The following is a 101857-nucleotide window of genomic DNA, read 5'->3' on the forward strand; positions in this document are numbered from 1 at the left end:
AAAAAAAAAAAAAAAGCTGGACTACCTTCTTACACTGTATACAAGAATAGACTCAAAATGGATTAAAGACTTAAATGTAAGGCCCAAAACCATAAAACTTTTAGAAAAAAACATAGGCAGTAAACTCTCTGATATTGCTAACAGTAATTTCTTTTCGAATATATCTCCCTGGGCAAGGGAAAGAAAAAAAAAATAAACAGAACTAAATCAAACTAAAATTTTTTGTACAACAAAGGAAACCATCCACAAAACAGAGATAGCCGACTGATTGGGAGAAGATATTTGCTAATGATTCATCAAATAAGAGCTTAATATCCAAAGTATATGAAGTACTCATATAACTCAACAACAAAAAAACAATCCTATTAAAAAATGGGCAGAAGACCTGAACAGATACTTCTCCAAGATGAAATACAGATGGCCAATAGACATGAAAAGATGCTCAAGGTCACTAATCATCAGAGAATTGCAAATTAAAACCACCATGTGATATCACCTGACACCTGTCAGAATGGCTATCACCAATAAATCAAAGAACGAGTGTTGGCGAGGATATCACCTGACACCTGTTGGAATAGCTATCATCAATAAATCAAAGAACAAGAAGTGCCAGCGAGATTACGGAGAAAAGGGAACCCTCATACATTGTTGACGGGATTGCAAATTGGTACAGTTGCTATGGAAAACAGTATGGAGGTCTCGAAAAGTTCAAAGTGGATCTACCTTTTGATCCAGCAGTTGCTCTTCTGGATATTTATCCAAAGAAAACCAAAACAATAATTCGTAAAGATCTATGCACCCCAATATTCATGGCAGCACAATTTATAATAGCCAAGATATGGAAGCAACCTAAATGCCCATCAATAGACAATTATATAAAGAAATTATGGTTCATATATACAATGGAATATTACTCAGCTATTAAAAAAAATGAAATGCTATTATTTGCAATGACATGAATGGACCCAGAGGTTATTATGCTGAGTGAAATAAGTCAGACAGAGAAAGATAAATACCGTGTGATTTCACTTTATTCAGAACCTAAGGAACAAAAAGAACAAACTGATCAAAAACTAACTCACAAATATAGAGGACAGTTTGGTGACAGAAGGGATGGGATGGGGAGTTGGGTGGCTGGGAGAATGGGGTGAAGGGTTAGAGAAGTAAAAATTAGTAGTTTATATGTGGTCATGGGGATGGGGAGCACGGCATAGGGAATGCAGTTAGCATTAATATATTGGCTAGGTGGAAAACAAGAGGAGAGATGGAGCAGTTAGGGACATCATTTTATAAACTGTATAAATGTCTAACCAATATACTGTATACTTAAAACTGATTTAAAAAATATTCTTGGACAGTCAGTATGTTTCTTGGTCATACTACTTAGTAGTTCTCACCTGTTTTGGCAATCATTAGAGACTAAGGATAAAAATGCACACCTGTTAAAAAATAAGACAGGTGCAAGGTTGTTCAATGTAGCTTCATTCATAGTGGCTAAATGTTCATCAGCAGTAGAATCTATCAATAAATTATTTTATTCACATTATGAAATATATGCATCAGTAAAAAAAGAGCAACTATAGCTATTTAACATCATGGATGAATGTCATAGATGTAATGTTAAGCCAAAAGAGCCAGATGCAGAAGAATACTGTATATTTCCATAAGAAATCCAGAATAAGCAAAATTAATATCTGATGTTAAAACTCAAATTGTGCTTACCTTTTGGGATAAAGAATATTGACTGGAGGGTGCATGAGGGAGCCCTTTGGGTGCTGGAAAGGTTCTATATTTGATTTGGATAGTAGTTATGTGAGGATATACATAGAAAAATTCGTTCACTTAAATTAAGACATCTGTACCTTACTCAAAAAATCAAAATAAAAACTATACGTGAAAATACAGAAGATATGTACAATCTTAAGGGAGGTTTTTAAATGAACTCAGGATTTGTTTTAATCAGTTATGTAAGGTACACAAACATTAGAATGACTGTCATGAAGGTAGAAGTTTTATACTCAGATCCCTAGAAACAGGAGACATAACATGCCATTCAGAGGGCCACATTGGGAAGCATCAGTGTTGGTCCCGAGGCAGAGAATTGAAAGTGTAAGCAAGAGATTTTATTTGGGGTTTTTTGGCAGGGCAGGGCGGAGGGAGAATGATTTAGTCAGGGTAAGCAGGTTTAGAATTGTCTTGTATGATTGGAAGTCCTAGCGAGTGCAGTCAGGCAAGAGAAAGATACAAAGGCAACCAAATAGGAAAGGAAGAAGTCAAACTGTCACTATTTGCAGATGACATGATTCTCTATATAGAAAACCATAAAGACTCTACAAGAACACTACTAGAAACAATAAGCAAATACAGTAATGTTTCTGGATACAAAATCGGTGTTCAAAAATCCATAGCATTCCTATACTCTAATAATGAAGTGTCAGAAAAAATAGTGGAAAAAATAATTCCTTTTGCAATTGCAAAAAGGATAAAATACTTAAGAAAAATCCAACAAAACATGTGGAGGACCTATACACTGAAAACTATAAGACCCCATTAAAAGAAATCAAAGAAGAATCAAAGAAATGGAAATATATTCCATGTTCTTGGATTGGAAGAATCAACAAAGTTAAAATGACCTTATTACCTAAAGTATTATTCGATTTAATGCAATCCCTATCAAAATCCCATCGGCATTTTTTAAAGAAATGGAACAAAAAATTATCAGATTTGTATGGAAGCACAAAAGATCCCGAATTGCTAAAGCCATCCTAAGAAAAAAGAATGAGGCTGGAGGCATCACTCTGCTCATCTTCAAATTATACTACAAAGTGACAATAATCAAAACAGCATGGTTTTAGCATCAAAACAGACACATGGACCAGTGGAACAGAATTGACAGTCCAGAAGTAAACCCAAAAAAGCCAAAAACATACAATGGGGAAAGGAAAGCTTCAATAAATAGTGCTGGAAAAACTGGAAAGCTAACTGCAAAAGAATGAAACTAGACTGTTGTCTATCACCACACACCAAAATTAACTCAAAATAGATTAAGGACCTAAATATAAGACCTGAAACAGTAAAATGCATAGAAGACAACATAAGGACTAAACTCAAGGACCTTGGACTTAAAGATTTTATAAAAGACTTAAAGGCAAGGGAAGTAAAAGCAAAAATAAATGAATAGGACTATATCAAACTAACAAGCTTCTGCTCAGCAAAAAAACCCGTCAACCAGGTAAAGAGACAACCATCTGAATGGGAAAATATATTTGCAAGCAACGCCTCCGATAAGGGCCTGATATCCGAAATATACAAAGAACTCATACGACTCAATAACAACAACAAAAACCAAATGATCCGATCAAAAAATGGGCAGAGGACCTGAACAGACACTTCTCCCTAGAGGACATACAAATGGCCAACAAATATAAGAAAAGATGCTCAACATTGCTAGCTATTAGAGAAATGCAAATCAAAACCACAACGAGATACCATCTCACACCTGTTAGAAAAGCTGTAATCAACAGGACAAGTATTATAACAAATGTTGGAGAGGATGCGGAAAAAAAAGAACCCTCATACACTGCTGGTGGGACTGCAAATTGGTATAGCCACTATGGAAAACAGTATGGAGGTGCCTCAAAAAACTAAGAATTGATCTACCATATGATGTAGCAATCCCTCTACTGGGTATTTAACCTAAAGACTTGAAAATTCATATCTATAAGGAAATTTGCATACCAATGTTCATAGCATTATTCACAGTGGCCAGGACATGGAAGCAACTGAAGTACTCTAGATGACTGGCTAAAGAAGCTGTGGTACATGTATACAATGGACTATTACTCAGCCATGAGAAGAGATGAAATACTGCCATTTGCAACAACATGGATGGACCTCGAGATAATCACGCTAAGCGAAATAAGCCAGACAGAAAAAGTTGAAAATCACATGATATCATTTATATGTGGGCTATAAACCTAAAAGCAACAAACGAGCAGGGCAAACAGAGACTCATGGACATGTACAATAGACTAGTGATTACCAGAGGATAGGGGGGAAGGGGGATGAGCAATGTATATGGGGTAAAGGGGGTCAAATATGTGGTGACAGAATGAAATCTAACTAAGGGAGGTGAATACATAATGTAAATATATATATGCCTTACTGTTAAAATGTACAGCTGAAACATTAGATTTCGTTAACCAATGTCACCATAAAAAAATTCATTAAAAAAAAGATTTGGCTTGTGTGAATAATCTCTGTGGGCTGACTGTAAGCCTATCCTGAGTTTTCTGGTACCTGGTCCTGAGGTGCTTAGGGTGATTCGGGTGATTGGCCCTGATTATAAGAGCAAGATTGAGTTTTGGAGAGTGGCCTCTGGATTGCTTAGTTTGCCTATGAAAGGTGTACTCCCAAGTGAATATTTTATTGTCTCTAAGAATTGGCTAGCTCTAGGAGGGCCCGTCCTCCTAAGATCAATAAGCCTCCAGATATCAGAACATCACAATAAAATGAAATGTTTTATACAATGTAGAAAATTATAAAGCTTTATTGAAGGTCTTGAAAGAAGATTTAACTGGGGTATTTTTTTGGAAGGGAACCTAATATAAAGATTTGTTTTTTTCCCAGAATAACTTACACATTCAATACAATTCCAATCAATGTCCCAACAGAATTTTTGGTAGAACTTATCGAACTGACCCTAAAAATCATGTTAAAGAACCAAGGTTTTAGAATAGACAGACAAGACAGTTTTGAAGCAGTAGACTAGAGAACATGCCTATAGAGACCAACATTTATAAAGTCGTACTAATTAAATCAATGTGATATTGGTATAGGAATAAACAAAAAGATCAGTGGTACAGAACAGAGATGCTTAAGCAAACACACATACAGTTGAAACTTGATATGTAACAGAGGTGGCATTACAAATTGGGGAAGGACGGAAGAATCAGTAAGTTAAAATGCTAGACAAACTGACATCATGTGTGATATAGTGAGAAGGGTACGACATTATTGATGCAGTATGCCTCCCAAGAATGAGTGGCCTGAATCTAATATGAAGAAACATCAGACAAGCCCATGTTGGTCTGTAAAACAGCTGTGGTTTTTCTTAAAAAAATGTCAGTGTCATGAAAGACTGACACTGAATCTTTCATCTGAGGTGTTCCAGATTAAGGAGACTAAATAGACATGATAACTAAAGCAGTATATGACCCTGGATCAGAAGAAAAAGTTATAAAAAACATTATTGGAAAAATTGATGAAACATATAAATTATATATTAGATAATAGTATTGTGTCAATTTTAGATTTCTTGAATTTGATAGTTGTGGTTATATGAGGCAATGTCCATGTTCCTAGGAGATACATGCTAAAGTGTTCAGGGGTGATGTTTACTAATTACTCTAGAATGTAGTTCTTTGCAAAAAAATTGTCAGGTAACAGATATAAAGCAGTTGTGTCAAAATGTTAAAAATTGGTGAATCCACATTCAAGGGGTACTGATTTGAAATTTTAAAAACAAAAGTTTTAAAAAATGATGCTGGGAGAATTGATTATTGACTTTAAAAATTAAATGCGATCCCTGTCTCATACTATATGTGCATATTAAAAAAATTCCAGATGGATTAAAAACCCAATTGTGAAAAGTATATTTTAGAGAAAATATAGGGGAATAGTTTCCATGATGTCTCATGGTAGGGAAGAATGTATTGAAATGCGATTCAGACAGCGTAAATATTATAGGAAAATAATATTCTTAAGCAAACTTCTAAGTCTATTAGAATTAAAAGTTTCTGTTCTGTAAAACATCACTTAAAAAGTGAAAAAATATATTAACCAATGTTACCATGAAAAATTTAGTTAAAAAAATAATATTTATTTTTAGAAAGTTAAAAAGACAAGCCAGATAGTTGGGGAAATATTTGCAAATAATATAATTCACAAAGATTTGTGTCCAGAATTTAGAAAGAGCTCTCACAAATCAATAAGAAAAAGGGGAGAGCGCATGGAATCCAGCAATGAAAGACAAAGAATTCTAACAGGTGAAGGACAGGAAACCTAACCAGCCAATGAAACAGGAAATTACTCAACCTCACCATCATCAAAAATGCAGATCAGAACTACAGTGAGGGTACAAAACTACAATCATCTCACACTACCCGACTGACAAACATTTTAAATTTGATAATTATATTAACTTACTGAGCATTTACTATGTGTAAACATTTTTCTAAATGCTTTAAAAATATAATTTATTTACTCCTCAAATAATCATATGAGATCAATAATATTCTTATTTTACAGATGAGGAAACTGAATTAGAGAGAAGTTGAGGTCACACAGAAAGTGGTAGAGATAGAATTTGAATCCAGATGTTATGGCTCTAGGGCCCACTTGGTTGAATACTATGCCAGAGGAAAGAGGTTTTGGAAACAGATTACACACTGTAACCAGTGAGATTTGGAGCAAGTTACTTAATCTCTCATTGCCTCATTTTTGGCACTTATCTTCACTATAGATTGTTTGGAGGCTTAAATAGGTTATTATTTTTTTTATTGTACTGTTCTGGTTCTCTAATCATCAGTGAAGGTGTGGTACAGCAGAAACTCATACACATTTCCGATTGGAAGTATAAATTGGTACAACTGCTGTACTTTTTAAAAAAGGATTTAATAAAGTTGAAAATGACCTACCTAGTACCTTCAATTTTGAAATACCTTTTGAAAAATATCTAGCCATTCAGTTCCTGGCTATTTATCTTAAAGAAACTCACACATATTGCCAAGGAGCTATGCACCAGGATGTTCGTTCACCTGCAATATTGTTTGTATTAGCTGGAAAAAATTTCAGTGTCTATCGACTGAAATATGGATAAATAAATTATAGCATTTTCATACAATGGGATAGTATATAATAGATTTTTTTAAAATGAACTATAGTCACATAGGTGAATGTAGATCTTGAACGTAGAAGAAAAGCAAACTGCAGAAGAATATAGGCAGTGTGATGCCATTCGTATAAAGTATAAAAACATGTAAGATCACACACAATTATTTTAGTAATCACTAAGAAAAAATATCACCATGAAAACTGATATACCGTCAATTGTAAAATACATATCAATTTTAGAGATCTTAAAAATGTGAAAACAATCTGCCTCTTAGAGTCAATGAACTATGATGTATTATTTGTGGGTTTAGATTAACATGTGAATTTACAAAATGTTTGGTATTTTTAAAAAAGCAATACTAGGGTTACCCTTGTAGAAGAAGTCAGAAGAATGGGATTTAGAAGAGACAGGGACCTCAACTCTGGAATGTCTGTACTGTTTTGTTTGCTTAAAATAAAAAGGATTGCATAAAACAAAAATAGCAAAGAGTTAAGATTCATTAAAGTTTGGTTGGAAGGACATGGGTAGATGCAGCCATACTTTCTGTGTGGCTGAAATATGTCATGACTTTTTTTAATTGGTGAAAGAGAAGATTAGTGTAAAGTTGATAAATTTGGCTTGAAAGGAAGGATGACAGAGGAAAGCATAGTATCTGTGAGATTTTTTGTTCGTTTAAGAAATGCAGGTATTCTTTGCTCTCTGAATTCCAGCTCTGCAGATTAAGGAATAGAATACATTCTCTTAGATTTTCAGATAAATTCCTAATTGTTTAAACTCTTTCTATTTTTTATCTGAAACTTTGGAACCAAATAGATATCTCTGATATCCACAGTTGCTATTCAAACTTAAGAACCACCCATATTCAGGAAATAAGGGATACTTTTACATGAGTTTGTAATCCAATAGAGAAGAGACTGAAAATACAGAAGAAAGAATTAAGTTCCTGAAAGTAAAGAGCTAAGATCCAGAATATAGATAAAGCAATTCACCTTGGATGAGAAGAGTCACTAACTTCCCTTACACTGGAAAGAATATGATGAGGATAGGTTTAAATATAGAAACATTTTTAGGTGTGGATATGAAATTGACTTAGTGTCAGCCAGTAGTCTCCATTCAGTGTGAGAAGTATGAGGAAAGGTCAGGATAAGCTAAGAGGTGAGGCTGTATGGTTGGTCTTAAGACAGTGCTTGGTGGTGGTTAGATTTTGTTGTTCGGATTTTTATATTTTATAGAAATTATTGCCTTTTGAAATACCTTTTTGAAAATTTACTTGACCTTTGCAAAAGTCACAGGCTTTGCTGAGTATTTTTAATATATTAGACAGTGGACTAATTCTGTAATATCTAATCTTTGAAAATTTATCATACAGCCTCAGGCTACTTCCATAATCTATCTTTTCCAGACTGAGGAAAGAATATTGTCAACACATGAGAATGTATATATGTTTCAGAATTCACGTTTATAAGTATTTTATGTTATATTTTATTTTTCATATTTTTAAAGTGAGGAAATTATAGTCTAATCTTCATCCTTTATTTTGCAGTTTAATCCTAGTACTCTTTTAGTACAGAAAAATCTGCTTCTCTCTAATTATTCATTAAAATTAAATATAGGTTACTTTGGAACTTACCTATTCAAATGCAGAACATTCTTTACTTTTATTAATTATGCCCTTTAAATTTTAGAGCTGAACGACAAAGGAATGAAGCACTATATAATGCTGAAGAGCTGAGTAAGGCTTTCCAACATTATAAAGAAAAAGTGGCCGAAAAACTGGAAAAGGTAAGAGGCAGTTGTACAAATTCAGTGTTTGGTATTATTGTCCATATTCTAAAAATAAAGGTAGAAGTAGAATATGTTTATTTATGATTAAAGCAGGGAGTAATTTTTATGAATCTCATTCATAATAAAATCATTGAAATAAAAAATTTATAAATATTAAAGATTATGTTCACAGTCTTTTTATAATGAGCAGAAACTTTTTTATCTAAAGAGGGAAAAGAGTGGAGACAAGAAAAGAAACTAAATATAGAGAAAGATGGGGTGAGTGAGTAGAGGTTGAGCTATAGAAGTAGAATAAATTTGTTCCCATTACCTCAGTGAAAATTAAGCCAGAAGAGTAGCCTTTAGTTGATCCCCCTGGACCTACCACCCTGAGAGGGGCTCACTTCTGCCTCTCAAAGGGAAGGTTTCTTGAACTGATGTTACATAGTAATATAATGCCTTTATTACATTCATTTAATATGTTCACGTAATAGCACATGTTAATAAAACCTGTTTAGAGGAAAGTCACATGTTGAACTCAAAATAGAGTTCTGGTCAATATTTAGATGTTGAACTCAGAATAGAGGTCTGGTCAAGAGGTGCTGATATGAGAGACTTCCATCTTGACATAATAGTTGAAGCAGAAGAAGTTAATGATTCTGATTAAAGAAAGGTGTGGATATGAAATTGTAGAAATGTAGAAGAGAAATATTATTATTAAAAATTAAGAAATCAAGATCCCATTAGTTACTGAAGTCTTAAGTGTGAATTAATCAAATCACTGTTTGAAAGCCTTGGACAAGGTCCCTGTGAGAATAAAATATCACAGAAGGGATTTTTAATAAGATAATCTCTAAGGGGAGGTAGAATAGCTTGTAGGGAGAATATCCTCAGGGAGAGAAAGGACTTTATAGAGGAAAAAGGAAAATGTAAGAGATAATTTTGTCACACTTCTCATTAGGATTATTAATTTCAAACTGCTTAGCAGAGCCCTATAGTTAGGAAGATGTGACAAAGGAAGCGAAGCAGATCTGCCCTGTCTTCCACTCCCACTGTTTCATTCTGGGTGCTTGATGTTTTTTTTTTTTATCATAAATTTTGGACTGTGATTTTAGTGGAAGTACTTCTCTGGAACATTTGCACTAAAGTTAGCCTTTAGTAACTTGATGCAGCATCCTACATGATTTGCTAGTCTTGTCCATGTGAGGCCAGAACACTTTTGCTGTTACTCCTACATCATAAGCTCTTAACCATTTCTGAACAGGTAGCAGAATCCCCCTCCCTATCCAGGAAGTTCACTTTGCTCCCTTCACTCCAAGGCTGGGGACTTAAATGGGTGGAATAGTTACTTCACTATCCTGCTGATTTCTGAAATCACTACTTTTTCATTCGAAAAACCTAAAACTTATGACCACATTAGTGTGTCCACTTAAAACAAATTATTGTTTTAGGTTCAAGCTGAAGAAGAAATATTAGAGAAAAATCTAATTAACTGTGAAAAAGAAAATAAAAGGCTACAGGAAAGATGTGGTCTGTATAAAAGTGAACTTGAAATTCTGAAAGAGAAATTAAGGTACAGTATACTTTTATAGAAAAAGTATTATGTGGCAATGGAGAAAAACATTTTGAAATAGAATATTTTGTATATTGTAATTATGGCTTTAATTATGTAGAAAGATAGGCTTCATGACAGAAATTGTTTTCTAGGTATAAAGTTAGGATTTTAAATGGATAAAATGTATATTGATGTTAATATACTTGTAAATATATGAGTTACATGATCAACATCTTTGCTTTGCAAATATTTAGAGAAAATTAACGCACATTAGCTAGTTAGTAAAATATGTATGCTTCAGATTATAAAGAATCATCTAATCCAAACTTATTTCAGAGATGTTAAAAATGTGAAAAAGGGAACTGATAAAATACAGTAACAGTCAAAAGATTAGATTGTTCTCATGTTTGACATGTTTTTATAGGTATATATATTCAAAAATATTACCGCCTAGTAATCTGTTAATCATTTGTCAGACTATCTTTTAGAGTGTGGCAGTTCATGATTTTTCCTTATATGATCTAAAACTTTATTGCTGCAAAATGTTGTATCATGATTTTGGAGTTAGATCTCCTGTTTTAAGAAGGGAGCATAAATACTTCCAAGATAGTGGGATTACCCTACCATACTTCTTACTGTGAGACACTGGGCAAGTTCATAACCTTTCTGTGCCTCAGTTTCCTCATAAACAGGGAGTAATAATAATGCTAACTACATAAAGTTGTGGGTGCCTGGCATGCAGAAAATAGGCACTCAGCAAATGTGAGCAGGTATTATTATTTCAGAATTAAGCTTTAAAATATTTTAAAAGTGAGATTAATTAAATATGATTATTGAAAATGAATATATATTTTATTTTATTTTCATACCGTTTTCATCATAGGCAGTTAAAAGAAGAAAATAACAACGGAAAAGAAAAATTAAGGATAATGGCAGTGAAAAATTCAGAAGTCATGGCACAACTAGCTGAATCTAGACAAAGTGTTTTGAAACTAGAGAGTGAGTTAGAGGACAAAGATGAAATACTTCGAGAAAATTTTTCTGTAATGAATGAAAACCGAGAATTAAAGGTTCGTATTGCAACACAGAATGAGCAGCTGGATTTGTGTCATCAAGAAATAGAAAGTTCAAGGGTGGAACTGAGAAGTTTTGAAAAAATTATGTCACAATTGCCAGTAAGTATGTGTGAAAAGGAAAATTTTACTGGAGTGCTTTATAAGAGATCATCATTTTATGGTTGCTTTATTAGCTTCTGTTTTTTGTTACATGCTTATACATTCAGTCATCAATTTCTTTTCTCTCTACTCCCTATTTCTTTTGTACTTAACTTTCTGCTGTTTCACCCTTTCTCAGTCTCTCAGATGCCATATATAAGAATAGTACAGAATTTTTTAAAAACAGCTTTATTGAAATAACAACATTTATATACCACAAAATTCATGCATTTTAAGTGTACCATTCAGTGATTCAAAGTTTTAGAACGATGACCACAATCCGGTTTTCAAACATTTCTGTCATCCTTTGTGCCCATTTATAAATAGTCTCTATACTCACCCTCACCCATAGGGAACCACTAATCTACTTTCTGCATTTAGAGATTCGTCTTTTCTGGACATTTCATGTAAGTGAAATTATACATTTTTGCATCTGATTTTTTGGATTCTTAAATGTTTTTGAGGGTCATTCATTGTGATGTATATCAGTATTTCATTTCTCTTTATTGTTGAATGTTATTCCATTATATTTATTTTATTTATTCATTCACCAATAGATGAACATTTGGGTTGTTTCTACTTTTGGATTATTACATATAATGTTGCTGCGAACATTTGCATACAAGTCTTTGTGCATGGACATGTTTTCATTTCTCTTGAGTAGATACCCAGGAGTGAAATTGCTAGGTCATTTGGTAGATTTATGCCAAACCGTTTTCTAATGTGGCTGCACCATTATACATTCTCACCAGCGATGGATGAGGGTTCCTGTTTCTCCACATCCTTGCCAACATTTTCTATTGTCTTCTTGATTATAGCCATCTTAGTAGGTATAAAGTGTTATCACATTGTGGTTTTAATTTGTACTTCCCTAATGGTTAATAATGTTGAATGATTTTTCATGTACTTACTAGAATGGTACAGAACATTAAATGTTTTTATGATAGCAGCCAACCATCTGTTCTCTTTGAGTTACATATATATGATCATATTTATAAGTGAGATTAGGAAGAAGATAAGTATACCTGTGTCAGAAATTTGTTTTTGATAGATATAAAATAAAGGTGAGATCGGAAGAAAGCTATAGATAAGTATGTCATGGTTGGTTTCACATATGTGTGGATGGTAGACTCTTAGCAATTTTGAAATGTCATGGACTCATGAAGCTGAAAGAGACCTTAGGAATCATCCGATTCAATACCATAATTTTATTGGTGAAGAAAAGTAGACCCAAGGTAGTAAATAACTTGTCTAACTATCTAGTAACAGAATTAAAACTAGGATGTATTATTCTTGGTTTCTAGTCCTTTGCTATAAATAGTTTCCTAGGATGCTGATTATTCCCTTAGATTTTTAATGCATCTTTTGCTTTTGAAATTTGATAGTAATCAGACGCAGATAGCCTTCATTTTAAATTGATATTTTCATTCGACTCAGTATCAAGAATTACTCAACATGTGATTCTGAATGTGGTGTGGCAATATATGCTTGATCCTGTGTTTCATGCAGTGGTAAGAATAACATGGTTTGGAAATGTGAATTTTTTTTATTTCTGGAAAGTGTAATTTGGTTATAGTTTCACAGTAGTGGTCATTAAGTCTTACTCTTTTTTACAACTAATATTAAAAATTCTGTGTTATTCAAACATACAGAAAAGACAGAAGCCAACGTAGCACACTGTTTCCTAAGTCTTGGTAACATATTATACTATCCACTTCGGATTTTTTTAGAATAAAATTTTACAGGTAAACAAAGCCTCTTTATATACCCTGTCCTCTTCTTCTCTCCTCAGAGCTAGCGACTACTCTGAAATTCATATGTATCCTTTTTGTCCATATTTTAAATAGCACCACATACAGATGCTTCTAGAAAAAATATAAATATGTAGTTTAGTGTGTTTTTGAAAATACCATGTGCCTCTGTTGGTTTTCACTCAGTATCATATCTGATATCTCCATAATGATTTACATAATGCAGGTTTACTTAAGTATTATAGTTTTCCCATTATCTTACTATTTCTTAATATATTTATATTTTCTCCTATTAATGGACATTAGGTTGTTTCTGTTCACACAATTTTTCAGATTTGGAATTCTGAATAAACAATTGCATCATAGATATTATAGGTTTATATATGTTTGTTTTTAAACTTACAGTTAAAAAGAGAAATGTTTGGTTTTAAATCATCACTTTCTAAGCACCAGATGAGTAGTTTGTCAAACAAGGAAGACAGTTACATTGGCTGCTGTGAGGGAAATAAAATGATAATTTCGGAATTGAGGTATGTTTTCAGGTTCTGAAATTATAGCAAATACAGTGTTTTTAAAAATTGATAATTAAATTAAGATCTTTAATTGAAATGTTGGAAAATACACAAAAAAGTTCAGACTATTATAACAAATATTCATGTTTCCACAACTAAGAATTGATTCTTCTTAACATTTGTCTATTTGTTTCAAATCTGTTTCTTTAAATAGTAATAATAAAAAATTATAGGATAGATAATATATTTTGATTCTTACAAGTAGTCCCATTCTCTTCCTAAATATCTACCATCATAAATTGGGTACATATTCTTCATTCCATTTTGTGTATGTTTATACTCACACATGGAAATATACTATATGCTTATTGTATATAATTTTGCCTTTTCACTCAGCATCATTTTAAAAATTCATCTATGTTGAGGTAGGTAGAATAATTGATGAGTGCATGGATTAATATGTTTCTTTTTTATAGCTGTATCTTATAATCTATAACTATGTCACAATTTATTTCTTTGTTGGTGGTTACCTTATTTCTAGTATTCTACTATTACAGTGTTGGAAAGAACATACTTACACATGTTAACTACAGTATGTGAGAGTTTCTCTAGTGTATATTCCTAAAGGTGAAATTGCTATGTCATAGGGTGTGTACATTTTTAATTTTACTAGGTACTACCAAGTTTCTGCAGTAGCTGGACCAGTTTACAGGCTAATTAATGGTATGTGAGTTTGCATGTCCTGCCCTATAATTGACTAAATACCAGGGTTTTAAAATTTGTACCATCTTGAAAGATAAAAATGGTATGAGATATTTTTACAAAATCTTTCTGATAGATTTTGGCTTCTTTTCTAGGATTAAGCTTGCAATGAAAGAGGCAGAAATTCAAAAGCTTCACGCAAACCTGACTGCAAATCAGTTATCTCACAATCTTAATGCTTGTAATGACAACAAAGAAAGTAGCAAATTAAATAGTTTAGAAACAGAACCTGTAAAATTAGGAGGTAGTCCAGTAGGTAAGTATATTATACTGATTTCTTTTAATAAATTATGATTAGAGTTCTTTATGATAGCTTTTTTTTTTAATGGATTATCAACTATTTGGTTTCTATTATCAAACATACTAAATGATCTGTTATTACTATTTATGGGTTGATAAGACAGCAGAATTTCTTTCAAAATTCTTGAGCTTTTTATCATTGTTTAACAATGTACTTTATTGAAGTAAAATTTATTTATAATAAAAGACACCCATTTAAAATATACTATTTGATATACTTTGTCAAATATTTGTTTTTCATATGTTTATGTACTTGTTACCATCACCGCAATCCAGACACGTAACATTTCCCTCAGGATCCTTTGTACTCCTTCCCAGTTTGCTTTTCATTTGATTTTCTCTTCTTTTTTTCAACTTTCCTTAAAGGGAAAGCTTAGATTATTGATTTTAAACCTTTCTTCTTATCTAATTTAAATATGTAAGGGCATAAACTTCCTTTTAGGCAGTGTCTTAGCTGTATCCCGCTAATTGCATATATTGTATTTTCATTTTATTTGGTTCAAAATCTTATAATATCTATAATATCTCTTGTGTGTTTGTTTACAAATGTTTAAGGATTTTCCAGATATCTTTGTGTTATTAGCGGTGTACATTAGGTCATTTCCATCACCACACATAGTTACAGATTTTTTTCTTGTGATAAGAACTTTTAAGATCAATTGTCTTAGCAAATTTCAAATATACAATACAATGTTATTAACTGTAGTCGATATGCTATACATTACATCCCCAGTCCTTATTTATCTTATAACTGAAAGTTTATACTTTTTGATCACCTTTACCCATTTTGCCCGCCACCACCCACTGCCTCTCGCAACCACCCGTTTTTTCTCTGTATCTATGAGTTTGTTTGTTTTTTTTTTAGATTCCACAAAGAAGTGAGATCATATAATATTTGTCTTTCTCTGTCTGATTTATTTCGTTTAGCCTAATGCCCTCAAGGTTGATCCATGTTGTTACAAATGGCAGGATGTCCTTTTTATGGCTTAATGATATTCCATTGTATTTATATACTACATTTTCTTTACCTGTTCATCTGTCTGTGGATACTTAGGTTGCTTCTATCTTTTGGCTATTGTAAATAATGCTGCGATGAACATAGGAGTTCAGATATCTTCAAGATAGTGATTTAGTTTCCTTCAGATAAATACCCAGAAGTGGAATTGCTAGATTATATAGTCATTCTATTTTTTGAGGACCCTCCATACTATTCTCCATATTCTCCATAGTGGCTGCACAAATTCACTTCCCACCATATTGTACAAGGGTCTTCTTTTCTCTAAATTCTCACCAACACAGTTGATAATTCTTGTCTTTTTCGTAATAGCCATTCTAATAGGTATGAGGTGATCTCATGGTTTTGACTTTCATTTCTTTCATGATTAAAGATATATTGAGCACTTTTTCTTGTGCCCCTTGGCCATCTGTAAGTCTTATTTGGAAATTGTCTATTCAGGTCCTCTGCCCATTTTTATTTTATTTTTTAAAAATATTTTCCAGCTTTATTGAAATATAATTGACATATAACATTGTGTAAGTTTGTGTACGATATGGTGATTTGATTCATGTATATATTGCAGAATGATTATCACAATTAAGTTACTTAACATCCATCACCTCACATAATTACAAATTTTGTGTATATGTGGTGAGAACATTTAAGATCTACTCTTAGCAACTTTCTAATATATAATACAGTATTGTTAACTATAGTCACCATACTATATATTAGATTCTTAGAACTTATTCATCTTATAATTGAAAGTTGGTACTCTTTTTTTTTAAATGTAATTTTCTTTTAATTAAGTTTATTGGGGTAACATTGGTTAATACAATTATATAATTTTCAAGTGTACATTATAATTTGACATCTGTGTATTCTATTTTGTGTTTACCACCCGAAGTTCAGTTTCCTTCAGCTACCACATATTTGATCCCTTATACCCACTTTACCCTCTACCTACCCACCTATATTTGACCCCCTTTAACTGTCAACCTATACTCTCCTCTCCTCCCCTATATTTGATCCCTTATACCCACTTCACCCTCTACCTACCCACCTATATTTGACCCCCTTTAACTGTCCACCTATACTCTCCTCCCCTTCTGGTAACCACTAGTCTGTAGTCCATGTCCATGAGTCTCTGTTTGTTTGTCCTTTCATTTGTTGCTTTTAGGTTTATATCCGACATATAAGTGATATCATGTGATTTTCAACTTTTTCTGTCTGACCTAATTCACTTAGCATGATTATCTCGAGGTCCATCCTGTTGTCGCAAATGGCAATATTTCATCTCTTCTTATGGCTGAGTAATATTCCATTGTATATATGTATGACAGCTTCTTTAGCCAGTCATCTATTGTAGGACACTTCAATTGCTTCTATGTCCTGGCCACTGTGAATAATGCTGCTATGAACATTGGTGTGCAAATATCTTTTTGGATATGGGTTTTCAAGTCTTTGGGATAAATACCCAGTAGAGGGATTGCTAGATCCTCTGCCCATTTTTAAATTGGGTTGTTTGTTTTTTGCTGTTGAGTTGTAGAGTTCTTTATGTGTTTTTTATATTAACTCCTCATTCAGCTAGCTATATGATTTGCAAATATTTTCTTTGATTCTATAGATTGCCTTTTCACTTTGTCGATTGTTTCTTTTTGCTGTACAGAGGTTTTTAATTTGATATTGTTTATTTTTCTTTTGTTGCCTTTGCTTTTGGTGTCAAATCTAAAAAATCATCACCAAGGTTGAAATCAAGTTGCTTACCCCCTGTGTTTTCTTCTAGGAATTTTATACTTTCAAATATTTAATCTATTTTGAGTTGATTTTTATTCGTGGTGTAAGACAGTGATCCAGCTTTATTCTTTTGTATGTGGCTGTCCCCTTATCTAATACCATTTATTAAAGAGACTATTCTTTTCCCAGGAATTGTGTATTCCTGGCTCCTTTATCATAAATTAATTTATCATGTATGCATGAGTTTATTCTTGGGCTCTCTATTCTGTTCCATTGATCTATGTGTCTGTTTTTATGTAGGTACACTACTGTTTTGATTACTATAGCTTTATAATATAGTTTGAAATCAGGACACATGATGCCTACAAACTATTCTTTTTCAAGATTGCTTTGGCTATTTGTGGTCTTTTATGGTCCTATACAAATTTTAAGATTGTTCTATTTCTATGAAAAATGCCATTGGCATTTTGATAGAGGTTGATCATTGTTGGTAGAATGTACATTTTCACAATATTAATTCTTCCAGTCTATAACATGAAATATATTATTTTTGTCTTCAGTTTATTTCATCATCATCATAGTTTTCAGTGTACAGATCTTCCACCTTCTTGACTGAATTTATTCCTAGGTATTTTATTCTTTTTGAATTGATTGTGAATGGGATTATTTTCTTAATTTCTCTTTCTGATATTTTTTCAGGTATTTTTGATTAGTGTTCACCTGGTATGACTTTTTCCCATCCTTTTAACCTCTATGTTTATTTATAAGTCAGTGTCTTATAGAATGCACATAATTAATTCTCACTTTTCTAATCAATAAGACATGTTTTCCTCCTTAACTGGAATGGTTAGATCATTTACATTTAATGTATCAATTTTAAATCTACCACCTTACTATGTGTTTATTATTTGTTATATGGGCCTTTGTTCATCTTTCCTGCCTTCTTTTGAATCAATTATATTTTAGTATTCCATTTTTTTTTTAATTCCCACTATTGATTAAATATACCTCTTTTTTTTTTTTTTTTAGTGATTTCTCTAGTGGTTAACATGCATCTTTAACTTATTACAGTCTGTCTTCAAATACAATGGACTGTTGACAGCAGAAACGACAGCAGGGAAAATGAGATATTTAAGTGATTAGAGAGAAAAGAGAAGAGAATGATGGATTAGCAGGAGTGCTAGTTATTAGAATGGTGATGAATATGTGATAGACTTTCTGACTCAAAGAATAGAGCCAATGATAGTATAGAAAGTGAAATATTAGAGATATGGAGAATTTATGGGAAATGGCTACTTATAAAACCTTTGAAGGCATAGTACATTTCTACTTGTTTCTACATCTATGTGTTCTCATGCAGTCATCAACAGTATGCCTTTTTAAAGCATTTCTGAAAGTTCAGTTACCTTGAGGTGGGGGTAGATGTGTACATTTATAGTGAAAAAGGGATATACTCAATCAACTACCTCCGAGATAACCTTCAGCAATTTTTAAAAGTATCATTGAATTCTCATCAGTTAGTTTGGACTAGGAATCACTGTTTTCAGTTTTTGAATATATCAGAATATTCTTAATCATTTCAAGTTATCCAAGTAAATTTTATGATTAAGTTCAGTTTAACGACACAGGACAGGGTTGTTGTTGTTGTTGTGTTTTTTTTTTTTACAATGATTTCTGTCCAAAAACTGGGATTTTTAAAGGTCAAGAAGGGCTCTTTCTAGTAGAAAAGAATAGTCTTTCTAGTATGAAGGCATAGCCTAGAGAAATGAGTGATTCAGAAGAATTATTCCCACTTTGTTACATATTTAATTTAGAAAGTACCTTACATGCCATGTTCTTTTATTATCTTTTCCTTAATGTAGGTCTCATTCTCTGTTCTCTTCAATACTTTTTAGATCAAAAAACTAAACTATTCATGATTAAATCTGTCAACATTATTGTAGATTTTTTTCTGGAAGTTTATACAGAACAATTTTCCTTTTATATTTATTGGCAGCAAGTATAAAAGATCAAAATCAGCATGCTGTGAACAAGCAATACGAAAGAGAAAGGCAAAGACTTGCTTCTGGAATAGAAGAACTGCGTACTAAGTTGATGCAAATAGAAGCTGAGAATTCTGATTTGAAGGTTAACATGGCCCACAGAACTAGTCAGTTTCAGTTGATTCAAGAAGAACTGCTGGAGAAAGCTTCAAGCTCTAGCAAACTTGAAAGTGAAGTAAGCTTGAATTAACAGTTTATATGTACTAAATTTTCATAAAATAAAAAGGGTATTGTTAGGATTTTGTAAAAAATGTATGTTTAAATCCAGTTGTATACATTTAAAAAAATTGATACCACGTAAGTTATAAATTCTTTTTAAAATTATATTTGGAAACCTTTGGATTTTAACCTATGTTAAAAGTAGAAAAATACACTCTAGTGGCTAAAAGACCCAAGATTTGGTGGAACTTATACTACATTGCACTCTTATTTATTACAAGTACAAGTTAACACAGCTAGTACACATGTACAAGTAAAGGATTTGGATCATGTAATTAGAAGAAAAGTAGTGGTAATGGAGGATTTCAAATTTTAGCAAACAGCAGACCCACCTGGGAAGCCTTTTAAACATGCAGATTTCTAGATTCTAGTCTAGTGATTTTGATTCAGTAGATTGGAGTAATGCTCAGGAATCAGTATTTTAAACAACTACATGTGAATCTGGTGCAGATATGCATGGATTACATTCTGAAAAGGGGATAGTTTGTGTTTTGTAAATATCTGATCTTCGTTTCCACTGAGGACACAACAGGGATGCCTCATTGAGTAATGGTAGACCAGGACCACATGTGTATATGTTATACTCAGTCTTCAAACCAAAGGGAGCAGCTATCTATGGGGGTACTTTTTAAATGTCTGAATTGTCATCTTAAAGTTTGTAGCCAAGGAAAGGACCTGTGTGCTTGGAAATGACTTAAATAATGGAAAAGGAAATGTAGTCAGTTTGTAATTACAGCCATCAGCTTACTTAGAAAATTGTCAAGTACTGAGTTAATAACTTTTTTAAAAATTACAAAATTAGCACAGTCTTATTGAAAATATAGAAGGGGACAAAATAAATAAATCTTTGATAATTCTCTCACCAGAAATAACTACTATTAACATTATACTAATTTTAGTCTTTAACAATTACTTTTAAGAAATGGGTTAGGGTGCAATCCTATTTGGACATAGAGGTCTGAATTAAATTACTTATGTATTACATAGATGGAACAAACTGTCATATCTGTGGTCTATATGGTTTTCTTCTAAATTGTCACTTATCTTTAAAAGTAATTTTTAAAAATAATTTTTCATTTATTTCAATCTGTTTTCAGATGACAAAGAAATGTTCTCAACTTTTAACTCTAGAGAAACAATTGGAAGAAAAAATAGTTGCTTATTCCTCTATTGCTGCAAAAAACGCAGAACTTGAACAGGAGCTTATGGTAAAAATTTATTTTGCTACAAATTCACTGTGACTTTAAGGCTCTTAATTTGTGACAACATATTTGTTTTAGTATGTTTATTATAAAATATACTGAATAGGAAAGTATAAAGTCTACTAAACTCTTCTATTTATTTTTTGTTTCTATATATTTAGGTTAATAGGCTTATATGGCAAGTTGTTATCTACGTTCTCTCATTTTTATACTAGTAAATTGAAGAAAATAGTAATATTTCTTTGATATACTTTTAAAATAATTTTCTCATTTTGAGATATTTTTTAAGTAACCATTTTGTCTTTTATAAATATTTAAATATTTTTGAAGTTTGACATATTAATTACTGTGAATCTTTAAAGACTAGAGTATTATAGATTTAATGATTTACTCATGTACTTTTATGTAAAACTAGCTCTCAATTATATTCTTTTTAACTGTTTTTGTATTTCTAGGAAAAGAATGAAAAGATAAGAAGTCTAGAAACAAATATCAATACAGAACATGAGAAAATTTGTTTAGCTTTTGAAAAGGCAAAGAAAATTCATTTTGAACAGCATAAAGAAATGGAAAAGCAGATTGAAAGAGTAAGATATTAATAATGTTTTTACAAGTAGATATAACGTATATTTAGAATCTGAATGCTAAAAAGAACCTTAAACATTACTAGCCCATCTTCTTTTTTTAAAAAAAAGATGAGGAAATAAAGACAGAAAAGTTACTTGCAAGTACTATAATTAGAATTCTGTTACTTCTGAATCATTTTACAATGCTTTCTTATATAATCTTGCCATTTCAGTTTTGTTATTTTTTGATATTATCAAACTTAAGAGTGATTCTATAGACTCTTTTCCACCAGAGATGTCAATTCCTTGAAGACTGGTGGAGAATAGAAGCACTGTTAGCTGTGGGTTAAAAATAAATGGTAAAAACAAAAGTAAAGAAGATGTGAGACCAAATAGATCATTTGAATATGCTTAATATTAGCAGTATGAAACTAATGAGGAAAAAAATATGAACTTGAATATTTGCAGAGCAAGAGACATTATTCAGTTTGAGCAACAAAGGGGAAAAAATATTTGGAATAAAATGAACAGTTCCTCAGGGACCTGTGGGACATTACCATAAGATCAAACATGTCATTAGAGTCCCAGAGAATGATACTGATACAAAAAAATATTCGAAGGAATCTTGCTGAAAACCAAAACTTTTAGAAAACCATAAAAGCAGCCAGAGATAGTAACACATTGTATATAGAGAAACTTAAGATTAAAATTACTGTAGATTTCTCATCAAGAACCATGAAGGTTAGAAGACAAAACAAACTTTTTCTTTAATGCTGAAAGAGAAAATCCATCAACCTAAAATTCTATGTCCAGAAAAAATATTCCTTAGGAAGTATTAAGACCTTAGATGGACAGTTTAGAGAACTTGTCACCTGCAGACTTGTTCTAAAATAAATGCTAAATAAAGTTCTTCAGGCAAAAGGGAAATAATACCAGAGAGAAACTTGGGACTTTAGGAATGAAAGAAGAGCAACACAAAAGTAAATATTTGGTTGGATACAGTGAACTGTTTTTTGTCCGTCTAGGTTTTTTTAATATCTGTGACTGTTGAAAGAAAAAAATTATAGTATTGTCTAGTGAAGTTTTCAGCGTATGTTGGTGTAATACATTGGATAACTACAATATAAAAGAGGAAGGGTAAAGGGATCTGTTTTTATAGAATTTCTACATTTTACTTCAAGTGGCAAAGTCTTAATTCTGAATAAACTATGAAAAGTTAAATGTGTATATTATAATTCCTAGAGACCACTAAAATGCTATACAGATATAGTAAAACATCAATAGATAAAATAGAATTCTGAAAATATCCATATATTTAAAAGAAACCTGGAAAGGAGAAACAGTAATGAAAAACAGGAGACAGAAAACTAATAATGAAATGGTACGCTTAAATCTAATTGTATCAAATAGTACTGTAGATGTAAATGTTCTACACCAAATAAAAGACTGAGATTGTGAGATTGGATTAAAAAAATAAGACTCAAATATATATACTCTTCAAGAAATTAATGGTATATATAAATGTAGATAGGTTAAATATAAAAGGATGGAAAAAGTTGTACCAGGCAAACCAAAGAAAGCTGCAGTGGCTATATAAATATCGGAATAAGTAGACATCAGAACAAAGAAAATTACCAGGGATAAAGAAGAGCATTATATAATGATAAAAGGCTCAGTTCACCAAGAAGATATAACAGCAGTCATAACCTAACAATAGAATTTCAGAATGTATGAAGTAAAAACGAAGAGGTCTGAAAGGAAAAGGAAGTTAATCCAAAATTATAGTTGGAGACATAAGTACTACTATTTTCAATAATCAATAGACTAAATAGTCAAAACAAATTAGCAAGGATACAGATCTCACCTGAACACTGTCAGCCAACTTAACTTCATTGAAATTTATAGAATACGCCACCCAACAACAGAACATACATTCTTCTCCAGTGCACTTGAAACATTCAGCACAATATACCATACTCTAGGTCATAAAATAAACTTTATCCAATATAAAAGAATCGAAACCACATATAGAATGTTCTCTGACCATAATGGAATTAAGCTAGAAACCATTAAGATACATGAAAAATCCCCAAATATTTGGAAGCTAAATAACACACTTCTAAATAATACATGAATTGAAGAGTAAATCTCAAGGGAAACTAAAACACGAAACTGAATGAAAATGAAAACACAACATATAAAAATTTGCAGACTGTGGCTGGAGCAGTTCTGGAAAGCTTATAGCATTAAATGCAAATATTAGAAGAAAATAAAGAAAATCAGTAATCTGAACTTTCACCTTAAGTAACTAGGACAAGAAGAGCAAAATCAACCCAAAAGAAACAGGAATAATAAAAAAGGCATAACTGAAAAGAACTGACAGAAAAAAGAATATTTGTAGAGAAAGTCGGTAAAACTCGAAGCCTGTTCTTTGAAAAAATGAACAAAATTTATAAACCTCTAGCCAGTCAACCAAGAAAAAAGAGAAAACACAAATTACCTATATCAGGAATGAATAGGGTATATCACTACAGACCTCATAGATATTAAAGGTTAATAAAGGAATGCTACAAACAATTCTGTGCACATTAATTTGACAACCTAGGTGAAATAAACCAATTCCTCAAAATACACTAATAATGCTCAAGAAGAAATAGATAACCTGAGTAGTTCTACATATGTTAAAGAAATTGGATTTGTAGTTATAAAACTTGCCCCAAAAGAAAATTCCAGGCCTGGATTGTTTCACTGATAAATTCTTACAAGCATTTAAAAAACTGAAAACAGTCTACACAGTCTTCCAGAATACCAAAGAGGAAGGATCACTTCCCGACTCATTTCATGAGGCTAGCATTACCATACCAAAATGAGACATAGACGGTATCAGAAGAGAAACTTAAACTGATATACCTCATGTGTATTGAAGCAAAAATACTCAACAAATGTGGGCAAATCAAATTCAGCAACAAATATACATAAACCGCATACACAAAAGTGGTTTATCCTGGGAATGGAAGACCGGTTCAACATTCAGGGGGAAAAAAAATAATCTATCATAATAGTAGACAAAAGAAACCCAAAAACCCTTACATGATCATGCCAATAAGTGCAGGACAAAATTCAACATTCTCATGATAAAAAACTCTCAGCCTACTAAGAATGCAAGGGAACTTCATTAACCCGATAAAGGGCATCTGCAAGAAACAAAAACCTTTTCGATATCTTAATGGTGAGACTGAATATTTTCTCTCTAAGTTTGGGAACAAGACAAGAATATCTGCTCTCATCAATGATATTCAAACATCATACTAGAAAGTCCAAAAACATAAAAGGCATATAGATTAGAGTGAAACAAAACTATTCCTGTTTCAGACATCATGATTTTCTATGTAGAAAATCCCAAAAAATCTACAAAAATTTCCTAAAACTGGTAAGAAAGGTCACAGGATGCAAAGCCAAAAAATCAGTTCTTTTTCTATGTACTAGAATGAACAATTGGAAGCTAAAATTTAAAAAGAAGTGCTATTTGTAATATATATATATATATATTACATATATATATATATTACATATATATATGTACAACAAAATATGTGGAAAATCTGTATGCTGCAAACTACAAAATGTTAATGAAAGATCAAACAAGACCTAAATAAATGGAAAGAAGTACCATTTCTGTGGATTGGAAATCTCAATATGTTTAGGATGTCAGGTCACCCCGTAAGTCTATCGATTTAGTGCATTCCAGTGAAAATCCCAGTAAAATTTTTTGTATATATATCTAGCTGATTTAAAATTTTATAATGGAAAGGCAAAGAATTTAGGATAGCCAAAGCAAGATTGAAAAAAAGCCAAAGTTAATGGACGCATACTACTCATGTATTAAGACTTCCTCTAAAGCTACAGGAATCAAGACAATGAGATATTTGCAAAATAATACATAGATGAAAGGAACAAAACAGAGAGTCTGGAAATAGACCCAGAAAATATGGCCAACTTATTTTTATCAAGGGTAGAAAACTAATTCAGAATGGAGAAAGAATAGTGTTTCAACAAATGGTGCTGGAACAATTGGACCACCCATATGCGAAAAGATGGAACTGCACTGTATACATTATATAAAAATTCAAAGTGACTCATTAAATATAAACCATAAAACTTTTAGAGGAAAATATATGAGAAAATATTCATGACCTTTGGTTAAGCAGAGTTTTTAGTTATGAACCTAAACAAAATAAGTTCATAAACTTTTTGTAATTAACTTTATTGGGGTAACATTGATTAATACAATCAATGTTAATTGATTTTCAGGTGTATATTATTGTTTGACATCTGTATATTCTATTGTGTGTTTACCACCCCAAAGTCCAGTTTTTTTCAGCTACCATATATTTGATCCCCTTTACCCACTTCGTCCCTCCACCCCCTATATTTGACACCTTTTACCCCATCTAACTCCCCACTCGTCCCCCACTCCACTAGTAACCACTACTCTATAGTCCACTGGTAACCAGTAGTCTATTGTCCATGTCCATATGTCTCTTTGTTTGTCCTGCTCATTTGTTGCTTTTAGGTTTATAGCCCACATATAAATGATTTCACGTGATTTTCAACTTTTTTCTGGAGTATTCCATTTAGCATAATTATCTCGAGGTCCATCCATGTTGTTGCGAATGACAGTATTTCATCTCTTCTTATGGCTGAGTAATAGTCCATTGTATACATGTACCACAGCTTCTTTAGCCAGTCATCTAGAGTACTTCAGTTGCTTCCATGTCCTGGCCACTGCAAATAATGCTGCTATGAACATTGGTGTGCAAATATCTTTATAGATAGAATTTTCTAGTCTTTAGGTTAAATACCCAGTAGAGGGATTGCTAGATCATATAGTAGATCAATTCTTAGTTTTTTGAGGAACCTCCATGCTGTTTTCCATAGTGGCTGTACCAATTTGCAGTCCCACGAGCAGTGTCTGAGGGTTCCTTTTTCTCCGCATCCTCTCCAACATTTGTTATTACTTGTCCTGTTGATTACACCTATTATAACAAGTGTTAGATGGTATCTCATTGTGGTTTTGATTTGCATTGCTCTAATAACTAGTGATGTTGAGCATCTTTTCATATATTTGTTGGCCATTTGTATGTCCTCTAGGGAGAAGTGTCCGTTCAGGTCCTCTGCCCAGTTTTTGATTGGATCATTTGGTTTTTTGTTGTTATTGAGTCGTATGAGTTCTTTGTATTTTTGGGTATTAGGCACTTATTGGAGGCATTGCTTGCAAATATATTTTCCCACTCAGATGATTGTCTCTTTACCTTGTTGACGGTTTCTTTTGCTGAGCAGAAGCTTTTTAGTTTGATATAGTCTCATTCATTTATTTGTGCTTTTACTTCCCTTGTCTTTGAGGTCAAATTCATAAAATCTTTAAGTCCAAGGTCCTTGAGTTTAGTTCCTATGTTTTCTTCTATGTATTTTATTGTTTCAGGTCTTATATTCAGGTCCTTAATCGATTTTGAGTTAATTTTGGTGTGTGGTGATAGACAACAGTCTAGTTTCATTCTTTTGCAGTTGGCTTTCCAGTTTTTCCAGCACTATTTATTGAAGTGGCTTTCCTTTCTTCACTGTATGTTTTTGGCTTTTCTGTCAAAAATTATTTGCCCATATAAATATGGGTTCACTTCTGGACTCTCCATTCTGTCCCACTGGTCCATGTGTCTGTTTTCCTGCCAATATCATGCTGTTTTGATTATTGTCGCTTTGTAGTATAATTTGAAGTCAGGCAGAGGGATGCCTCCAACTTTGTTCTTTTTTCTTAGGATGACTTTGGCTGTTTGGGGTCTTTTGTGTTTCCATACAAATCTGATGAGTTTTTGTTCTGTTTCTTTAAAAATGCTGATGGGATTTTGATGGGGATTGCATTAAATCTGTACAATGCTTTAGGTAATATTGTCATTTTAACTATGTTGATTCTTCTAACCCAAGAACATGTAATATCTTTCCATTTCTTTGTATTTTCTTTGATTTCTTTTAATAGGATCTTGTAGTTTTCAGTGTATAGGGCCTTCATATGTTTTGTTAGATTTATTCCTAAGTATTTTATTCTTTTTGTTGCAATTGCAATAGAAATTTTTTTTCAACTTTTTCTGACACTTCGTTGTTAGAGTATAGGAACGCTATGGATTTTTGAACATTGATTTTGTATCCAGATACTTTACTGTTTTTGCTTATTGTTTCTAGTAGTGTTCTTGTGGAGTCTTTAGGGTTTTCTATATAGAGGATCATGTCATCTCAGATAGTGACAGTTTGACTTCATTTTCTATTTGGATTGCATTTATATCTTTCTCTTGTCTGATTGCACTTGCTAGGACCTCCAATGTTATACTGAATAAGAGTGGCGATAGTGGACAGTCTTGCCTTGTTCCTGATCTTAGAGAGAAGGTTTTCAGTTTTTCACCATTAAGTATAATGTTGGCTGAGGGTTTGTCATAGATGGCCTTTATTATGTTAAGGTACTTTCCTTCTATACCAATTTTGTGAAGCGTTTTGATCCTAAATGGATGCTGTATCTTGTCGAAGGCTTTTTCTGCATGTATTGATATAATCATATGATCCTTACTTTTTAATTTGTTTATGCGGTGTATCATATTAATCGATTTGCATATGTTGAACCATCCCTGAGCTACTGGGATGAAGCCCACTTGATCGTGGTGTATAATCTTTTTAATACATTGCTGTATTCGGTTCGCTAGTATCTTATTTAGGATTTTTGCATATGTGTTTATGAGAGATATTGGTCTGTAGTTTTCTTTCTTTGTGTTCTTTACCAGGTTTTGGTATCAGAGTGATATTGGCCTCATAAATGAGTTGAGACGTATTGACTCCTCTTCAGTTTTTTGGAAGAGTTTGAGGAGAATAGGTATTAAATCTTCTTTGAATGTTTGCTAGAGTTCACTGGTGAAGCCATCTGGTCCTGGACTTTTACTTTTCGGTAAGTTTTTGATGATTGTTTCAATATGCATACTGCTAATCGGTCTATTTAGATTTTCCAGATCTGCTTGATTCAGTCTAGGAAGGTTATATTTTTCTAAGTACTGGTCTGTTTCTTCTAGGTTATTAAATATGGTGTTATATACTTTTGCATAGTATTCTTGTATGATCCTTTGTATTTCTGCGATATCAGTAATTTTCCCTCTTTCATCCCTGATTTTGTTTATTTGTGTCCTTTCTCTTTTTTCTTTAGTGAATCTAGCCAGGAGTTTGTCAATTTTATTAACTTTTTCAAAGAACCAGCTCTTGTTGCATTTATTTTTTCTATCGTTCTTTTGTTTTCAATTTCATTTATTTCTGCTCTAATTTTGATGACTCCTTTCCTTCTGCTGACTTTAGGCTTCATTTTTTCGTCCTTTTCTAGTTTTTTAAGATGAAGGGTTAGGTTGTTTATTTGGGCTCATTCTTGTTTTTGGAGGTGGGCCTGTAATGATATGAACTTTCTTTCCCCTTATGACCGCTTTTGCCGTGTCCCAAAAGTTTCGATGTGTTGTACTATCATTATCATTTGTTTCTATGTATCTGTTGATCTCTGTTTTTATTTCTTCTCTGACCCAGTTATTCTTCAGTAGCATGTTGTTTAATCTCCATGTATTTGTGGTTCTTCTTGATTACTTTTTGCAGTTGATGTCTAGTTTCAAAGTATTATGATCAGAGAATATAGTTGGTATGATTTCAACCCTCTTATATTTGTCAAGGCTATCTCTGTGTCCCAGTATGTGGTCGATTCTTGAGAATGTTCCATGTGCACTAGAGAAGAATGTATAAGCAGCTGTTTTGGCATGGAAGGCTCTGTAAATGTCAATTATGTCCAGTTGGTTTAATGTGTCATTTAAGGACGTTATTTCCTTATTGATTTTCTGTTTGGATGATCTGTCCATATCTGACAGTGGGGTATTACGGTTCCCTCCTAAAATAGTATTTTGGTCTGTTTCTCCCTTTAGTTCTGTTAGTATTTGCTTTACATATTTCGGGGCTCCCTGATTGGGAGCATAGATATTAATAAGTGTTATTTCTTCTTGGTGCGTGATTCCCTTTATCATTATGAAGTATCCCTCAGTATCTTTCTTTACCTTTTTAGTTTTGAAATCTATTTCGTCTGATGTTTGTACTGCTACTCCTGCTTTTCTCTGAATGCCATTTGCTTGAAATATCATTTTCCACACTTTCACTTTGAGTCTATATTTGTCTTTGGAGCTGAAATGTGTCTCCTAGAGGCAGCATATGGTTGGGTTTTGTTTTTTTAATCCATTCTGCAACTGTGCCTTTTTATTGGTGAATTCAGTCCATTTACATTTAGGATGATTATTGAAACATGAGGTCTTCTTATAGCCATTTTATCTTTTCTTTCTGGTAGCTTGGTGTTTCCATTGCTTCCTTGTCCTTGTGTTTCTGTTTTCTTCATTTTGGTTGGCTTTTGTGGGTTTTACCTCTGATTCTTCTTGTTTCATGTTATATATTTCAGTTCTGAATCTTTGGTGTGTAGTTACCATTACGAATATGTAAGGATATTTATATATATACATTCATCCCTTTTCTTTTGCATGTGCCTTATTTCCATTCCCCTTTGTGAATCCGGATCTTTGAATCCTCCCCTTTTCAGTCATTGTTGTCTCAGTTTTTCCCTATGTAAGCTGAACGTTCATTTCTATCTTGTTATAACAATTTGCTGTTTATTATTTAAGCTATAATGCCCTGCTCTTAATAAGGGTTACACTCCTCTGTTTCTATTTGCCTGATAGTCACTGTACTCCTAATTATGTATTCTTTTTGTCATTTTATTTTAGGTGAGCTGACTCCTTTCAGTATATCCTGTAGAGCAGGCCTTGTAGTGGAGAATTCCCTCAATTTTTGTATGTCTGGAAAGGTCTTGAATTCTCCTTCATATCTAAAGGAGAGCTTAGCTGGATACATTATTCTAGGCTGGTAGTTCCTTTTACTTAATAGTTAAATATTTGGTTCTATTCCTTTCTGGCTTGTAAGGTCTGTGCTCAGAAATCTGATGATTATCTAATGGGTTTTCCTTTATATGTTGCCATTTTCTTCTCCCTGGCTGCCTTGAGAATTCTACCTTTGTCGTTGATTTTTGGTAACTTTAATACAATGTGTCTTGGTGAAGGCCTTTTGGGGTTGAGATAATTCGGTGTTTTATTAACTTCTTGAATTCCAAGCTCCAACTCATTCTTTAGATTTGGGAAATTCTCATCCACTATTTGTCTGAAAATGTTTTCTAGTCCCTGCTCCTTTTCCTCGCCTTTGGTAATGCCTATGCTTATGTTTCCTCTCCCGATGGTATCAGCTAGTTCTTGTATTTCTCTTTAATTATTCTTCATTCTTTGGTTTCTCTCTTCTTCCTTCTGATGTATTTCTAGATTTCTGTCTCTGATATCACTGATCCTTTCCTCCATTTGGTCGACTCTATTTCCCAGGCTTGCTATTTCATTTTTCAACTCTTACAGTGTGTTCTTCGTCTCCAAAATATCTCTTCTGTTCTTCTTGAGAGTTTCAGTCTCCTTGGTCTGCTCATCTAGTTGTTTTTTTAATTCCTGAAATTGTTGATATGATTTGTTTTGAATCTCATTGAGTTTTGTCAGAAGTACCATCCTGAAGTCTCTGTCATTTAAGTTGCATATTTCTGTCCGTAAACTTATTTTCTGGAGATTTTTCTCTTTCTTTCTGAGATGCTTTGTCACCTTGTTTGTTCATGGTGTTTAGTGGACTATTTCTCCTCCTGGGCATTAATAGAAATGTATTCTGTTGTTTTTCCAGAAAGATTTATTAAATAAAGGTCTCTCTTTAGCCTGCTGCAAAGAAGGCGCTCTTCTTTTCATTTCCAGTAGATGATGTCTAAGCCTCTTGGATCTCTAGCAGTTTCGGTAACCTTTGCTCAGATTCCCCTGGGGCTCCGCAGTGATCCTTCTCAGAGGGTATGCTGAGTTGGAGATTGGGAACTGGTAAAAATAAGCTGTTGTTTCTCTGCTGTCCCACCCTGCTTCTCCGCTTTCTGCCCTGATGACTGGGCCCTCCAGTCAGCTGTGTACAAACCCTGGCACTTCCAGGCAGGGTTGTTCAGGAAAGTTGCTGCGCCTTCACCCCTCTCCGTCCTCCTACAGGGTGCTCCTGTGGCTGTGAGAGGCAACTTCTTTATTACTCCCAGTCCACCACCCAACACCCGGGTTCTGATCTGTGGTAGCTCTTATGCGCAGATCCCTTGCTCAGACTTGCTGATGTGCAGTTTTGGTGTTCTTTGTTGAGTTTTAGATGTTCTGCTTATTGTTGTTTCAATGGGAGAGATCTAGGGATGTCTCTCACTCTGCCATGTTTCTGCCGAATCTCATAAACTATTAAAACTTCTAGTTTCTTTTAAACTATTAAAAGAAGCTATTAAGAAAATGAAAAGACAAGCTACAGACTGGGAGAATATATTTGTAAATATTTATAAATCACATATCCAACAAAGAACTTGTATGTAGCACATATAAAGAACTCTCAAAACTCATCAATAAGAAAACAACTCATTTTTTTAATGGGCAAAAGATTTGAATAGACATATTGACATATTGATAGCAAATAAACATATGGTAATATGTGGAAGATGATTAGTTGTTAGAGAAATGCAGATTAAAAGCAAAATGAAATACCCCTGCATTCCTATTGAGAAAGTAGGTAGGGGAGGGAGGAAGGAGAGAGAGAGAGAAAGAATAAGTGAATGGATAAATTATGATATCTCAGTATAATGGAATACTACTCAGTAATAACAAGGAACAATCTGATATAGGCAAAAACGGGTGAAATCCAAGGCATTATGCTGCATGGAAGAAGCCAATTTCGAATTGTATACTATACAATTCCATTTCTGTGACATTCTCAAAAAGTTAAAAGCTATAGGATGGAGAGCAGTTCATTGGTTGCCAGGTGTTGGGGAAGATGGAGAATTTTACTATAAAGGATTAACATGAGGAACTTTGAGGGTGAAAGAGCTGTTCTGTATCATGTGGAGAGAGTTTCATGAATTTGTGTGTGTTAAAAAACTCAGAACTATACACCAAAAATATGAATATAAACTAACTTTTTAAAAGCCTATCACCTCGATTTATTGTTAGAATTTTTATTTATATTTTCTAGATCAGTTTCTCTGCATCTTTGCACACTTACATGTATACAATATGCATATATACAAACATATACATAAACAACATTTTTAACAGCTTCATTTCACAGAATGGTTGCATTTTGAGTTATTTTCTCTTGAAGAATTATAATTAATTTTAATAAACATTATTGTAAAGCTACTTTCCATATTTGAGAATATTATTTTATATTAGATTCTCAAAAGTAGAACTGTGGATTCAGAAGTTAAAAAGTATTTTTCAGATGAAGAGTTTTATTCCTGATAAATTTTTTAGGGATTAATCTGAGAGTAGCAGAAGTTCTAGGAAGATAGTATATTCAGCATCTCAAATATTGAACTGCTGCTGAGAATTGGCATGATAGGTCTATCAAAAGGTCTCCTGGATAATTAATAAGTCAACTTACCCAAAAGTCTATAGTTATTACATTATACAATCTTGTTTACTAATGACATTTATTTCAATATATTTGTGTTTTAAGAAAAAGTCCTAAAGTTATTTAACCTTCTTTGCCTTACTTTTGGAAAATACATATAACAAAATTTATCATCTTAATCATTATTGAGTGTACAGCTCAGTGGTATTAAATACATTCATATTGTGTAACCATCACCACCATTCATCCTCATCACTTCATCTTGTAGAACTGAAATTATACCAATGAAACAATAATTCCCCATTCTCCCCTCCCCTAGCTTCTAGCAGTCACCATTCTACTTTCTCTTCCTATGATTTTGATTACTTTACCACAGATAAAGTAGAATCATACAGTATTTGTCTTTTTTGTGACCAGTTTATATCACTTAGCGTAATGTCCTCTAGGTTCATTCATGTAACATGTTGCAGGATTCTTTTCCTTTATAAGGCTGAGTAATACTATATTGTATGTATATATCACATTTAGCTTACTTGTTCATCAGATGATGGACCCTTGGTTTGCTTCCACATTTTAACTATTGTGAATAATGCTGCTATGATCACGAGGATGTACAAATAATCTATTTGAGACCCTGCTTTCAGTTCTTTTGAGTATATATCCAGAAGTGAAATTGCTGATTATACGATAATTCTGTTTTTAATTTTTTGAGGAACCACCGTACTGTTTTCCACAGCTGCTATACCATTTCACATTCCCATCAGAGCACAAGTATTCCAATTTCTCCACATCCTCGCAAACACGTTTTCTGTTTCTTTGATAGTAGCCATCTAATAAGTGTGAGGTGGCATCTCATTGTAGTTTTGATTTGCATTTCCCTAATGATCAGTGATCTTGAGATTATTTTCATGTGCTTGTTGGCCATACATGTATCTTTGGAAAATGTCTAATCAAGATTTTTGCCCACTTTTAATTGAGTTGTTAGTTTTTTGTTGTTGCGTTTTAGCACATATTCTGTATATTAATCCCTTTTCAGATATATGATTTGCAAGTATGGTCTCCCATTCTTTGAGTTGCCTTTTCACTCTATTTAAAGTGTTTTTGGATGCACAAAATTTTAAAATTTTCATGAAGTCTAATTTGTCTATATTTTTCTTTTGTCCCATGCCTTTGGTATCATATCTAAGAAATCATTCCCAAATCCAGTGTTGTGAAGCATTTGTTCTGTGTTTCCAAAAGTTTTATAATTTTCTTACATTTTGGTCTGTGATTCATTTTGAGTTAATTTTTTTATATGGTGCTAGGTAAGGGTCCGACTTCATTATTTTTACATGTGGCTATCCAGTATTCTCAGAACTATTTCTTGAAAAGACTCTTTTATTTCCCCCATTGAATGGTCTTGGCACCCTTGTCAAAAATCATTTGACCATATATGCAAGGATTTATTTCTGGGCTCTCTATTCCATTGTTCTATATTTCTGTCTTTATGCCAACACCACACTCTTGATTACTGTATGATTTGGAGTATGATTTGAAATCAGGAAAGGGGAGTCCTTCGGTTTTGTTCCTTTTCAAGATTGTTTTGGCTATTTGGGGTCCCTTGAGATTGCATATGAATTTTAGGCTGGGTTTTTTGATACAAAAAAAATCATTGGGATTTTGGTAGGGATGACACCATCTGTAGATCACTTTAGGTAATATGGACACTTTAACGACATTAAGTCTTCCAGTCGTGAACATGGGATATGTTTCTATTTATTTATGTCTATAATTTCTTTCAGCAGTGTTTTTGTAATTTTCATTGTACAAGTCTTTCACCTACTTGGTTAATTCCTATGTATTTTATTCTTTTTGGTGCTATTGTAACTGTAATTGTTTTTGTAATTTCCTTTGCAGATTATTCATTTTTCATGTAGGAATGTAGCCTATCTTTGTATGTTGAATTGGATCCTGCTACTTTTCTGTGTTCACTTATCCTAATATTTTTGTGTTAAATACTTAGGGTTTTCTATATATAAACTTGTATTATCTCCAAACAGAGATCATTTTACTTTCCAATTTGGATGCCTTTTCTTTCTTTTTTTTGCATAATCGCTCTGGCTAGAATTCCAATACATGTTAAATAGAAGTGGTGAAAGGTGACATCCTTGTCTTGTTTTTGATCTTAGAGGAGAAGCTTTTCTTTCACTGTTGAGTATGTTAGCTGTGAGTTATTCATATATGGCTTTTATTATGTTAAGGTAGTTTTCTCCTATTCCTAGTTTGTTGAATGTTTTTGTGATGAAAGGGTATTTAATTTTGTCAAATGTTTTCCTGAATCAATTGAGATGATCATGTGTTGTTTTCTCTTTGTTGTGTTGATGTGGCATATTACATTGATCAATTTTTGTAGATTGAACCATCTTTGCATTCCAGGAATAAATTCCACTTGGTCAGGGTGTATTATCCTTTTAGTATGCTCCTGAATTTGGATCGTTAGTATTTTGTTGGGGAGTTTTTGCATCAATATTCATAAGGGATATTGGTCTATAGTTTTCTTTTAGTGTCTTTGTCTGTTTTTGGTATCAGGTTAATGCTGGTCTCAGCATTACTTAGGAAGTGTTCTCCCCTCCATGTTTTTGAAAAGTTTGAGAAGGATTAGTATTAATTCTTCTTTAAATGTTTGATGGAATTCACCAGTGAAGCCATCAGGTTGGGAGAGTTTTGATTACTGATTCAATCTCCTTACTAGTTATAGGTATATTCATATTATCTATTTCTTCATGATTTAGTCTTTATAGGTTTTGTATTTTTAGGAATTTGTCCATTTTATCTAGATTATCCAGTTTGTTGGCAAACAATTTTTTATAGTACTCTGGTTTTTTTAAGTTTCTGTAGAATTGTTAGTAATGTCCTCATTTTCATTTCTGATTTTAGTAATTTGAGTGCTCTTTTTTGTTTGTAAGTCCATCTTGCTAAAGATTTGTCAATTTTTATTTTTTCAAATAACTATCAGTTGGTTTCATTAATATTGTATTCTATATGCTGTGTTTTTCTATTCTTTATATTACGGATCTTTGCTATAATCTTTATTTAATTTTCTTCCACTAGCTTTGGGTTTAATTTGTTCTTTTTCCAGTTCTTTTAAGTTGTAAAGTTAGGTTAATGATTTGAGATCAATCTTATTTTTTAATGTAAGCATTTGTAGCTATAAATTTCCCTCTTGTCACCACTTTTGTTGTGTTCTATAAGATATGATGTCATGTTTTTGTCTTTATCTCTAGGAATTTTCTAATTTTTCTTATGAATTTTTTGATTCATTGGTTTAAAATGTATTGGTTAATTGTTATAATTTTGTGAATTTTCCAAGTTTTCTTCTGTTTTTGATTTCTAGTTTCATCTTGTAGTCAGAGAAGAAACTTCGTTTGATTTAATTCTGTCTTTTTAAGTCTAGTACATTATGCTGATTAAGTCGTCTAGTTCCTTACCTATATTCTGTCTAGTTTTCTATTCATTATTAGGAGTGGGATATTGAAGTTTCCAAATATTGTAGTAGAAGCATCTGTTTCTCTGATCAATTCTGTCAACTTTTGCCTTATATTTTGATGGTATCTCATTAGGCTAGTAAATGTTTATAATAGTTATATCTTATTGCTCTATTGAATCCATTAATAACCTATAATATCCTTCTTTGTCTCTTATAACCTTCCTTGATTTGAAGTCTATTTTGTCTGATATTTGTATAGCCAACTCTGCTTTCTTTTGGTTATTGTTTGCGTGGAAAAACTTTTGCATTCTTTTACTTTCAACACTTTTGTGTCTTTGGATCTCAAATGAGTCTCTGTAGACAAAATATATTTGAGTTATGTATTTTTATCCATTCTGCCAATCTTTTGATTGGAAAGTTTAATTCATATTTAAAGTAATTACTAATAGGGAGAGACTTAACTTCTGTCATGATGCCATTTGTTGCTATCAGTTGATTGTGTGTGGCGAAAATTTTAAATTCCTTTCTCATCTCTTTTTGTGTATATTCTATAGCTGTTATCTTTGTGATTACTATGGAAATTACATTTATCCTAAAGTTATAACAATCTAATTTGAATCTGTACCAGCTTACTTCAATAACATAAAAACTGTTTATTTACAGCTCCACTTCTAGCCTTTTGGGTTATTCATGTCGCAGAATTATATCTTTATGCATATGTGCCCCAAAATATAAACTAATAATTCTTTAAAATATATTAATCTCTTAAATTACACAGAAAATAAGATTTGGAGCTACAAACCAAAGTTAAAGTAATATTAGACTCTACACTAATAACAGGTTTTTTTAAATTTTTTACTGTATTAGTATCTTAATTCATGTAGTAAATGAAAAGCGCAGTTATAAACTATTGTTGGAATAATACTAGCTTTTATAATTGCCCATGTATTTATTGAGATTTTTATTTTTCCATGCAGCTTCAAATTACTGTCTAGTGTCCTTTCATTACACCTTGCAGAACTCCCTTGAGCATTTCTGGCAGGGCATTTCTGGTGGTTACAAACTCCCTGAGCTTTTATTTATGTGAGATTGTATTAATTTCCCCCTCACTTTTGACAGTTTTGCTGGATATGGGATTCTTGGTAGACAGTTTTTTTCCTTCTGAATATTTCAGCCCACTGTCTTATGGTCTTTAAAGTTTCTGGCGAGAAATCTGCTTGTAATCTTACTGAGGATCCTTTGTAAATGATGATACGCTTATCTCTTGTTGCTTTTAAGATTCTCTGTCTTTTGAAAGTTTGATTATTGTGTGTCTTGGTATGGGTCTCTGAGTTCATCTCACTTGGATTTCACTGAGATTCTTGGATGTTTATATTCATATCTTTTGTGAAATTTGGGACATTTACAATCATTTCAGATATTCTCTCTGTCCCTTTTTTCCTTTTTTTCTCTCCTCTCCTTCTGGAATTCCAGTGATGTACATGTTGGTCTGCTTGATGGTGTATAACAGGTCCCTAGGGCTCTGTTCACATCAATCTTTTTTTTCCATTTCTTTAATTTCTAATGTGTTATTTGATTATTTTTATTTGATTTCATTTGAGTTTTCATTTCAGAGTTCCTCGATTTTAATATTTTCTAGTTAACCTTGTTACTACCACATTTTTATAAGTATTTGTGTCACATATATCACATATATTTTTTGTACATGTGTGTATATAATATGCACATATATACATATACACATATCAGTAACTTCATAATTTATCTTCACAAGAGTTTTTTGAGAGTTTGATAACACCAGTTGTTGGTGAAGTTGTGGGAACTGAGAATCTTACACATTTCTATGAAAATATAAATTGTAATGCACTTTGAAGAGAAATACTTAATGAAGTTGGAAATATAAATATTCTACAATCAGTAAGTCCACTTCTAATTGGTCTGTTCTGAAGAAATTTAACATATGTACATAAAGAGACATATGCAAAGATGTTATTGTGATATTGTCATAATAGTGAAAAAGCAGAATACCTAATTGTTCCTGAGTAGAAGAATAGACAAGCTGTAGTTTGTTGTTACAATGGAATACTCTATTGTCTTAAAAGTAAACAAACTAGATCTGTATATGGATACATGAAAATTTACATGAATAAATGTCTAATTCAATATTGAGTGAAAAAAAAGCTTGCAGAAATGTCGATATCGAATTTTTAAAACAAAACTGTATTACATATTGTTCATGTTTCTACATATATAGTAAAAGCACAAAAAGCATATATAAGAATGAAGCACACCAGAGAATGATACTGGACAATTTCAGCATGGTATTGATGAGGGAGTAAGGGGATAAGACATGGGTATGTGATCCCATTTCTTCTCTACAAGGAGGGAAATTGAAGGAAATTTGGGAAAATGCAAAAATGTATGTAATATGTGGTAACTTAACATGTGAGTATTATATTTCTGTATATTTAAAATGTTGAAAAAATTTTTAAATTTTATATAAATAGTCTTTTTTTTATGTTTAGCTTGCATCTCAACTAGAGAAGAAAGACCAGCAATTTAAAGAGCAAGAGAAGACTATGTCCATCTTGCAGCAAGACATAATATGCAAACAGCATCATCTTGAATCACTAGACAGACTCTTGACAGAAAGCAAGGGGGTAAAATCATCTTTAATAAAGTCCTGTTTAAAAGCTGACTAATATTTTAAGATTAGGTTTCTGTAACATATCTTTATCTTTAATCAAATTGTTAAATAGCCCATTAGTAATGCTAAAATATTTATACTAGAACTTATATTTTTGCTTGCCAATCTGTATGTTTTCAGGAAATGGAAAAGGAAAATATGAAGAAAGATGAAGCTTTGAAAGCATTACAAATCCAGGTGTCTGAAGAAACAATCAAGGCTAGTATGCTAATACTTAAAAAATTATTTTTTCTTAGTGGAGACATTTCTTTGGCTTTATTACCTTTCTCTATAAATTGTGAAAATTACTTACATAAAAATCAATTAAGAGGTAAGGATTTTACCTGGGTCAATGAATTTATTTCTGTAAGTATATTTTCTTTAATGTGAATTATGATCTTAATTATTTGATAGTTTATAATCTAGTTTGTAGATTATCTAAACTTTTTTTTTTTGCTAAAGAAAGATTTGTTTTTTAACATAAAAAAAACTTTTTTACATTAGCTACTTGGTAACCGTACTAGTAAAGAATTAACAGTGAAAATGAGGGGAGATGAAACTATAAGCAGTCCAATTTTGCTTCTTTTTACCAGTTCTGCTATAAGATTAATTAGGAGTTAAATTCAGATAAAATACAGATTTGTAGCTAGTGTATCTTCATGATGAAAAGCATGGGCTTTGGAGCTAAATTGACTTAGGTTTTAGTTCTGGCTTCAAAGTGTTTATGAACTGAGTGTAACCTTGGCTAGGTTATTTAAGCTCTCTGAACTTTCATTTCTTCATCTGTAAAATATATATAACAGGATAGTACCATAGAGGGTCACTATGAGAATTAAATAAATGAGGTACATAAAATGGTTAGCATATATTAAGTTACTCAAAGTTTAATAAGTAATTACTATGTAGTCAATGCTTTCTCCTTTGCATTTTTAGTGTTAAAAATAGGTCCAGACATACTGCTGTCTTTATTCTGTTATATATGGCTTAAATATAAAGGATTAAAAAAATTTTGATACTATTTAGTACTTTTTGCCTAGTACTCTGTTTTTAAACCATTTTGTGACCCTGTATACCCATGTAAACACAATATGTTTATCCATAACTTTCTTGTAGTATTCTCCAAAACTTTTAACATTTCATGCCATGTCAGTTTATTTCCTCATGTAAAAATAACCTGTAAGATCATTAATATTAAAAAATCATTACTGCGCAAAGGTTGTAGACGTGAGATAATTTTTATATTGGCACTTAACTCCCTTTTTTCCTTAAACTACCTAACACATCTAACCAATCACCTGGTAAATTATTTTAATATGTTAATAACAAGATATGAGACAGGAAGGAAATCAGCAAAAAAAAATGAATTATGGTGTTGGGTTGTATTCCCTACGTGCTTTTAATTAATTTGTTGTTATTGGGGAAAAAGTCAAAATGAGGAAGAAATATAGAAGCAAAGTTCCTATGACTCAAGCTATACCAAATTATTCTTAACATATAGGATATTTGTAGCAACAAAATAGAAGTTTGTAATCTTGTTCTCTTTTCTTGATTATATCATTACCACCTTTCTTTCCTGACTTTTGGCCATGTCCCTCTGCATGCTTTAATTTGTTCTTTGCATAAAAATTATTATGAATTTTCTATCTGCAGGAGAGTTATTAGGATTAGTTTAAAATTATATCACTTATAAAAGTATGATATAGCTTCTAGTTTAATGAGAGCTAGAAAATTGATAGGAAAATTCTAAACAGATAACAAGAAACCAGTAAATTAGAGCAAATATGTTACCTCCTGTTATCAAAAATCAAGAAGGGGCTTATTAGATTTAGAGACTTTATTTATTTATTTTCTTTTATTTTTATTTTCTACTCTAGATTATTATTTTTCCCTGAAGAAAGTCATAAATGGAAAAAAATAAACAAAAGGGAAGAGTGTAGCTGCTTTTGAAAGGTAGCCTAGAATCCCTACCTGGTTGCCCCCAGACTACGTCCCTGAGTTGGTTTTGGTTTGGCAGAGCAACATATACATATACATATGTTTTTGTAAATGGTTTGTATACAGTAAATGATGTTTATTTATATGAGAGTCAGATTCTCAAACTCTTTGTTCAAATAAGAAATCTAACAGAGTAGTAGATGTTTGGTTTTTATTAGTAGTATTAATTAGTTTATTTTTTAATTAAATTTTATCTTGAAAAATTTTAACCTACAGAAGATTGAAAGAATTGTAGAGAATATATATATACCCCTCACCTAGATTCACTGTCTGTTAGCTATAATCACTTCATCTCTCTGTGCACACACATGCACATGCACACTTGCCTGTGTACCCACCCAGTCCCACCCCCACTTACACACTGCTTTTTTGTCAGACCACCTAAGAGAAGATTGCAGATGCCATAACACTTTACACCTTTACTTCTTAAACCTACATCTCTTATGAACAGAAACTTTCTCCTACATGACCATAACACCTCTACACACCAGAGAAAGTCAACATTAATTCAGTAACATCATTCAATACACAGTCCATACTGAAATTTTCCCAATTATTTAAAAATGTTTTTTATAGCCTTGTTTTTTATAGCCTTTATATAAAAATGTTTTTTATAGCTTGCTATAAAAAATGTTTTTTATAGCTTTGCTATAGCCTTGTCTGTGGTCTAGCAGCATTGGCATCACCTATGAACTTGTTTGACTCGCAGAATATCTGCTGCGTCCCAGACCTACTAAACAAAAGTGAGACTTAAGGTGAAGGAAATGAGGCAAAATTTAAGGACATGCTTACTTTCAGGGACATACTAATGAAGGGTCAGAACTTGCATGACCTTGAGAGTGAGTGCCTCTTTAAAATTGGAAACCTAGGCACCTTCCTTGCATCACCCTAGTCCTGGCCTTGTTACTGAATCAGAATCTTTATTTCAGTGGAGTGTCCAGGTGATGAGTATGCCCATTAAAACCTTGAGAAACACTAGTTTAGCTTGTGCCTTTTCTTTCTTCATTCTAGGATTCAGTTATAATTCATGTGTTTCATTTGGTTCTTTAGATTCCCCTAAACTCACTGTCTCCTATTCTTTATTACACTAAATCTTTTGAAAAGTCTACGTAGAACACCATATAGATTATACTGTGTTCCTCCTCCTGCTTCACATCAGGAAGCACATAATGTCAGCCCATCCCATTATTGGCATTGCCAATCTTGATACCTTATTTAAGGTGGTTACTGCCAGATCTCACTGTTTTAAGGGCACATTTTTTCCCTTTATAATTAATAAAATGTGGGGTAATTCTTGGAGACCATATGAATGCCTTGCACCTCAGCAACCTTATAACCAGTGGTTTTCTCATTTAGTAATGAATCTTGCCTGAATGAGTTTTTACATTGCTAATTATCAGGTTGTGATATTCTGACAATCATAGATTACGTTTTTTCTCTGTATGTGGAAGATGGTACAAGTACCAATGCTCATTCTCATGCTTAAGAAAGAACACTTGCAGGTCTTTATACCTTTCATAAAACAAGTGTTAATTAAAAATTATTACTAGAGCAACAGTCTGTTAAAGATGATTATTCAAAATTACAACCTTTTTACCTGTTAATGGTTATGGTCACAGGCTATAGGGACAGTTTTTGAAATCTGTGTGTCTTTCAAGATTTTCTTTTTAGAAATAAGAATTGTAAAGATTATTTTATGATGTAGGACAGTATCTACTAGAGGGAACATTTTTCTCTTCTGCTAATCTTGTTGAGATTTCTTTCACACTTCCAACACTACTTAACTAGAATGCTCTTAGCATTGAGAGGAAAAAAAAAACATTCTTGAGAAGCCCAAAATCACAACAAGGAAAAGAAAGGAGCAAAAATCTTATTAACAAGAATCTTATTAACATTAACAGATGGGATATGGAGCATTTATGTGAATTGTGTCCCTTGAACTAAGTTTTTTGGGGAAAAAAATTCACTGATTTAGATTGTTCATTGCTCATTTGCTCGTTAATATTAAGGTACTGTAAAGCATTTGCAGCTGTATGAACCCTTGAACCAAGTAACATTGCTGCCTTTCTGAAAATATTTTCACTACTTCAAAGCAAAAGCAGCTTTCTCCTAAGTTTTTACCCTTAGCTGAAAAAACATTTTTTCTTAGTGACTTCAGCATATTGAGACTATTCATACCATAGCATCAGAGCACAATACACCAGTTTGTACTCACTTTACTATTTTTCTTGATCAAGGAAACATAAGGAGTAGGCTTAAATACTGAGTACCTTTTTAGGTAAATATTATAGGGTGTTTGGCTTACAATTTCTTGACAATTGGCCTGTCTGTCTTTCCAGTCTTATCTCCCAAATACCCATTTCCTACAAATTCATACTCTTGTTATCCTAAGCTCCTGCCAGCTTCTTACCATTCCCTTTTATACTGCCTTGACTCTTAATATACTCCCTCTTCCTGGAATGCCCTTCTTCACCTCTTGATGTCCTATGTATTCTTCAGGACTCCATTCTCTGGTTTTCTAGTCCGTGATGAAAAATTAGTTTTCTAAATAAATCTGCTCTGTTACAGCATTTAATATCCTAAGTTGGACTGCATATACACTGTTTGAAGCAATAGGTAACATTAGGACAGAAATATAAAATATTGAGCTTATAATAAGCACTCATTAATATTAGTTGATTTTTCTTTTTTCACTTTTTTCCTGCTTAGGTCAGACAGTTGGATTCAGCATTGGAAATCTGTAAGGAAGAACTTGCCTTGCATTTGAATCAATTAGAAGGAAATAAGGAAAAGTTTGAAAAACAGCTAAAGAAGAAATCTGAAGAGGTAAATTAACATTTCCTTTATATATAGCATATATTTCAAGTGATTTCTTTTTGAGGTATTATTTATTTTCAAGATACTTTAAAAGCACATCTTCATATAGCTGATATAAAAAATTTTCCATTAAAATGTACATTCCAATTCTATATTCTTTTAAAAATAAACATTATTTCAGTTCAAAACAAAATGTGACACCTTAAAATTCTGATTCTTTTATATGTTTAGGGAAATCAGAAAGTTAAATTATTATTAATGTCACAGAGTAATTCTAATATAGATGATTAATACTTAGAACATTGTTTTAGATTTAGAGGTATAAACGTCTTCAAACTTTTTTCATTTTGATTTTGTTCCTTCTGGTTGTCTGAAGGATTGAGAATTAGAAGTTCAACTTTATTGAGATTAGTTTCTTAGATACTAATTGAAAGACTTTTTGGGTTATCTTATTCATCTTTGTATCCTCAGTGTCTACTGCTTTGTTTTCAGCATAATATGTATTCACTAAATATTTCCTGAAAGGGATAATCTTAGTGAAGAATTCCTTTATTTCTTTGTTAGGATTTTTAATATATGTATTTAAACTTTAAATTCATGTTTAGAAATAGTTCCCAACAATAGTTGCCTTGAATGTATCAGAAAGGTCCAACCAGAAAAACAGAAGCCCTTCTATATCATTAAAATGGAGGGAATTTTTTACAGAGAATTAAATACACAGGTGATGGAAGAGTGAAAAAGCCAAACAAAGCATGCTGAGGTGACTCGGAGATTATAATAAGCAGGAACGCTCTACTATCCCTAGGGATAGAGGAACATCAGGAAAAGCTTATGTGACTATCATCCAGTAGCAGGGCTGCCTATTTTGGAGCTAAGGCCACAGAGAAAGAGTCTGTCTAGTAGAAACTGGTTGGCAGAGGAAGAAAACTGCTACTACTGGCCCCTCCCTTTTGCCAGATCTATGTGTTATCAAGAAGGCAATTTCCTGCAATACACAGAGCAGAGCAAGGGGAATGGAGGGTAGGTCTAAGAGCAAATGTGTAGTTGACCAGCATTCCAGATTTAGATGCATCATGTAATTAAGTAATTTTAGAGGTTAAAAAAAAGAAATCTTTATATTTGATATGGTCTTGTCTTTTTATTTCTATTTCCCTTCATGAAGGTTTTTATAGCATCTTTGACAAATGGGCATGTATATTTCTCTAGTCCAACATACTGAAATTAAATCACCTAAACTGTGGATATTTGACTTTTTAAAATAGGAATGTCCTTTTCTTTTTAACCATAATTTTTAAAAAAATATTATTTAGGCACTTATTCTATAGCCCTCAGTACACTCCAGTGTGAATAGACTTAGCATAAATGGAATCTAGAGACAGACAGTGCTTGTAATAGGACAGTTTGTTGAACTTTAGACTTTGCATTCTTAGAAACAGCATCAAGAGGCTAGGATGCAATAACAGGCATTTACCCAAAATGAACTTAAAACTTTTTCCACAATAGCTGAAAATATAAATCGGGCTCAAACCTAATTAAAAATCAGAAGTGAACTTAATTAAAAAAATAAATTAAAAAAAATAAAAATCAGAAGTGATAGAGAATACTAGAGAATAGTAAATTAGAAAAATTTTATTTTACTGAATTATTAGCTCAACTGCATGTGCATTGGCTTACTTGAAGGGTCATCTTTCATTTCTTCATTTATATTCATAGGAAATAATGGAGACAAATTCAAGTACTGTTTATCTTTTTTTAGGTACCAATCCATATATTTTTTTTTACTTTTGGTTTATTTGTCTTCAGAGCAAATTATAATGTCTTACACAGAAAATTCTTTCTATTGTTAGTTAATATAATTAACAGCAGAGTTGTAAGATTTTCATCATATATAGCAAGTTTCAGAAAATTTGATTGGATTCGTAGTGCCTCTATTCTGTTAATAATAGAGGATGTCATAAAAGTGTTTTAGTCTTTTAAATCAATGGATACTAGCTGAATAAGTAAGTGGCCCCAGAACTACACATTAATTATCCATCACAAAAAGCTAATAAATATTTCTCAGAGGTTTTACCTCAGGAAAATAAGCTTTTCCAGTTGTTAAATACATTTATGATTAAAATAATAGTGCCTTTGGGTTCCTGAGTTATTTTGAGAATATTTAAATTCCACATTAAAATGCTTTAAAAAGTGATAAAAGTCTGTGTTCATGCAAAATTACATTGTCAACATGATAGAAGAAAATAAACATAAGATAGATGTGAATAAGGCTAAACATTTTCTGCATAAAGCATTTGTTCAAATTTGATGTACTTAAATTTTGAGAAGTTGCCTTCATATCAGTAACTTTTCTGAGTTATATTTGTATTTTCTAGTTTATGTTTATATTAATACAATGTATAAAATAAAATACATAATATACTTTTATGTTTTAAGTAATAATTATAAGAGATTTTTTCCTTCGGCTATACATTAATACTAGATAAAGTTGATTGTAAAGTAAGTTTTATAATGTAAATTCTACTTTCTTCTTGACTTTGATTATAAAATAATGAATCCTTTAGGAAAACTTTATTCTCTGATATAATAACTTAGTAGCAAATATAATGTAAAAATAACAGTTGAGCTAATAATTCAGCAAAATAAAAGGGCTTGCATTTCTAACTTACTTACAATTCACTCTCTAATACTTAAGTTTTCACTTTCTTATTTGCCTGCATGTTTTTCATAATTACATTCGTGAAATGTAATTCTGTTTTTTTTCCCTTTTATTTCATGTTGTGAAATTTTATATTTGCTACTGTCCTTTGCATTGTGGTTCTAAATGCAAATGTTGTATCATCTTAAATCAGATTGGGAGCAGGTGAAGAATATAATAAAATTTGCATTAAATTATCTGCACTGTTTATACAATTTTTAAAATAATCTCTTTTGGCAGATTTTTAAGCTTCAGATTACTAGGAAAAAGAGCATTTTTTTCCCTTTTTAATAGGTATTCCTAGATAACTTTAAAGATATTTATTTATTTATTTAATTGAAGAAACGATTTAAATTTTCCCCCATCTACTTCCTGCCTCCCCCTCCCTCTCCTCCTTACCCTCTGGTAACCACTAATCCATTGTCCATGTCCATGAGTCTCTGTTTGTTTGTCCTGTTCATTTGTTGCTTTTAGGTTTATATCCCACATATAAGTGATATCATGTGATTTTCAACTTTTTCTGTCTGGCTTATTTCACTTAGTATGATTATTTCAAGGTCCATCCATGTTGTTGCAAATGGCAGTATTTCATCTCTTCTTTTGTCAGTAATATTCCACTTTTAATGCAATTTGGGAGTCCAGCATATTCAAGTCCTAGATATTTGGAGCACATGAGTGAAATTTCTCAGTTGGTATGGTCATTTCTTTATGTGGTTTTTAGAGCATGAATATTGAATACATTGCTAGGATATCATTTTACAAACAATTGGAATAATAGCAACAATAATGTAATAAATAGCACTTAACACTTAGGCTGTGCTTTCATGGCTATATTTTATTACCTATAAGGGGAAAAGATACATCAGATGGAATGTGGAAAAATCACGGCTTCCCATGTTCTCTTCCTCCTTCTCTGAGGGGTCACATAGAACATGATCCTTTCTGTAGCAGTGAAATGTGGTAACATGTCTTCAATATTTCTGCCCAGGAAAGCCTTCTTATGACTCAAAGATTAGGATTTTTTACTGGGGGCTAGTCATATAGGAACAGCCACAAGTATCAAAATTCCACACTCCCAAAAGGAAAGCATGATTCAATGACCTAGCCAGACCACACAATCTCACCTCTTAGGGAATGTTTCAAAATCCACATTCCCAGACACAAGCCAAGAGCCAGCCCTATAAGCAGGCCCTTCTAACACATCTCATCAGAAAAATGGACCTTCTACAAAATAAACGATAGCCATGAATACAATTGGCCCACATGACAAGCGGGGATAATTATCTAATAAGGCAAGTAGCTTTGACATTTTATTGCTTTTTATTTGAAACATGTCACTGTAATGATAAATACATATATATATTACATATATATATATTTTTTTTTTTGTTAGGTATATTCTTTACAGAAAGAGCTCAAGATAAAAAATCACAGTTTTCAAGAGACCACTGAACAAAATGTTATTCTACAGCATACTCTTCAGCAGCAGCAGCAAATGTTACAACAAGAGACAATTAGAAATGGAGAACTGGAAGACATTCAAACTAAACTTGAAAAACAGGTATATATTATTGGTCAAAATGATTTTACTTGTATGAAATAGAAATTTTTACAATTGATAATGCATTTTTAGTTATATAAATTGCTGTTTCACATCAAAGATTTCATATTATAAGAAATATTCTAAGTCTACGGCCCTGCCACCCTGAACATGCCTGATCTCATCGGATCTTGGAAGCTAAGCAGGGTCAGGCCTGGTTAGTATTTGGATGGGAGACCACCTAGGAATACCAGGTGCTATAGGCTTTAAAAAAAAAAATTCTATATTGACATTGTAAAATGAATAAAGTTCTATTCCTGTGTAATGTGATCATGTAATATCTTGGGCACGTTTTTGTCGTTTCATACAACTTAGTTATAATTTAGACTTCTTTATTCAATCTCTCCTTTCTTCTTGGACTTGAATATAATACTTATCTGAATCATTATACCTTTCATTTTCTTCTGTTTGGAACAGGACATGTGTGACAGTCCTTAAAGAAATGCCAAAGCAATGCACTAAAAGAAAAATCCCAAAGGATACTACTTATTTCTAAAAATGTTATTATTCCAAAGAAAGAGTCTAGGAAAATTTATACTAGAATGTAGTCTTTTCTTTCATTTATTACCAAATTCATTGAATTCTTCAGACAGATATTTTACATATTTCGTTCTCTTTTCAAACTTTATAGAAACTTCTAAATAAGGAAATGATGGTTTCCTGTACTCTTCACCTCACTTTTATGTCATTTGTTTGACTTTTTATCTATGTTCTCTGAATTCATCCTCAGCCTCTCCAATGGAACTAAAGAATTTCCTCTCAATACATTTAAACATATCAGGCAGGTATTATGTATTTTCTTTTTTAGAGACATCACTCCTGAAACTCTCCATCCCTTTTGTTAAAGTCTAGATATATTGCTTGATATGCATGCTGTACAGCTTTATCTCAAAGCATTCCTTCATCTCATCTGTGTGAAGACTCTCACTTCCTAAATCTCTTGTCATTGACTCTGGGTTCTGCAAGAATGATTATAATTCTTGTTCCTTCTGGAGTTGTTTTCTTTTCTATAATGGTCTTACAGTTTAATTCTGTTAAATCTACCAATTTATTTGTATTTTTCATTTGGTGACTATTTTTTCATGATCTTTATTTTAAGAGATTTTTGTGTTCTTTTTAACTTCTTTGAGGGTCTAAAGGAATTTATATCTAAAATTTTTTTCAGTATTTGGAGTAAATTTTTTTAGCAAATATTTTCTAGTTTTCATTTGTTCTACCATGCATAGGTTCTGTAATGGATTCTTTCATATTATTACTCATCTTTGGATTCTTTCTGCTTATGAGTGTGCTATTGAATTAAGCACAGAGTGGGTAGGTTTTTCATAGTTTCCTTCCCTTTTTACCTGGGTACTATTTTAATTTTACTCCTGGAACTTGAATCAGAAGTGTGGATATCAATGATTTATAATCTGTATTTAGTTCTTCAATGAGAGGTTGTAGTAGAGCAAGGATGATATTAAAGTCATTAGCCAGAGATTAACTTTGAGTTCACAATCATGTAAATGTTTATTGAAAACACAGAATGGCTAAGATTAACTAGAGAGAGAATATAGAATGAAGAGTGAGAGGATTGACTTGGAAAGATTTCTGAGGGATGTGGTACATGGAAGCCAAAGTAAGTATTTCATGGAGTAAGGAATGATAGTTGGTATCATGGGCTGATGCAATGAATGTCAAGTAAATTCAGGGTCGAGAAATATTCATTGAAATTAGCAACATGGAGGTCATTGATGACATGGTGAAGTTTCTGTAAAATGGCCAGATTGCTACGGGTTGAGGAATGAATGAGAAGTGAGAAAATGGTACAACAGGCATAGAAAATTCTGAAAAGCTGGGTTATGCAGAGGAAGAAAGAAAAGGTAGTAATTGGAAGGCGATGGAAGAATGAAGGAAAAATTTTTATGATGGAAAGGTCTTGAACAGAATATGTTTAAATGCTAATTTAAAGCCACCAGAAGAAAGCGAGATTAAACATGCAGCAGAGAGTAGAGATACTTAATTGTATGAAGTTCCTGAGAAAGTAGATGGGAATTGAATCCAAAACACCTGTGAAGCAATTTGATTTGTATAGGAGGAAAAAGCCTCTTTCACTGTAGTAGAGTAGAAGGAAGAATGAATGGGAGCAAATGCAAGTTATGTTGCGAGGAAATGAAAGATGTAATGTTCGAAGGCAGATGGGAATCTAGGAAGGAATCCACTACATGAGCCAATTTATGAAGAAGGAAAGGAACATAGTTTGACAGTAGAAGAAAGAACATTTCAAATGGGGATAATGAAAAGGAAATTTACCATTATTTTGTTCAATTCTTACAAGTTCTATTTTAGTGTTATGATGTGGCCACTTGTATAAATAGGTATATGAATGAAATAGCTGTATTATTAAAAAATGCAAATAGTTTTGCTTTTGTACTTCAGAACATTACAGTGAGTCCTTATTTAATGTCATCAGTAAGTTATGTGACTTATAGCAAAATGATGTATAACAAAACCAATTTTACCATAGGCTAATTGATATAAACAAAAGTTAAGTTCCTATGTACCTCATCAATGTTATTAATGAAACAACATAGAATGAAATGACATTATTCAAGGATTTGCTATACTTCCTGGTGTATACTTTGATTTTTGTAATACATCTTGAAACTGAATAATAGGCTAGGCTGCAAATTTATATAATATTTTTCTTCTGAAGAATGTTGAGCTGTGACTGAATTTAAAATACTTACTGAAAACTTTACAAGGTATCAAAACTGGAACAAGAGCTTCAAAAACAAAGGGAAAATTCAGCTGAAAAGTTGAGAAAAATGGAGGAGAAATGTGAAGCAGCCTCACATGAAGCAGATTTAAAAAGGCAGAAAGTTATTGAGCTTACTGGTACTTCCAGGTAAAATGACTATGTTAGTTTTTATTTATCTTTCTGTTTCAGCATCAGTAGTATCTGAGTTTCAATATCCACTAATGTTCAGTGAAGCTTTTGCTTGAGCAATTAATTTCTCTACAGTCTGTATTCCTGTAATGTTTGTTTATACCTCCCCCATACCCTCCTACTGTAAGTTCCTGAAGACCAAAATAATATTTAGTTTATTTTAAGGATCCTCCCACAACAATTAGCATAATTCCTTATACCTCATAGGCACTTAGCAACTGTTGTGGTAAATTAAATTGTGAATAATATTAAAAGTTACAGGTAAAGATGTACTCACAGAGGAATGTGGTCTATTTATGTGAGGGAGTAACTTAATAGAATAAAGCAGTGGTTCTTAACCTTGGCTGACCTTGACTGAACATTAGCTTTAAAAAGTACTGATACCTGGGTCCCACCTCTAAAGATTCTGATTTAATTTGGCTGGGCTGGGCCTAGGCCTCAATAGTTAATTAGTTAAGAAAGGGACCTATGAGCTGAAAGCTATACCCAGCTTCCATACTTCTACTTTGTCAACAAGAATTAACATAATTAATAATACACTTATAATTAGCCCACCATTCTACCAATGGAAGAGTTAACTTAGGCACTTGAACTAAAACCACAAGTCCTCAGGCTGTCCCCGACTGACAGGGTTAAAGGTAAGGCCTTTGTGCTTTAAACAGCAACTTGCTTCCCTACATGTCTTTGACAGTCTCAACAGGATCAAGAAGGTGTCCTATGTTTAAGACCAAGACCATTATTCTTCAGACCTTTTTTCACTGACAGATGTCTGTCCATTAACACAGCCTCACCACCAGTGTATACCTTAATTTCTCAAAGGTTTTTAATCACATTATAACTTGATCCTTGTTATGCAAAACACCACAAGACACTGAGATTTCCAGGTCAACCCTTATCTCTCATACTGACCTCTCCACTATTTTTTTCCCTTTTCCCACTTCATCGCACCTTCTAAAAGATCTCCGCTGTGTCCTCTGGAATTCACAGTTCATCTTGAGAGGCATCCCCTATATTCTCTACTTCTTTTCTCCTGTTGTAGTAGAAATATGACTCTTCCCTGAAGACATTGCTTTTTTCCCTGCAGCCCTCTAAAGTAAAACTTTTCCCCACAGTTCTTATACCAGTGTCAAGATGTAGAATAGTATCATGAACCTCGTGTCATCTGATCATATCATTCTTCACTGTTGCTGACACCTACAGTCCACCTGCTCTCTCTCTAACACCACTCCTGTCATTATTCTTGGAGATTTCAATATATATCTATCTAACTGATCCTCTCATTTTTAAAAATTCTTCGCTGATGATCCTGATCTCTATCATACCTTAGCCACTTGTATGATTTACCCTAGATCTTGTCATTTATAATATCTTCAATATTTCAACATAATGTCAATATTATGCATCTACCCCTATATTATCACCTCATTCTGACTAGACATTTTGCTGATATTTGTCCTCATGTAACTCGAAATCTTTGTTTAGTCAGAGACAAGTCAGTTGGTTTTTAAGTTTCCAAATTATCATTTATTTCTTATTTTTTGTTTTTAATTAGGCAAGTAAAACTTGAGATGGATCAGTACAAAGAAGAGCTGTCTAAAATGGAAAAAGAAGTAATGCACCTAAAACGAGATGGTGAAAATAAAGCAATGCATCTTTCTCAATTGGACATGATCTTAGAACAGACAAGGACAGAATTAGATAAGAAAACAAATGCTGGTAAGCAACAGGTTAGCTGAGCTTTGCTGCCTGCATATTTGTATTTAAAGAAGTGGACTAAAGTAAGAATTTGGGATGATAGGGTTCAAAGAAACAATGAGCGGTCAGTATTTTGCCTCTGGTAGATGAATAAAATTGAATATTCTTAATTTTAATTATTTACAAAGTTCTTAATAATAAATAGTTTCTAGGTAGTTCTAAAATTATTTTCTTCTCTTAACAGTGAAGGAGTTAGAAAAGTTACAGCACCACACAGAAGCCGAACTAACAGAAGCCTTGCAGAAACAAGAGGTAGTAGAGACTGAACTACAAAATGCTCATGGAGAATTAAAAAGTACTTTAAGACAACTCCAAGAATTGAGAGACGTACTGCAGAAGGCTCAATTATCATTAGAGGAAAAATACACAACTATAAAGGATCTCACAGCTGAACTTAGGTGAGTTAAATACTAAGAAATGATATTACAATTACAGGTATTTCACTTTATTATTCTGAATCCTTGGGTCATACAGTAAAGTTTGTTGTTGAATTCTAGATGTCCAAACTTTTCAACTGGTTCACTGTGGCTCACTGTGGCTCTTCCTTGTCAGCCTATGCTATGCTCCATCTTAACTAATTCAACAAATGCTGTTAGCTAATATTCTATCCTTGGTCTTTGGACTATTTAACACTGGCCTACTCCTATATTCTATAGTGGTAAAAATGATTGGACCAGCATATGGCAGTGGTTAATAGCAAAATAATATTAATAATAACAATATTATTGTTTTTATTAAGCCTTTATCTTATGCCAGGACTATGCCAGGGAATTCATGAATGATCTTACTCATTTCTTTACAAGAAATCTGTCAGATACATATAATTACCTTTTTACACTTGAAAAAACTGAGGCTTGAGAAAATTAAGTAAAATGCCCAAAGTCAGATAGAGAGTCCAGAGAAGGGAATTAAACACAAGTCTGTCCGACTCTAAAATCCAGGTTCTTAAATTAGCAGCTATAGCATAAGATGCTGTTCTAGCATACATCTGTGGTGAGTGGGAATGGAGAACCAGAACAGATCTAAAGTATAGGAAATAGATTCCGAAGAGGAAAACAGAATTATAAACCAGGATGTGAAATGTGGACTAAAAGAACAGGATAGAGAACAGCAAGATGACCTAGATGTATCTCATGTTCATTGTAGGGTCCCCTTCTCTTTTCTGCCTGCAAGCTCATTTTTAGTAAATTTCTTGTAGCTTTAAATACTACATGTCAGACTTTCAAACCCATATCTCCAGTAGTAACCTAACTACTGGCTCCACGAACCCAGGCTCAAATATTTCATGACTTACTTGTTATCTACACTTAAATATTTTTAAGAGTCTTCTTAAGTTGGGCCAAAACAGAACTCATTGTTTTCCTCTTGTTCTTCTCAGTTTCATACAATAGCTCAAACCAGAAATCTGTGATTATTTTATCTCTTTCCCTCTCTTTTTTCATTCATTCTATTAGCAAATCTTATCAACTTTATTTTTAGAACATTTTCTGAAACCAGTTGATTTTTCGGCCTCTTTTCTGTTACCACCTGAGCATAAGCCATTATCATCTATCACCTGGACTATTGCTGTGACTCCCAAACTGGTCTCCCAGCTTAAATTTTTGATTCTCTCCACAGTCCATTTTCCACAGAATGGATTTAAGTTTATGATTTAAAACATCAATCAGGTCATATTGCTCCCCTACTTAAATCTTCTACTGGCTTCCCAAAAGATCCCAAATTAAACCAAAGCTCCTTGGGAAATGTAAATCAAAACCACAATGAAATATCACTTCACACCCACTAGAATGACCATAAGATAAACAGCCCCCCCCCAAAAAAAACTTTCCAAAAAAAAACCCCCCAAAATAACAAATGTTAGCAAGTGGATGGAGAAATTGGAGCCCTCATACATTGCATGTAGGAAACTAAATTGGTATAGCTGCTATGCAAAACAGTTTGATAGTTCTTCAATAAGTTAAACATAGAATTACCATATAACTCAATTCCACTCCTAGGTATGTACCTAAAATAACTAATAAAAGGTGTTCAAACAAAAATTGTGCACAGATATTCATAGCAGGCTATTCATAGTAGCCGCTAAGTGGAAACAACCCAAATGTCCATCAGTAGTTGAATGAATAAATACAATGTGGAATATTCATACAAGGAGTATTATTCCATGAAAAGAAAGTACTGCTACATGCTACAACATAGATAAATCTTGAAAACATGCTGAATAAAAGAAACCAGATACATGTTGCATAATTTTATTTATATGAAATATCCAGAATTAACAAATCTATAGAGATAGAAGGCAGATTAGTGTTTGCCAGGAGCTAGGGTGAGGGAGAATGGAAAATAACTGCAAATAGGTTTGGAATTTTCATTTGAAGTGATGAAAAAGTATTGGAAATAGATAGTGGCAATGGTAACACAACATTGTGAATATATTTACTATAACCGATTATATACTTTAAAATGGTTAAAATGGTAAATCTTATGTCATATGTATTTTATCAAAAACTTTAAAAAATCCAAGCTCCTTATCCTAGAATACAAAACCTTATATAACAAGGTTAATGCCTGTTTCTCTGGCCTCATTTCATACTATTTTTCTTGCTTCTGACATTTTTATTGTACTTAAAATTCACCAAGTTTTTGCCACCATCAAACTTTGCTTTAGCTGTTTCTTGGGTCCTGAAATAATGGTTGTATGGCCAGCTTCTTGCCCTTCATGTTATCTCAGAGAGCCCTTCCCTGTTCATCTTTTCTAAAGTAGCCACCCAGTCACTATTTCATCACTATTTAATACTCTAACATAGCACTTTATATTATGATATTTTTTTGTCGAGTTATTATTTATAGTTTGTCTTCTTTCCTGAACCTAAGACTGTAAGCTCCATGTGATGAAAGACATCTATCTTGTTGATTTTAAATTCACAGAACATAGAACTCTGACATATAGGAAGGATCCAATAAATATTTGCTAAATGGTTACGTGAATGAATGGATGAAAGAAGTAAAAATGAAATCTTAAATTCTATATAATAGCTGAATTTTGGAAGCTCAGTTATTTGCATAGACAGCAGTTAGAGTTTTCTTTAAAATTCATTTCATAATAGTTTTAGATTATTATTTAGCCTTATATTTTATAACTCTTGGCTTTTAGAAAAATAATTAATAGCTCTTTAAAGAAGTTCAGAATCTGCTTTTTAAAATCAGTACATTTAATATTGTTTCACATTTAAGACTAGAAAATCATATGAAGATTTTTAAGATCAACATTTTCAGCCTTTGTTATATCAGAACTTATTAAATTAAAATTAAATTAAATTAAGTTAAAAGTTTCAAATTAAAATTCTCTGATCACAGCCTTCATAGTAGTAAAGTCTTCAAATTTTGTTAGCACTAAGCATTTTTTTTCTTAGTATGATATTTTTATTAGTTTTCTATTTACTGTATAACAAATTGCTACAAATTTACGGATTTGAAGCAATAACATTTACCTCACAGTGTCCCTAGGGGAGGGACAGGGCATGGCCGATTTGGATCCTGATGTGCTCAAAGTTCGTATGGCTATGTCATGTGTGGGCTGTGGGTGGCAGTCCTGCCCCAGAGCTTGGGGTGACAGCGTTTGGTTCTTTTGGTTGTGGGACTGAGGTGCTTCTGCCATCCTTGCTGGCTGGCTGTCAGCCGGAGGCTCTCTTAGTTCCAGGAGCAGCTGGCATTCCTTGCCTCTCATCCTCGGTCTTCAAAGCTGGGTGTGGAGAACCTCCTGCAGACTGAGTGCATCCCACACTTTGAGTCTCTGGCCTTAGATCCAGGTCCACAGAGCTCCTGTGATTAGGTCAGGCCACTGGGATACTCTCCCTAGTATATGATCAACTAATTTGAGGCCTTAGTTAACATCTGCCAAACCCCTTTACTAGCTTAGTGCTTGAATAACTGGGAGACAGTGTGGGTCCACCAGGGGCCAAGAATGGCCCCAGGGGCATCTCATTCTGCCTGCTGCACCTCAGTTTTATTGTGTTCTCAAAACAAAATCATTCGTAACCATCTTCCAGTTAACATTGGAGTAACAGTTTCTGAATGCATACAGCATTAAATGTTAGGAAATTCTACTTTTAAAAAATTGAAATATAATTTAATAGTGAAATACTAAGATTTTAAATGTACTGTTCATTCAGGTTTTTAAAATTTATTTATTTTAATTAGTTTCAAGTATACAGTACATTGGTTAGATGTCTATATAGTTCATAAAACGATCCCCTCAATTGCTCCCTCCCTCCCCTGACCCTGCACCTAGCCAACATATTAATGCTTACTGCATTCCCTATGCCATGCATCCCATCCTCGTGACCATCCATCAGCTACTAATTTGTACTTCCTTAACCCTTCACCCCATTCTCCCAGCCAAACGCCCCTCCGCTCTGTCTGTCACCAAATTGTCCACTCTTTTGTGAGTCTGTTTTTGACTAGTTTGTTCTTTTTATTTCTAGGATTCTGCATATAAATGAAATCATACAGTGTTTATCTTTTTCTGTGTGATTTAAATACCTTCTAGTTCCGTCAAAGCAATATCTTTCTCCATCCTTTTAGTCTGTGTGTGTCTTTTAATCTGAAGTGAGTCTCTTGTAGGCAGCATATGTAGGGGTCTTGTTTTCTTATCCTTTCAGCCACTCTATCTTTTGGTTGGAGCACTTAATTCTTTTCTACTTATGGTGCTTGTTGATAGGAATGTAGTTGTTACCATTCTTTATTCCTGTTTTTAATACATGTTTTTTCTTCTTAAAGAAGTCCTTCCTACATTTCCTGTAATACTGGCTTGGTGGTGATAAATTCCTTTAGCTTATTTTTGTCTGAGAAGCTCTTTATCTGTCCTTTAACTCTAAATGGTAGCTTTGCTGGATAAAGTATTCTTGATGTAGATCCTGGGCCTTCATCCTGTCTAATATTTTTTGCCAAGCCCTTCTGTCCTGCATAGTTCTTTTTTTTTTTTTTGATAAATCAGCTGCCAGTCTTATGGGCGTTCCCTTATAGATAACTATCTATTTTTCTCTTGCTGCTTTTAATATTTTTTTCTTTGTATTTAACCTTTGGCATTTTAACTATGATGTATCTTCGCGTGAGTCTCTTTGGATCCCTAGTTTTTGGAATTCTCTGAGCTTCCTGTGGTTTTATGTCCATTTCCTTCACCAGGTTAGGGAAGTTTTCCATCATTATTTCTTCAAACAGCTGTTCAACATCTTGATTTTCTTCAGCTACACCAATCAGACGGATATTTGAACTCTTAATAGTGTCACATATGCTCCTTAAATTATTTTTATAGTCTTGGCCTCTGATTTCTTGCCCTTCTGATTGAGTGTCCTTGGCTTTCCTGTCCTCTAGATAGGGCATTTGATTCTTTTCTTTATTCACATTGTTTATTCCTTCGTTTATTCCATTTAATATACTTCTCATCTCAGATAATGTGTTCTTTATTTCAGCCTGGTTCCCTTTTATAATTTCCATTTCCATTTTTATGTTTTTTATCTCTTTGTTGAAGTTTTCACTGAATTTATCTACACTTCCCAAAAGTTCATTGAGCATCTTTGTAAACAGTGTTTTAAATTCTGCATCTGTTAGATTACTTGACTCTACTGTATGTGGATTTCTGTTCTGTTGTCTAATAGTTTCTGCTTCTTTGTCTTCCCATTTTGGCTTCCTTTTTGTATCTGTTTCTATGTACTAAACAAAGCTCCTAAGTCTCCTGGTCTTATTAGTGTGGATTTGTGAAGTAGGTGTCCATTGGCCCAGTCCTGAGAGGGGTACAGCTGCAGGCCAAATTTAGCCCAAGCCGCTACCCCTCCGGGGCCACCTCTTGAGATTTAGCAAGCAATCCACAGATGCTGTGCTTATAGTTGCCTCAAAAGGCCACACCAGAAACCGACTCATGCCTCCAGTATGAGTCTAAGCACTGCTCAGCAAGGAGCACCTGACTCCCTGAGGATACACCTGGATATGGCTTGGGCAGGGCCACAAATTTGGGAGGCAGGGTTTCAGGGAATCCTCTGGGTGGAGTGACATCTGTTAATCCAGTTTGATAATGTCATGGTTATGGTGATGCTGTGTCCACGCACTGGGAGGGAGAAGGTCTCAACAAGGAACAATGGATACTGTCGGCACTTCTGTACAAAGCAAGTCTCCCCTCTGGTGATGTCTCCCTATAAGTCCTTGGTGCCCTCTGTGCGCAGCCAGATTGGCACTGGCGCTCAGAGCAACAGATCCATCACTGTGAAAATCTGCTCGTGGAAGTGACCCCTTTAAGAGGCTTCTGCCACTGCTGCTGCCTCCGTGTCACTCAGCTGCTCGAGACTGGGCAGCCCCATGTCCTAGCCCCATCCTACCTTCTGCTATTGCAGGGTGATGACTTGGATTTCTCCCTAGTTGTATGGCTTGTTCATCTAGATCCCAGGTGATTTTTCCTTTCTGCTTGCTCCTTGTTTCCATCACAAGTTTGATTTGATCGCCAGAGGGATGAACAGAGCCTCTGTCATGTATGCCATTTTTTTTCCTCCAGTACTAACCATTTTTATAATGTAAAATTATACATAAGTTAGGGTTTTAGGAGGATGAGAATTTATTAAATGTATATTTATAAAAATATGAATTTATATAAATATACTTATAGAAATATTTTAGAGTAGACTTTGTTAATTCACTAAATGTAAAGCATCATTTTGAGTAAAATTTCCATGAGAAATACAGTAGTCATTTATTGAACTGTAGATGGATATCTGGGATACCAACCATGAGATAAATGCCCCATTCAATTATAATAAACTCATGGCTGTTATATAGAAAAGACTTTCAAACAAATACTTCTTTGATCTAGAGATGAAAAAATATGGACATATTTTTAAAATTCTTATACTGATTCAATCTTATATCCTGTGTGCTTTAACATTTAGCTTAAATTGTCTGTAATAGAGTTTGAGTTAACTTTTGCCTTTTTTAGAACACTGTTTTCTTATAATTATTTTAAATTGAGCCCTTTCAAACTAAAATAATTGCATATATTATCTCACTGTTAACTTACAGGAAAGGTAACTTTTAAAAACTATAATATTCCTACTGTTTGCTTTGATCTTTTTCTTTTGATAAATTTCAGAGAATGCAAGATGGAAATTGAAGACAAAAAGCAAGAACTCCTTGAAATGGATCAGGCACTTAAAGAGAGAAATTGGGAGCTAAAGCAAAGAGCAGCTCAAGTTGGTTTTCTTAATTTTATTTTAATGAAGTTTTCTGGTAAAATATTATTACATGGTGTTCTGGATAACACTTTTGGTAAAATGAACATTTTATGGCATATTTGTTCTTTGTGCACATACATATTTTAAAAGTTACAAATATATCAACTTTCTTTATCTTGCTATTTTTTCAGAAAGCAGATTTTTGAGAATGAAGGTTAAATTAGTATCCGAACCTTTTAAACTCTCATATTACTGTATATCACAAAAAATGGAATTAAAGGAGTTACTTGCTCAGCTAGTGTTTGTTGGAGGAGCAAAAATATTTAAAGGGTATTATTTACCAGCATCTTTTTTGAAGACTTTATTTTTTAGAGCAGTTTTAGGTTTACAGAAAGATTGAGCAGAAGATACAGAGATTTCTCATATACCCCATGCCCCCACAAATGCACAGCTCTTAGCAGCATTCCCTAACTAGAGCTGTTACCTTTGTTACAATTGTGAACCTACATCATTACATCATGATCTCACGAATTCCAGAGTTTATATTACAGTTTACTTTTGGTGTTGTACATTCTGTGAGTTTGGACACATGTATAAGGATAGATATCCACTATTATAATATCATCCAGAGTATTTTCACTGCACTATAAATTCTGTGTTCCACTTATTTATCCCTCCCACTCCTCCCCCAACTTTGGCAACCACTGATATTTTTATTGTGTCCATAGTTTTGCCTTTTCCAGAATATCATATACATAGTTTGAATCATATAGTATATAATCTTTTCAAATTGGTTTCTTTCACTTAGTAATATGCATTTACAGTTCCTCCATGTCTTTTCATACTTTGATGTCTCATTTCTTTTTAGTATTGAATAATACTCCTTTGTCTGAATATACTACAGCTTATTTATGCATTCACCATTAAAGGACATCTTGGTTACTTCCAAGTTTTGGCAGTTAATGCATAAAGTTGCTGTAAACATTCATGTGTAGCTTTTTGTGTAGACATAAGTTTTCAACTCTTTTGTTTAAATACCATGGAGTATGATTGCTGAACCATACGGGAAGATTGTGTTTAATTTTATGACACTTCCAAACTGTTGTTCAAAGTAGCTGTATCATTTTGCATTCCCACCAGCAACGAATGAGAGTTCCTCCACATCCCGGCTAGCATTCAGTGTTATCAGTGTTTTGCATTTTGGCCATTATAATAGGTGTGTAGTATTGTCTCTTTGTTGTTTTAATTTGTATTTTCCTAATGACATTGTTTCCTTTGCTTATTTGTCACCTGTTTATCTTCTTTAGTAAGGTATCTGTTAAGGTCTTTGGCCTATTTTTTTAATTAGGTTGTTTGGTTTTTTATTGTTGAGTTTTAATAGTTCTTTGTATAGTTTAGATACCAGTTCTTTATCAGATTGGTTTTTTGCAAATATTTTCTCCCAGTTTGTGACTTTTCTTCTCATTCTTTTGACATTAGCTTTCACAGAGTAGAAGTTTGAATTTTAATGAAGTCCAGCTCATCAAGTATTTCTTTCATGGATTGTGTCTTTGGTGTTAGATCTAAAAAGTCATCACCATAAAAGTCATCTTTTATCTTCTAAGAGTTTTATAGTTTTGCATTTTCATTTAGGTCTTTGATCGATTTTGTGTTAATATTTGTGAAGACTATAATGTCTGTGTCTAGATTCTCTCTCTCTTTTTTTTTTTTGTACTTATTCCAGCACCATTTATTGAAAGACTGTCTTTTCTTCATTGTATTACCTTAATTCCTTGTCAAAAATCAATTGACTACATTTAAATGGGTTTATTTCTGGGCTCTTTATCTTGTTCGATTGACCTATTCACTTATTCTTTCACCAGTACCACACTGTCTTGATTAGTGTAGCTTTATAGTAGTAAGTCTTGAAGTTGGGTAGTGTCAGTCCTCCAACTTTGTTCTTCTCTTTCAATATTTTCTTGGCTATTCTTGGTCTTTTGCCTCTCCATATAAACTTTAGAATCAGTTTGTCATATGCACAAAATAACTTCTTGGGATTTTGATTGGAACTTCCCTGAATCTATGAATCAACTTGGGGAGAACTGACATCTTGACAGTTTTGAGTCTTCCTATTCATGAACATTGACTCTTCATTTATTTAATTCTTTGATTTCTTTCATTGGAGTTTTATAGTTTTCTTTATATAGATCTTGTATATATTTTGTTAGATTTATACCAAAGCATTTCTTTTATGGGGGTGCCAACATAAATAATATTGGGTTTTTAATTTCAAATTCCTCTTGTTCATTTATGGTATATAGGAAAACATTTGACTTTTTGTATAACAACTTCATATCCTAAACTCTGCTATAATTGCTTATTAATTCCAGGAATTTTTTTTGTCAAATCTTCTGGATTTTTTACCTAGATGATCATGTCCTCTGAAAACAAAGACAGTTTTATGTCTTCCTTCCAAATGTGTATACTTTTTATTTCCTTTTCTTATTGCATTAGCTAGGACTTCCAGTAAAAGTTGAAAAGTACTGCTAGGAGGAAATATTTTGCCTTGTATCTGATCTTAGTGGGAAAGCATCAAGTTTCTCACACCATTAAATATGATGTTAGCTGTTGTTTTTTTGTAGATATTTTTTGCCAAGTTGAGAAAGTTACCCTCTGTCCTAGTTTACTAAGAAAATTTATATGAATGTTTGTTAGATTTTGTCATTTGGTCTGTTTCATCTAGTTTTATTAAAGTCATCAGCAGAGTTGTTCATAGTATTCCTTTATTATTCTTTTAATGTCCATGAGATTTGTAGTAATGTCTCCCTTTTCATTTCTGATATTAGTAATTGATGCCTTTTTTTTTTTTTTTACTTAGCTTGGCTAGAGACTTGATTTTATTGATCTTTTCAAAGAACCAATTTTTGGTTTTGTTGATTTTCTCTATTGTTTTCCTAATTTTAATTTTATTGATTTCTGCTATAATTATTGATATTTCTTTCCTTCTACTTACTTTGGATTTAATTTACTCTTCTTTTTCTACTTTCCCAATGTGGAAGTTTAGATGACCAATTTTAGATCTTCTTTTCTAATGCATGCATTCAGTACTATAAATTTTCCTCCAAACACTGCTCTTGCTGTATTTCACAATTTTTGTTATGTTGTATTGTATTTAGCAGCTTTTATCTAATGAAGTCTGAAGCATTTTACATGATCCTATTTTTTCTTTAAGTTTCTGTAATATATATGGGGTTCAAGATCCGGTATTAGTAAGCAATGGTTGTTTTTCTCATTCTTTTTAATAATTTATTTGAGATGAGTTTGTTTCAGTTATATCCACTATAATTCTAAAACACATTCCAAGCACACACTTTTCTACATTAGAATAAAATTGAACACCAATTTATTGTTACTTTTGTATTTAGGTTACACATTTAGATATGACTATTCGTGAGCACAGGGGAGAAATGGAACAGAAAATAATTAAATTAGAGGGTACTCTGGAGAAATCAGAATTGGAACTTAAAGAATGCAACAAACAGGTAAATCATGAAAAATTACATATTTTTTAATTGTTTTTAAAAATAACTATTTAACTGTAAGCATCTATTGTTCATATAACATGGCTTTTTTATAACATACACATAATAAAAATACTACATAATTTTAATCATCTTGTATGTTGTACTTTATATTCCTTTTCTCCTCTTAATATTTCTCCTAGCTTTATTGAGATATAATTGACAAATAAAAATTGCATATATTTAAGGTGTGCAATGTGATGTTTTGACATACATACACATTGTGAAATAATTACCACAATCCAGCTAATTAACATGTACTCACCTCACTTACTTTTTTTGTTTTTGTTTTGGTTTTGGTGAGAACATTTATAATTTATTCACTTAGCAAATTTCAAGTACATAATACAGTATTACTAACTATAGTCACAGTACTATTTATTTATACGTTAGATCTCCAGAACTTACTCATCCTGCAAAACTGAAACTTTATATACTTTTACCAACATTTCCCCATTTCTCCCACTTCCTAGCCTCTGGTGACTACACTCTTAATGTTATTTTAAATGTAGTTTTTCTTGTATCAATGTATCCACATACTTAACTATAATGTGTACATGTCCGAATATGTATAAAATATATTTGGAAGGATTTGCAAGTATTTCTGTTAACTGTGGTTGCCTCTAAAGAAGGAACACAGTAGGAAGGAGACTTTCTCACTAAAGTATATTTTTACCTCATACATATATTACCTATAAAATTATTTCTAAGGCCATGTGATATTTGTTATTTTAATTTACCCTAATTTTCCTTTCTTATACAAATATAACTGACACTTTCATCTCTTTTAGCATATTTTAGATATACATATAAGCATCTTATTAAGCACAAGAATTCTGATGTTTATGTCTAAGTTATGGTTATCTTGAAAACACATTTTTATATTCTGCTATTTTAGATACATGAGTTTAAAACTTACTTGGATTGCAACTATGATTAAAGAATTATTTTTTCTTAGTTACATTGATATTGTTTCTGTTTAAAATTCAGGTAGAAAGTCTGAATGAAAAATTGCAAAACGCCAAAGAACAGCTTCGAGAAAAAGAGTTTTTAACACTACAAAATGAGCAGGAGATCAGTCAACTGAAAAAAGAAACGGAACGAACACAACAAAGGATGAAAGAAATGGAAAGTGTAAGCAAATTATTTTCCTCCTAAGGAACAAGTAGTAGTATCTAAAGAATGATAGAAATCTTTGTTTTAAACTGGTTGGTTTTAGTATACAGAACTTGTATCATAAGTACTTTTAGGCTAATTATTTGAGCTTGATATCTATGAGTTTCTTTGATCTTGTTAAATTAAATATTTTATTCTGGTGTTCTAAACTTCATCAGATGAGGTTTGATGATGTCGTATCATCAGTTTGCTTGTGTATTGAGTTGTGAACCCATTCTACCCACTTGCCTTTTTGAAACCAAAATTGTTTCCTTTGTTCACTCATATCAATATCTAGAACAGACATATCACATACTAAGCATGAATAAATATTAGTTGAATTATATACATAAATCAAGTAGGGTTTCTGAGAACAACTTTGGGCCCCAGAGGGGTAGGGGGAATGATTATTGGCCCTATCATTTTCTGTTCCCTAACAATGATGGAAAAAATATTTACATGAGATTTATATTGATATAAATCAGAGTTGAACCCTGGTCCCCCCATTCCAGACTTTAGGATCCTAGTGATTTGAATTGGTTTCTTTTCTTATCAGTCCTAAAGTCAAGGCTCATTACCTACCACCTAACCTACCTAACAAGCTAATTTAGAACTAACTTACTTTACACTGATTTTTTTTTTCTAAGAAACAATACTTTTCTAGAGATCTGAGTAATGTCAAAGTATATCAGAGAGAGCAGCAGTCCCAGTGACAAATTTTACTTTCATAGAGAAAAAGGTCATGACTGTAATTCAGCTGTGTGGATTAATGGTGGGTTTTGATTATTTGTAAGTACATTCTCCATTTTTGACATGGATAATCCAATATTAACTTGTTTTTTCTTTTTATATTATTATGTGTTCTATCATGTTACATTCATAATAAAGGATTATACGGATTGCATATTAAAGTCATGCCGAATATACCAGTGTGTCCCAGATTATGACAGTAGTTTTGTCATTTTGTCATTAAAAAAGAAAAAAAGACATTTCCTGAATATTAGTTTCACAGTGGATGATATTCATTGTATGTTAAATTTTATAGAGGTTTAGTTGAGAGGGAAAACGTCACTTATTAAAAGAGAAATATAAGAAATAGGTTATCTGTATCATTACATGTTGAAATTTACAAGTACTTTGTGCTTTTCAGGTTATGAGAGAGCAGGAACAATACATTGCAACTCAGTATAAGGAGGCCATAGATTTGGAGCAAGAACTGAGGCTAACCCGGGAACAGATGCAGAACTCTCATACAGAATTGGTGGAGGCTCGTTGTCAACAAGTCCAAGCACAAAGAGAAATAGAAAGGCTCTCAAGTGAACTGGAGGAAATAAAACAACTCTCCAAAGAGAAGGTAATCCCTATTTTTAATAACTTTACCTTATTCAAAAGTCTTATTTTACCATTCACTTTTTTGAATTGTAGAATGCAGTTCTTACAAAAGTTACTGTTGCACAATGTGAATGTACTTAATGCCATTAAATTTTAAACTTAAAGATGGTTAAAGTGGTAGTTTACGTTATGTTATTTAAAAAGAAAGAAAAATGTTATAGTTAGCATAGCTTTATAACTAGAAGTTCCTCAGAACTGAGTTTTGGCCAACCTAATTAGTTTTCAATAAATTGAGTTACAAAGAACTTTAGACTTTTAAGTGAATTTAAGCTATCATTTGAAGGAGAAAAGCTAACCTTTTTTTGAGTAAAAGCTTTTGCATTTGTAGCCACTCTTATAAATGAAAACTAATGATTTAAATTTATAACTTATGAAACCTGCAGTCCAGAACATTTGGAGAGGATAGTGATAAAAAGCAAGAGCACTGATATAAATTTTATTTCCCCAGTATTTGGTAGAAGGTTAACAACTTGGCTTAAAAATATTTAAATTGGTATACTTGGGTTAATTACTTAGACTTTGAGAAAACATGTTTATTGATGTTCTAGAAAAGTTCTTGTGATTTTTTTGCTATTTGATTACTAATTCAGTATAGTAATTGAGTTAAAGTATTTTTATGTTTAATTTTGATGAACCTAACAATGTTTTTATTAACATTTCTGGATGGTTAGACTAATAAAGAATATATAGAGAATCTTTATTAAAATGTCAGGCATTTGGGAGTCTTTTAGAAGAAGGGAAACTACTTTTATTTCATTTCTGTCTTTATCGATGGTATCTAAATATAGTATTGATTTTAGCTGATAAGCTCAATTAATCAAAAATGTGAGTGAATGTGGGGAATGACTAAAAATGACAGTTAAAAATATTTTTTAACCCAAAGCTTTAAATATACATTCATATGTTAATCTTTTAATATAGGACCAAATCTTATGTATGGGCAGGGTCATTTGATTAGAATTCTACCTGGTCTTTTCTTCCATAAGCCATAATCATAGTCCGTCATCTATAGTTTCCAATTTTGGTTTCTTTAAAGTGGAGAAAAATTTAAAAGACATTTGTAAATTAGTCAGAAGATAGCATCTTTTATATTTTTTTATGAGGTTTCCCACAATATTTTACAGCTATCTTGACTGCTTCTAATTGGGTAGCAAATGTTTGTGATTCACTCATTAAGAGGTTTCAAAGCATATAACCTAGTTTTCATATAAAAACTTTCCTTCTGCATTCATATTTTATCATCATTCATAATATATAATAAAATTCTAATTACAGTCACAAGCACAGCTAGTATAAATAGGTTTGGGTAAATACACAACTGACTCTTGATAAGTAAACAGCACATTTGGCCAACAAAATTGCATGGGCATACCTAAGAGTAGACTGTTATTTACCAAAGTTCAGCATGCTATGATTATTATTTCACAGAAAGCATTGATTAGTGAACTTATCATAACAGTGTACCAATACTTGCCCATTAGCAGTCTCTTAAATGTCTAGATAAGTGTACCATTTAATAAGTTAACTTTGTATATGAGAGTTTATAATATAAGCTATTACTTTCATAAATGCACTGGATAGGCTTAGCTATAATAACCAAATAAACAAATTATATAGACTTCACTTAATATGTCATTTTTAAGGAAGCTCATGGAAACCATTTAGCTGAAGAATTGGGGGCTTCTCAAGTACGTGAAGCTCATTTAGAAGCAAGAATGCAAGCAGAAATCAAGAAATTGTCAGCAGAGGTAGAATCTCTCAAGGAAGCTTATCATCTGGAGGTAAAGAAATTTTAATTTGTAGCATTACTCCCTGGTAAAGCAGGTTGACCTATCTGGACAAAAGTATAAATCCTAAATGTTCGTTATTGAATAACACATTGTAGTCTTGATGTCTGTTAGCCTAAACAGATCACTTTTACTTTATATCCAGCCAGGCAGCCTGATTACGAATCTCAGCTCATCACTTATGTCACCTTGGGCAATTAACTTAACATCTGTCAAAAATGGATGTAATAATGATATCTATTTCATGTGTGAGGATTAAATGAATTAATATAATTAAAGTTCTTACATCAGAGCTTGACTCATCATCATTGTCATCATCATTGGTTACAAAATAGCACTTGCCAAAACTAACTGGAGACCTTTAAAAACCCATATAAGCAGTTTCATGTGATGTGAATCTGTAATGCTTTATAATTTCCAACATTTGTTCTGATATTAATTTAGATAGGCAATACTAGAACCTGATACTTTGCTTTTTAGTATATCTGAGCCTTTATAGAAATGGGCAGTATTATCAATTAGAATAGCATTTCTTATCTTTTTAAAAACTACATCTGAAGATATTATCCAAAATTTATGTATAAGATCTAAATAAATTACTTATGAAGTTCTAAGAAAGCATTTTTCTGTATGACAAGGCTTACAAATACATTTACATTAAACATCTTTAAAGAGAGTTTGGTAACATATTTGCAAAGGATTGGTTGGGCTTGTGGTTACCATGTCTTGCTTAAATGCATTTAGTTTCAGATCTCTTTGAAGATATTGTATCTACCTAACAAAACACATTTTTTTTTTTAAGCTGAATCCAATCTCAAGCCAAGAGAGTACAACCTTTGGTCTTTAGAGGCAAATATGAATGCCGTTGGATTCAGCATAATTATTTAATTGATATTAGCTGCTCAACTTAGTGACTATCAGTAATAATTAGTCCATCTCAAGTGTTTGCCAGAAACTACTCATACTTTTATTGTGTGGTCTCTATTCTACTTTTATTTTTAATCATCTAATTTTTTACTTTTAGTTTTATAAGCAACCTGAAATTATTTATAAGCAGATAGTACATAAAACAAATTATAAATATTGGTTCTAGTTTTGCTATGTAGTATTTGGTGCTAATTTTTTATATGTATAATATCAAAATATGTAATTTGGGCATGTGTGCAGGGGCCACTGCAGGTGGTGTCGAGACCTGTCAGGGGTGAAGGTACCAGGTACAACACTTTCCTGGTCAGGCCTAGACATACCCATCCTGTAAGCCTCATGGTGGAACAGCTGTTAGATTCATTCAGCAGAAGGATGAAAGCACTTCATAGGAACACAATATGAATGGAAGAGCCCTAGCATTATACAAACAGTACAGCACCCTGAACAGACACTAAAAACAGCTCTCATCTCAAAGAACTCAGCCATTGTATCACAGTATGAGAAATGAGATGCTGGAGGGCAGCGTTTGATGAACAAAGTCTTCCAGCCATACAGTAATCTCTTTGGACCCATTACCTTGCATTTGTGATCAGTTTGGATCATCTGTCATATAGAGGCTCCCCAAGACTTTGAACAGTTTTCAATGATCCTTAAAGAAAGACTCTCTAGAGAAACAGTTTTTATATATAGTGCATCGAATCTCTTGGAAAGACCAGAATTATCAGTAAAGAATATATTAAATGGTTCAAGGGCTACTGTGAAACATTTTTCTATGGCTTGACAGTAAAACTCCTAGAACCAGTTTTCTGTTTCTCCGATGAAATGTTCCTTTAGAGTCAGTGATAACACATAGAACCTACAAATTCATGCAGAATATATCCTGAAGTTCTTAAAAAAAAAAGAAGAAACCTAAAGATGCCTCTGTGTTGTGGGAATAACAATGATTGATTTTTCCCCAAGAGACTCTTGGAATTTTGTCTTTGGACAGGCTTCTTTGACAGATGGTGTGGGATATTCAGCTTTGCCAGGTATGGCAGTTTGTTTTTGTTTTTGTTTTTGTTTTTATAGCTCATACTACGAAGGCAAGATGAAGAAGCTTCTGAAAACATCTTCGAGTGATTATTCAGTTTTTGATAACTCTTACATTCCTGAAGTGACTTATATTTTGCTGTTTCAATTCTGTAAGCTTTTATAACCCATGAGATTGGACATATGTTTGGACTTTGACGATGCAAGTGGCTTGCATGCCTAATGGAAGGCTCCAACCACTTGGAAGAAGCTGACCGACGCCCCCTAAACATTTTCCCTCTTTACCCAAGTTGCAGCGTACTATTGGCTTCAACATTATAGAAAGATACAAAGTGCTGGTGTGGTAAATTGATGATGAATCTGCTGACACACCTGGAGTTACTCTGAAGTATAGTCATAAGGATAAGCGAACTTGCCAAAACCTTTAAGGAAGCCTTTATGGAATGAAAAGTGGATAGTAAAATGCCATTGCTGTTCTCCAAAAATAAGGACCTTCAAGTGGGAGTAATTAAAAACCTCGCGTGCTAAAAAAAAAAAAGTCATGTTTTTCTCTTTTTTGATACTGGACAAAGATTTATTTTTAAAGTGTGTATAGTGCTTGTCTATAAAAATGAGAGAATATGTCATTAAAGTAACACAGAATTAGAAAAAGGGATCGTTAATTTTTAAAATTTTTTTTTAAAATACAGGTTTCAGAATAATCAGAAAAATCAATAATAATTACAAAGCTGATTTTTTTATGAAAATGAGATTTTTAAAAACTTAAAAATTTCGAACATTCAAAATTTAAATATATTCAAAAGTAGAGAATGGTATAAATCCTCTCATGTTTATTATTCAACTTCAGTAATTAACAACTCTTGGTCTATTTGATTTTATCTATAAGCATGTTGACAATTTATTTTATATAAAAGGGAATACTTTTTGAGAATGAAAAGGAATGCTACTACTAACTAACCAGGACACCAAGGCATAAAACCCAGACAGTCGTAGGCAAACTAGGAAGTATGGTCACTATCTTTAACCTTACTCATTCCATTCCCCAACTCCCATACATATCACATATTATTTTGAAGCAAATCCCAGGTATCATTGTTTTATCAGTAAACAGTTTAATAACTATCTCTAAAAAATAAAGGCTATTTAAAACGCTATAATTACAATACTATTATAACACCTGAAAATTGGCAGTAATTTCTTAATATCATCAACTATATCCAATTCCCTAATTGTTACAAAAATGTCTTTGCAGTTGATTTGCTCAAATCAGGATCCAAAAACAGTTCACTGTATTTGGTTAACTGCTTTTAAGTAAATTTCAGACTATATGTTCTACCTCCCCCTTTTCCTCTAGCAGGTTATTTGTGGGGAAATCAGATGTTTGTGACTAAAACATAATTTACTTTAAGTGGAAGTGAAAAGTATTAGAAGGTTGTTGAAACTAACTAAACTCTGTTTTCTTTTTCTTTTCAATTTTGGGGCTTTATAGATGATTTCACATCAAGAGAACCATGCAAAGTGGAAGATTTCTGCTGACTCTCAAAAAACTTCTGTTCAGCAACTAAATGAACAGTTAGAGAAGGCAAAACTAGAATTAGAAGAAGCTCAGGATACTGTAAGCAGTTTGCATCAACAAGTCCAAGACAGGAATGAAGTAATTGAAGCTACAAATGAAGCATTACTTATTAAAGTAAGTGAACATTTAAAAGTATGTAAAGCATATGTCAATGTAAGAACAGCCAAACCTGTAGAAAATTTTTATGAGTTTATTGAGCTAAACAGAGGATACAGCTAGAAGCAAAGTCTCAACAGACTGAAAAAAATGCTTCCCAGAATGACAGTTTGCAATTTCTTTTATACATTTGGATTCTTTACATAATATCCTCTCATCTACAAATGGAGACAGTTTTAGTTCTTCCTTTTCAATTTGGATGCTTATATTTCTTTTTCTTGCCCAATTGTTTTGTCTAGGACTTCCAATACTGTGTTAAATGATATTGGAGAGAGTGGACATGCTTATTTTGTTCTTGATCTTGGAAAACTTTCAGCTATTCACTATTTAGTATGTTAACTGTCGGCTTGCCATATATGGCCTTTATCATGTTGAAGTACTTTCTCTCTATGCCTCCTTGTTGAGAGTTTTTATCATTAATGGGTATTAAATTTTGTCGGATGCTTTTTCTGCATCTATTGAGAGGATCATATGATTTTTATCCTTCATTTTGTTAATGTGGTGTATCACATTGACTGTTTTGGAGATGTTGAACCAATTTTGTATCCTTGGAATTAATCCCACTTGACCACATTATATGATTCTTTTAATGTATTGTTGAAATAGAATTGTTAATTATTTTTTAAGATTTTTGCATCTATGTTTATCAGGGATATTGACCTGTAATTTTCTTTTCTCTTCTAAACCCTAAAGAATTCATCAAAAAATTCTTAGAATGAATAAATAAATTCATTGTCCTTATGTGGTTTGGGTATCAGAGTAATGCTGGCCTTGTAAAATTTTTTGAAAATGTTCCCTCCTCCTCCGCTTTTTGGAAAAGTGTGAGAAGGATTGCTACTAATTCTTCTTTAAATATTTGGTAGAATTCACCAACTACTGAAGCCATCTGGTCCTGTACTTTTGTTTGTTGTGAGGTGTTTGATTACTGATTCAATATCCATCCCGTAATTAATTTGTTTAGATTTTCTATGCCTTTATGATTTAGTCTTGGTAGGTTGTATGTTTCTAGGATTTTATCCATTCTTTTATAGGTTGTCCAATTTCTTGGCATGCAGTTGTTCTTATGAGCCTTTGTATTTCTGTGGTATCAGTTGTAACATCTCTTTCATTTCTGATTTTATTTATTTGAATCTTCTCTCTTTTTTTTCCTTGGTAAATCTAGCTAAGGGTTTGTCTATTTTATCTTTTTAAAAACCCAGATCTTCATTTGTTCTTTTGTCTTCTGAGTCTAATTTATTTCCACTGTGATCTTTATTTCTTTCCTTCTACTAGTTTCAGGCTTAATTTGTTCTTTTTCTAGTTCCTTAAGACATATAGTTAGATTGTTTGTTTGAGAGATTTCTTGTTTTTTAATGTAGGCATTTATCACTATAAATTTTTCTCTCAGATCTGCTTTTTCTGCATCCCATAAGTTTTGGTGTTTTGAATTTTCATTTGTCTTAAGATAAATTTTTATTTTTCTTTTGAATTCTTCTTTGATCCATTTGTTGTTCTGTAGCATGTTGTTTAATATTCACATAATTCTAATTTTTTTAGTTTTCTTCTTGTAATTGATTTCTAATTTTATACCATTGTGTTGGGAAATGGTTGATATGATTTTAGTCTTCTTAAATATATTGACTTTTTGTGACCTAACACATGATCTATCCTGGAGAATGTTCCATGTGCACTTGAGAAGAATGTGTATACTACTGTGTTGGATGGAATGTTCTATAAATGTCTGTTAAGTTCATTTGATCTAATGCGTTGTTCACATCCATTGTTTCCTTATTGATTTTCTGTCTGCATTATCTATCCATCGATGAAAGTGTGGTGTTGAAGTCCCCTGCCATTGTTATATTGCTGTCTATTTCTCCTTCAGATTTGTTAATTTTTACCTTAAATATTTAGGTGCTGCTATGTTTTTTAGGTACATAAATATTTATAAATATTGCATTCTCTTGTTGGATGGATTATATAATGACTTTCTTTGTCTCTTGTTTTTTCTGATATAAATGTATCTACTCCAGTTTCTTTTGTTTTCCATTTAAAAGGATATATTTTTTATAACTCTTGACTTTTAGTTTGTGTATGTTCTTAAGAATGAAATCAGTATATAGATGAGTCTTATTTTTTTATCCATTCTCTCATTTGATTGGAGAATTTAGTCTATCTATATTTAAAGTAGTTATTGATGTGTATGGTCCTACTTTTTAATTTTGTTGATTGTTTTCTGTAATAGTAGGGGGTAAATCACTTATAATTCTAGAATGAAGGTTAAAAGACAAAAGTAATAAAAATAATCATAACTACAGTAATTTGTTAATGGATACAAAGGTAGAAAGAAGTAAATTATGATATCAAGAAGTTCTTATCGGCTTAAAATAGACTGTTATAAAAACAACACATTTTATGTAACCTTCATTCTAGAATTATAAGTGATTTACTTCCTATTATTACATCATTAGAGTGTTCTGATTTTTTTTCTCTCTCTTTAATTTTGCCCCCCCACTTCTACCCTGACCCATGGATGTTGCCATTTCCCCTTAAGAACTGGATCTCTGAAGGCGGGGCGTCTCCTTGTGCGCTGGCACCTGCAGCGCACATGGGGGACCTGACGTACCCAGGGCCTGGCACACCCGAGGTATGGTCCATGGCTCCACCTGGGCTGCAGACCCAGGACTTCTGCATGCAAAGTAGTCATGCTAACTACTACACAATGAAGCCACCCTGAGTGTTCTGAATTTTAAAATATATATTTTCTTTATCAGTGAGATTTAAACTTTCATATATTTTTCTGTTACCAATTAGTATCCTTTCATTTCAGCTTTAAGAAATCTCTTTAACATTTCTTGTAAGGTCAGTCTAGTGGAGATGAGTTCCTTCAGCTTTTGCTTGTTTGGAAAACTTTTTCTCCTATCTTGAAGGGCAACTTTGCTGGGAATAGTATTCTTGCTCAGCAGTTTTTTACTCTCAGCACTTTCACTATATCTTACCTTTCCTTTCTGGCCTGTAATGTTTCTCTGATTGCTTGGGAGTGGGGAGGCTCCCTTGTATGTAAGAAGTTGTTTTTCTCTTGCTGCTTTTAGATTCTCTCCTTGTCTTTAACTTTTAAAATTTAATTATAATTTGTCTCAGTGTGAGTCTTTTGGATTTATTATATTTGGAACTTTCCAGTCTTCCTGGATCTGGATATCTGTTTCTTTCCTCAAACTAGTGAAGTTTTCAGCTATTATTTCTTTGAATGAGCTTTGTGCCTCTCTCTCTCTTCTCCTAGGACCCCTAAATGCTCGATGGTGTCCCATTAATTCCTTAAGCTATCTTTACTCTTTTTTGTTCTTTTTTAATTTTGCTTCCCTGATTGGATGAATTCCACTGCCTTCTCTTAGAGGTCATTGATCTTTTCTTCCACTTGATTTAGTCTGCTGTTGAACTCTTCTATTGAATTTTTCAATTTAATTACTGTATTCTTCACTTTGATTTCTGTTCAGTGTTGTCTTATATTTTCTGTCTCTTTGTTGAAATTATCACCGTGTTCATGCATTATTGTCCTGACCTTGGTAAGCATCTTTCTGAAGGTTATTTGAACTCTTTGTCAAGTAAATCACCTATCTCTTTAGGTGTTTATCTTTTAGGTATTTCTAGGGTCTATTTCTGGAATTTTAGCTTATTCTTTTGTTTGGAACATATTCCTCTGTTTTTTCATTTTTCTTGACTCTCTATGTTGGTTTCTGTGCATTAGATAAAATAACCACCTTTTCCAGGGGTCTCATGTAGGAGATGTGCCTTATCAATCAGCCTGGCCTGAGCTCCTTTTTGTCTTTCAACCCTTTGTGATTGTCCAAACAGCCTTCTTTGTTGTTAGTGGCTCCCAGTAGTTGGGGGTGTGCCAAGACCTGTCAGCATCCCAAAGGGGAAGATCTTAGTTAGCACCTAGATTCATACTGATTGGAACTGGACCCTCAGCAGCAGCTGGGAAGATATGTAGTCGGGGTCTTTCCAAGGAGAAACTGGACATGATCTTTTTTTGCCTGCTCCCTCAGCACTGGGCCTGGGCGTATAGCTGCAAGGGATCGCTCCTGTGCTCATTAAAAACTACTACTTTGTTTACTACAATCCTGACGGCCTCATGAATGCATAAGTTGGCTGTCAGAGCCAAGCAATCCAAGAGCCTGTCCCTGGGCAGCAGCTTCAAAAGCTTGGGCAGTAGACATACTAGCAATTTGGAGCAGACTTCAGGAGGAAGGCAGAGAGGCTGTCTCTTAGCTTCCCTGGTCTCTGGGGAGGATTACAGTCTGCCTCTAGATGCATGCTGTGTTAGATAGGCTTTAACATACGAAAATAGACCTCTTTGAAGGTATGACAAGAAGATATGCTTTTTTGCTTACTTTTTTTTTTTGCTGAGTCCTGTGGGTATAGCCATGGTACTTCTTCTCAAGCCTGTTAAGAACTGTTCTTTGTTTGCTGTAGTCTTGTGGGTCTCATACATGCATGCCCTGTTGGCTTTCAGAACTAGGTGTTTTGGGGGCCCATCCCTAAGGTGGGAGTCTTAAAAATAGGAGTACTAGATGTGATGCCCTTTACTCCTCAGGGAGAAGCAGGGAGTCAGATGTTACCTCTCATTGTATGGCTTTATGCTGGGTATGGAGTTTATAGCTCTCCTTGTGTGTGGCTGTAGATTTGGTGTATCATGGGAGGAGACATGGGAGGAGCCTCCTATGTCACCGTCCTGGACCTGAACTTATTATACAAATGTAAATTTAATCATGTTTACTTTACAGGATTTTATACTTGATGTATTTAAAAAGTAGGAGCATTTTTCAAAATCAGTGACGTTCCTTTAAAAATCATAAATTAGAAAATGCAAGATTGTTTTCAAAAAAAATTTTTGCTAGATTTGAATATGTATTTCATTTTTCAAAAAGCCCATTAGTACTTACTCACCCACCCCTATTGATCATGGAGGTTTACTCTGGAATTTGGAATTAATATCAGTATTGATGCATAGAGATAAAAATTTAGTATTAGTTCAAAAGTGGCAATATGTATAATTAACGTTGTCAGCCAAGACCTTTAAAAAAGAACAATCTCACTGATAGTTGTAAAGCAGTAAATGATTTTATAGCAAAATGGAAGTTATTGAAAAGCCAAAAAATTCTACCAAATAATAGCTTATAAATATTTCCAGTTACTAAGCTAGCTGAGCACTTAAATTTCTTATATAATCTACTTGATATTCACAGTAGTAGAGGAAAGCTGAGTAGATATAATCTAAAATTATGTTTCAGTTGAATGCTTTTTCTGCTTTTATTGAAACATCAATATGCCTAGTGTTCTAGGGATTTAATTATAAAACTTCTTGTGGAAACTTGACTCTTAAATATTTAAGAATCTGCATTGTGTATCCCTTGTCACAGTAGTTATATCTGCTCAGTTGTTAGATACTAACAATGAGATAAATACAATTAGATTGCACTTATCTATCATTCAGAAGTTTTTAAGTTGGACTACTTTGGAAATTACCAAAATATTGGATATATAGCAAGAAATCTAAAATGAACTATACATATAGTGATCTTAGAACATGTACCATGATTAGCCAATATACCAGTCAGAAAATAGAATTCTTTTGTTTTCTGATAGTAGTTCTCAAAGTCAATGTCAACTGGCTCTCAAGTCTAGACTAGAGACTTTTAGGAGGATAAAAGAAAAAGGGATGAGAAAAACTAATAGAACCAAAACTGGCATAACTGTAACAATTAGAAGTAGCCATAAATAATGAAAAGTAATTTCATGAATAGCAGCATTAAATCACAAAGAACAGAAATAGAAGTGAAGGAGAAGAGAACAGTTTTTGAGGCACTTGATCTTTCTAGCTCACTTTCTTTAGTGCCCTAACTAGTCCTCAGTATTTTTGGGTAGCTGGAGCTAGGGCATAACTAAGATCATTTTCTGAGACCCTTAAAGGCATAACTATATTATGGTACCCCACAATGATTACAACAGTGACCTTTGAGTCTTAAGAAAAAGTTGAACTATGTTCACTGTATTCAGTATATTACTTTTATTATAAAACTTAGGTATTTAACTGTAAGTTAAACGGAATCCTACGTATCTGAGATACTACATTTCTCAATTATAGCTAGATAACAGAAGAGTTTTTTAAAAAAACTTTCTATACAACCGTATATGTATCAACTCTATAGCTACTTTATTAATTGTAATTAAAAGAATGTGAATACAAGATTTACTACAAAAAAAATTGGCACTCTAGCCACTTACAAAGTTTCTCTAGATACAGTAGTATAAAGACATCAAAGAACTAAAATATGCATGTTAAACTTTCATTTTGTAATGCATGCTGTGGTTATAACAGTTATAAGCACAGTATTTTTAGAAAAAAATAGAAACTATCAAATTAAAAGTGACTGATTTAGAAATGTTTATCTTATGATTTAGAAATGTTTATCTTATAGAAATGTTTCTTCTTACCCATAAGAAAATATATTTGAACACGAGACGACTACACATACTATTTAACTTTTAAAACTAAAATGTCTTTTCACTTTTTAGGCTGTATGGCTTTTCAGCATATGCAGTCTCATTCTTAGGATCCCGAAAGTGGGTCAGAAGAACCAAATGAAGGATATGGGAAAATAATAGAAATGAAGATATTTAATAAGGATTGATTGATTAAATATTATTAATCACTTTCTTAAAGGTTTTTCTTTGAAAAATTCAAGCATAATAAAGCTTTCTTGTAATGAGGACATATAAGGCAGAATAATTAATACACATTAATTTCCTATGAGAAATTCTGAAGGGTTTGGGTTTTTTTTGGGGGGGTGGTATATATATGTTAGATGAACAAAAGAGTGTATCTTTACATTTTGCAGAGAAACTTTTGCATGTAAGATTTTGGTCTTTATTAGAAATTGCTATTGTCATTAACACTAAAGAGAAATTCTATAAGGAAAATCTAGTTTTCATTAAATTCCTTAGTATAGTTTAAACATATTTCAAGTAAACATGTGTAATTGTTCAAAACGAAAGGTTTAAACAGCTTGGAAAACTGATGAGTTGATATCAAAGGAATTCCTGCACTGGACTGAAGGTTGACTTAGACGACTTCTAAAAGTCTGTGATTTTTCTGAGTAATTCATTTAACAAAAGTGTATTGAGCACTTACTATGTACAAATTTCTCTACAGGAATCAGAATTAACCAGATTACAAGCCAAAATTTCTGGACACGAAAGGGCAGAAGACATCAAGTTTCTATCAGCCCCATTTACCTCTCCAACAGAAATTATGCCTGACATTCATGATCCAAAATATGCTAAACTTGCTCACACAGCTGTTTTCAAGTATAGAAAACTACGTCGTTCTATTAGTGCCAGTGACCTTAGTTTCAAAACTCATAGTGATGAAGATCTTTCTGAAGAATTACTACAGGACTTAAAAAAAATGCAATTAGAACAACCTTCAGCATTAGAAGAAAGCCAGAAGGATCTGACTTATACCCAGTCGGATTCATTTAAACCTCTCACATATGACCTAGAAGATGACAGTTCTGAGAATAATGACTTCAGTACTCTTAGTGGAATGCTAAGATACATAAACAAAGAAGTGAGACTATTAAAAAAATCTTCTATGCAAACAGGTGCTGGTTTAACTCAGGTATGTATTTCATACATTAGAAGTTATAATAATTTGTCTCCATTGAATATCTTTTTATTGTAGAAAAATCTATACATTTAAATGAAGCATGCCATTATACAATGTACACAAATATTGAAAGTACAAAAAAATTCATTATAAGTTTGGAATGCTTTTACTCTAGACAAGTAGATTTGAAAATTTAGTTTTGAAAAGTAACTTTTGTTAAAATAGCCTATATAATTGATTAAATATAATCTCTATATCTGATTAAAAAGCTAATTCCACTTCATGTTAGGAAACTATTTTCAACTTCAAATATTGGAAAATGTTTTTGGAGTGCCAAAATTAGTTATTTTCCTAGACTTCCTGGAAACCATTCAGGTAAAAATTAAGGTAACCTTTATTTTGTTCATAGACTTCCACGGTGGCTCAGAATATCTCATTTACATGATGTATCTACTCCCATTATTTTTTGAGCATATCATACTAAATAGGCAACTTTATCCCTACTACACTTACCTACAGACACTCAACATCGTTTATAAGCAGTTAATGTATAGTTTGCATATGGAAATAAAGACTCTATTTCAGATAATGTTTACTTTTTTCAAGTGCCCCCTTTGCCTCATTTTCAATACATCAAAATAGGTTTGGCGGCCTAAACAATTTAAAAAATGTTTTTACAATGGATCCAAGGCAAAGACTGTTGGAGCTTCTTTTGTTTCTCCATATCCTTCCTTACATTAAAAAGAGCTTAATTTACTATTTACAATTAGAAAACTATGTAAATATAATAATATTGTTGTGAAAACAAAATTTATACCTTACAAAATTTCAAGTGTATAGTAAGGCAGATGGCAAATAAACAAGGTAGTCTTCTATAAAGCCTGATAAAATTAGTTTTCATCTAGCCTTTACAAGTACAGTTGTGTTTACTGTATATCGTTTATTCAGCCATTTGATTCATTCAGTATTTATTGAGCATCTCTTATATACCAGACACTGGAATTACAGGAAAAAAACAAAATGACCAAGACCCTGTCCAAACAGAGCTTACATTTTAGTGAGGAGACCATCAAAAAACAAATAGACATATGTTCTAATGCCAGGTGAAAATAAGATTATGAAGAAAAACTGGTAAGAGGATACAATGTAATGCGTACAATTTAAATAGGGTGGCCATTTAAAGGCCTCACAAGAAGGTAACATCTGATCAGAGTCCTGTAGGAAGTAAGGAAGTAAACTATCTCAATATCTGGAGGAAGAGCATTGGAGGAAAGGAAATAATAGGTACAAAGTCCTGAGATGGTAGCATACCTGACATGTTCAAAAAACAGGTAGGAGAGAGAGTAGTAGGTGTTGAGATAAAAGATAATGCTGGTGAGGGGTTGGGCCCTAGTGGTATTATAGTTCCTATAAGAATTTTGGATTTTATTTGAAATATGATGGGAAGCCATTGGAGGGTCCTGCTTAATTAGGGAAGTGACATGATCTGATTTATGTTTTTAAAGGATCACTCTAGCTCAGTGGTCCCCAACCTTTTTGTTTCGAGAGACTGGTGCTCCTATGAGAATCTAATGCCTGATGATCTGAGATGGAACTGAGGCAGTGATAACTAGCGCTGGAGAGTAGCTACAAATACAGATGAAACTTTGCTCACTTGGCTGCCGCTCACCTCCTGCTGTGCGGCCCGGTTCCTAACAGGCCACAGAACAGTAATAGTATAAAGCCCAGGGGTTGGGGACCCCTGCTATAGCTGCTTTATGAAGAATGTATGATAAAAGGATAAGAGCAGAGATCATCTAGAAGGCTACTTGAAATAATCCAGGCAAGAGATAGTTTTGGATAGGCAGGAGGATAGATGTAGAAATGTTGAAAATGATTCTATTTCTGGATATATTTTGAAAGTAGAGCCAACAGGATTTGATGTAGGTTTCGAGTGAAATAGAAATCAAGGAAGACTCTAAAGACTTTAGCCAGAGTAATTGAGCGTTACTAAGATGGGGAATACTAGGAGATGAGCAGATTTGGAGGCATGGAGAGAATCAAGAGTTCAATTTTAGATATATTAAATTTGAGATTCTATTTAGATATCCAAGTGGAGATGACAAATAAGTGATTAGGTTTATGAGACTGATGTTATAAATTTAGATATAATCAGCATAATCGATGGTAGTTAAAGCCATAATGCTGGGTTAAATCAAAGGAATTGGTGGAGGTAGAAAAAAGGAGTTCAAAAACCAAGCCTGATTTAATAAAGCTCAATTACTTTTAGCATTCAAGAAGATGAGGATCCAATAAAGCTTAGAAGTAAAGTGAGATAGGAGAAAAATTAGAGTATAATATCCCATAAACCAAGTGAAAAATGTGCTTCAAGAAGGAAGATGAGATCAGTGGTGTCAAATATTGCTAAAGTGAGGACTGACCATTGATATCATATTTGGTAATATGGAAGCTGTTGATGCCTTTCTAAGAATGGCTTCAGAGTAATAGTGGAAATAAAAGCCTAATTAGAGTATGATCAGCAGAGAATGGGAGAAGAAATGGAAATACCAAGAATACACAACTCTTTTGATACAGAGTAGAAATTATGGAAATGTGGTGTCAAAGGTTTTGGATTTTTGTTTTGTTTTTTAAGATAAGAGATAAAATAGCATATTATATAGTATTGGGAATGATCCATTAGACAGAGAAACTGGTAATTCAAGACAGAAAGTGGAAGGAGTAAAATTTTTAAGGTAGGCTGAAGGAACTAGGATCCAGTAGAGAAGCAGATTGGCCTTAGATAAAAGAAAGGCCAGTTCATCGACTGCCATGGCAAAGAAGGCAGAATATATGTGTACAGAAACACAAGGAATAGGAAGATTTGGTGGTAGGGGAGGAATTTCTTTATTGATTGCCTTTATTAGTGAAATAAGAAGGATCATCAGCTAAGGCAGGGTGAGGTATTGGAGGTTTAACTTGAAGTATGGGGAAGGTATATGAAATAGTTATCTTGGAGAGTAGGGAAATATAAATTGACTAGGGAAGTCTCATAAGATTATGAGGCAAATAGTTTTGTTGTGTGCAACAGCCCTACAAAATATGAGACAGCCGATGTCTTTTATCCCTGTCTTTATATGTTAGCAACAGGATGTTCCTTTCTCTCTATTGTAATGACAACCAAAAAGTACTCTCACAAATATCCAGAATGTTCGCTAGGGGAGAGCATTGCTCCCTTTAAGACTTCTGCTCTATTCTGATAGCCTTTAGAGTCATAAATGTTCAAGAGTTTTTTGTTAAAATAGAACTTATATAGTATAAATCTGATAAATACAGTTACAGATTGTGATCATAGTTAATACATAGCATTTACTATATGCCAAGCACTATTGTAAATGCTTTACATAAATTAACTCATTTGATCTCTATTAACAACCTTGTGATAAGTATTGTTATTATCCTAATAGTACCAAAAAGTTCTTTCGTATAGTGGGTACTATTATTCTCCATTAATATGGATGAGGAAACTGAGTCTCTGTTCTTAACCACGTTGATATACTATTTATATCATTGTATTTACATTCTCTTTAGTACTGTCTATTTAAATATTTTGATCTTGCAACTGCTTAGTCAATTAGGGATTTAGAGAGTAGGACTTAAAATTCACCGCACAACTTATAGGATGATTTCTCATATAGGTCATTGGAATAGATAGATACATTTGAACACTTCAAGTCATTTTTCCTATTCTATTATCATGGAACCTCAGTGCCAAATTAAAATATGCAAAATATTATAACCAGCTCTTAAAATCTGTCCAAAGTTAAATTCTATACACACATGGTTTATTGCTAGCAATACGCTACTGATTTTTAAATTTGCATTAACTACAGTCAATACTTATATCTTTAAGCTCACATGGGACTCTCATAGTTCATGAACCTCAATTGCTTTAACTATGTTGACTTAATTTTGCCTTGGATAGTGGGGACTGGCTCTTTAAATTGCTTGGAATTCAATTTAGTGTTCCTTTGGGACCCATGCTGGGACTGATGCTTCATAAATGCTCATCTATGGGTTTTCTTCAATTCTCTGATCATCATTACTTGCATACTATACCTTAATCTTAAGGGAAAGGTTACTGAAGACATCTTCTCAATGCTTCTTTAGGGCAGCCTCCATTTTTTTTCTTTTCTAATTTCACTGTTCTTTTGTTTTTTGTTTTTTTTTTAATGGAAGGTGAGAAAATTCAGAGCAGGACTGCTATTATTGAAAGAAACTTTGACTTGCTATGGTTTTACTGTTCATGTCATTTACATGTACATTACATTAATAAATGTGTACCATTTGATAATATTCTACATGAGATACTTTAAACTGGAATATAGAACCATGATCTCCAGGCTAGTTCTGGTCCTCAGCTTATTTCACCCACTACTAAAGTATGACATTGCATTGGTCTCTGATTTACAAGAAGAATTTTTAAACTCTTTTAAGCCAAGGAAACTATTGTTTAAATGGAATGTTATAAAGAAATCCAAATATGTCAGTTAGATGCAAAGATAAATTATTTGATTGAGGGTGGTTGTATCTAACCTTTACCCAGTTACTTGCTCACTCTGTTTTCTGGCTGCTTATGCAAAGACTCCAGCAGCCCTGGATTAACTTTTAAGGAAAATAAGCACAAGCTTAGGGCATCAAGGGAAGTGGAGCACCACAAAGTTTTTTGCTCTATTATGCCCTTAACTCTTTCACTGCCAGACTTAACTATAGTAGAATTTTTTGTAATTGTCTTTATCTGCCATGTTTTACTTTAATTTGCACTGTTAAAAAATCTTTTTCTTTGGTATGGTGAGTAACTAAAGTTTAAAAGCTTAGTTTGAGGTGTCATCATATATTACATTTTTTTCTGGCTTATGGTGTGAGTTTCACTTCTGTAGAAAGTAAAACTAGCTAGCTGAGTCAAATAACATTTAACTCATCAGCTCTTTTATGCAAAGGACCCTTAAACTCATTATTATAAGCAGTGGAAGAGCCAGGGAGCATTGCTGAACTCTGCTTAGGGTATCATTTGGCTTTAACAGAGCTCTGCTTCAGAGAGTGCGGTCTTAAAATCCACTAGTACAGCAGAAGGTAGAAATTGGTATGTGAGAAGTGCTTAATAAGTGTTAGCTTCCTTTCTTGTGTTGCAGCCCAAATACTGATTTTCCTAATGGTTATCAATGTTGGTGATTCCATTCACAATAAAGCCTCTGACACAGCAGTATTCTGCTTCCAGACTCTGACAAAAGCTTAAGAACTCACAAAAAAATTATACACGCACACAATTTTGATCACAATTTCAAGGAATTTACAGGCTTAAAGTAAAGAACTTGTGTTTTAGATTAGAGCAGTGGAAGTGTTGTAAATACTGATTGATTAGCCAATTCACAGTTTATTAGGAAGTTATAAGAACTATTATTTATATCCATCTTATTTCCAAAAAGGAAAAGTAGTTTGCAAAATATGATCTATCTGCTTGGCAGTAAGATCAAAATAAGAATTGAGAAAATCAGTATAAGAAAAACAATTAAAGATGGAAAAAACAGGGTGAAGCAGGAGTACAGGTAATACCTAGAGACATGATAACATTTTCAAATTCCTGGCCAAAGTAAAGACCAAGTTATGACAAGAGTATTTGACCTGTATTTTTAGACTCTCCTAGGCCTTCTCCCTCTATTTTTCTACTTTATGTTGTGCTACTTCTTTGTGCACTTTTTCTCTTTTCTTTTTCCTCTCCTCTATTTTTCTTTCTTCTTTCTCTTTCATTGACTTTTTTATGTAGTCCTCTGTCTTCTTTACTATCTTCATTCGAACTATAATGTGATACCAGTCTCTAAATGTTTTTATTCTGTCCCGTTTTTTTAACCTCACACTACCTCCTCACCCCTCCAGCCAGAATTACTTGCCTTTTACATCCATGTGGTTCATTATTGTGTTCTGACTCATATTTTTCAATTAAGTAATTCCCACTTGCTTTAAATTATGCTCCCGATTGTTAATAGTGGACTTTTAATGCTAAATCAATACAAGAATATTTCAAATATTAATCTATTATTTTCCATTTTTCCAGGGAGAAAATTTATAATTAAAAGAAGATGTTGATGTGATGAAAAATGAGATTTTTGGTACTGTGTTGTGTTTTTTTATTATCTGTAGCTCATACTTCATAGAAGCTGTTATTTTATTGCTTTTGAATAAATTTTATATTTTAATATTTTTAAAGAAACTTCTGAAGCTTACTTATACTTTTTGTGAAAATTATTCATTTTTATTATTTTTGGTTTAAACTACTTTCCTTATCTTTTTCTTTTTATGTAAAAATTATTGTTAAAATGCATAAATACATTGAATAATTTATATTTTCATTCATACTACCATAGTATTGCTTAATTTTCTAGTAATACTTTATTTTAAAAAGAAGTAATATGAATTTAGAAGTCATTCTGCCACAAGTTAATAGTTATGCTAATAATGGCTGGCTTTTGTTGAGTGTTTACCAATTATCAGACACTATTCTAGGTACTCTATGTTTGTTAACACATTTAATCCACCTAATGATTTTATGAAGTAGATACTATTATTATTACTGTTTTACAGGTAGAAATATTTAATGTAATGACACAAGTATGTGTTCCAAAGAAATTGATTTGTCGTAAGCATCAGGATGGACTTTGGATTAGTGACTCCTTTTACACATGGTTAGATTTATGGTAAAATTAATGCAGCAAAGTAAAGATGACATATTTAAATATTTGAATTTACAAATCGCTCAAGAGTTTAGATTTGATGTCTTTAGACCATATACTTAATTTGTAAGTAAAAGAAATAGAAAATAATACAGAGTTAATCTTTTCTAATAGGTAATCATTAAAGCCATTAGTATGTTAATAGTAACATTTGAACAACACTAATGCAGAATTTGGAATTATTCGTCAGGCATGGAATAAAGTTTATCTTTTTACTGTTACTTACTAAACACTTAATCCTAAGTGTTAGGTCTTCTTAGTCAGGACCCTTTTTTCCCTTTCCCTGGCTTTTCTACCATGTGCTGTGTAAGTTCTTCTTCGTAAACTAGTGAGCATTACTAAGTAGAGTCACAATGTACATCTGACACCTTTATAATTTACATTTTCCAGGCTGAGTTGGACTCTTAACAATTTTTGACAGTCTTTAACCTCTTCCCTTTAGCCTCTTTTCTCTTCCACGTTACAGGTATATTATTATTTATTATTCTTTTCAAGTACCCCTTTTACTACATCTCCCATACTCTCAAGAGATAACTTAGCCACACACTTCATAGGAGATCTTTACGTCCAAGCTCCCTCAATTTCTTTTATCTTTCTAGACCTTACTGTACCAGTGTACATTCATATTTTCTTCTCTCCTATCTCAGAAAGGCTTATTTCTCTCTAAGGCTAATCCTTCTACTTGTAAACTAAATTCCATTCTTTCCCTTTGACTAGGCTAGGATTTTATTTTATTAAGTATCCCAATTCTTATAACTTTAATCTCATTCCTTAAACTGCTTCTATTCATGTAAACATGTTCAAATCCCTTCCCTGGCCTAAAAAACATCACCACCAAAAACCCCACCTTTACACTACCTACTCCTCAAGAAAATGCATTGTCTCCTTACAGTGCATGCTTATTATTTTGTTTGATCTTTTCCACCTTCCACTGGATTCATATGGTTGCGATAGAAATAGCCATGTTATGCTCTAATCTATTAACCTCTATAATCCCTGGTACAGTTGATTCACCCAGGATTAGACACTTAATTTAAGTAGGGCCAGAGTCCTTTTCTTTTTAAGAATTTTGAAACTGGAACCGGAAAAAAATCAAATTCCGTCATTTCTTTGTGTGCTTGACTATAAAAATATGAGGCTCCAGAGCACTTGATGGCTGTTTCTATCCCATATGGGCCAAAGAAGCAATTCAGCTGGTCTGGAAAAATTAGAAGAAAAAATGAACCAAACCTACAGAGAAAAACAAGGAAAAGAATACTAATGATACCTGGTTCCACATGTTTGTGAGACCCAACCACATTATTGACCTTGTATTCTGAGATATTACAGTATTCTTACAGTAAGCTCTTCTTTTAAACTAGTTCAAATTGGGTTTCTGGCACTTGAAAACAAAAAAAAACCCTAGCCGAAATGTACTTTGTCTTTTCTTTTGCCAGGAAATTTTTTGAAAAATCATCTATACTACCGATTTACTCTTTACTTCCCACTCAGTCCTTAACCTAATACAATCTGACTTCCACTCCTGCTACTCTGTTGCCGGAGTGTCCTGTTTTCATTTTTTATTTTAATCTACTATAACGTTTGACTCCAGAACACTGCTAGTCTTTCCAGATTCTCCTTTTAAAAACAAAGAGCTAACCTTTACATAATGCTTAGCATATGCAAGGCAGTGATGTAAACACTTTACAAATATCAGTTTATTTAATCTTCAGAACAACTCTGAGAGGAAGTATCTTGCAAGGAGGTTATGCAACACAGCATTATAGTACCACATGACGTAGATATAAAATAGTTTGTTGAGGACAAGCGTAACAAGGAGGATAGTAGTAGAGTATACATAATTACCCAAACTCTTATCCTACAGCTTAGGGTCAGTCATAGTCTGCATGCATCATGATCAAAGTTGCAGTAGAAAGGAACCCTGCCTTCATAATATTCTAATATTTATTAGGTTGGGGTGGGGCAGGGAATGTCTATGCAACTATATACCAGTGGAAACTTCCTTGTAGGGTAAAAGACCTTGTTAGAAAGGGGGAAACTTTTTGTTCCTCTGTTGAGGTAATTCAAAGTTATTGATCTTTGCTAAAGTTTGAGAGAGAAGGGTATTGGGGACAGATGAGCCTCCAGCGCCATCGTGATTTGTCTCTCATCAGGCAAATACTGTTAATTTATTGCTGTATTTTTACAGGGAACAGACACAGAAGGGTTAAGTAATTTTTCTCATGGTCATGTAGCTTTCTTTACAAGTATAACAGCTGGGAAATTTTTATTGCAGGGGTTTTGTGAATGAACTAGTTAAGGGTAGTTGTGGGTGTGTCTCTCCATTTTTAAGTAGAAACAAGTTTTATAAGAATATTTTTAAAATAATCAAAACTATGCATATGATTTTTTTATTTTTAAGTACATATATATGATTTTAAATAATGCATAAATCTGATCATATGTATATGCTTTTCCAATCAAGTTTTGTTTTTATTTTTTAATTACAGTTGACATTAAATGTTATATTAGTTTCAGATGTACAGCATAGTGGTTAGACATTTATATAATTTACAGAAGACCTTGTTAGAAAGGGGGATCCTCCCAATAACTCTAATACCCACCTATTACCATACAGTTATTACAATATTATTGATTCTTTTCCCTATGCTGTACTTTACATTTCCATGATTATTTTGTAACTACTGATTTGTACTTCTTAATCCCTTTACTTTCTTACCCTGTCCCCAGCCCCCTCCCATCTAGCAACCATCAGTTCATTTTCTGTATCTATGAGTCAGTTGCTGTTTTCTTTGTTTATTTTGTTCTTTCACTAATATGATTCCCCATATTAGTGAAATCATATGGTATTTATTATCATTTTTTAAATTCTTTTTTTTTTTTTTTTTTTTTTTTTTGCTGTTTCTGTTGGGTGTTTTTTGCTATCTTGTATTCCAAATTCCTGATTCTCTCCTCTCCTTCATCTAATCTGCTGTCAATTTCATTTAATGTACTCTTCTTTTCAGTTATTATATTCATTTCTGACTGATTCCTTTTTATGTTTTTTATCTCCCGTTTATGTTTCCAATCTCTGTTGAAGTTCTCAATGAGATCATCTATCCTAAGTTCATCGAGATCCTTATAACTAGTGTTTTGAACTCTGTATGTGGTAGATCGGTCACCTCCATTTAGTTTAGTTTTCTTGTTTCTGGAGTTTTGTCCTGCTTTTTCACTGGGAACATGTTTCTTTGTTTCCTCATTTTGGCTGCTTCCCTGTGTTTGTTTCTATGTATTAGGTAGATCTGCTATGTCTCCCAGTCTTGGCAGAGTGTAGTAGGTGTCCTGTGGGGTTCTGTGGCACAGTCTCCCTGTTTACCTGAGTCAGGTGCTCCAGGGGTGTCCCTTGTGTGGGTTGTGTATACTGTCCTGTCGTAGTTGAGCCTTGATTGCTGTTGGCACATCAGTGGGTGGGATTGCCCCTCAAGCTGACTGGCTAAGAGGACTGGCCATGACTACATCAGACAAGTGGTTGTACTGGGGCTGACCCCACGGAATGAGATTTGCTTTAGCAGGGCTGTGGTGGCTGCCAAGTCCATCTTTTGAGTGTGTCATTCGTGATGCTAATTGGGTGGTGCTCTGGTGTGTTCTGAAGCCAGCCACCAGGCGTGTTGATTCTAAGGCTTCTTGGCTGAGGCTTTGATGTAAGCTCAGTTGCTGCCTGTGCCCAGCCCAGGGCCACTTGGCAGGAGCTACAAAGTGATCTGCAGTTGGTAGCTGCCTGTGTTGGGCTTGGAGGGACCTGGGAGTGGTTATGCCATGAACTGAGACCAGTTGCTACTAGTGTTGGGCTTTAGGCCACTTAGCAAGAGGTACAAGACACTTCAAGGCCAGCTGCTGTTTGTTCAGGGTTTGTGGACCTTAGAGAGATTTTAGGAAAGTTTGTAGCACAGGCCCAGGCTACCACTTGTATGGATTAGCCTCTGAAAGTAGTTTGGCCAGGCATGTGTATCGGGTAGAATGGGGCCTCAAAATTACCAGAGTGGCACAAGAGTGCTGTTGGCCAAGTGGATGGAGACTGAGTCCCTGCTGGTTTTCACAGATTTGGAGACTCAGATTTGGTGCCAGCCTGCGCCTGTCAACTAGGTGGCGGTAGGGCTGAACAAAGGAACAATGGCACCTGCTGTCAAGAGCTGCCCAGAAAGAGCTGCACCTCCAGCCCTCTCCCTGAAGCCAGACAATTCACTTCCTCCCCATATGTCCCTGGTGCTTTTCAAGCTGCTATTCCTTCTCTGGAGCTTATGGTGTTTGTGAGCAAGTGGGTCTGCTTGGGACCTTTAAGAGGATGACTGGGTCTACAGCAGCCCTTTATCTAACCCGTACTGAGTCCCTGCTGGTTTTCACAGCCAGCTGTTGTGAGTACTCTTCTTTTTGGCACTGGCTGGGGAGCCCAGTTTGTGGCTGGGACCTCTAGATTCCCATTGGGACCTCTGCAGCTGAGCTGTCCCTCCCAGTTCTTAACCACCACACATGGGTGTGTGACCAGCTCATTTTGAATCTCTGCCCCTCCTACCAGTCTCAAGGTAGCATCTTTTTCATATCTTAATTATAGGAGTTCTGTTCAGCTAGTCTTCAGGTGGTTCTCAAGGGTGGTTGGTCTGTAATTTAGTTGTAGTTTCGATGTGGTCATGGGAGGAAGCAAACACAGTATTTATCTACTCTGCCATCTTGACTGACAGTAAAGACCAGGTTGCTTTTATTTAAAAAAAAAAAATGTTTAAGACCAGGTTGGTTTGTTTTTAAGTAGAAGGCACAGTAGTACATAGAAATTGCCTTTTCTGAGATCTTCATTAATTCTTCTGCATTTTGTCAGAATAATCTTCAGGGACCTTGGTCATCTTGACATACCATAAAGCTATTATACCTACCGAGGTATCATATATGTAGTATATTGATTACATACTAATCAGACTTGGTAAACAAGAAATTAAAAAATACTCTCGATGTCCTAGTAAGAGACATACCTGCCAGAGAATGGAATATAAGTCCTTTTAATGATTCAGACAGTTGCCACATAGTTGGTATTTTCAAGAGTCCAGTGGTCTAGAGAATAATGGAACAACCCTTCTAAGTAAAGGACAAATTATTATCCCTTGTACTCCATAAAACTAAGAAGGAAGCACAACACTTGATGGACCTATTTAGATTTTGGAAACAGTATATACTACTCCAAACTGCTTATTAGAGAATTTAGAAGGCTGTCAGATATGAGTGGGGATTTCTCTGATACAGGTTCAGGCTGTAGTATAAATGGCCCTGCTGCTCAGATCATACAATTTGGTAGGTCCCTTGGTATTAGAGGATCCATGGTAGATAAAAGCAGTAAGAGGACTCTCTCACAAGTTCTAATAATAGAGCTGTAGCACAAACCCCTAGGGTACTCATATCTCCTTCCAGCAACAATGATTTGGAAGTCATCTAAAGGAAAAAAAACAACTTTGTGGGTGCCTCGGGATCCAGGGAGGAGATTGTGAAACTCCAGTGGAGTCCAAGAGCTAAAAGGACCATTTTAAAAGGGGAGGCCTGCATCCAGCTGGCTAACTTGTCACCATGGTCCCAGCTACAGACCCACAAACAGCTCCTTTCTCCTGTGGACTCAGTTACAGCCTAATTTGGCCTTAGTACATCAACCAGCACCACATGGCAAGGAACCTAGGAGGAGTTATATCTGCCTCTGCTTTGAGTAATAGGCTCACAGACCTTGATCTCAACTATAGACCCTAAAGTGGCTCATAGCTTGGCTCCAGCCCCTCTCAGCCACAGTCTAGGAGCCCCTGGAAGCAAGCCCAACCTCAATTCAATTACAGATCCTGAAATGGCTGTAAGTCAGCTTTAGCCCCTCCCAGCCACAGTCTGCAAGCAGCCCTGCCAGCCCAGAGACCTGGAGGAAGACATTCCTGTATGTGCCCCTGGAGATCCTGAAATGGCTCTATAAAAGCTCTAATCCCTCCTAATCATAGTCCGTGAGCAGTGTTGCCATCCCAGGGATCTGGTGGGAGACTTAGCCATCTGTGCTTCTGGAGCCAGGATTCCAGAGCTTGGTCCTAGCTGTGGATGCTGAAGCATCTCTGGGACTTAGTTCAGACCCCTTTCAGCCATGATGTAGGGCCAGTCCTGCCTGCCCAGAGACCCACCCAGTGATGTGGAAGGAGTCCTCCCAGGGACCTGGCATAAGCCACACTCATTTGTTTACTTGGTTATAGACTCACTGTCCACAGACAACTGTAGACCCTGAAGTGGACCCTTAGCCCACTACCAGCCCTACTGAACAAGGCCCTAGAGGCAGTTTTATCCATCCAGGGACCATATAGATCCACACCTGCCCAAGATTCTGATAACAAACCTATCAGCCACAGACTCTAGCAAAAGCCACACATCCCAGCTTTAACCCATCTCAACAGATTTTTGAGATCATCCCATCAGCCCAGAGAATCAACGGGTCTTACCTGCTAAAACCAGTCTGTATCTGGAAGTATTTGTTACTTCAGATGCACGGACACCAATGCAAGAATATACAAATCATGAAGAATTGGGCAAACTTGATACAAACATAGAAAACTAATAAAGCCAGGGTAACCGACCTCAAAGAAATGGAGCTCTGAAAATTGCCTGACAAAGAATTCAAAATAATCATCTCAAAGAAGCTCAATTATGGGCAAGAGAATACCAATACATGACTAAACGAAATCAGGACAAGAACATATAAATGAAATGAGAAATTTAACAAAGAAATAAAAACCATTAAAAAGCTGAACAGAACTCTTAGAACTGAAAAATACAATGACAACTGAAAAATTCAGTGGAGAGCTTCAACTGCAGGTTTGATTTTGCAGAATTAGCTGACTAAAGACAGGTCATTTGAAATTAACCAGTTGAGGAACAAAAAGAAAAGAGAATGGAAAAGAGTGAAGAAAGCCTACATGAATTATGGGAGCAAGCAAATGAATATATGTGTCATCAGAATCCCAGAAAGAGAAGAGAGACAGAAAGGAGCAGAAAGCTTATTTAAAAACTAATAGCTGAAAATAGCCCAAATCTTGGAAAAGCTAGTACTTGAAGCTCAAAGGTTCTTGCAGTTCAAAGGACCACAAACAAGAGCAACCCAAAGATGATTACCCTGAAACACATTATTATCAAATTGTTAAGAGTCAAAGTCTTGAAAGCAGCATGAGAAAACGAACTCATCACAAACCAAGAACCCCATGCCCCTACGAAGCTATCTGCAAATTTCTCAGCAAATACTTAGCAAGCCAAAAGGGAAAAGAATACTATATTAAAACTGCTGAAAGAAAAAAATCTGCCAGTCAATATTATACCCAACAAAACTATTCTTCAGAAATGAAGGAGACATAAAGATTTTTCCAAACAAAAGCTGAAAAAGTTAATCGCCCACTAGACCTGCCTTACAAGAAATGCTAAAGGAACTTCAAGTTGGAGCAAAAGTATGCTAATTAGTAACATGAAACATGAAAACATAAAACTCACTGGAAAAGCAAATATATAGTCAAATTCAAAATACTCTAATACTGTTATCATGGTGCATAAATCACTTAACTATAGTATAAAAGTTTAAAGATAATAGTATTAAAATAACTATAGCTATAGGAATTTGTTAATGGATAAACTATATAAAAATATGTAATGCACGACATCAATAGCATAAAATGTGGAGGAAGAAGTAAAAGTGTAATATTTTTATATGTGATTAAAAGTAAGTTGTTATCACCTGAAAATAGACTGTTATGTTTTATGTTACTAGTGACCACAAAGAAAAAACATAGTAGATGCACAAAAAACGAAGAAAAAGAAATTAAACATACTAGTAAATAAATAACAAAGGAAGACAAGAGAGGAACAAAGTAACAAAAGAGCGACAAAACAGCCAGAAAACAATGAAGAAAACTGATACATTAGTCCCCCCTTATCCCTGGTTTCACTTTCTGTGGTTTTAGTTACTCTCAGTCAACTGCAGTCTGAAAATATTAAATGGAAAATACCAGAGATAAACAATTCATAAGTTTTAAATTGCATGATATTCTGAGTAGCATGATGAAATCTGATGCCAAGGACATTAATCATTCCTTTATCCATCAGATCCACACTATATATGCTACCCACCCATTAGTCACTTAGCAACTGTTTTGGTTATGGGATCAACTGCTGCAGTATTGCAGTGCTTGTGTTTAGGTAACCCATATTTTACTTAGTAATGGCCCCAAAGCACAAGAGTAGTAATGCTGGCAATTCAGATATGCAAAAGAAAAGTCATAAAATAGGATTTTGGAACATATACTCCACAGATAAATTGAGACTGTGGTACTTTTGTTGCCTTTGTTTTTGGTGTCCAAAAAAAAATCATTGCTAAGACCAGTGTCAAAGAGTTTCCTCTATGTTTTCTCCTGGGAATTTTATGGGTTTAAGTCTTATGTTTAAGTCTTTAGTCCATTTTGAGTTGATATTTATGTATGGTGTAAGATAGGGGTCCAATTTCATTCTTGTGCATATGGCTATCCAGTTTCCTCAACACTTTTTATTAGAGACTATCTTTTCCATATTGTATATTCTTAGTGCCTTTGTTAAAAATTAACTGACCGTACATGCATGGGTTTATTTCCAGGCTCACTATTCTGTTTCATTGATCTATGTGTCAGTTTTTATGCCAATCCCATTCTATTTTCTTTTCTATAGCTTTGTAGTATTTGAAATCAGGAAGTGTGATGCTTCTAGTGTTGCTCTTCTTGCTCAAGATTGCTTTGGCTATTTGGGGTCTTTCGGGGTTCCATATGAATTTTGGGATTTTTTTTCTACTTCTGTGAACAATGCCATTGGAATTTTGATAGGTATTGCATTGAATCTGTAGATCACTTTGAAGAGTATGGGCATTTTCACAATATTAATTCTTCTAATTCATGAACCTGTAATATCTTTTCATTTATTTGTGTCTTCTTCAGTTTCTTTCATCAGTGTTTTGAAGTATACAGATGTGTACACTGAAGTTACAGATCTTTCAGCTCCTTGGTTAAATTTATTCTTAAGTATTTTATTCTTTTTGATGCTATTATAAATAGGTTGTCTTCATTTCTTTTTCAGGTAGTTTGTTCTTATTGCCCGTTCCTTCAACTCCCCAGTACAGTCTAGTCAAATGCCTGACCAGGCAGCAGCTGGAAAAGTCAGGACGTTAGATATGCTGTGTAGTCCTTATCAGGCTGAAACCGTGAGTTGGTTGTGTCAAGCTACCTAATCTGTGCTGAGCTAAAGGGAATAGTCATTAGGAGTGCTTGTGTACCAGTATAGAACCAACCACCTGTCTGTTCTCTGTGGTCCCAGAGAACCTGTGAATACTGAGCCCATCATCTCCCAGAGCTAGTTGATTTAAGAACCATTTCCTCAGGGGGAAGCCATAGAATGTAGGCTGCTAGGTGTTTGTCCAAACTCCTTTCAGGGAGACGCTATAGACTTGATTTTATCGCTGGGCTGAACTGGGGAAAGAGGCACAGGAAGTCCCCACACACTCATTCAGGCTCCCAGGTGACTACTAAGTGTGTGCCTCATCAGCTCCCAGGTGCAAGCTTATTAGAAGTACAACACTTAAGGAGAAGCTGGGAAAGTATGCAGTCAAACCCCTTCCAGGGAGAAACTGAGAGCCTCATGTTTTTGCCCTGTGTGCTGAGCCTATAGAATTAGCTGAGAAGTGTTTGCACTTTTGTATGACTGCCTATTTCTTTAATGTAGTCCCAGGGAATTTGCGAATGCCGAGTCCTGTTGACTTTCAGAGCTAGGTATTTGGAAATTAGTCCTTTGGGCAGTAACCATAAAAGTTGGTGAACAAGCTCCTTTCAGGGAGAAGCTGGAGGCTCAGTTTAACTCTTGGAGCAAGCTCTGAGGAGAAACCAGGAGATGTGCCCAAAAGCTCTTCCAGGCTCCTGAAAGGAATCCAGTCCATTCTCAGATGCAATCTTATTAGAAGTCAGACCCTTGGACAGCAGCTGGGAAAGTATGTAACTTAATTCCTCCAGAGAGAAACTAGATGCTGGGTATTTTTGCCTGCATCCTCTGAACTGAGTTTGCGGGAATATCTGTGTCAAAGAGGATTATTCTTGAGCCTTAAGATCTAAATGAATTTGCCTTGCTAGGTTTTGGACTTTCTTGACACCTGTGACTTCTTTTTTCTTTTCCCATTTCTTCTTTTTTGGAGTGGGAATTTCTATCCTATGCCTATCCCACCATTGTATTTTGGAAGCATATAACTTATCTGGTTTCACAGGTTCACAGCTGGAAAGGAGTTATGTCTCAGGATGTATCATACCTTGAGACTCACATTTACCTGACTTAAGTGTTAATTAGATGAGACTTTGGAGGTAGAGTTGATGCTGGAATGAGTTAAGACTTTTAAGGCTATTGAAATGGTGTGAATGTATTTTGCATGCAAAAAGGACATGCAAAAAGCGGGAGAGGGCAGAAAGTTATAGATTGAATTGTATTCTCCCAAAAATCATAGGTTGATGATGTCCTTACCCTCAATAAAACTATATTTGGATATAGGGCCTTTAAGGGAAGTAATTAAAGTTAAATTAGGTCAAAGAATGAGGCCCTAATTCAATAGGACTGGTGTCCTTATAAAATGAGGAAGATATACCAGGAGTACGTAAAAATAGAAAAAGACCGTGTGAAGACGGAGCACAAAGGCAGTCATCTATAAGCCAAGTAAAGAAGTCTCACCAGAAACTAACCCTGCCAGCACCTCGACCTTGAATGTCCATCCAGCCTCCAAAACCGTGAGAAAATAAATTTCTGTTGTTTAAGCTGCCCAGCCTGTGGTATTTTTTTTTTCATGGTAAACCTTATTTTTCATGGTAAACCTTATTTTTCATGGTAAACCTTATTTTTCATGGTAAACCTTAGCTGACTAATACAAGTGGAAATGAGGCATAACTGCTATTAGGTATAGAGTTTCTTTTTGGAGTGATGTAAATGATTTAAAATTGATGGTGGTAATGGTTATTATCATTCTGTGAATGCTATAAACCATTGAACTGTATACTTTAAGTGAATTTTATGGGATATGAACTGTCTCAATAAAATTTTTAAAACTCTCTAATTCATATTAACAAGGTAAAAAAACATGATCATTAATAGATGCAGAAAAAGCATTTGATAAAAATCCAACATATACTCCTGGTTAGAAAAAAAGACTCTAGGAGAAAATATTTGCAAATTATATATCTGATGTTACTAATATCCAGAATATATAGAGAACTATTAAAACTAAACAACAACAAACAACAAAACAACCCAATTAAAAAATGAGCAAAGGACTTGAATAGCTGTTTTTCCAAAGAAGATATACAGATGACCAATAAGCACATGAAAAGATGCTTACTAATCAGAGGAATGCAAATCAAAACCACAATGAGATACCGATTCACATCCATTAGGATGGCTATTAAAATAAACAGGAAACAAAATAGTGGTGAGAAGAAATTGGAACCCTGGTGCATTACTGATGAGAATGTAAAATGGTTTAGCTGCTATGGAAAATAGTATGGTGGGTTCTCAGAATATTAAAACTCAAAATTCCCATATTATCCAGCAATTTCACTTCTGAGTATATATCCAAAAGTATTGAAAGCAGGGACTTAAACAGATATTTGAACACCAATGTTCATAGCAGCATTATTCACAATAGCCAAAAGATGGAAGCAAAGTATTTATTAATGGAGGAATCAGTAAGTAAAATATGGTATTTACTTACAATGGAATGTTATTCAGTCTTAGGAAGGAAATTTTGATTCACGCTACATTCTTGGATAAACCTAGAAATCATTAATGCTAAGTGAAATAAGCCAGATGCAAAAGGATAAATATTATTTGATTCCACTTATATCAGTTACCTAGACTAGGCAAATTTAAAGACAAAGTAGAATAATGGTTACCATGGGCTGGGAGAAGAGGAAAATGGAGATTTATTGTTTAATAGGTATAGAATTTCAGTTTGGGATGATGAAAAAGTTCTGGAGATGGATAGTGATGAAGGTTGTACAACATTGTGAATATGCTTAATGCCACTGAACTGTATACTTAAAAATGGCTAAATGGTAAAATGTTTATGTATATCCCACTGCACTAAAAAAAAAAAAAAAAAAAAACTCCCAGCAATATCTAGGAATAGAAGATTAACTTCCTTAATCTGATAAACAACATCTATGAAAAACTTATAGCTGATACCATACTTAACGGTGAAAGACCGAATGATATTCTCTTGAGATTAGAAACAAGGTAAGGATATCTACTTTCGCCATTTCTATTTGCCATTTAATGGAGGTTTTAGCAAGTGCAATAAGGGGGAAAAATATAAAAAAGCCTGGGGATTAGAAAGGATGACAATCGCAATTAAATCCCAGTAGAATTTTTTGATAGAAATTCTCAAACTTTGTGTTCAAAACAAGGAAAACTAAAGAATATGTTGTTTAGGTAAACACGATAATAAAGCAAGAGAATGCTTAACATAAAAATCAGGATAGTGGTTATCTCTGAGAGTAGTGGGTGAATTCAGTTAGGGAGTAGCATACAGAGGGCTTCTGAGATGTAGGATAACTTAGATGGTGGGTAGACAGATTGTTCATTTTATTATTTTGTAAACTGGATATGAAACTTCATTTAGTTTTGCATTACAGTATGTATCCCAACATATAAAAAGAAGTCAGGTCCCTCAAGAGTCTTCAAATTAAAAGAATATAAGGTAAACAGAATGTAAGGAGGCTTAAGATAAGGACACAGGAACATGAAATAAACAGAATTCAGAGAAGGAAGAGAGATCAAGGATTTCCTGGAGGAAACAACATTACAAATTGAAATGAGAAATTTTAAAGCCATAGTCTCTGTCCAAATGATATGGCATCCAACTTGACAAAACAATGAAAGGGAGTCTTCTAGGTAGTATTGCAGAACTGAGTGAAGTGGAGATATGCTCAGGTTTGCACCAAGCTTGTGGATTTAAATTCTAGGTTCTTTTCTCAAAGAGAATTGTTTGACTACAAAATAAGGGGTACCAATGTGAATTTGATTGTATGCAGTGTTACCGGGACCCTAATGTTTGAATATGACATGGAATGGCAAGATTCTCTGCTCAGGGTGTTGTGAGGCCAAGTCCAGGTGCTGGTGGGGCTATAATCCTTTCTGGAGGCTTTGAAGAAATTACTTCCAGGCTAATTAAGGTTGTTGTCAGAATTCAGTTCCTTGTGGTTGTAGGACTGAATCTCTGTTCCCTTGACATATGTGTCCTTCCATCTTCAAGCCAGCAAGAGAGTCAAATCCTCCTGATGCTTCAAAGTGACTCGTACATTTTTGTTTCTTCTGCATCTGGAGAATGTTCTCTGCTTTTAAGTGTTCATGTAATTAGGTTAAGTCTACCTAGATGATCTCCCTTTCTTTTTTTATTTATTTTTTCCTGTCTACCTCCCCCCACCCCCGTCTCCCCTACCCTCTGGTAACCACTAGTCTAGTGTCCATGTCCATGAGTCTCTGATGTTTGTCCTGTTCTTTGCTGCTTTTAGGTTTATATCCCACTTAGGTTTATAAGTGATATCATGTGATTTTCAACTTTTTCTGTCTGGCTTATTTCACTTAGCATGATTATCTCATTACCATGTTGTCACAAATGACAATATTTCATTTCTTCTTATAGCTAGGTAATATTCCATTGTATATATGTACCACATCTTCTTTATCCAGTCATCTATTATAGGGCACTTAAGTTGCTTCCATGTCCTCGCCACTGTGAATAATGCTGCTATGAACATTGGTGTGCAAATATCTTTATAGATATGAGTTTTCAAGTCTTTGGAGGAAATACCCAGTAGAGGGATTGCTGGATAATATGGTAGATCAATTCTTAGTTTTTTGAGGAACCTCCATACTGTTTTCCATAGTGACTATACCAATTCGCAGTCCCACCAGCAGTGTATAAGGGTTCCTGTTTCTCCACATCCTCTCCAACATTTGTTATTACTCGTTCTGTTGATTATAGCTATTCTAACAAGTGTGAGATGGTATCAAATTCTGGTTTTGATTTGCATTTCCCTAATAACTAGCGATGTTGAGCATTTTTTCATGTATTTGTTAGCTGTTTGTATGTCTTCTAGGGAGGTGTCTGTTCAGGTCCTCTGCCCATTTTTCAAATGGATCATTTGTTTTTTTGTTGTTATTAAGTCATATGAGTTCTTTGTATATTTTGGATATTTTGTATATTCGGGAGCATGGCTTGCAAATATATTTTCCCATTCAGATGGTTGTCTCTTTACCTCGTTGATGGTTTCTTTTGCTGAGCAGAAGCTTTTTAGTTTGATGTAGTCTCATTCATTTATTTTTGCCTTTACTTCCCTTGCCTTTGAGGTCAAATTCATAAAATCTTCTTTAAGTCCAAGGTCCTTGAGTTTAGTCCCTATGTTTTCTTCTATGCATTTTATTTTTTAGATCTTATGTTCAGGTCCTTAATCCATTTTGAGTTAATTTTGGTGTGTGGTGATAGACAACAGTCTAGTTTCATTCTTTTGCAGGTGGCTTTCCAGTTTTCCCAGCACTATTTATTGAAGAGCCTTTCTTTTCTCTACTGTATATTTTTGTCTTTTATCTCAAAAATTATTTCCCATTTAAATATGGGTTTTCTTCTGGACTCTTGATTCTGTTCCACTGGTCCATGTGTCTGTTTTTCTGCCAGTACCATGCCGTTTTGATTACTGTCGCTTTGTAGTATAATTCAGTCAGGCAGAGTGATGCCTCCAGCCTCTTTCTTTTTTCTGAGGATGGCTTTGGCAGTTTGGGGTCTTTTGAGTTTCCATACAAATCTGATGATTTTTTGTTCTATTTCTTTAAAAAATGTCAATTGGATTTTGATGGGGATTGCATTAAATCTGTATAATGCTTTAGGTAGTATGGTCATTTTAACTATGTGTGCCGTCAGTATAAAAGAAGTGGTTGTATAGAATGTTGCTTTGTGCAGAATTTGTTTAAAAATACTGCTTCAATTGTATCATCTGAGTTTAGCCAATTCTTCAAAATTATTCTGTTCACATTCATTTAAAAAAAAAATCCAAATTATGTGAGTTTATTCACTTGCCAGTATTGACAGTTAAACCATAATTTAACAGTTTTAAAAATAACTTTTCAATAAGTAAAATAATTTTCTGTTTTATGGCTTTAGTAAATTTGGGGAGAAGGGAGATGAAAACTAGCCTCTTATTCAACATGCTGATTCTCTCTTCTTTAAATGGACTAAATAGAAATGTACTACAATGGTAGAATCTTTTTAACCTAATAACCAAATCAGCTAAATTTTTCGTGATTTAAATGTATTTCTCAATAATATTTTCATCCTGGCCATAATTCCATTACTGTCATTAAGTTTGGATAGCCGCATGTATTGTGATTCATTTGAGAAGTTAATAGCTTCAGCATTTTACAACAGACATTCTGTCTAAAGTAGTTAGGAAACAGAAAGCTTTTAGTTCAAGTCATTTTCCCTTGAATAAAGAGCTCAATTAGCCATTTCTTCATGTTGAAATAAAAGCTGTTTAATGAGAATACAAATCCAATTCTGTTACTAGAAAAGAGA

At 33.5% G+C, this 101857-nt stretch overlaps 1 protein-coding gene and 1 pseudogene across 1 annotated transcript; both read left to right on the forward strand.

Moving 5' to 3' along the window:
- The first annotated feature begins 8560 nt into the window (after window positions 1-8560).
- CCDC18 (coiled-coil domain containing 18) lies at window positions 8561-85691 on the forward strand. The gene is made up of 23 exons (XM_039874779.1): window positions 8561-8677; window positions 10111-10232; window positions 11098-11389; window positions 13585-13709; window positions 14549-14709; window positions 19484-19704; window positions 20846-20956; window positions 21406-21537; window positions 39058-39192; window positions 39360-39437; window positions 43923-44039; window positions 48119-48286; window positions 51067-51209; window positions 52804-52967; window positions 53191-53404; window positions 60139-60238; window positions 63625-63741; window positions 64771-64914; window positions 66086-66289; window positions 67971-68108; window positions 71560-71760; window positions 78992-79459; window positions 85536-85691. Exons 3-23 carry the CDS (start codon window positions 11144-11146, stop codon window positions 85548-85550), a joined length of 3402 nt encoding a protein of 1133 aa, XP_039730713.1. The 5' UTR covers window positions 8561-8677; window positions 10111-10232; window positions 11098-11143; the 3' UTR covers window positions 85551-85691.
- On the forward strand, window positions 48413-48531 carry LOC120612386 (uncharacterized; annotated as a pseudogene).
- Window positions 85692-101857: the final 16166 nt, after the last annotated feature.

This window comes from Pteropus medius, unplaced genomic scaffold (assembly GCF_902729225.1).
Source record: "Pteropus medius unplaced genomic scaffold, Ma_sr-lr_union100, whole genome shotgun sequence".
Lineage (NCBI taxonomy): Eukaryota > Metazoa > Chordata > Mammalia > Chiroptera > Pteropodidae > Pteropus > Pteropus medius.

What these genes read in the sequence shown, in the direction of transcription:
- CCDC18 (XM_039874779.1), top strand. Translation starts at nt 11,144, where the DNA reads ATGGCAGTGAAAAATTCAGAAGTCATGGCACAACTAGCTGAATCTAGA. An exon ending in TGTCTGAAGAAACAATCAAG is followed by an intron (nt 39,438 to 43,922) that starts GCTAGTATGCTA and finishes TTTCCTGCTTAG; the next exon opens with GTCAGACAGTTGGATTCAGC. An exon ending in TAAAGCAAAGAGCAGCTCAA is followed by an intron (nt 60,239 to 63,624) that starts GTTGGTTTTCTT and finishes TTTTGTATTTAG; the next exon opens with GTTACACATTTAGATATGAC.